Raw genomic sequence first — 144179 nt, 5'->3', positions numbered from 1 at the left:
ATGAATGGAAAAAAACTGTAAGACTGTGGTTCTTGGATGTTTTAAAAATAACTGTGTTGTGGATGGAGCTGGAAGCCATTATCCTAAGCAAAGTAATGCAATAACAGAAAAGCAAATACTGCATGTTCTCATTTGTAAGTGGGAGCTAGACAGTGAGAACACATGGACACAAAGGAGGGAACAATAGTCACTAGGGCCTAGTTGAGGGTGGTAAATGGAAGGAGGGAGAGGATCAACAAACTACCTATCAGGTACTATGCTTATTACCTTGGCAATGAAATAATTTGTACACCAAACCCCCATGGCAGGTAATTTACCTATATAACAAACCTGCACATGTATCCCTGAACCTAAAATAAAAGCAAAAAAAAAAAAAAAAAATCAAGATATCAACTATGCTGGACAGGACATCAGTCCTTTTTATCCTGCCTCCAGCTACCCTTTGTGGAAGCTAAGTTTCAGGCAAGTATGGTAAAGAGGTAAGGGTTCTTTTCTCCCACCCAACCCCAACTGATAAGACACAGACTCTTCCTTGGACACAGCAACACTGAGACTACTGTGAAACATTTGCCTTTGCCCTGGCTCATAAGGTACGGATTTCACATTGGGAGAGAGAAGTGGAGAAGATCTGAGGCTATTGCACCCCCCTCCTTTTAGCACACGACTCCTAAAGCAAGGATGTCTATCTTAGAGAAGCCTGCTGTTGTTTCTGTCCTAACGCCAGAGTCATAGCTCAGAGATTTTGCTCAGGAGAAGAAGCAGGTTCGAGAACAGAGAGCTCCAAATCACTCTTCTCCCAATCTTATTTTATTTACAATATAACGTGAAGAAGTTCAAGCCTAAGGATGTTCTCAAAAACAATGCAGGTGATTATGGGGAAAGGTAATTGAAAGGAAAGTGGTAGACTCATTGGACAAGTAGGCTAAACTGCAGCTGATTTGTTTATACAAGAGAACCACAGCAAGAACCCGCTTGGGGTTATAAGAAATCTGAAATACCAACCTGCAGTCTGAATTTTATTGGTTTAGTTTGTGGCGCAATTTATGTACTAATACATTTTTGACAACAATAGAGTGCAACTGACCAGTGATTAGTGGATATTAACAGCTGGGATTGAACAGGGAAAGAAACAATCAACGAGAGGCCCGATAAAATCACTTTCGTTGAGGATGACTGTGGGCATATACAAGGCTACAGCTTTTGAGGAATATCAGAGGCTTACTACTTCTGAGATAAGTAGACATCACTAAAATAATTAACTAAATTACAGTTAATTATAAACTGAATAAATACATAACCATGATGACCTTGGGGAGGTGGTGGTTACCAGCACCCAGTATTACAACAACATATTACTGAAAACATCTGTTCTCCAAAAAATCATGAGATATGCAAAGAAACAGAAAAGTATGACCATATACCAGAAAAAAAAACAGGTAATAGATACTATCTCTGAGAGTAATCAAATGTTATATTTAAAAGAAAAAAAAAATGTCAAAGTAGCCATTATAAATATGTTCAAATAAATTGGTTCTTGATTAAATAAAATAAGGTATGATGTCAATGTCACATCAAATAGAAAATATCAATGATGGAACTTATAACAACCAAATAGAAATTTTAAATTTGAGAAATTCAAAACTAAAATGAAACATTTTTTATGGGAGCTACACAGTTTTAAAATGGCAGAAGAAGGAACTAAACTTGAAGATAGATTTATAGAAATTATGCAATACAAAGAACAAAGATAAAAAATAGTTAAGAAAAATGAACAGAGCCTTAGAGAAACATGGGATACTATCAATCACCCATGTGTCATGTGATTATCAAAAGAGGAGAGAGAGAAATGGAGCATAAAAATGTTCAAAACACTAATGGTTCAAAATCTTTCCAATCAGTTAAAAAATGTTGAAATATACACCCACAAATCTCAACAAACTCCAAAAGGGTAAATGCAAAGAGGTACACAAATAGAGACGTTATAGTACAAATTCTGAAAGTCAAAAGACAAAAAGTAAAAGCCAAACCTTTCAAAGAGAACCCCAATAATAATACAAGTTGACTTATCTGCAGAAACAATGAGGGCGGGGAAACAGTGAGGTAACATATTCTGAGTGCTCTAAGGAAAACACACACACACACACACTCCAAAAGCTGTCAACCAAGAATCCTCTAACTATGAAAGCTATCTTTCAAAAGCAATGACAGAATGAATATCTCAACAAAGAATGAAGCTTATTTTCGGCAGGAACACAATATAAGAAATACTAAAGGAAATTCTTTAGGCTGAAAGCAAGTGATCCCAGAAAATAATTCAAATTGACACACCTACAAAATAAAAAGCACCAGTAAAGATAAACATGTAATTATAAAACATAGTAGGAATGAATGTTTATCTCCCTTTTAAAATGATTTGTATAAAATAATATGCATATAATGTACTATTTGACCTATAATATATAATCATGTGTCACATCACAAGGTTTCAGTCAAGGACAGATGGCACATACAACAGTGGTCCCATAAGATTATAATGGAGCTGAAAGATTTTTATTGCCTAGTGACATTGCAGCTATGTATACAGTTGTAATGCAATGCATGACTCACATGTTTGTGGTGATGCTGGTGTATGTAAGCAGACCTACTGCATTGCCAGTCATATGAAGAGTATAGCATATACAATTATAGAGTATATAAGACTTGATAATGATTAATAAACAAATCTGTTAAATGTCTATGTGCATATTATACTGTACTTTCTGTTGTTATGTTAGAGTGTCCTCTTACTTATTTTTTAAAATGTTATTGTAAAGCAGCGTAAGGAAGGTCCTTCCCAAGAATACTTCTGGAACTGTTCCAGAAGAAGGCATAGTTTTCACAGGAGAGGAAAATTCCGTGCATGTGATTGCCCTGAAGACCTTCCAGTGGGACAAGATGTGGAAGTGGAAGACACGGATATTGATGATTCTGACCCTGTGTAGGCCTAGGCTAATGTGTGTGTTTATGTCTTAGTTTATTATTATTATTATTATTATTATTATTATTATTATTATACTTTACATTCTGGGATACATGTGCAGAACATTCAGTTTTGTTACATAGGTATACACCTGCCATGGTGATTTGCTACACCCATCAACCAGTCACCTACCCTAGGTATTTCTCCTAATACTATCCCTCCCCTAGTTCGCCAGTAGGTTATATGTGCCTAGGGATTTATCTATTTCTTCTAGCTTGTCTTGTTTGTTTGGTGTATAATTCTACATAACAATCTCTTATAATCCTTTTTATTTCTATGGTATCAGTTGTAATGTCTTCCCTTTCATTTATGATCTTATTTATTAGTCTTCTCTCTTTTTTCTTCATCTAACTAAGGGTTTGTCAATTTTGTTTATCTTTTCAGAAAATTTACTCTTGATTTTGTTGATTTAATTGTTTTTTAAGTCTCTGTTGTATTTATTTTTGTTCTGATCTTTGATATTTTCTTCCTTCTGCTCACTTTGGGCTTAGTTTTGTTTTGTTTTTCTTTTTCTAGCTCATTGAGATATAATGTTAGATTGTTTATTTGAGATCTTTCTTTTTATTTTGATGTAGGCATTTATTGCTATACATTTTCCTCTTAGAATGGCTTCTGGTGCATGCCATAGGTTTTGGTATGTTGTGTTTCCATTTTCATTTGTCTCAATATAATTCTAAATTTCCCTTTTGATTTCTTTTGACCCGTTGGTTGTTCAATTTTTACATATTTGTGAATTTTCCAACATTTCTCCTTTTATTGATTTCTAGTTTTATGTCACTGAGATCATAAAAAATGCATGATATGATTTCAACCCTCTGAAATTTGTTCAGACTTGTTTTGTGACCCAAACTATTATCTATCTTGGAAGAAATTTCTGTGTGTGCTTGAGAAGAATGTGAACTCTGTTGCTGCTGGATAACATGTTATATATATATGTACTTTAAACTAAAAGACCTAACAGATGTGTGTGTGTGTGTGTGTGTGTGTGTGTATATATATCTGTCTATATATGTATATATCTGTCTCTCTATATATATCTGTCATATATACATATACACATATATGTATATATAAATGTCATATATATGTATATATGTGTGCATGTGTGTGTGTGTGTGTCTGTTAGGTTCTTTAGTTTAAAGTATAGTTCAAGTCTAATGCTTCCAGAAATATTTTCTGTTTGGATGATCTGTTTATTGTTGAAAGTGGGGGTATTGAAGTCCCCTACTGTTATTGTATTACAGTCTGTCTCTCCTCTCAGATGTATTAACGTTTGCTTTATATACTTAGGTTCCCTGACTTGTAGTACCTCTGTATTTGCAATTATTATACTCAACAAATTGACCTCTTTATCAATATGTAATGACCTTCTTTGTTTCATTTTACAATTTTTGACTTAAAGTCTATATTGTCTGATATAAGTATAGCTACATCTGCTGTCTTTTATTTTGCATTTGTATAGACTATCTTTTTTTATTCCTTCATTTTCAGTCTATGTGCATCCTTAAAGGTGAGGTGAGCCTATTGTCCTATTGTAGGCAGCATGTAGTTGGGCCTTTTTAAAAAAACAAAACAAAACTATTCAACCACCATATATCTAATTACTGAAAAGTTTAATCCATAATCCATGTACATGCAATGAAATTATTGATAGGTAAAGTCTTACTATTCCCATTTTATAATTTTTGTCTGTTTTTTTAAATATATGCTTTGTTTCCTCCTCTCTTGCTCCCTTCCTTTGTGGCTTGATGGTTTTCTGTAGTGACATGCCTTGAATCCTTTGTATTTTTGTTTTGTTGATCTGCTATAAATTTTTGCTTTCTAGTTACCATGAGGCTTACATAAAATACCTGATACTTATAACAGCCTATTTCAAACAGATAACAACTTAACTTTGATTGCATACAACTCTATAATTTTACTCATCCCCCAAATTCAATGTTCGTGGTGTTAAAATTTACATTATTTTGTAATTTATGTCTCTTTACAATTTATTTTAGCTGTAGTTTTTAAATAGTTTTGTCCTGTAACCATCATACTAGAGTTCAAATTGCTTTTAGCACTAAAATTACAGTCCTAAAGTATTCTGAATATGACTCTATGTTTCTTAGACAATTGAGATTTGCATTTTTGTATATTTTATGTAATGAATTAACAGGTTTTTGTTTTAGTGCCTACAACTCCCTTTAGTAATTCCTCTAAGGCAGGCCTAGGGATGAGGAACTCTCTTCGCTTTGTTTTCCTGGGAAATTTTTCGTTTCTCACTACTGAAGAATAGTTTTGCTGGGTAAAGTATTCCTGGTTGTTGAGATTTTTTTTGTCTTTTTTCGTCTTTTTTTTTCCTTCAGCACTTTGAATATATCATTTATTTCTGCCTTGGCCTGCAGGTTTTCTGCTAAAGCAAGTTGGGACTCCTTTGTGTGTGATATGTTTCTTAACTCTTGTTGCTTTTAGAATTTTTTTGTCTTTGATTTTTTTTATGGTGTGATTATCAATGTATCTTGGTGAACTCTTCTTTTCGTTGAATTTAATTGGAGAATTCTGTGATTTCTGAACCTGGATGTCAGCAGCTTTCCCCAGATTTTGGAAATCTTCAGTCATTATTTCTTTAAATATATTTTCTGGATTTTTTCCTCTTTTTATTTTTCCTTTGGGAAATCCTATCATGCAAAATGTTAGGTCTCTTTATGGTGTACCATAGTTCCAGAAGGTTTTCTTCATTCTTTTTTTTTATTATTACACTTTAAGTTCTGGGGTACATGTGTATAATGTTCATGTTTGTTATAGGTATACATGCACCGTGGTGGTTTGCTGCACCCATCAATCTGTCATCTACATTAAGTATTTCTCGTAATGCTATCCCTCTCCTAACCCCCAACCCCCTGACAGACACCAGTGTGTGATGTTCCCCTCCCTGTGTCCATGTGTTCTCATTGTTCAACTCCCACTTATGAGTAAGAACATGCAGTGTTTGGTTTTCTGTTCTTGCGTTTGTTTGCTGAGAATGATGGTTTCCAGCTTCATCCATGTCCCTGCAAAGGACATGAACTCATCTTTTTTTATGACTGCATGGTATTCCATGGTGTATATGTGTCACATTTTCTTTATCCAGTCTATCGTTGATGGAAATTTGGGTTGGTTCCAAGTCTTTGCTATTGTGAACAATGCCGCAATAAACATATGTGTGCGTGTGTATTTATTTACTGTGTCTATTTCCACACAAAATGCCAAAGACCAGGGTGGCGGGAAAAGATGAGTACAGAAGAGATGGTATGTTAAGTCTGACTTTACAGAATCTCAATCAAATACAGTTGAACAACATGGGGGATAAGCTGCGCCTGATTAGAAAATAGGGTATTTGCAGATGTAAATGGTTAGGCAATGAAAATACAAAAGAAGTGTACACTGAGGTCACACTGAATTAGAGTAGGCTTTAAGTTCAATTACTGGTGTCCTCAAGAGGAGAAAGAAATTTGAAGACACAGACACACAAAGGGAAAAAGGCAATATGACCACAGAGGCAGAGACTGGAGAGATGCAGCTGTAAGTCAAGGAGCACCAAGGGTTGGCAACACCCAGAAGCTATGAACCAGCAAGGGATCCTTTCCTAGAACCTTCAATGGGAGCATGCCCCTATTCGGCCATCTTGCTGATGTCACTCAGTATGTGTTATTTATCAAGTTAAGGAAGTTGCTCTCTGTTTCTAGCTTGCAGAAGGTTGTTGAATCATGAATGAGTGCTGGATTTTGTCAAATGCTTTCTATACACATATTGTTATAATCGTATTATTTTTCTTTCTTGGAATGTTGATGTCAGGTATTACATTAATTGCTTTCAGTTGTTGAAGTAGTTGTCAAATACCTGTAATACATCCCACTTGGTCATGGAGCATAATTAATTTTCTACATTGTTGGATTCAATTTGCTAATATTTTGTTGAGGTTTTGCATCCATATTTAAAAGGCATATTGGTCTTTAGTTTTCCTATTTTAAAATGATCCCATGTTCTTTGTCTGGTTTTGGTATTAAGATAATGTTTACCTCAGAATAAGTTAAGTAGTCTTGCCTCTACTTCTATTTTTCTGAAATATTTTGTAGGGAATTAGTGTGATTTTTCCATAAATAGTTGGTAGAATTCACTAGGAAACTATCTGCACTTTTTTTTTTCTATTTTGGAAGCTTATGAATTATTTAATTTTCTTAATAGATGTAGACCTATACATGTTGTCTATTTCTCCTTTAATGAATTTTGATAGATTATTTCTTTCAAGGAACTGGTTCTTTCATCTGGGTTATCAAATCTGTGGGCATAATAATATTTCTTTATTATTCTTTTAATGTCCAAGGATCAATAATGATGACATCATTTCTTATGTTTGTAATTTGTTTCTTCTTTCTTTTTTTCCTTGACTAGACTGATAACATTTTAACTTCATCAGTTTTGCTTCTCTATCCAAAGAATCAGTTCTTGATTTTAATGATTTTTCTCTAATTATTTTCTCCATTTCATTGAATTCTGCTTGAATCTTTATTATCTCATATCTTCTGCTCACTTTAGATTTAATTTGCTCTTCTAATTTACTAAGATGGAAGCTAATATTATCATTTTTAGACATATCCAATGTTATAAATTTATCTTTAAGCACAGGTTTAACTCCATCCCGTAAGTTTTTATAAGTTGTATTTTCATTTGAAAAAATTTCAGAATATTTCAAGATATTTAAAACTTTTTCTTGAGACTTCTTTTACCCATTCACTATTTAGAAGTGTGTTGTGTAATCCCAAAACATTTTGGGATTTTTCAGTTATCTTTCTGTTATTGATTTCTGGTTTCATTCCATTGTGGTCTGAGAGTATATTGGTATATATATGTTATTTCTTTTCTTTTATATCTGTTAAGGTGTTTTATCATCTAGAATATATTCTGTCTTAGTGTATATTCCATGTGAGCTTTAGAAGAATATGTGCATCCTACTGTTTTGCCTGACTTTATAATTGTCAAGTAGATCCAATTTGGTTGATGGTGCTATTTCACTCAACCATAACCTACTGATTTTCTGCCTGCTGAGTCTGTCAATTACTGATTGAGTGTGTTGAAATCAACTAAATTAGGAGATGTGCCTTTTTCAGTTCTTGTACCATTGTCTTCTTTATTCCTGATAATTTCCCCTTCTCTGAAGTCTGCTTTGTCAAAAATATTATACCTAGTTCAGCTTTATTTTGATTAGTATTAATATGATATATCTTTATCATTTGAATTTTAGTCTACCTGATTATTTATTTAAAGTGAGTTTCTTGTAGACAACACATAGTGGGGTTTTGTTTTATTATGCACTCTAGCCGTCTCTCTTTTAATTAGTATATTTATATAATTCATATGCAAAATGATGATTGATGTATTTGTATTCATATCTGTTATATTTTTAATTGTTTCATATTTACTTCCCATGCTCTTCATTTCATTTTTGTCTTTCACCTTTTTTCTATACTCTCTGGTTTTATTTGAGTATTTTATATAATTTTATGTCTTTTATACCATGTCAGTTATGCTTTTTTAAAGATTTTTTTTCAGTGGTTACTCTGGAGTTTGCAGTATACATTTACAACTAATTTAAGTTCACTTTCAAAAAATGTTATACCACTTCATGGATAGTGTAAGTACCTTATAGTAGAGCGTTCCCAATTCTTCCCTCCCATTCTTTGCTGCAATGTAGTCATTTATTTCACTTACCCATCAACTGTATAAATGAATATATTATTGTTATTACTATTTCAGTGAAATCTATCAGATTAATTAAAACCAGTGCTATCAGAAATATTACATTATCTTTAGTTATTCTTTCTGCCATGCTCTTCTCTTCTGTAGGTCTGAATCTCTATCGTTGTTGTTGTCTCTGAAGCACTTTCTAACATTTCTTGCAAGTCAGGTTTTTTGGTGACAAATTCCCTCAACTTTTATTTTTCTGAGAAAGTTGTTGTTTCTCCTTTATTCCTGATGAATAATTTCCCTGGATGCATATTTCTAGGTCTGCTTGGTAGCTTCTACTTTCAAGACTTTAAATATTTCTATCCAACTTCTTATTGCTTGTGTGGTTTCTAAAGAGATGTCCAAATGTAATTCTTATTGCTCTATAGGTAACATCTTTTCTTCCCAGTAGTTTATTTCAAGATTTTTCTTTGTCTTTGACATTCTGCAATTTGAATATACTATAATGGTATGCCTAAGTGTGAGACTTTTGGTATTTACCTTGCTTGGTATCCTCTGAGCTTCCTGGATTTGTGTTTTGATGTCTGCCATTAATTTTGAAAAATACTCAGCTATTGTTACTTCAAAATTTTTTGTTCCTCTTTCTTTTTATTTTTCTGGTATTCTCATTATGTGTATTTTACACCTGTGTAGTTGGATATTCTGTTGTTTTTTAAATTTATGTTTCCCTGTTTTCAGTTTGGGAATATCTATTTACATATCTTCAAGTTTACTGATTCTTTTCCTTGACTATGTCCAGTCCACTAATGAGTCCATTAAAGGCATTTTTTATTTATATGCAATGCTTTTGGTTTGTATTTCCTCCTTAATTTTTTTCTTAGAGTTCCCATCTCTCTGGGTATGTAACCAATTTATTCCTGCATGTTGTCCATCTTTTCTATTAAGGTCTTTGGCATATAATTCATACTTTAAAAAAAAAATCCCCAAAGATCTGATAATTCCAAAACCTCTGTTGTAGCTGGGTCTGGTTCTGATGCTTGCTTTGTATCTTCCAACCGATTATTTTTTGTCTCTTACAATACCTTGTAATTTTTTGTTAAAAGCCAGACATAAAGTACTGGGTACAAGGAACTGAGGTAGATGAGTCTTTATTGTGAAGTTATACATTTATCTGGCTAAAAGTTAGGTTGTGTTTACTATTCACTATTGTTATGGTAGCAAAGGTTAAAATTTCCACTACTGTCTTTGTTTTTTGTCTCCTTTTTGTCTTGGGTTTCTCTAGAAACTCCTTCAGTAGTGTCAGAAGCTTGCAAATTGTTCAGCTGTCATGCCTCTTATTATACAAGAACATTACTGATGAGGTCAAATTCATAAAAAGAGAAACTAGATTGGTATTGCCAGGTTCTGGGGTGAGAATGAAGAGGCGTGATGGCTAATGAGTATAAGACTTTTTGGGAGGTGATTAAAATGTCCTGAAATTAGATAGCAGTGATTGCGTAACTCTGTGAACATGCTAATAATCAGTGAATTGTACCCTTTAAGAGGGTACAAATTTTTTTTGGTATGTGAATTATATCTCAACAAGGCTGGTATATTTAAAAAAACATAGGTGAACACATTATATTGGCAGTGGGGAAAATTCAGAATTTTTATATAATGTGTACTTTGGAGAAATTGGAATATCCTAAATTGCATTATATCCAAACTACAAAGTTTTAGGGAATCATTAAAAACTATATTACCAAAGATATTACAAGCTAAGTAAAACCTCAAGGTAAAATTAGATGCATAGGGTAATTTGAATATTATAAAATAAAATGTTTTTATCTCTATGTGTATATATTTCCAAATCTAGCTTTAAAATTATGTATTTTAAAATGAAAATAGCATAAGAAAATTTATATTAATGTTAACAGTATTTATGAAGATTAATACTATGGGTAATGGTATTCTTTAAAAATGTAAAAACTTTTAAAATTTTATATAATGAGTATGCATTACTTTTACAATCATAAAAATACATCACTAAAAGATACATTATCTTTTTACTTTTGATTCTTAAATACATAGTATACAGTGTGAGATGAGGCTCCAGTATATAACTTAATTATTTAAGTAATAATTATAATAACAACAATAACTGATTAATCGATACCTATCATCAAGTTCTCACTTTTTTTATCCCATTCATTGGTTTTGCCAATGCTGTTGTTATGTTCAAGTAAATGGACACAATGACACTGCTCAGTTAGTCTGCCTTGTGAAAAGCCATTTTAAGATGAGGGTTAAGCAATGTACTATATGGTAAGGCAAGGCTATTTATAGCACACCCTTGGAACTAAACTTAATTGTATCATCATTATGAGGCAATCTTTACAGAGTCCTGTGAAATGCATTCTATAATTGTAAAAATTGCATTTGCAAATGTCCCTTTGTTAACTAACCACAAGATAGAGGCAGTAGGGAAAAATTTAATTTAAGAAAATAGAATAGAGTTGAAAATTTATGGGAAATTCTGAATAAAGTTCATAATTTTACCCATTACTTGTAATGATTACTCAAAAACCAGAACAGGAAGAAACTGGACTTATTAAAAGAAGCATTAAATAAAGCACTAAACAATGTAGACTGGCAAACTACTGTATCTAGAAGCCTTCTTCCCCTGTGGACACATAAAAGACTAAAAAATGTTGATGATATAAACTTAAGAAACAAAATATCCCACCTGGAGCAGTTTTCTCAAAAGTTACTTAGACTTTGCTACTCTACTTAAAAGCAGTTGGCATTATACTAATAGGCACAAGCAAGCAGTTTAGGTTGCGTAGTACATGATACACATACTGGATCAGAGGCTAAAAGCAGTTGGTTTTTCTGGCTTCCTATTTTTGTTTCCTTTGATGACCCAAGTCTTAATGACATACTTTTTCAAAAGTTCAACAGCACTTATGTTTTTATTTAAAATTTTATTATATTTTATTGTATACAATTCTCTTTAACTAAATCAAGATGTGTTTCTTATTTGAAATGAAGTTCCTCCAAGGAAAGAATTGTGTGTGTTGCATTTTTTAAAATATATTTTTCCCAAGGATCCAGGACTGTGTGGGACAATGCTTAAGAAATACATACTCCACCCCAAATCAACAGAATATACATTCTTCTCAGCACCACATCGTACTTACTCCAAAAATGACCACGTAATTGGAAGTAAAGCACTCCTCAGCAAATGTACAAGAACAGAAATTATAACAAACTGTCTCTCAGACCACAGTGCAATCAAACTAGAACTCAGGACTAAGAAACTCAATCAAAACCACTCAACTACATGGAAACTGAACAACCTGCTCCTGAATGACTACTGGGTACATAACGAAATGAAGGCAGAAATAAAGATGTTCTTCAAAACCAATGAGAACAAAGATACAACATACCAGAATCTCTGGGACACATTTAAAGCAGTGAGTAGAGGGAAATTTATAGCACTAAATGCCCACAAGAGAAAGCAGGAAAGATCTAAAATTGACACTCTAACATTGCAATTAAAAGAACTAGAGAAGCAAGAGCAAACACATTCGAAAGCTAGCAGAAGGCAAGAAATAACTAAGATCAGAGCAGAACTGAAGGAGATAGAGACACAAAAAACCCTCCAAAAAATCAATGAATCCAGGAGTTGGTTTTTTGAAAAGATTAACAAAATTGACAGACCGCTAGCAAGACTAATAAAGAAGAAAAGAGAGAAGAATCAAATCGACGCAATAAAAAATGATAAAGGGGATATCACCACCGACCCCACAGGAATACACACTACCATCAGAGAATACTATAAACACCTCTACGCAAATACTGGAAAATCTAGAAGAAATGGATAATTTCCTGGACACTTACACTCTTCCAAGACTAAACCAGGAAGAAGTTGAATCCCTGAATAGACCAATAGCAGGCTCTGAAATTGAGGCAATAATTAATAGCCTACCAACCAAAAAAAGTCCAGGACCAGATGGATTCACAGCTGAATTCTACCAGAGGTACAAGGAGGAGCTGGTACCATTCCTTCTGAAACTATTCCAATCAATAGAAAAAGAGGGAATCCTCCCTAACTCATTTTATGAGGCCAACATCATCCTGATACCAAAGCCTGGCAGAGACACAACAAAAAAAGAGAATTTTAGACCAATATCCCTGATGAACATCGATGCAAAAATCCTCAATAAAATACTGGCAAACTGGATTCAGCAACACATCAAAAAGCTTATCCACCATGATCAAGTGGGCTTCATCCCTGGGATGCAAGGCTGGTTCAACATTCGCAAATCAATAAACATAATCCAGCATATAAACAGACCCAAAGACAAGAACCACATGATTATCTCAATAGATGCAGAAAAGGCTTTTGACAAAATTCAACAGCCCTTCATGCTAAAAACGCTCAATAAATTCGGTATTGATGGAACGTACCTCAAAATAATAAGAGCTATTTATGACAAACCCACAGTCAATATCATACTGAATGGGCAAAAACTGGAAAAATTCCCTTTGAAAACTGGCACAAGACAGGGATGCCCTCTCTCACCACTCCTATTCAACATAGTGTTGGAAGTTCTGGCTAGGGCAATTAGGCAAGAGAAAGAAATCAAGGGTATTCAGTTAGGAAAAGAAGAAGTCAAATTGTCCCTCTTTGCAGATGACATGATTGTATATTTAGAAAACCCCATCATCTCAGCCTAAAATCTCCTTAAGCTGATAAGCAACTTCAGCAAAGTCTCAGGATACAAAATTAATGTGCAAAAATCACAAGCATTCTTATACACCAGTAACAAACAGAGAGCCAAGTCATGAATGAACTTCTATTCACAATTGCTTCAAAGAGAATAAAATACCTAGGAATCCAACTTACAAGGGATGTAAAGGACCTCTTCAAGGAGAACTACAAACCACTGCTCAGTGAAATCAAAGAGGACACAACACAAACAAATGGAAGAACATACCATGCTCATGGATAGGAAGAATCAATATCGTGAAAATGGCCATACTGCCCAAGGTTATTTATAGATTCGATGCCATCCCCATCAAGCTACCAATGAGTTTCTTCACAGAATTGGAAAAAACTGCTTTAAAGTTCATATGGAACCAAAAAAGAGCCTGCATCTCCAAGACAAGCCTAAGTCAAAAGAACAAAGCTGGAGGCATCACGCTACCTGACTTCAAACTATGCTACAAGGCTACAGTAACCCAAACAGCGTGATACTAGTACCAAAACAGAGATATAGACCAGTGGAACAGAACAGAGTCCTCAGAAATAATACCACACATCTACAGCCATCTGATCTTTGACAAACCTGAGAGAAACAAGAAATGGGGAAAGGATTCCCTATTTAAAAAATGGTGCTGGGAAAATTGGCTAGCCATAAGTAGAAAGCTGAAACTGGATCCTTTCCTTACTCCTTATACGAAAATTAATTCAAGATGGATTAGAGACTTAAATGTTAGACCTAATACCATAAAAATCCTAGAGGAAAACCTAGGTAGTACCATTCAGGACATAGGCATGGGCAAAGACTTCATGTCTAAAATACGAAAAGCAACGGCAGCAAAAGCCAAAATTGACAAATGGGATCTCATTAAATGAAAGAGCTTCTGCACAGCAAAAGAAACTACCATCAGGGTGAACAGGCAACCTACAGAATGGGAGAAAATTTTTGCAATCTACTCATCTGACAAAGGGCTAATATCCAGAACCTACAAAGAACTCAAACACATTTACAAGAAAAAAACAAACAACCCCATCAAAAAGTGGGCAAAGGATATGAACAGACATTTCTCAAAAGAAGACATTCATACAGCCAACAGACACATGAAAAAATGCTCATCATCACTGGCCATCAGAGAAATGCAAATCAAAACCACAATGAGATACCATCTCACACCAGTTAGAATGGTGATCATTAAAAAGTCAGGAAACAACAGGTGCTGGAGAGGATGTGGAGAAATAGGAACACTTTTACACTGTTGGTGGGATTGTAAACTAGTTCAACCATTATGGAAAACAGTATGGCGATTCCTCAAGGATCTAGAACTAGATGTACCATATGACCCAGCCATCCCATTACTGGGAACATACCCAAAGGATTATAAATCATGCTGCTATAAAGACACATGCACAGGTATGTTTATTGCGGCACTATTCACAATAGCAAAGACTTGGAATCAACCCAAATGTCCATCAGTGACAGATTAGATTAAGAAAATGTGGCACCTATACACCATGGAATACTATGCAGCCATAAAAAAGGATGAATTTGTGTCCTTTGTAGGGACATGGATGCAGCTGGAAACCATCATTCTTAGCAAACTATCACAAGAACAGAAAACCAAACACCGCATGTTCTCACTCATAGGTGGGAACTGAACAATGAGATCACTTGGACTCAGGAAGGCAAACATCACACACCAGGGCCTATCATGGGGAGTGGGGAGGGGGGAGGGATTGCATTGAGAGTTATACCTGATGTAAATGACGAGTTGATGGGTGCTGACGAGTTGATGGGTGCAGCACAGCAACATGGCACAAGTATACATATGTAACAAACCTGCACGTTATGCACATGTACCCTAGAACTTAAAGTATAATAATAATTAATAAATTTAAAAAAAAGAAAAAAAAAGAAATACATAATCTCATTTTATTGTGTTAGTCTCTTATCTAAAAACCTCAGTTTTATTGAACTCAGATTCAGAACTTCACCCCATTACCTATGCATTTAAGCAATACCATACCATATCACCACATAATATCTTCTTCATGTTCATTTATACATCCATCCGTCTATTCAACAATCCATATCCACACTGGCTTTTTTTCTCTTTAGTCCAGGGCTTGGGATACTTTTCTGTAAAGGTCCAGAAAGTAAAATTTTTGGCTTTCTGGCCCATATCATCTCTGTAGCAATTACTTAATTCTGCCATTATAACACAAAAGCAGCCAAAACAATTTGTAAGCAAATAACCTTGGCTGGGTTCCAATAAAACTTTATTAATGAAACGCAAGCATAGACTGGATTTGGTCGTAGGTTATAGTTTGCAGATCCATGCTCTAGTCCACTTTCTTCCTCACTTACCAATTTACAAGATATGTATTTTAATCAGCAAGAGACAGAATATTCTGAAGATGATGCTACATTATTGCTGATAAATCTTCAGTAACATTAATGACATTCTCAGCCTGGTTTTAAATAACTTATTTCTGATTTCTAACATTCCTAAATATCTGCTACTTCAACTACACTTGCTTGTTCCCCAGAGTTCAGAGATACCTTGAGTCTTCCCAGCACATTATATTTATCTACACTCCATTCTATTGTTACTAAACTGCCCCTTGTTTATTTATTCAAGAGCCACTTCCCTTATCAAACTTACAAAAGCTACTCTCCCTGACCACTTAGCAGGAAGTGGCTTAGCTGTGGTTATTTGTATAAATTTTGTAGCCATCTATCATTGCCTGTATATTCTACATCTTTCTGTTAAGCAACTTTTTAATTTAAATCCTCATATTAATTTTTGTTTATAATGTTATGTTTCTAAGTACAATAAAATTTCTTGAGGAAAAGAAATGTATTACACTTATAAAACTTCCCCATTGCATCTAGCACAGTAATTAACAAATAATAGATGCTCCTCACTGTTTGACTTGGTGGCTATTATTCTGAAGAACCAGCTCTTCTCAATAGCATATTCATTGAAGTTTCTCAACATGACACAGTAGATTGCAACTGATGGTTGGTAAAGTTTTTCTCCCTCAGAAAAAATAAACTTTTCATGGGACAAATGAATAATTTTTCATAAAATGGATAATATTGAGGCATATTATTTACTTTTTGATTACCTTAAAGAATGTTCAGTACTTTACATATAAAATAAAGTTTACTAATTGCCATAATAATTATAAATAGTTGATAAAATTTGAACAGTATTTGACCTTGTTACTATAAATTTATCAAAATAACTGACATTTATCAAAATAACTGATACTGAAGCTTATAAAATGTGATTTAAAATAACAGGTTAAAACAACATATAGGTAAAAATTCACCTAAAGCTCTTTTTCACTGGATAACATATTTTTTTTTTTTTTGGTTGAAAGAAGAATGCTTTATTGTCCTTTATTCCCCTTAAGCAATATTTAACTTGTTTTAAGTTTCGGTGAGATTATTTTACTGTACTGTTACTTTTAGTGCATATATTATGAATGCAGAGTTTGTTTTGAATTCTTATTGTTACAGTAATGACTAACATAGCAAAAGTCAGCCACATTTTCTATTTTCTGTAAATAGAAGTTTATATTGACTTACTCTCTAAGTAGTCCATAAAGTTATTGCTGGAAATGAGATCTTTGGAAAACATAGATGTGATGGTTAATTTTAGGTATCAACTTGACTGGTTCATGGGGTGCCCAGATATTTCATTAAACATTATTCTGTGTGTATTTGTGAGGGTGTTTCTGGATGAGATTAACATTTGCATGAGTAGATGGAGTAGAGGAGAGGGCCCTCCCCAGTGTAGGTGGTCCTCATCCAATCTGTTGAACTTCTGGATAGAAAAAATAGTCCGAGTGAGGCAGAGTTTCCTCTCTTGTCAATTGCTTTTGAGCTGGGGTATCAGTCTCCTCTTGGCTTTGGACTTTAATACAGAGTGGAACTTATACCCTCAGCTCTCCTAATTCCCAGGACTCTGGACTCAGACAGGAATTACACCATTACCTCTCCTGGTCTCCAGCTTGTCAACTATTACATGTTAGGACTCCTTACCTTCCCAAATCCCATGGAACATAATCCTTATAATAAATATCTTTGTATAGTTATAAGTAAATAGATTTTAACTTGGCTTAGGCTAACTCTTTGTCTAAGACCCCATTCTGGTGCCCTCCTGTGCTATCCCTACAGGCTGTTTGGTGGTGTTTTACATGTTTCCAAATTCATCTGTGTCTCAGTCTTTGCACACACATGATTTTTGCAGATTTTTCATCAAATATATATGGAGCAGCTGGAAGACAAAATTGATATCATTTTCATCTTGCCTGGTACAGTGCCTGACATTTAGTAATGACTCTGTATACTAAACTCTATATCTACATATGAAAATATATAGAGTTTAAACTTGCCTTAATCTTCATACTCTCTTCCAATTTATCTGCATGTTTCTCAAAATCAAATCTATATTTAAAAGACTAACAGAAGCAGATAAATACACAGTAATGACTCCCTAAAAGATAAGTATTCCTTTAAAGGCAAGTTTAAATTACTAAGAAGCTCACTATTTTGAATAAGCATTAATTAGAAGACACCTTTTTCTGGACTCTACTGTCTATGCTAAAAATTGGATGTGTAAATATTATCTTCCTCCATTCATGGAACTATTTTAATGTTCACATCTGCTTTTATAGTAGATACAACTTCTATATGTAAGTTATGGGTTTCGTAGATACTTATAAGGATATTTATATTATAAATGTGATTCTTATAAGAAATTTCAGAATAGTAGCCAAATGGGTAGGCATGGAAATAACTTCAGGGAAGAAATAAGGAGCTAAACAAAAGATATCTTCATGAATGAAAGAAAATAATGAGGTAAAATAAACCGATGCAGATAAAGGAGCCTCATTCTAAGTTTCTATAGACAGGCGAGAGGAGAAATATGAGTGTTTGGTGTGGTTGTAGGCTAATAGGAAATTTTGCAGGAGTGCCAAAGAAGAAGGAGAAGCCCCAAATGGCTTCACAAAGGGCATAATAGATTGAGATTTAAGCAGAAGCCATATTAGAAAAGGGGCGAGGGCATTGCCTAGCTTTCCTGTGTTGAAACAGATTGGGTTTAAGAAGTTCAGACCCAATTTAATGGTTATCAAAATAAAACTGTAATTAATCTATGTTGCTGCTTGGAGAGCAGGGGCTAATTTTCATCTGAATCACATGTGAGAATCTAAGTACCAAGCTGAAAAGGGAGCTGAATAAATAATTACTTGCACAAGTTTTTTATTTTCTAGAAAGAAAAAGCATGTTTTTAATTGAAAATTCTGGGTTGTTTCAAGCTCCAGATTAGGGATGATCTTTGAGTAAATGTCTCAGTGAAGACATTTACTCAATGTCAATCATTAAACAAAATTAAATAAATAAAGTACACAGAATGTTAAAAAGTAATGAATGTGAAGGAGAAAAGTCAGAAAGAGCAGGAGGCTAAGTGTTGGAGGGGTTGACATTTTAGGTAGAGTGGCCAGAGAAGCAGATGAGATTGAATAAAGATATGAAGGAAGTGAGGGAAGAATTCATCAACTATCTGGGGCAAGAGATCTGAAAGACAGGCAGCAATTGATAATGCAAAGACCCCGAGGCAGATGGGGCCTTTAGATTTCACTAGAGTGAAATCTAAAATGCAGGGAATGCATAGGAAGCAAGATCCCTTTGGAGTTAGGAAATATTAAGTTCTTAACAAACAAGATGAATTTTCTGTCTTTGTTGCTTTAAATCATAGCTCATAAACTCACATACTTACAGAAGTCAGGGTAATAATGTAGATGTCTGAAGCATGGAGGGTGTTTTAACTTCCTGGGGCTACCATAGCAAATTACTACGAACTGGGTTGATTAACAACAGAAATGTATTCTCTCACAGTTTTGTAGGCGGAAAGTCTGAAATCATGTCAGCAGGGTCATGCTCCCATTGAAGGATCTAGGGAAGGATCCCTTGCTGGTTCTTAGCAAGGGTGTTGGCAATCCTTGGTGCTCCTTGACTTACAGCTGCATCTCTCTAATCTCTGCCTCTGTGGTCACATTGCCTTTTTCCCTTTGTGTGTGTCTATGTCTTCAAATGTCTTTCTCCTCTTGAGAACTCTAATTCAGTGTGACCTCATCGTACACCTGTTTTGTATTTTCATTGCCTAACCATTTACAGCTTCTAATACCCTATTTTCAAACAAGGTCACATTCACAAGTACTGGCAGTTAGGACTTGAACATATTTTGGGGCAGGGGGACACAATTCATCTCACAATAATGGGGAAAGTGGAAAAATCCTGGGCAGATGTTGACTCTAATGGGGTTAGCTTTGACTCAGCTTAGCAGATTGTTGTCAGTTTACATACTTTGCTTTCAGGAAAGGATTTGCCTTGAGGAGGGTAGTTTATTACTAGAATTTAACAGAGGGGGTCAGTTGCGAGTGTGGAGGATCTAGTTCACATGGCTTTAGAAAACTTTTAGGGAGTAATTCCTACCTGTGGTGGAAGAAATGTTTGAGAGAATGTCAAGATTATCAGAGATACTTTGACTTTGGAATGTCAGACAGCCCTATGATAAGCATTTGGGGTCATAATTAAAAATTACATAGAAAAAATGTAGTTAGCATGGATTCTTGTGACATATGTAACATTCTCCTCAAATTTTCTTAGCAAGTTTGCCCCTACATGTACCTTAATCCATAGTTGTTGGTTTCATCTCTTTCCCTAGGCTCACATTTATTAGCTTGACAAGGTGGCTTCCATGCAATGAATCTTATTTGAACAAGCAATCTCCAAAGACATGAAATGGGACTGTAGTGTGCTTAGACTTAGAATACCTAGAGTGAAATCTAAAATGCATCCCTTGATCTAAAAAATGCAATTTGGTAGTTCCTAGCGGGATATTTCCCTCAAGATAAAAATTATTTATCTCAAGAAATTATCTATCTTAGGGGATAATTCCTTAACTATAACTTAAAGACATTATACAATTATGAGACTATATTTTCCACTGGTAGTGAGAGACGGGACTTGAAATCTAGAGGCATCGCAAGTGAAATCAGAGTTCATGTCTGAGGCCTGTAATGCTACCAGGGATTAAATGAAAGAGATTCAATCCAACCATCTCTTCTAGGATTCAATTCTGAATAGCTGCCTTGTTGATGAGTATACATTTCGTAAGGCCTTATATTTCTCATCTCTATTAAGTTTTCCTTCAGAATTGGGTAGATCATTTTTCCTTGGCACAGATAATTTGTACATTATCTCAATCTTTTTTTTTTTTTTCTTCCAGAAGCAGTAAGGCACTGAACTATGAACTTAACTACTGGAACGAAATTTAAAGATGGTCGTTTTAGTGGAATTTCATTCTTTCATTCCTTAACCAAAGATAGACTTTCTAATATCTACAGTCCAGCTGTTGCAGGATTTATTAATCACACTGTAATGCAAATGTTTCAATTTATAACTCCCAAGTTGACAAATACCACAATTAATTTTAGCAATTCCCTTGTCTATCATCTTTACTCATTTCTTATATTAATTTTGTGTCCACCATTATATGGTAAATTCTTCTGAGGACAATGAATCCTTTTCCTCTCCTTCCCTCTCAACTTGGTGTACTTTGTACATTATATTCACTTAGTAAATACTGGGATAGCTTCAAAATACTCCTTTGTAAATAAAAATAATACAATTAAATCACCATAAAACCATTAGTGTAAAGCAGCAAAGAAATACAGTTTTAAGATAAGGCTACCTAATACATTTAAATTGTTATTAACCACCTAGCGAATGCCAAAGTCAAGAAAGTGAATTATTTGCGTCGAGGGTATATTTTATATTATGACTTCTCCCATATGTCTCATGAAGGAAATACATTTATTAATTGACAGCTCTGCCTTTTACTTTATTAAGTACCAAGTTGAGTTTACTTTGAAATTTAGAAAGGATTTTCTCTTACCTGAAGCAGTGAAATAAATTTGTTATACTTATGTCTTGGAAGAAGAATAAATGTAGACTCTGAAAAGATTTAGCTCTTTGGGGATTGCAGTATTTCAATTAATGACACTCTTTCAAATCTCTTAAATCCTGCCTCTTTGCTCAAAATTCTTTCTATTATCATAAATTTATTCTCTTGTGTTAGGACAAGTCTAAACTAGCAAAGTGAAGTGGAAAATGGAGCCAATTATTCAGATAATTGAAATAAAATACTTTTTTTCTCATTACTATATATTTCAGATACAATCTTCTTTTTTTAAACCTGAGTATGTAGAATTACCCCAGTTCCCTCTCGAATAATGTATATAGTTAGATCATATTATTTGAAGTTTTAAATTCTTGTGAACTTTTCTGACTTTAAGACTTGGTCTATATAGGTAAACAACTCCATTAGCAGGGCGAAAATATGTCTGGGGAATTGAGTCAGAAGTAGAATGTTAGCCTTCAGTTGATTAATTTAAGGCACTAGAAAGTTTACTCAAGCAGACATATACAAATCTTTTCCTTGGAGTCTGGATCCACATATAATGAACCAAAGTAATTGTCTCAATAAATAAAATCCCACATTCCTCTATTAAATGCAAAAAAAAAAAAAAAAAAGATAATATAAGATTTTTTTAAAATTTTACTTTAATCATTCAAATTTGTCTCTCATTTTGATACTAATTTTTACTACTTAAAACTTTAAGTTGCAAAGATTTTTTTTTAGAGTGGTATAGAGTAGGAAAGCAACAAATATTTGCTTTCTGGAACAGAAATTATCTGCTAATAATCCAGAAAATTATCAATTATATTCCATCTCCTTATTTGCTATAGTAATTATCCTATTATGTTAGTTTCCTTTTTGCTTAAAAAAAATCCCATAATTCCTTATTTTTCTATTTTTCTATTGTGCCACTAAAATATTTATTTGAGGCTGCAGATATGATGATTTTGGGACAGCTAGCTTATTATAAAAGAAAACTAAATTTTTTAACAAATAAAAAGGCATAATTGGGGTAAATAAAAAAATATAATGTGAATGAATAAATCTATAAGGAATTACAATTTTGTAGTAAAGAATTTCTTAAATGAGACACCCAAAGAAATGCCATAAGGAAAATATAAGAGACTGACCACATCAAAATTAAGGACTTTTATTCAAAAAAGAGCAGAATTGAGAATGCCACTAGCAGGCAGTGAGAATACATTTGCATTCTTCTAAAACTGACAAAGATTTAATACCTAAATATGACTCATACAAATCAAAAAGAAAAAAATAAAGAAAAATTGTCAAAAAAAGAGAAGCAAAATCCAAATGGTTCACAAATACATGAAAAAAGATTAATCACACAGCTAATCAGATCAATGTAAATTAACAATAAATAGACATTTATATGCATCCAATTATTGAAAATTAGAAAGTCAGTACCAGCAAGTTTAGGATATTGGAAAAGACAATTTTGTATGTACTGCTTGAGGCAAGAGAAGATGATATAATTCTTTATGAGATACATTTTAAAGGTTTGATGAAATGAAGTATACATGTAATCTATGATCCTATCTATGATCTAATCATATTACACTGCTGGGTATTTACTTGAAATAAATCTTTGTATAGCCAATTGTTATATGTTTTGCAATAGCAAAGATATAGAAACAAACTAGGTTTCCATCACTGTAGGAACAAATAAGTGAAAAAGAGGTACATACAAACAATATGATGTCATGAAGGAGTTACAATCAGTAAACTAGATAAATATACAGCAAAATGGATAGATCTTAAAGTGGTGAGTAAAAACTAATACAAGAAATAGAACATATACAGGCTGATATAACATCTGGAATCAAAATACATCCATATGTAAAACAGCATTACTGAAAAAGATCATAAAAAAGATAAATCTCACATAGATTAAAGATGATTGTGTTTCTGTGTTTCAAGTAAATAACAACAACAAAAATAAGCCTTCGTACTTCATCCCTAGTGAGATCAGAGACTCTTGCCTTCTCCTCTATGATGACATCATTTTGCTAGTTCACCCAGTGACATTTGTGCTTCTCAGTTCTGTCATTTCTCTGACAGACCTCTGCTTCATCCGTCTTACATTTCTTGGTTTCTTTGTATTATCTGGCTCTTGTTGACTCAATGTCTATTGTTTTGTTGTACCACTTTAAAATCAACTTATTTTGTTGTTTAGATAGTAAACTCAATGTAACAAACACATTTGTAATTTCACAACTTTGAAATATTCCTATAAGTGTTTCAGATTTAAAAGAAGATATTTTAACTCAATAATACACAGTGAGTCCATAATCATTCATGGATTGTATCTAACTGGAATGGTTCCATTACTTGAATTGTTTACTGTCTACAGAAGATGACATCGGAGGACCCAGGAAGACTCTGCCCTGCAAAATTTTTTCCCCATGTGCCCAGCATTACCTACAGTTTATTTACATGGGATTTAGCTTTTCATTCCACAGTTAGTCATAGAGTTCACATGTGAACACCTCTGTCGAGAGCAATGGGCCTCAAGAGAACAAGTAAGAGCATCAGGGAATACAGGACAGAAAAAAAGGATAAAATTTTCAATTCTTTTTTGTATAAGATTGGCTGTTATCATATCAGAGTATGAAGAATTCTTTAGTGCAAAACTAGATCTTTCTCTTTAACTTGAAAAAAGCATGTGTGTGTGTGTGTGTGTGTGTGTGACAGAGAGAGAGAGAGAGAGAGAGAGAGAGAGAGAGTCAGTGAAGACTGCATATTGATTCTGGACTTCTGCTCCCAACAGAAGATAACAGGGCATCACACTCCTGCCTTGCTGATGTCATGTTAGATGAGGCCTAGTGGAGAGTCAGGACTTCCATCACCATCCCACAGTAATGAGGGCATTTTCCCATGGTGTCAGTGGAGGCCACATGAGGAAGAGTAACAAGGACCTGCTCTCCTTCTCAGAGGGTGGTATCAGTGGAGGCCTAGTGGGGAGCCAGAACTCTCACTCCTGACCAGCAATAATTAGCAGCCCTTCTCTGGGTATGGAAGGAAGCTGAGATGGGAACTTGGACTTCCTCAACCAAGTGGCAATAACTCAGTCACTTATCAGTTCCTATGTTCAGAGTATTGTCAAAAAAAGATCTGCTAAAGCAAGATATTTAAATAAGATCCAGAGTTTCATGACACTCTCAATATGTCCAAGTTTCAGTTACAAATTACCCATCATACTATGAGCAGGGAAAATCTCAAATGCAAAGAGAAAAAGAATCAACAGATGTCAACACTGAGACAAAACAAATGGCAGACTTGTCTGACAAGCATTTTAAAGCATCTATCATGAAAATGTTCATCAAGTATTTAGGCATGTACCTGAAATAAACACACATACAAAAATAGAAAGTCTCAGCAAAAAATTTGAAAATCTGAAGAATCAAAATAAAATTGCAGAACTAAAAAGTATAATGAATAAAATAAAAAAACTCAACAACAGAATGGAAAGTGCAGATGAAAGAACCAATGAGCCTGAAGATAGGATAATAGAATTACTCAGTCAAAACAACAGAGAGAAAACATACTGGGAAACAAAACAAAACAAAACAAAGCAAAAAAAACCAAAAACAGAACCTGTGGAACTATTCTACAAGATTAATATTCTTGCTATTGGAGTCCTGAGAGAGAAGAAAAGAGGGTGGATCTGAAAAGTATTGAAATAAATAATAGATTAAAACTTACCAGATTTTTCAAAAGACACCAACCTACAAATCCAATAAGCTGAGCAAACACCAAGTAGGATTTAAAAAATCTATGCCAAGGTGCATCATAAACTTCTGAAAACCAAAGAAATATAAAATCTCTTGAAAGCAGTGAGAAAAATTGAGCTCTTATCTATATGGGGAAAGCACTTTGAATGACAGATGATTTCTCATCAGAAACTATGAGACCAGAGGAAAGAATGCTAAAACATTTTACAAATGCTGAAAGAAAAGAAATCTGTCAATCCAGATTTCTTTTCTTTTTTTTTGTTTTTTTTTTTTGAGACGGAGTCTTGCTCTGTCACCCAGGCTGGAGTGCAGTGGCCGGATCTCAGCTCACTGCAAGCTCTGCCTCCCAGGTTTACGCCATTCTCCTGCCTCAGCCTCCCGAGTAGCTGGGACTACAGGCGCCTGCCACCTTGCCTGGCTAGTTTTTTTGTATTTTTTAGTAGAGACGGGGTTTCACCGTGTTAGTCAGGATGGTCTCGATCTCCTGACCTCGTGATCCGCCCGCCTCGGCCTCCCAAAGTGCTGGGATTACAGGCTTGAGCCACCACGCCCGGCAGATTTCTATATATAGTGAAAATATTCTTCAGGAATTAAGAGGAAATCAAAACAATCTCAGATGAAATAAAATGAAGAGAATTTGTAGCCAGCAAATAAAATTTAGGCTAAAAGAATGGATAAAGGAGGTTCATGAAACTGAAAGGAAATGTTCAAAGAAAAAACCATTGGCACATTAAAAAGAAAGAAGAAAGAAGATAGTGAAAAATAGACTATCTTTTTCTTCCTGAGTTTTCAGAATTATTCTGAATCATTGGGACATAATTATAGCATTATCTGACATGGTTCTTAACATACATAGAAGATGGAGTTATAATAGGGAAATAAGGTTTTTATACTTAATAAAACCTGCTAAAACGTTGACAGCAGTAAAATGTTATTTTATATATAATATACATACATATATATGTAATATGCATATGCATACACATATGCATACAAATATATTCATATATACACAAATATATTTTTGTGTGATTTCTGTGTTTATATACACACATTTATAAACTACTAACAAATTATACAAAGAGATAAACTAAAAATATGATAAAGTCAAGATAGAATATAATAAATTTTCAAGTACTTCACAAGAAAGCATGAAAAAGGAAATAGTGAAGGGCGGAGCAAGATGGCTGAATAGGAACATCTCCAGTCTCCAGCTCCCAGCACAAGCGACACAGAAGATGGATGATTTCTGCGTTTTCAACTGAGATACCGGGTTCATCTCATGAGGGAGTGACAGACAATCGGTGCTGGTCAGCTGCTGCAGCCCGCCCAGCAAGAGCTGAAGCAGGACGAGGCATTGCCTCACCTGGGAAGTGCAAGGGGGAAGGGAATCCCTTTTCCGAGCCAGGGGAACTGAGACACACAACACCTGGAAAATCAGGTAACTCCCACCCCAATACTGCGCTTTACCAAGGGTCTTAGCAAACGGCACATCAGGAGATTATATCCCACGCCTGGCCGGGAGGGTCCCATGCCCACGGAGCCTCCCTCATTGCTAGCACAGCAGTCTGCGATCTAACTGCAAGGCAGCAGCGAGGTTGGGGGAGGAGTGCCTGCCATTGCTGAGGCTTAAGTAGGTAAACAAAGCCGCTGGGAAGCTCGAACTGGGTGAAGCCCACAGCCGCTCAAGGAGGCCTGCCTGTCTCTGTAGACTCCACCTCTGAGGACAGGGCACAGCTAAACAAACAAAAAAAGCAACAGAAACCTCTGCAGATGCAAACGACCCCATCTGACAGCTTTGAAGAAAGCAGTGGGTCTCCCAACACGGAGGTTGAGATCTGAGAAGGGACAGACTCCCTGCCTGAGTGGCCTAACTGGGAGACATCCCCCACTAGGGGCAGACCGACAACCCACACCTCACACGGCGGGGTACACCCCTGGGACGAAGACTCCAAAGCAAGAATCAGACAGGTATACCCGCTGTTCAGCAATATTCTATCTTCTGCAGCCTCTCGTGCTGATACCCAGGCAAACAGGGTCTGGAGTGGACCTCAAGCAATCTCCAACAGACCTACAGCTGAGGGTCCTGACTGTTAGAAGGAAAACTAACAAACAGGAAGGACACCCACACCAAAACCCCATCAGTACATCACCATCATCAAAGAACAAAGGCAGGTAAAACCACAAAGATGGGGAAAAAGCAGGGCAGAAAAGCTGGAAATTCAAAAAATAAGAGCGCATCTCCCCCTCCAAAGGAACGCAGCTCATCACCAGCAACGGATCAAAGCTAGATGGAGAATGACTTTGACAAGTTGAGAGAAGAAGGCTGCAGTTGATCAAACTTCTCAGAGCTTAAGGAGGAATTACGTACCCAGCACAAAGAAACTAAAAATCTTGAAAAAAGAATGGAAGAATGGATACCTAGAATAATCAATGCAGAGAAGGCCATACACGAACTGACAGAGATGAAAACCGTGACACGAGAAATACGTGACAAACGCACAAGCTTCAGTAACCGACTCGATCAACTGGAAGAAACAGTATCAGCGATTGAGGATCAAATGAATGAAATGAAGCGAGAAGAGAAGTCTAAAGAAAAAAGAGGAAAAAGAAATGAACAAAGCCTTCAAGAAGCATGGGATTATGTGAAAAGACCAAATCTATGACTGTTTGGGGTGCCTGAAAGTGAGGAAGAAAATGGAACCAAGTTGGAAAACACTCTGCAGGATATCATCCAGGAGAACTTCCCCAACATAGTAAGGCAGGCCAACATTCAAATTCAGGAAATACAGAGAACACCACAAATATACTCCTCGAGAACAGCAACTCCAAGACACATAATTGTCAGATTCACCAAAGTTGAAATGAAGGAAAAACTGTTAAGGGCAGCCAGAGAGAAAGGTCGGGTTACCCACAAAGGGAAGCCCATCAGACTAACAGCAGATCTCTCAGCAGAAACTCTACAAGCCAGAAGAGAGTGGGGGCCAATATTCAACATTCTTAAAGAAAAGAATTTTAAACCCAGAATTTCATATCCAGCCAAACTAAGTTTCATAAGTGAAGGAGAAATAAAATCCTTTACAGATAAGCAAATGCTTAGAGATTTTGTCACCACCAGGCCTGCCTTACAAGAGACCCTGAAAGAAGCACTAAGCATGGAAAGGAACAACTGGTACCAGCCATTGCAAAAACATGCCAAAATGTAAAGATCATCAATGCTAGGAAGAAATTGCATCAACTAACGAGCAAAATAAACAGTTAATATCATAATGACAGGATCAGGTTCACACATAACAATCTTAACCTTAAATGTAAATGGACTAAATGCTCTAATTAAAAGACACAGACTGGCAAACTGGATAAAGAGTCAAGACACATCAGTTTGCTGTATTCAGGAGACCCATCTCACATGCAGAGACACACATAGGCTCAAAATAAAGGGATGGAGGAAGATTTACCAAGCAAATGGAGAACAAAAAAAAAGCAGGGGTTGAAATCCTAGTCTCTGATAAAACAGACTTTAAACCGTCAAAGATCAAAAGAGACAAAGAAGGCCATTACATAATGGTAAAGGGATCAATTTAACAGGAAGAGCTAACTATTCTAAATATGTATGCACCCAATACAGGAGCACCCAGATTCATAAAGCAAGTCCTTAGAGACTTACAAAGAGACTTAGACTACCATAAAATAATAAAGGGAGACTTCAACACCCCACTGTCAACCTTAGACAGATCAACGAGTCAGAAAGTTGACAAGGATATCCAGGAATTGAACTCAACTCTGAACCAAGCGGACCTAATAGACATCTACAGAACTCTCCACCCCAAATCAACAGATTATACATTCTTCTCAGCACTACATCACACTTATTCCAAAATTGACCACATAGCTGGAAGTAAAGCACTCCTCAGCAAATGTAAAAGAACAGAAATCATAACAAACTGTCTCTTAGACCACAGTGCAATCAAACTAGAATTCAGGACTAAGAAATTCAATCAAAACCGCTCAACTACATGGAAACTGAACAACCTGCCCCTGAATGACTACTGGGTACATAATGAAATGAAGCCAGAAATAAAGATGATAGCAGGCTCTGAAACTGAAGCAAAAATTAATAGCTTACGAACCAAAAAAAGTCCAGGACCAGATAGATTCACAGCTGAATTCTACCAGAGGTACAAGGAGGAGCTGGTACCATTCCTTCTGAAACTATTCCAATCAATAGAAAAAGAGGGAATCCTCCCTAACTCATTTTATGAGGCCAACATCATCCTGATACCAAAGCCTGGCAGAGACACAACAAAAAAAGAGAATTTTAGACCAATATCCCTGATGAACATTGATGCAAAAATCCTCAATAAAATATTGGAAAACCGAATCCAGCAGCCCATCAAAAAGCTTATCCACCATGATCAAGTGGGCGTCATCCCTGGGATGTAAGGCTGGTTCAACATATGCAAATCAATAAACTTAATCCAGCATATAAACAGAACCAAAGACAAAAACCACATGATTATCTCAATAGATGCAGAAAAGGCTTTTGACAAAATTCAACAGCCCTTCATGCTAAAAACTCTCAATAAATTTGGCATTGATGGAACGTATCTCAAAATAATAAGAGCTATTTATGACAAACCCGCAGTCAATATCATACTGCATGGGCAAAAACTGGAAGCATTCCCTTTGAAAATTGGCACAAGACAGGGATGCCCTCTCTCACCACTCCTATTCAACATAGTGTTGGAAGTTCTGGCTAGGGCAATTAGGCAAGAGAAAGAAATCAAGGGTATTCAGTTAGGAAAAGAAGAAGTCAAACTGTCCCTGTTTGCAGATGACGTGATTGTATATTTAGAAAACCCCATCATCTCAGCCCAAAATCTCCTTAAGCTGATAAGCAACTTCAGCAAAGTCTCAGGATACAAAATTAATGTGCAAAAATCACAAGCATTCTTATACACCAGTAACAGACAAACAGAGAGCCAAATCAGGAATGAACTTCCATTCACAATTGCTTCAAAGAGAATCAAATACCTAGGAATCCAACTGACAAGGGATGTAAAGGACCTCTTCAAGGAGAACTACAAACCACTGCTCAGTGAAATCAAAGAGGACACAAACAAATGGAAGAACATACCATGCTCATGGATAGGAAGAATCAATATCGTGAAAATGGCCATACTGCCCAAGGTAATTTATAGATTCGATGCCATCCCCATCAAGCTACCAATGAATTTCTTCACAGAATTGGAAAAAACTGCTTTAAAGTTCATATGGATCCAAAAACGATCCCGCATTGCCAAGACAATCCTAAGTCAAAAGAACAAAGCTGGAGGCATCACGCTACCTGACTTCAAACTATACTACAAGGCTACAGTAACCAAAACAGCATGGTGCTGGTACCAAAATGGAGATATAGACCAGTGGAACAGAACAGAGCCCTCAGAAATAATATCACACATCTACAGCCATCTGGTCTTTGACAAACCTGACAAAAACAGGAAATGGGGAAAGGATTCCCTATTTAATAAATGGTGCTGGGATAATTGGCTAGCCATAAGTAGAAAGCTGAAACTGCATCCTTTCCTTACTCCTTATACGAAAATTAATTCAAGATGGATTCGAGACTTAAATATTAGACCTAATACCATAAAAACCCTAGAAGAAAACCTAGAAAATAGCAATCAGGACATAGGCATGGGCAAAGACTTCATGTCTAAAACACCAAAAGCAACGGCAACAAAAGCCAAAATTGACAAATGGGATCTCATTAAATGAAAGAGCTTTTGCACAGCAAAATAAACTACCATCAGAGTGAACAGACAACCTACAGAATGGGAGAAAATTTTTGCAATCTACTCATCTGACAAAGGCCTAATATCCAGAACCTACAAAGAACTCAAACAAGTTTACAAGAAAAAAAACAAACAATTCCATCAAAAAGTGGGCAAAGGATATGAACAGACATTTCTCAAAAGAAGACATGCATACAGCATACAGACACATGAAAAAATGCTCAACATCACTGGCCATCAGAGAAATGCAATTCAAAACCACAATGAGAAACCATCTCACACCAGTTAGAACGGCAATCGTTAAAAAGTCAAGCAACAACAGGTGCTGGAGAGGATGTGGAGAAATAGAAACAATTTTACACTGTTGGTGGGACTGTAAACTAGTTCAACCATTATGGAAAACAGTATGGCGATTCCTCAAGGATCTAGAACTAGAAGTACCATATGACCCAGCCATCCCATTACTGTGTATATACCCAAAGGATTATAAATCATGCTGCTATAAAGACACATGCACACGTATATTCATTGCGGCACTATTCACAATAGCAAAGACTTGGAGTCAACCCAAATGTCCATCAATGACAGACTGGATTAAGAAAATGTGGCACATATACACCATGGAATACGATGCAGCCATCAAAAAGGATGAGTTTTCGTCCTTTGTAGGGACATGGATGCAGCTGGAAACCATCATTCTCAGCAAACTATCACAAGAACAGAAAACCAAACACCACATGTTCTCACTTACAGGTGGGAACTGAACAATGAGATCACTTGGACGCAGGAAGGGGAACATCACACATCGGGGCCTATTATGGGGAGGGAGAGGGGGTTGGGATTGCATTGGGAGTTATACCTGATGTAAATGACGAGTTGATGGGTGCTGACAAGTTGATGGGTGCAGCACACCAACATGGCACAAGTATACATATGTAACAAACCTGCACATTATGCACATGTACCCTAGAACTTAAAGTATAATAATAAAAAATAAATAAATAAAAAAAGAAAAAGGAAATAGTATGATGAAACAAAAGAGGAAACCCACAACAAAAAATGACATAACAGACTTAAGCCCTCACCTATCAATATTTTCATTAAATGTAAGTAGTTTAAACACACACACACACACACACACACACATACTCTCTATGCTATCTAAAAGAAACTCATCCAACTGTATGATGTCTAAGAGAAATTCACTTCAAGTATAATGATATAGGTAGGTTGGAAGTAAAAGGATGAAAAAAAGATATAAACACATATTACAATGGAAATATCAATCAGTGAAAGAAGGATCAGCTATATGAATATCAGTTAATGTAACTTTCAAAGCAAAGAAAATTACCAGAGACAGAGATGAACATTACATAATGAAAGTGTCAATCCACCAAGAAAACAATCATTGAATTTTGTATGAACCAAACTACAATGCTGCAAAATATATGAGGCAAAACCTATTAGAACTGAAAGGAGAGACATACCAATGTGAAATTATAGTTGGATACTTCAACGTGATACTCTCAGTAATTGATAATACAACTGGAGAAAAGAATTAGCAAGGACAGAGGGCGGAGCAAGATGGCCGAATAGGAACAGCTCCAGTCTCCAACTCCCAGCGCGAGCGACACAGAAAACCGTGATTTCTGCATTTTCAACTGAGGTACTGGGTTCATCTCACTGGGGAGTGCCGGACGATCGGTGCTGGTCAGCTGCTGCAGCCCGACCAGCAAGAGCTGAAGCAGGGCGAGGCATTGCCTCACCTGGGAAGCGCAAGGGGGAAGGGAATCCCTTTTCCTAGCCAGGGGAACTGAGACACACAACACCTGGAAAATCGGGTAACTCCCACCGCAATACTGCGCTTTAAGCAAACAGGCACACCAGGAGATCATATCCCACACCTGGCCGGGAGGGTCCCACATCCACGGAGCCTCCCTCATTGCTAGCACAGCAGTCTGTAATCTACCGGCAAGGCAGCAGCGAGGCTGGGGGAGGGGCACCCGCCATTGCTGAGGCTTAAGTAGGTAAACAAAGCTGCTGGGAAGCTCGAACTGGGTGGAGCTCACAGCAGCTCAAGGAAACCTGCCTGTCTCTGTAGACTCCACCTCTGGGGACAGGGCAATAACAAACACAGCCGAAACCTCTGCAGACGCAAACGACTCTGTCTGACAGCTTTGAAGAGAGCAGTGGATTTCCCAACACGGAGGTTGAGATCTGAGAAGGGACAGACTCCCTGCTCAAGTGGGTCCCTGACCCCTGAGTAGCCTAACTGGGAGACATCCCCCACTAGGGGCAGTCTGACACCCCACACCTCACAGGGTGGAGTACACCCCTGAGAGGAAGCTTCCAAAGCAAGAATCAGACAGGTACACTCGCTGTTCAGCAATATTCTATCTTCTGCAGCCTCTGCTGCTGATACCCAGGCAAACAGGGTCTGGAGTGGACCTCAAGCAATCTCCAACAGACCTACAGCTGAGGGTCCTGACTGTTAGAAGGAAAAATATCAAACAGGAAGGACACCTACACCAAAACCCCATCAGTACATCACCATCATCAAAGACCAGAGGCAGATAAAACCACAAAGATGGGGAAAAAGCAGGGCAGAAAAGCTGGAAATTCCAAAAATAAGAGCACATCTCCCCCGGCAAAGGAGCGCAGCTCATCACCAGCAACGGCTCAAAGCTGGACGGAGAATGACTTTGACGAGATGAGAGAAGAAGGCTTCAGTCCATCAAATTTCTCAGAGCTAAAGGAGGAATTACATACCCAGCGCAAAGAAACTAAAAATCTTGAAAAAAAAGTGGAAGAATTGATGGCTAGAGTAATTAATGCAGAGAAGGTCATAAACGAAATGAAAGAGATGAAAACCATGACATGAGAAATACGTGACAAATGCACAAGCTTCAGTAACTGACTCGATCAACTGGAAGAAAGAGTATCTGCGATTGAGGATCAAATGAATGAAACGAAGCGAGAAGAGAAACCAAAAGAAAAAAGAACAAAAAGAAATGAACAAAGCCTGCAAGAAGTATGGGATTATGTAAAAAGACCAAATCTACGTCTGATTAGGGTGCCTGAAAGTGAGGGGGAAAATGGAACCAAGTTGGAAAACACTCTACAGGATATCATCCAGGAGAACTTCCCCAACCTAGTAGGGCAGGCCAACATTCAAATCCAGGAAATACAGAGAACGCCACAAAGATACTCCTCGAGAAGAGCAACTCCAAGACACATAATTGCCAGATTCACCAAAGTTGAAATGAAGGAAAAAATCTTAAGGGCAGCCAGAGAGAAAGGTCGGGTTACCCACAAAGGGAAGTCCATCAGACTAACAGCAGATCTCTCGGCAGAAACTCTCCAAGCCAGAAGAGAGTGGGGGCCAATATTCAACATTCTTAAAGAAAAGAATTTTAAACCCAGAATTTCATATCCAGCCAAACTAAGTTTCATAAGTGAAGGAGAAATAAAATCCTTTACAGATAAGCAAATGCTTAGAGATTTTGTCACCACTAGTCCTGCCTTACAAGAGACCCTGAAGGAAGCACTAAACATGGAAAGGAACAACCGGTACCAGCCATTGCAAAAACATGCCAAAATGTAAAGACCGTCGAGGCTAGGAAGAAACTGCATCAACTAACGAGCAAAATAACCAGTTAATATCATAATGGCAGGATCAAGTTCACACATAACAATCTTAACCTTAAATGTAAATGGACTAAATGCTCCAATTAAAAGACACAGACTGGCAAACTGGATAAAGAGTCAAGACCCATTAGTCTGCTGTATTCAGGAGACCCATCTCACATGCAGAGACATACATAGGCTCAAAATAAAGGGATGGAGGAAGATTTACCAAGCAAATGGAGAACAAAAAAAAGCGGGGGTTGCAATACTAGTCTCTGATAAAACAGACTTTAAACCATCAAAGATCAAAAGAGACAAAGAAGGCCATTACATAATGGTAAAGGGATCAATTCAACAGGAAGAGCTAACTATCCTAAATATATATGCACCCAATACAGGAGCACCCAGATTCATAAAGCAAGTCCTTAGAGACTTACAAAGAGACTTAGACTCCCATACAATAATAATGGGAGACTTCAACACTCCACTGTCAACATTAGACAGATCAACGAGACAGAAAGTTAACAAGGATATCCAGGAATTGAACTCATCTCTGCAGCAAGCAGACCTAATAGACATCTATAGAACTCTCCACCCCAAATCAACAGAATATACATTCTTCTCAGCACCACATCGTACTTACTCCAAAATTGACCACGTAATTGGAAGTAAAGCACTCCTCAGCAAATGTACAAGAACAGAAATTATAACAAACTGTCTCTCAGACCACAGTGCAATCAAACTAGAACTCAGGACTAAGAAACTCAATCAAAACCGCTCAACTACATGGAAACTGAACAACCTGCTCCTGAATGACTACTGGGTACATAACGAAATGAAGGCAGAAATAAAGATGTTCTTTGAAACCAATGAGAACAAAGATACAACATACCAGAATCTCTGGGACACATTTAAAGCAGTGTGTAGAGGGAAATTTATAGCACTAAATGCCCACAAGAGAAAGCAGGAAAGATCTAAAATTGACACTCTAACATCGCAATTAAAAGAACTAGAGAAGCAAGAGCAAACACATTCGAAAGCTAGCAGAAGGCTAGAAATAACTAAGATCAGAGCAGAACTGAAGGAGTTAGAGACACAAAAAACTCTCCAAAAAATCAATGAATCCAGGAGTTGGTTTTTTGAAAAGATCAACAAAATTGACAGACCACTAGCAAGACTAATAAAGAAGAAAAGAGAGAAGAATCAAATCGACGCAATTAAAAATGATAAAGGGGATATCACCACCGACCCCACAGAAATACAAACTACCATCAGAGAATACTATAAACACCTCTACGCAAATAAACTGGAAAATCTAGAAGAAATGGATAATTTCCTGGACACTTACACTCTTCCAAGACTAAACCAGGAAGAAGCTGAATCCCTGAATAGACCAATAGCAGGCTCTGAAATTGAGGCAACAATTAATAGCCTACCAACCAAAAAAAGTCCAGGACCAGATAGATTCACAGGTGAATTCTACCAGAGGTACAAGGAGGATTTGGTACCATTCCTTCTGAAACTATTCCAATCAATAGAAAAAGAGGGAATCCTCCCTAACTCATTTTATGAGGCCAACATCATCCTGATACCAAAGCCTGGCAGAGACACAACAAAAAAAGAGAATTTTAGACCAATATCCCTGATGAACATCGATGCAAAAATCCTCAATAAAATACTGGCAAACTGGATTCAGCAACACATCAAAAAGCTTATCCACCATGATCAAGTGGGCTTCATCCCTGGGATGCAAGGCTGGTTCAACATTCGCAAATCAATAAACATAATCCAGCATATAAACAGACCCAAAGACAAGAACCACATGATTATCTCAATAGATGCAGAAAAGGCTTTTGACAAAATTCAACAGCCCTTCATGCTAAAAACGCTCAATAAATTCGGTATTGATGGAACGTACCTCAAAATAATAAGAGCTATTTATGACAAACCCACAGCCAATATCATACTGAATGGGCAAAAACTGGAAAAATTCCCTTTGAAAACTGGCACAAGACAGGGATGCCCTCTCTCACCACTCCTATTCAACATAGTGTTGGAAGTTCTGGCTAGGGCAATTAGGCAAGACAAAGAAATCAAGGGTATTCAGTTAGGAAAAGAAGAAGTCAAACTGTCCCTGTTTGCAGATGACATGATTGTATATTTAGAAAACCCCATTGTCTCAGCCCAAAATCTCCTTAAGCTGATAAGCAACTTCAGCAAAGTCTCAGGATACAAAATTAATGTGCAAACATCACAAGCATTCTTATACACCAGTAACAGACAAACAGAGAGCCAAATTAGGAATGAACTTCCATTCACAATTGCTTCAAAGAGAATAAAATACCTAGGAATCCAACTTACAAGGGATGTAAAGGACCTCTTCAAGGAGAACTACAAACCACTGCTCAGTGAAATAAAAGAGGACACAAACAAATGGAAGAACATACCATGCTCATGGATAGGAAGAATCAATATCGTGAAAATGGCCATACTGCCCAAGGTTATTTATAGATTCAATGCCATCCCCATCAAGCTACCAATGAGTTTCTTCACAAAATTGGAAAAAACTGCTTTAAAGTTCATATGGAACCAAAAAAGAGCCCACATCTCCAAGACAATCCTAAGTCAAAAGAACAAAGCTGGAGGCATCACTCTACCTGACTTCAAACTATACTACAAGGCTACAGTAACCAAAACAGCATGGTACTGGTACCAAAACAGAGATATAGACCAATGGAACAGAACAGAGTCCTCAGAAATAATACCACACATCTACAGCCATCTGATCTTTGACAAACCTGACAAAAACAAGAAATGGGGAAAGGATTCCCTATTTAATAAATGGTGCTGGGAAAATTGGCTAGCCATAAGTAGAAAGCTGAAACTGGATCCTTTCCTTACTCCTTATACGAAAATTAATTCAAGATGGATTAGAGACTTAAATGTTAGACCTAATACCATAAAAATCCTAGAGGAAAACCTAGGTAGTACCATTCAGGACATAGGCATGGGCAAAGACTTCATGCCTAAAACACCAAAAGCAACGGCAGCAAAAGCCAAAATTGACAAATGGGATCTCATTAAATGAAAGAGCTTCTGCACAGCAAAAGAAACTACCATCAGAGTGAACAGGCAACCTACAGAATGGGAGAAAATTTTTGCAATCTACTCATCTGACAAAGGGCTAATATCCAGAACCTACAAAGAAGTCAAACAAATTTACAAGAAAAAAACAAACAACCCCATCAAAAAGTGGGCAAAGGATATGAACAGACATTTCTCAAAAGAAGACATTCATACAGCCAACAGACACATGAAAAAATGCTCATCATCACTGGCCATCAGAGAAATGCAAATCAAAACCACAATGAGATACCATCTCACACCAGTTAGAATGGTGATCATTAAAAAGTCAGGAAACAACAGGTGCTGGAGAGGATGTGGAGAAATAGGAACACTTTTACACTGTTGGTGGGATTGTAAACTAGTTCAACCATTATGGAAAACAGTATGGCGATTCCTCAAGGATCTAGAACTAGATGTACCATATGACCCAGCCATCCCATTACTGGGTATATACCCAAAGGATTATAAATTATGCTGCTATAAAGACACATGCACACGTATGTTTATTGCAGCACTATTCACAATAGCAAAGACTTGGAATCAACCCAAATGTCCATCAGTGACAGATTGGATTAAGAAAATGTGGCACCTATACACCATGGAATACTATGCAGCCATCAAAAAGGATGAGTTTGCGTCCTTTGTAGGGACATGGATGCAGCTGGAAACCATCATTCTTAGCAAACTATCACAAGAACAGAAAACCAAACACCGCATGTTCTCACTCATAGGTGGGAACTGAACAATGAGATCACTTGGACTCAGGAAGGGGAACATCACACACAGGGGCCTATCATGGGGAGGGGGGAGGGGGGAGGGATTGCATTGGGAGTTATACCTGATGTAAATGATGAGTTGATGGATGCAGCACAGCAACATGGCACAAGTATACATATGTAACAAACCTGCACGTTATGCACATGTACCCTACAACTTAAAGTACAATAATAATAAATAAATTAAAAAAAAAAAAAAAAAAGAATTAGCAAGGACATAGAAGAACTAAGTAACACCAACCACTGTCAGGAACTTGTGAACATTTATAAAGCATTCCACCCAACAACAGCAAGATGCATATTCCTTTCAAGTACAGATGAAATCGTACCAAGATAGAGCATATAAGGGTCCATAAAAAAATCATAACAAATTTAAAAAGACTGAAATTATACAAAGCTCGTTCTTTAATCACAATGAAATAGAAATCAGAACCAGAGACATGATAAGAATATCTACAAACACTCGTAAACAACAAACTTCAAAATAATACATGGGTCAAAGAGAGTGTTTAAAGGGAAATTAAACAAAAACACATTGAAACGAATGACATTGAAATGCAATATATCAAAATTTGTTGGATCCAATTAAAGAGTGTTGAGAGGAAAATTTATAGCACTATATGTTTATATTAGATAAAAGAAAAGTCTCAAATAAATAACCTAATCTCTCATCTCAAGAAAGTAGAAAAATCAGAGCAAAATAAATCAAAACAAGAAGGAATCCGATTGTTAAGACACAAAGAGAAATCAGTGAAGTTGAAAACAATAGAGAAAATCAGCAGCGGCGCAATCTCAGCTCACTGCAAGGTCCACTTCCCGGGTCCACGCCATTCTCCTGCCTCAGCCTCCCGAGTAGCTGGGACTACAGGCGCCCGCCACCACACCCGGCTAATTTTTTGTATTTTTAGTAGAGATAGAGTTTCACCGTGTTAGCCAGGATGGTCTTGATCTCCTGACCTCGTGATCAGCCCGCCTTGGCCTCCCAAAGTGCTGGGATTACAGGCTTAAGCCACCACACCCGGCCCCAAACTGATTCTTCAAAAAGAGTAGTGAAATTGGCAAATCTTTCCTGTAATAGTTAAATTTTATGTGTCAACTTGGCTAAGACATGGTACCCAGTTTTTGGTAAAACACAAGTCTAGATATTGCTGTGAAGGTATTTTTTAGAAGTAATTACCTTTTTAACCAGTAGACTTTGAGTAAAGCAGATTAGTCTCCATAATATGGCTGGGCCTCATTCAATCAGTTGAAAGTCTTTAGAGAAAAAGACTGAGGTCCCCAGGCAGAAAGAATTCTGCCTCCAGGCTGCCTGGGAATTTGAGATGGCAATGTGTACTCTTGCCTGGATCTCTAGCCTGCTGGCCTGCCCTGCAGATTTTGGATTTATCAGCCTCCACTATGTGTGAACCAATTCCTTCAAATAAATGTTTTTCTGTATATATTTACACACCCTGTTTGTTCTGTTTCTCTGGAGAACCCTAACTGTACATCTAGCAAAACTGATAAAGAGAGAAGGAGAAGGCACAAATTATCAATATCAGGAAAAATAAACAAACAAAAAATAACCAAGGGCTGTTGCTATGAACTATTTTACATCAAAAGGACAAGAGAATACTAAGAAGAATTCTACATATACATTTCACAAATTACATGACATGAAATAATTACTAAAAACGTAGAAACTATCATAAATTATCCAGTGAGAATTAAATAATTTATATTTGAATAATCCTATAACTATTAAGGTTATTGACTTTTTAATTTAAAAAGTTCATTTAAAAAAAGAAATCTCTAAGCCTAGATCGTTTCACTGGAGAATTCTGCCAAATACTTAAAGAATTAACATCAATCCTACACATTCTTTTCCAAAAGATGTAAGTGAGAGATAACATTACAAATGTATTTTATAAAGCCAATATTACTTTGATACCCAAACCAAAGACAGTACTAAAAAATAAAGAAGAAAAGAAAAAATAAAAACAACTTAACAATTCTTGATCATTATTACTAGTTTATAGAGTAATAATCCATTGCAAAGTATTAGCAAATAGATTCCTGTAATATATAGAAAGAATTACGTACCCTAACCAATTGGGGTTGATACCAGGGATGCAAAGCTGGCTCAATATTTGAAAATCAATCAATATATTATATTAACATGCCAAATAAGAAAAATCACATGATGATATCAATTGATGCAGAAAAATTATTTAAAGAATTTAACATCCATTCATGATAAAAATCTCTCAGAAAGCTAGGTGTAATGTGGAACTGTCTCAGCTTGATGAAGAACATCTATAAAAAGCCTACAGCTATTGTGGTACTCAATGCTAAAAGCCTGAATGCTTTTGCTCTAAGATTCAGAGCAAGGCAAGGATGTTCATTTTTATTGCTGATATTTAGCATTATACTGGAAGTTCTAGCCAGTGCAATAAGGCATTGAAAGGAAATAAAAGGCATATAAAACAGAAAAGAGGCCGGGCGCGGTGGCTCAAGCCTGTAATCCCAGCACTTTGGGAGGCCGAGACGGGTGGATCACGAGGTCAGGAGATCGAGACCATCCTGGCTAACCCGGTGAAACCCCGTCTCTACTAAAAAAATACAAAAAACTAGCCGGGTGAGGTGGCGGGCGCCTGTAATCACAGCTACTCGGGAGGCTGAGGCAGGAGAATGGAGTAAACCTGGGAGGTGGAGCTTGCAGTGAGCTGAGATCCGGCCACTGCACTCCAGCCTGGGCGACAGAGCAAGACTCCGTCTAAAAAAAAAAAAAAAAAAAAAAAAACCGAAAAGGAGAAATAAAACCATTCCTATTTATATATGCCATGATGGTCTATAAAAATTTCCAAGGAATTCCCAAAAACCTTGTAGAATTAATAAGTGAGTTTAGCAAGGTCACATGATATAAGATCTATGATTAAAAATCAACTGTGTTTTTATACACTAATAATGAACATGTGGAAACCAAAATTAAAAATATAATGCGTTTATAAGCACTAAAAAACTACTTAGAGATACGTATCCCAAAATATGTCAAAGCACACATAGGAGTTACGTGCTGGAAGGTATAAAATGTTGATAAAACAAATCAGAGAAGATCAAAATAAGTGGAGGAATATAATGTGTTTGTGGATTGCAAAGCTTAACATAGTAATTATGTCAATTCTCCACAAATTAATATACAGATTCAACAAAATTCTTATCACAATCCCAGCATGATTTGTAGTAGAAATGAACAAAATTTTTCTAAATTTTAAAAATGAAGTCAAAGTATCTAGAATAGTGAGATATCATATATTACAGTAATCAAGAGTCTGTGTGTAGGAATAAATATTAAGTTGGTGCAAAAGTAATTGCGGTTTTTGCCACTATTAATGGAGAACACTTCTCAGATATAACATCAAAAGCACTATTCATAAAGAACAAATCGTCAACAAACTCGACTTCATCAAAATTTAAAACTTTTGCTCTTCAAGATCCTGTTAAGAGGATGAAAAGATAAATTCCAGGGTGGGAAAAATTTTGAAAACCTTATATGAAAAAACCTAGAACTCGTATCTAGAAAATCTGAAAAATTCTCAGAACTTTAAAGTAAAAGCAAATAATGTAATTAGAAAATATTCAAGAGACATAAAGGGTCATTTCACCAAAGAGGTAAGGTATGAATGGCAAATAAGCATGAGAAAATATGTTTAACAATAGTAGACTCTAGGAAAATGTATAATAATGACACAGTGAGATAGACAGTACTTTCCCCTTACATTTGGAGGGATATGTTCCAGGATCCCCAGTGGATGCCTGAAACTAGAGATAGTACCAAATCATATATGTTTGTGTGTGTGTGTGTGTGTGTGTATGTGTGTGTGTGTATATATAATATTTTTTCCTGTGTATATATGTACCTGTGATAAAGTTTAATGTATAAATTTGACACAGTAAAAGATTAACAATAACTAATAAAAAATAGAACAAGTATAACAGTTTGCATCGCCACTCACACTTTGGGAGTATTTTAAGTAAAATAAGGGTTACTTGAATACAAGCAATGCAATAATCAGAACAGGCTAGCTGATAACTGAGATAGCTAATGGGCTGATAGCATATGCAATGTGGATATGCTGGAAAAAGGGATGATTAAGGCCGGGCGCGGTGGCTCAAGCCTGTAATCCCAGCACTTTGGGAGGCCGAGGCGGGCGGATCACAAGGTCAGGAGATCGAGACCATCCTGGCTAACATGGTGAAACCCCGTCTCTACTAAAAATACAAAAAAACTAGCCGGGCGAGGTGGCGGGCGCCTGTAGTCCCAGCTACTCGGGAGGCTGAGGCAGGAGAATGGCGTAAACCCGGGAGGCGGAGCTTGCAGTGAGCTGAGATCCGGCCACTGCACTCCAGCCTGGGCGACAGAGCGAGACTCCGTCTCAAAAAAAAAAAAAAAAAAAAAAAAGGGATGATTAATGTCCTGGGAAGAGATGAGCAAGATGGCTTGAGATTTCATCACACATCTCAGAATGATATGCAATTTAAAATTTATGAATTGTTTATTTCTGGAATTTTCCGTGTAATATTTTTGGAATGCCATTGACAGTTTCCGTTATCCAGGGTTTTAGTTACTGTGGTTAACTGAAACCAGGGAAGGCAAAACCATGGATAAGCAGGACTACTGAGCTATATGTCTGTTGAAACCGCTAAACATTTTTAAAAAGTGACAATACCAAATGCTGATGAGGATGTGGAGAAACTGAATCTCTCAGATATTGATGATGGGAATGCAAAATGGTACTAAAACTCTGGAAAACAGTATGGCAGTTTCTTAAAATGTAAACATACACTTATCAAAACACTTTCCCTTCCAGAGAAAGGAAAATTTATGAATATACAACAACTCACACATGAATATTCTTTGAAGCTATATTCATAATTGTCCAAATTAGAAAAAAACAAATGGTTTCCCCTGGTCAATTGCTTAAACAAAATGTGGTATATCCTTACCGTACAACAACTTGGATCTCAAGAGCATTAATCTGATTGCAAAAATGCCAATTTCAATAAGTTACAGGCTGCATAATTCCATTTATATAACATTCTTGAAATGACAAAATTATAGAGATGAACAGATTAGTGGTTTCCAAGGTTTAGAGATGGAAGGAAATGAACAGACAGTACTGGCTGTGAAAGTAAAAGGTATCAAGAGGGAGTTCATGGTGATCAAATTGTCCAGTGTCTTGATTATGGCTGTGGTTACAAGAATCTAAGCATGTGATAAAATGGCATAAACCTATACATACACATTTTACCAGTGTCAATTTCTAGAGGTCTGAGAGACTTCGGAGTTTGAAATTTGGCCCTCCTTTAGGACAAGCACTGCCACCAGATAATTTCTTGAGTTGTCTTTCAGAATTATCACTCCTCCCTTTTTAAAAAATGAACTGAACTGAGGTTTCAGAACATGTGTATCATTGCCTTAATTAAAATAAAACAGAAAATCCAAAAGTGCTTCTGATGATTGCCGTGTTTGGCTCCATTTCTTCCATAATATTAGTTCTCTTTCTAATTAAAGGTTGACCTTAATGATCAGTTTGAAGATAGCTGGAGCATGGTATTAGTGCATTTATCTCAAACTTCTGTTAGAGAAAGTCAGAATATAAGACAATGGTTAGACAACACAGCACATTTTCCTTTATGTTCCCAGGGATAATTTTTGTTATTTACTCTTAGGACATTTAATGTGTACATTCTTCCATCCCTCTCCAAAGCTACCTGGGGCTGCATAATTGACTATAAAGTAGTCCCAAGCTAAAGATGTTGCTCTACCAGTGTAAGAAGGATGTTTCTGACTCACTTGCTGATGATTCAGGTTAATTTGGTATTTAGACCACTAGTTTTCTCAATTTTTAAAGTGTTCTTTTTATGACAAGTATAAGTTTAGCGGATAAGGAAATTTTGTTGTTGCTGTTGTTAAAAGTATGATCGGGTATATACAGTATCGGTAAAGAAATATAAAACTAGCTCTTGACAATTCTACTACTGCACTGTGCTGTGAGAAGTACATGGAAAGCATAATTGTAATCAGTATTACAGAGTCTAAAATTCTAAGGGAATTTGTAATTTTTCTCAGTGAGATATTGCAAATATTTAGGTAACAAAGTGGCTGGTATTAGGGGTCAGTTAAAGGGACGGTGGGATATTGGGAAGAACACAGATTGAAAGTCAAGAAAGCTAGAATCAAATCTCAGTTCTTCCCATTTTAATGGACAAGTCACTTAATCTCTCTGTGTCTCATTTTTCTCTGCGTTTCATTTGTAGATTGTAGATAATACCCATTTATGATGAAATATATTGGTAAGTCTCACTAGGAGTGAATCTTGCTTTTATTGGGTAAGAGGGATGTTTTTAAGCTTGTATTTATTTTATCATTTCTCATTAAAAAATATAAATAGCTTTTTACAAAATCAACAATAAAAACAAAGTAGGAAATCTTTAATTTGGTGTAATATATGATTCATCAACCTTGGCTGCTATTAATATACCAATCAGTGAAAATGTTCCAAGTTTGATGTTGCTCAATAGATAAGCTAAAACCTGTAAGCCCTCACAAGAATCTGTATTTACAAACAGATGCACCTACCTCTTAAAGTAATCAGTTTCTAACAAAGTATTGTTTATATGTTTCATGCAAATTGGTTTGAAGTGTTGCTTAGACAATCTTATTATATTTAAGAATAAAAACTTCCATCAAGAAATTGTGCAAAGAAAATGGACACACCAGCTGGATAAATCTATCATGTGCAAGGGGGAATAGGGGAAGCAAGCACTTTTAATTAGCTGAGTGAATGCAGTTTGCTGAACACAGAAAGCACAGCCTTAGTCATATTAAAATGTGCCTAATTTTCTGTGAAAAAGTCCCATCTGAACAGGCCTGACCACAGTCAATCATACTAAAAGCCACTGGTGCTTAATTTGATTTACCAATATAAAATGCAAATTAGGTTATTAAGTGGAGTGGCAGACAGAGTAGGGCCCCTTTCAAACCATCAAGTTAAATGCAAGCAGACAGCAAACTGGCTGTGCAAAGAAAATTTTAGCATATTCGTTTGATTAGTGCTACAAAAATTTAATTAGGTTGGCTAATTACTTGACAAATTGCTCTACACGAGAGAAAAGGCAGAGGAGTTTTTTTTTTTTCTTTTTTCATTGCAAATATCCTGTGTGTATTTTAGCCCAAATGCTATCTGCCAATTTGCAAAAGCCTTATTAAATGAATGGAAGACAGTCCCCAATAATAGCAAATTGTATAATGCATATAATTAGACAAGGCCCACGCTCTACCCATATGTCCATACTCTATCATAGTTAAAAATACTTAACACAATATTTATGTGTAGCTATTGTCAAAACAGATTATTGCAAAGCAGTCAGTTCTTAAGAAAGAAAGTATTGTGCATGATATAGAAAATAGACGTTTGTGACATTCCTACCTCCCAAAAGAGTTTGTTTGTTAACTAGTACATGAAGCAGTAGTGACATGCTAAAGTTTGTCATCACAGAACGGACCAGTCAGCCAAACCGTGGATGAATGAGGCCAAGGCTAAGATGGAATAGAGAAAATTGTCTCCTTGTGATACATTCTAAATGTAAAGCTATTAATTTACAACTAGAGTTACTGACATTTCATAAAACGAAATTTATTTTTTCAAAAGCTATTCAAAGTGAAACAATTTCTTTAGAAAAAGGATGTTTATATCAATATTCAAGAGAATAAGATAGATTTCATATATCACAGTATTATTTGGAGGCTTCCACAGTTTTTTCAGATACATTATTTGGTTTTCATTGATTTTCAACAGAACTAGTGAGCCTGTTCTAACTCAAGCCCTGTGATTTTACAAAGCAACAACCACTTTGCCTGTCCAAGTGGAAAAACTAAGTATCATATTTTATAAACACGCTTTGCAGTTAGTAATTAGATACTATATTTAACCTGTTCTAAAGCAACATCTTATGAAAGTTTGAACTGTAAGAACTATTTGGGAACCATCCTTTATGCAGGCTGCATTACTTTTTTACAATCAGAATCCGCTCTGTTAGTTTAGAACTCAGCTATAGTTACACTGGACAGTGCAGATGCACTTAGGATTTTATGTAACACCCTAATCGTTACTGCCATTTTATCTTAACTTGACTCTTTTACTCTTTTTAGATTCACAATCATTGCCAAAAATAGACTAAAAATTTGTTGAGATTATGATAGAAAGTGGATTATGTAGACAATTTTACTTATATAAAGTCCTGAGATAAAGTTGTGGCCTCCTGAGCAAACATTTGGCCATGAATGGCTGACATTATATTTGAACACATTGAGGGTGTCATATATAGATTCTATAAACACAGAAAGTGCAAAATTTGGTAACAAAGTATTATATTTTAATATAAGAATAATACTAATCACTTGAGGTTTTTTTTTTTCTTTAATGTATTGATTGTCTTTACTCCCTCCCCTGTCATTTATTTTTAATTTGATAAACTGACTAGTATTTAAAAAATTTAGGCCGGGCGCAGTGGCTGACGCCTGTAATCCCAGCACTTTGTGATCCAAGGCGGGTGGATCACAAGGTCAGGAGATGGGAGACCATCCTGGATAACACGGTGAAACCCGTCTCTACTAAAAAATACAAAAAATTAGCCAGGCGTGGTGGCGGGCACCTGTAGTCCCAGCTACTCGGGAGGCTGAGGCAGGAGAATGGCGTGAATGCAGAAGGCAGAGCTTGCAGTGAGCCGAGATGGTGCCACTGCACTACAGCCTGGGCGAGGGAGCCAGACTCCGTCTCAAAAAAAAAAAAAAAAAAGAAAAAATTAACAGATGCAGTCTATTAAATATTGAAACCTGGGACATTTTGTTAAGGGTATGCATATAAAACAGTGAAATTATTGGCTTGCAAACATATTAAGGTACTTCTTATGTGTTAATATTAAATGTTATACTTCAGTGTCTAATGGCAGCTGCTGTATTAATTGCTGATAAGACAATAATCTTGATTATTATTTTTATCTGTTACCTAACACAAATTACATGCATGTAAAATAACAGTAGCTACCTTTTATTGAGCCCCTAGTATGTGAAGATGCGGGGTTTGTTGTTTATATATATTTTATTCAATTCTTCTACACAAAGATGTAAGTATTATTGTTTCAATTTTATAAAGTATAAGATTGAGGTGAGATAGTTTAAGTAAAGAATTCAAAAGCAAAAAATGAGTAACGAATAAATATAGGTTTGAACCATAGCCTGTCTGAATTGTAATAAGTTCTTCCCAATGCTGTGAATAATTTTTGGATATGTATTTTTTATACGATTTTATGTATGTATGTATACATAATATACAGTGGTGGGTTTGTATCTATTCGAGAGTTGCCACTGTGATTGTATATAATTGAGATTTAAACCACTAATTGTGATTTGTATATTATACACTTATGATATACAGGTCCGTTTTCTATCTTTCTACCCTAATAACAGAGAAAGGGTTTTTATGAAATATAGTCAAACGTGGCCATTGATATATTTTTACACTCTATAATTCATTCATATATCTGAACAATTTGATGATGGAAGTAAAGAGATTGAAAGCCCACAGATTTCAATAGTTCAAGAACTATGGCAATTCAGGCTGACAAAAACCTTTGGAAACATCATGTCCTTTAAAGTTGTGTGGGCAGAATCAGATTATTTGCCAAACGGGAGACATCAAAAGGAATGCAAAATAAGTATGGAATTGGATTAGAAAAAGCAAAGTTTCCATCTCCATGACATGTGTGCTGGGGAGAAATACACCAGTTCCTAAGTCATGAGCTTAAAACCACCTTCAGCGTGTTGAAAGGCTTTACTATCACTTTGTTAATTCAGAAAAATAACTTGGTTTCCAGATAGGATGAGTTTTTTTCCTCATTAACATTTTAGGTTAAATTTAAGAAGGCTTGTGTAAGACACATACATATCTAAAAGTAGTAAAGAATGATTAGTCATTTGTGTGATTTTTCATATTACTGACATTCCTGAATATTTTGTTTCAAAAACTTAATAGACGATAAATAATTTTTATACTGAAATACCAATCATTTTGAAGTAGATTTGAATTAATGGTATGAATTTCCAATAAGATTCTAATTTGAAAATAATTTTTCAGATTTTGAACTGACAGATAATATAGGCAACTTTAAAATATATACAGGATTACAACCATTAATTCACCACATTTTAAAAGTCACTGAACTGTAAAATGCATGGAGATAATTCAGTCATTAATCTATAACAAGTTATAAATTATAGTGAAGGAACTTTTTTCTAGGTATGAAAGTATTACATTCATACATCCACACTGAGCAAAAACATATCTCAATTTAAATTGAAACTTAGAGGAGAAGAATCATGAAGAGTTTTAGAATTTAAAAAATTGTTTAGTGTTTGGATCAAATAATTTTCTAGTCTAGTTTTATTCTTCAAGTTTCTTGATTTTGTAAAAGAAAATAAACACCCTGTTATATAGAGCTCTCAAATTATAATGAGAAGAGTCTTGCCGAGTATAAACTCCACCATCTGCTAGGGCCCGGGAACACTTATTTCCCAAGTCTGGAAACTTCCCTCATAGAAAAGTGGCCATTTGTTCATTGGTTCTTTTCTGTGGTTACTAAGAAAAAAGATTGGCCTATGACCTATAGTTTCCTGTTACATATATCACTCATGATGCAAAATATAAACATAAAAACTGGTACATAGTGTAGTAATAGATGCCTGGACTGACTGAGTTGAGAATAAACCAGAAAGAAAACTGCACAATCTTCTTTGGTTATTTCATAACCAGGCAATTTTCCCTGATACTTAAATTCATAAACCTAAAGAAAAATAACTTTACCAGATGAAAGTAAATCTTAAGCATCAGAAAAAAGATAGTAACTTGATGAGAAATTTATCTGGATTTTCAATTTATAATGAACTAAAGAAGGTATAATGAACTAAAGAAGGTACTCTGATTTAAAAAACTAAAAAATACATTAATAACTATTGCAATTCCATTTCTGTTTAGATGTTCAAATGTTTGCATTATTAAGACTCAAATTTTCATTTCTTGTCATAAATGTAAAGTTAGCAAAAATGTTATTTATTTGCAGGAGAATTCATAGGTCATTGCATGAGAAAGGATGATCTTTCCTTCAATATTTGAGCAAAATTACACAATTCATTTGCAGGTGTAAGTATGTTGGACAGCATTCAAATGAGCACTGAATAAAGCATAGAAACAAGGACAATTAGGTCTCAGATTTTTTGACTAGTTGGTTTAAAAGCAGTTTTCTGTATCATGAAGCTTCATTTTAATCATCTGACTTAAGAACTTAATAAAACACTAAACTTTGTATAATAAAAACTGTATGATACCCTAGAGTTCTTTATTAGGCAATAGCTATTCTCAGGATATTAGTATATGTGGGGGCTTTGCAATTTGGCATTTATAATCATGGCTATAATAATAATCATTGAATTTCTGAAAAATTTGATCCTAATAAATTGTAGTTTTAGAAAAAATTCTGAGGCTGACTTACTTGCTGTTGGAATCATCAACAGATCCCTATGTTTGTATTTTAAACCCAGAGGATTTTTATCTCCCATATACTAAGCCACTTTCTGAAAGTATCTGAAACTATTGTGTAACACTTAATGTATCTGGTACTGAGTAATAATCGTTCCTTCTCTTGCCTTAGCTGTTAGGCCCATTTATTTTTAAATAGTTGAGAGTGACTTAGATATCAAGAACAGAAGCTGTTAAACTGGATTGGCCAAGTTTTGGTGTATCTTTGCTTTACTAGTTATCATCTTGGTAGCAATAACCACGGCTTAGACTTGTGCTAGGAACGGAGCACAGAGCCCTGAGAAGCTAGAGCACTTTACAAAAGTCTCATTAAACTTTTGGCTACATAGTACTAAACTAACAGAACTATTACAAAATATTAACTCCTGATATGATAAAATGAATAAAAATTGTGATTTTCGAAGGGCAAAATCCAAAGTATAGTGCTTTATTAAAACTGTAAATGCAGGAAAATTTTGGTTGTCAGAGAAATCCTTTCCTGTCTTTTCCTCTCACATTGTCAACAGTAATTTTCAATAGTAATTGTTTTCTTTTTTTCTTTGATGCTGAATAAATTATTGCCTAAGATTAAACAACACACCTTGTTCATTTGAAAGAATTTTTTTCCTTCTACAGATCCAACTACCTTTGAGTTTTAATGAGTTTAAAGATTCCCATGAGGTTTTTGCTGCCCTGGAGCTGATTTTGTCTTTGTTTCTTCCAAGAGTTTAAAAACAGTTGGTACAAGTCACATTAACAAAGGCCCACCTGTACTGAAATTCTCAAATGAAATCTAGCTAGGTTTACTGTTATCATATAGGGCATGCATTAATCACCATGATCTTTCACTGCCTTGAGAAGGCAGCCTTCTTTCTCAAAGGTGATAGTCAAGAAAAGAATCATCTAAATGTGCTTCTATAGAAAGGTCCTTCTATAAAACCAAAATATTCACAATAAAACTGCAAATCATCTCTGTCTTTACCTTAAAAGTAAAATACTGATGGGAATATTTGAGAATAATATTTTATTTACAATGAACCCGCTATAACTTGATCAATTGTTCACTTCTAAAACTGTTGAAAAGTCTCCATGACTGATAAGGTACAGGCTTCTTTTATTTCCTAATATTCTCTAAAGTATTGGTTACACATATGTGAAACATTCTTAGTTTATCAAGATACTAGAAGTCTAGCATTACCAACTTTTAGATACCTGAGAAAATAGGTACAATGTGCAGAATGACCATTTGACCATCTGGGTCCCTGTGTGGTTTCTTTGCAAAGGAAGAAAAATACTGGATCTTGCTGCAGAATGCTAGCAACTCTATTTTCTTTTCTTGTGTATGGGGAAATTTTACTGAATGTCAAAAAGAAAAGTAGTCCACTAATACCAAGATAAGAGAAATAATCTCCCCCTCCCCAACTTGTGACAATTTAAAACTACCTGATTAAGCAGCTCTTTTCAAAAATAAAAATCAATCTGCTCTGGCATCAAATTACCATATAAGCTTACCTCTTTTCTACTAGTTGACTAAAATAGTTGTAAATACTAATGTTTTCAAATCCTAAAACAAAATTCTAAACTTTGATCTTAATTGAATATGCTTTATAGAGAAAGGTAAGACTTTTAAAAATTCAAAAATTATTATCATAGGTAGGTTTTCTTAGTAAACACTTTTAAATTATTATAATTTGTTACATTTCCTTCTCTTCTAATGATAATTATGCTCCTTTATACTTAATTATGGAGATCTTCTTATATGTCATTCTTATCTTTGCCTACAATGTAGGACAACATAAACCTTAGATATCCAATGTTTACTGCATTTTGTTTTATGTATTTTCAGCAAGTCAGTTTTAGATATAGAATTATTTCTAAATAAACCCTTTTAATAACCAAATATAATAACTACAATAGGAGCAAGAGGGAATATATGCAAACTATTTGTTTTAAGTTATCCTATGGTGAAGGCATCATGATTCTAAAATGATATTTTGATTAACATTTTCAAGTGTTTTTCTTCATGTTTTCCATCTAAAAGTAAACTTTTTTTGGAGAATCATATATATACATCTATAGATAAATGGCTTTTAAATTAGGTTAAGACTGTTCAGCTAAATAGTTAAGTGGTATGTAAGTATTAATAAAGATTTTTTTCCAGTTTCAAAATTTTCCTAAAACTCATTCTTCCCCTCAACCCCTCAAAGAGAGACATATAATAGTGGATAATTTGCAAAAGTCTACTCTTAGAGGAAAAATTTATCAATAAATATAATAACATTGTTTTTTTATTTCTCTCTCTCTCTATATATATATATTATTTTCAAAGAGTAACTAGGCCTTACTGTATTTTTCTTATTTTTAAAGTCACTGAAGGAAGGATAATATTGATGTCTTCTATTATTTCAAAGATCTCATTCATTTATTATTAATTCATTAATTAATCACACAAACTTTTATTTAGTAATGAATTTCACTTATTACAAAACTTTTAATGAGTATATGAGACAATGGGAAGCTATTAAATTGGTGAATGTGACTATGAAATGTGACAAAAATAAATATAAACGATTTTAGATTATTCCAAATATTTGAGAGTAGCAGAAAGTACATAATGCAAAAAGGCAAATTAAATAATTAATTCAACTCTGGAGGTTATTTGTTCAAAACTACGGACTCATTACAGTGTATGTAATGAGAAATATATAAAAAATATAAGCTATTTCTATATTGTCAACAAAATTGTATAAATAATTAATATTCAATTGTGAATTGTGAATTTTGGACTCAGGCATTTCCGATAGTAGAAAATTCCCTTCTCAGGGAGCAACCAAACCAACCTCTAAAGACTTAACAACCTGGGTCAGGAAGCTTTCGGGTCTGTTTGTCTCCGGAGCCTCTACTCTCAAACACTTCTTAAGTCCTCTTCATATTGAAGACAAACTTTTCTTCCTCAGGTGAATATACATTTATTGTCTTAAACCTTCCCTGAAGCAGGTAAATGAGCACTAACATTAAGCTTCAAAGAATTTCTCTGCATGCAAGCAATTGAGCTGTCAGAAAAGCTATGATTAATGATATTTCATATGAAAAATAATGGAAAACAACCAGATACAATTAAAAATACTAAAGATAAGAGCATTCTTTCTTGAACACTTGAAAAATTACATATGCTTATCATTACTCAAGGATTAAAATAAAATATTTTGGACAACTTGTTGAGTTATGAGTTATGGTTAACAAATCTGATTTTGCCTGAGGGTATTTATTAGGCCTTGTGATGAAAAATAATAAATAAGAGGTTTATTTTTGTTTAGGAGATTTTTATCACTCACAGAGAGGGGGAGAGAGAGGGAGAGAACTGAGACATATTTCGAGGGGACTTGGCTGTGCTTCCTCTCTAGAGAACATATTGTACAATTACAAACCAGGAAACCAGAACTGTGATGTTTCCAAATAGAATGAGAACACACATATGAACTTGCTGTGTCATAGAATCAGGTAGGGACTTTCTTGTGAATCAGAAACATATATGTATGTATGTGACTGTTTTGTGAATCAGAAACATATATCTATATGTATGTATGTGTTGCTTATATTTCAATATCTTTTTCATTTCATTTTCCTTCTTCAGTTTTAATAGCTGAAAAAAATAGTATCACATCAGTCATCTGGGTAAAAACAACACATGTATTAATTTGGTAGTTTTCAAATCCATCATCCCTTTTCTTGAGCAGAGAGAAAAAAAGTTACATACACCAGAACATATTGCTGTTTTAAAGAAACATGCACCAGTATTTTTTAAAATGACCCTCATTATTATCTTCTACTCACTTTAGTAATAAATACCTCACATATATCTTTCTGTGTGTTCATTCCAAACACTGAACAGCTTTCTGATGCTTCTGTTACAACAGCAAGTGAGTCATAATTCCAAGTAGATAAGCATCACCTTAGGTCAGGCCTTTGCATCAACTTGACTTTGCTTGTTGGAAGCTCTAAATACATGACTGTCCTGTTATATAACTTCACCTTTTGTTTTACTGTTATTTGTATGCTTTTATAAAAGTTAAAATAGAAAGATAATGCTTTCTAGGGAAGATAAATAACTTTTTATTGGACCCTCTATTATGGCTCTAAACATTTATAAACAATCACAATTGTAACAGTGTCATTTTCTACATATTATTAAAATAATGAATATTTTAGTATAAAAAACTTGAAAATAGAGAAAAAATAAAGAGGAAATTAAAATAAACAAGTGTTTCCATCCAGAAACAGTTAATATTTTGGGATAGTTTTTCAATAAAGTTGTCTATGTTTGCATTTTGTCTCTTATTTACATAATATTGAAGTCATATTATATGTGTGTGTACCCTACGTTCTTCACATTGCATCATGAGCATTTTCCATGTTACGCAAAAAAATGAAGATGCACTAATGATAGCACAATATTACAAGAAGTGAAATATCATAATTTATTTAAACTAGACTCTTTTTCAATGCTTTTATTTTACAATGATACTGAGGGTTCATGTGTGTAAAATATTGCATATATTACTGATTTTTCTTCTAATGGATTTTTATTAATACATATTCATAGGGAAAAAAATTCATAAAGTATAGACAGGTTTAAAAATTAATAGGTGTTTTCTTCCCATCAGATGCCTGATCTGACTTGCAGACTTTTCTACCATTAAAAGTTTTTTATGTATTCTTTCAGAATATTTTAAAAATGAGAACATTTTGTATGTGTTGCATCTTGCTGTTTTTTTAAAAAAATATATATCTAAGTCTATCTTGGGGATTTTTTCACATTTGAATATAAATAACTTACTTACATAATATTGCATTTTATGCACAAGCAATGCCATAATATATTTAATTGCAGATTGAATATCCCTTATCTGAAATACTTGAGACCAGAAGTGTTTCAGATTTCAGATTTTTTTTTTTGATTTTGGAATATTTACATATCATAATGAGGTATCTAGGGGATGGGACTCAAGTTTAACGCAAAATTGTTTCACGTTTTATATACACCTTAAATATCTATCCTGAAAGTAATTTTATAAAATATTTTATATAACATTGTACATGAAACAAAGTTTCAACCACATTTTGACTGTAACCTATCACATGAAGTTAGGTGTGGAAGTTTCTGTTTGTGGAGTCATGAGGGAACTCAAAAAATTTTGGATTTCAGAGCATTTCAAACTTATGTTTTAGTTGAATTTCTAGTTTAGGCATACTCAATCTGTATTTCAGATAATGACTGAAGTTCTTTCTGGTTGTTTTTCTATTAAACAGTGCTATAAAATTTATTCTAATGCACATATGTTTTCCTCTGGTACCAGTGTTTGCAAGAAGAATTTCTAAAATATAAGAAGCTAGATAAACATTTAAGTATATTTAACAATTTGATAGTTATTTTATATTTTATTCCTAAAACTTTGTATTAATGCCTCTGAAACAAGGCAGGAAAGTGCCTATTTCCCCACTTTCTATATTTTCCCATCTGACAATATCTATTTTTTTATATTGTGCTGCTTTAATAATGAGCAAAGCTAAGCATTTATTTTACATTTTATTTAGAATTTTGCTCTTTCTTTTTCTCTCTCAATTTCCATTCTCTCTCCCTCCCTGTCTCCCTTTCTTTATTCCTTTTTTCTTTTGTGAAACTTCAGATACTTTTATTCACAAAGCCCTTATTAATTTATAAGTGCTTTTCATATACATGTACGTGTGTGTATGTGTATATATCTATGTCTGTATATATAAACATATACATATGTTTTTAATTCTATAGGTATCTGGGTAAACTCTCTCTGTAAAAACTATTAAATGTCCTGGCAACCATTACCCTGAAAATATTCTTGAAAGTATCAAACAATACGCCGGACGCGGTGGCTCACGCTTGTAATCCCAGCACTTTGGGAGGCCGAGGCGGGCAGATCAAGAGGTCAGGAGATCGAGACCATCCTGGCTCACACAGTGAAACACCGTCTCTACTGAAAATACAAAACAATTAGCCGGGCATGGTGGCGGGCGCCTTTAGTCTCAGCTACTCAGGAGACTGAGGCAGTTGAATGGCGTGAATGCGGGAGGCAGAGCTTGCAGTGAGCCAAGATTGCGCCACTGCACTCCAGCCTGGGCGACAGAGCGAGACTCCGTCTCAAAAAAAAAAAAAAAAAAAATATATATATATATATATATACACACACACACATATATACACACATATATATATATCAAATAATAAACACAACAATAAGAAATGATCAGGCCAAAATCTGTCCTCCTAATGGAAGAGAAAATGGCATTCATTTTCCAAGGTCCTGTGGGGAGAAAATGACCAAAAACCAAAGCCTGGGTCCACTCAAGTTGGGGCCCTAAGTCTCCCTGCTTTAGGCAGGGCCTCAAAGCCTACCTTCTCAGTTCAAGTGGGAAGGAGAGGTAAAGTTCTACACTTCCTCCTTACTCTACAGGAAATTTGATTTAATGTTGAGCAGAGCAGGAAAGAAGGAAAATTCACAGGATGGTGTAATGACTAGCCAATCTTTGTATAGACATGCAACAAACTACTATTATCTGGATGGAGCAAAAATATATCAAGTCATATATTTAAAAGAATTATTTTGCTGGTAGTGGCTCCAAAAACCAAGTATAAGCAAATTCTAATCTCTCCTGGAGGAAAGAAGCTATATATAAGGCCCAAATAATTTTTTAAAGTAACTGAGTAGCTAAAAGAAAAAAAGAACAGCTCTAAACTCAGATTAAACTCAGATCTAGTAGAAAGAAGAATGCCATAAACCAAACCTGCAAAGATTGCAGATATGGGAACTACTGGACACAGATTATAACATAACTGTGTTTATTTTGTTAAAAAAAATTTAAAGACAACCCAGAAAGTACACCCAGAGAACAGTAAACTATGAAAGTGACTGAGGGCCGGGCGCGGTGGCTCAAGCCTGTAATCCCAGCACTTTGGGAGGCCGAGACGGGCGGATCACGAGGTCAGGAGATCGAGACCATCCTGGCTAACACGCTGAAACCCCGTCTTTACTAAAAAATACAAAAACCTAGCCGGGCGAGGTGGCGGGCGCCTGTAGTCCCAGCTACTCGGGAGGCTGAGGCAGGAGAATGGCGTAAACCCGGGAGGCGGAGCTTGCAGTGAGCTGAGATCCGGCCACTGCACTCCAGCCTGGGCCACAGAGCGAGACTCCGTCTCAAAAAAAAAAAAAAAAAAAAAAAAAAAGAAAGTGACTGAGAAATTTGAAAAATTGTCCAACAGAATTCTAGATATTATAAGAATGAGATTATTGAAATTATAAGCATAATGATCTACTTAACAGTAAATTAAATACACCTAGAGTGTCCTGGATGATGAGTTAATGGCAACCAATCAGAATGCAGCACAGAAAAATAAAAAATATGAAAGAGAGGTTAATAGATGAGGACAACATAGCAAGACATTCTAATACTTATCTAATCAGAATTCCAGAGAGAAGAAAGAGAATGTGACAGAGTTTTTATATTTGAAGAGCAAATAACTCAGAATATTCTACCCTATATAAACTCAAAAATGTCCACATCCAAAGCAAGAAATATAAAAATTAATCTACACTTAGAAACATCAAAGATATAATGTAAAATATGAAAGACAAACAGATGTTGGACGCAGTCAGAGATGATAAATTAATTTCAAAGAAGCAAAAGTTAGACAGACCACTGACTTCTCTGTCACTGAAAATTACAAATAAATGCCAACCTCAAAATTCTGCAATAAACAAACATATATTTTAAGAATGCAGGCAAAATAAAAATCAGTCCACCAATGTACCCAGCTGAAGAAAACTTGCATGAATATACCATGAATAAGAAACATAAATCCAAATAAAGTTGTCATATGGAAGAAATAACAAGTGAAATAAATAAATGGTGCATACCTAAATAAAACTGAAAATATAAATAATTTATCAAAGGGTTAATATAAAATTAGTGTATACAACAGTTATTAACATATAAGTATTCAAACTCAAAAAATGAAATTATATCCTGACCACACCCTATACTAAAAAATCATTTGCTAATAAATAAAAAACATAAATGTGAAGGGAAAAGCTATCAGACTTTAGGAAATAATTTGGGAGAATAGGTCCTTCATCTCATGCCAGTAAAGGATTTCTTAAACATAATAGATAAATTTTGCTAATATTTAATAATTTTACTTCTTGCTGTATACCACAGAGAAACTCTTGTCAGTGTGAACCCGGTGATATGCACGTGAATTTTTATAGCAGCATTGTTCATGATAGCCCCAACCCAGAAAAACTGAAATGTCCACTAATAGTGGAATGGGGCAGGGCGTGGTGGCTCAAGTCTATAATCCCAGCACTTTGGGAGGCCGAGGAGGTTGGATCACTTGAGGTCAGGAGTTCCAGAGGAGCCTGGCCAACATGTTGAAACCCCGTCTCTACCAAAAATACAAAAAAAAAAAAAAAAAAAAAAAAAAAAAAGCCGGGCGTGTGTGATGGGCGCCTGTAATCCGAGTTACTCAGGAGGCTGAGGCAGGAGAATCGCTTGAATCCTGAGGCGAACGTTGCACTGAGCCGAGATCAGTACATTCAGAGGAATAAATATTATGTAGCACATGTTAAAAGTGAGAACTAGAGCTATACATACAACATAGGTGAATTCCTATTCCACAAACGTTATGTAAAAGAAGTACAAACAAACATATTAAATGACATTATTTATGTATAGTTCAAAATCCGACAGAGTGACTCTATATCATTCAGAAACACAAACACACACACGAATTGTCCTAATCTTTGGGCTGATTTAACAAAATGCCATAGACTGGTTAGCTTATAAACAACAGGAATTTTCTCACCATTGTGGAGGCGGGGAGTCCAAGATCAACACACTGACAGATTTAGTGTCTAATGAAAGCTCTTTCTTGTTCAAAGACAATGCCTTCTCACTGTGTCCTACCACGGTGGAAAGGGCAAGTTAGTTCCCTTGGGCCTCTTTTTAAAATTTTAATTTCTTTTTTTTTCTTTTTTTCTTTTTTTTTTTTTTTTTTGAGTTTCGCTCTGTAGCCCTGGCTGGAGAGTGGTGGCTAGATCTCGGCTCACTGCAAGCTCCGCCTCCCAGGTTCACGCCATTCTTCTGCTTCAGCCTCGCGAGTAGCTGGGACTACAGGCGCCCGCCACCACGCCCGGCTAATTTTTTCTATTTTCAGTTGAGACGAGGTTTTACCGTGTTAGCCAGAATGGTCTCGATCTCCTGAACTCGTGATCCGCCTGCCTCGGCCTTCCATAGTGCTGGGATTACAAACGTGAGCCACCGCACCCGGGCCCCTTGGACCTCTTTTATAAGGACCCAAGGGGCCCTTTTCCTCATGAGGCCTCTGCTTTCATGATCTAATCACCTCCCAAGGGCCCTACCTTCTAATGCCATCACTTTAGGCATTAGAATTTCAACATATGAACTTGTAGGGAATACAAACATTCAAACCAAAACATATATGATACACACACATATATATGCATATGTGTTTGTAATATGTGCACATATGTGTGCTTGTTTGGCCTAAGGATTAATGCTTTCTGTAATATAAGAGCATGACAGTATCAGAACTCTGTTTACTATGTTATGGTTTTTCTGTAGAAGAAAGCAAGGAAAGATTGTATTCCATTAAGGGAGTAATCCTTTTGTACTAGTCTTTTTGTAGCACACACATACACATACATATATACATATATTATGTATATGTATATACATAGATGTGTATATGTGCGCTGCAAACCTAAAATGAAAAGCAAGAATATCATAATTACAAATGTTAGAAGACTGATTAATTCGAGGGAGATGAAGAGAGAACTGCCCCAAGTATGTTATGTGGTTTGTATACAGTTTCCCCTTTTTCTCTTTGTAGTGTCCTGCTCAAGAACTACAAGGGCGTAGGCTGATGTATAAATTAACTTATGTAGCACCACAAGACCGAAGAGATAAAATTATTTTGTCAATCAAATGGTGGAACTGATTTCAAGACAGTTCCAAGACAGCTGATTCCAAGGCAATTAATTCCTTTTAATTTAAATGAACTTAAGCAACCCAAAAGTATTATGACAAGCAGAAGACTGGAGATGTGTATACAAGTGGCACATGCTCTCATAATACATTTGTTGGATTCATTTTTCTTAATGCCTTTTCTAAGGTTTCTGGAAAGAATTCTCAGTGTCAGAAATATCTTAGATTGCTATTACTTTTAGGTTTAATATAATACATTGTAAGCAAGTACAATATAAATATAAATTACTTTATCTTACTAATAATTTAGTTTTTCTTCACTGCCAAGTCATACATCATATTTGTGGTGCTTAGACATTTCTTCTTTGATTTTTATCTGATTAAAAATGTTTTTACCAAAAGCATCTTTTGAGTACTATAGTGGTATATCTAAGCAAGAATAGGAAATTAAAACTGTTAATTAAGCACTTGGCATTTAATACTACTGATTGTGACACAATGTAATTTACAGCTTCGTAATTCTCCTTGATGGAATACAATCTTTCTTGAAAAAGATCATACTATATTAAACAGAGTTCTGATACTGTCACGCTCTTATTGTATTACAGAAAGCACTAATCCTTAGGCCATTTGTCTGACTCCCTGTTCCTGAAGTAATCCGTATTGGGTCTTTGGCTGCTCTATTGAGAGTTTGCTGTTTTTTGAGATTAGTCTTATTGTGCAAAGCGATCTTAGTTTTACGCTGAGATCAGTCTTATTGTGTAAAAAGATCTTAATTTTGTGCAAAAGGTGTCTTAGTTCCAGAAGTTTAAAAAGAGTTTTATTATTTTTCACTAAACAAGGCCAACCAGGTGCTTGTAAATGTTCATGCTCATTACTTCTCTTTCTTCCAGTGTCCTCTAATGGAGGACAGTCAGTGACAGATAAGTGACTTTTGATGCCTTTAGAAATTTTAATAGGAGGTAGAAGAATAGGAACAAGAAAGAGTAAGAGAGGACAGAAAGAAAGAAGACTTAGATAAACTTGATTTCATTATTGACCCAATTGTCCTGGAAATTTCAGACTTAAGTATATTCTATATTTGTTTGTAATCATCATGAAATAATATTTGTATATGAGGAGACTGAACTCTTTTCTTTGGATCAGGATTGAATATTTCTGACAAAAATAAATCCTTTTGGGGAAACAAGTCAATGGAAATTTGAAGGAATTTGATCAAAGAAAATGCCTATGAATGTAGCTGTAAAATGTTGGAATGAATGTAGTCATTGCTACAAATATGATTCTCGTAAGTATTCCTATAGACGATATTCTTGGAAGATGATCTACATTTGTTGGGTTAAAAGCTAGGCATAAATAGAGAAAGCCAGTTATTAAAAATAGCAATATTTGATTATTTACATGAGTAATCCAAAATTAAACGGGATTTGGTCCAGGGATGCAATGATGGACATTTGAAAAGCAGTTCAGGATGATAAAAAAGGCAGGCTAATATAATAATTTTATTTTACATGTGATTTATTTTATATTATGTTATATTAATGAACAATTTCATACTGATGAGCTAGTGTATTATTTTATTACATTACATTTCAGGTAGGCATCTCAAAATTACTATAGCCTCTCCTTTAGAGAAGATGATAATCAATAGCTACTAATTATTTCTATTTCTGGTTTAAAATACTTTATTTAAAATATACATTATTAAAATTTTACAACTTTGAGCACTGAAAATTTCCTCTCTTTGCACTTAGATATCAATTTGGTCCTATTAGACCTAACTTGGTGGTAGACATGATCTTATATCATAATCTCTGTTTCCTATTCTCCAAAGATTAATGTCTAGAATTAAAAGACTATGAACAAATCTCAACTGACACAGAAGAACTAGACAGCAACAGCAAAAAAGAAAATTGTAGACGATAACCCTAATGAAGATAAACAGAAAAATATTCAACAAAATACTAGCAAACTGAGTCCAACAGCATATCAAAAAGACAATACATAAAATTAAATGGGATGTAGTCCAGGGATGCAATGATGGTTCAACATATGCAAATCAAAAAACATCATATATTGTATCAATAGAATAAAAGACAAAAATCATATGATCATCTCAATAGACAAAGAAAAAGCATTTGATAAAGTCCAACAACTCTTCATGATATCAACAAACTAGGCACAGAAGGAATATAGCTAAACATAATAAAAGCCATATATGACAAAACCACAGGTAACATCACACTGAATGAGAAAAAGCCAACAGTCTTTATTCTAAGAACTGAAACAAGAAAAGGATGCCCAATTTTGCCATTCCTATTGAATATGATGCTGGAAGTCCTAGCCAGAACAATTAGGCAAAAGAAAGAAATACAAGGCATCCAAATTAGAAAAGAAGTCAATTGCCTCTCTTTGCAGATTACATGATCTTATATTTAGAAAAACCCAAAGACTCCACCAAAACAACTCTTAGACATCATGAACAAATTTAGTAAAGTTGCAGGATACATAACTAACATGAAAAAAATCAGTTGTGTTTCTATACATCAATAAGAAAATAGTCAAAAAAGAAATCAACAAGGCAATCTCATTGACAATAGCTACAAAAAAATAGTGAAATACTTAGGAATAAATTTAACCAAGGAGATGAAAGACCGCTGAAATGAAAACTACGAAACACTGAAGAAAGAAATTGTAAAGGACACCAACACACGGAAAGACATCTCATGCTCATGTATCAGAAAAATTAATACTGTTAAAATGACCACACTACTGCCCAAAACAAACTACAGATTGAATGCAATCTCTATCAAAATATCAACATAATGTTTCACAGCAGCAGAAAAAAAAATCATAAAACTAGTATGGAACCAATAAAAGCCCAAACAGTCAAAGCAATACTGCGCAAAAAAGCAAAGCTGAAGGCATCACGTTACTTGACTTCAAAATATATTACCAAGCTGTAGTAAACAAAACAGAATGGTGTTGGTATAAAAAACAGACACATAGACCAATGGAACAGAATAGAGGACCCAAAATAAATCCACATATTTATAGGCAATTGATTGTCAACAAAGTTCCCAAGAAAATACATTGTTCTAGACACCTCTTAATTACATGGCGCAAGGAAAACTGGATATTCATCTGCAGAAGAATGAAACCAGACCCGTATCTGTCACCATATATAAAAATCAACTCAAAATAGATTGAAGACCTAAATGTAAGACCAAATTATAAAACTATTAAAAGAAAACATGGGGGAAACTTTACAAGACATTAGTCTAGGTAAAGGTTTTACATCTAACACCTCAAAAGCACAGACAATGAAACAAAAAATAGACAAATGGGTCAATATTAAACTAAAAAGCTTCTGTACAGCAAATGAAATAATCAGCAGAATGAAGAGACAACCTGTTGAATGGGAGAAATATTTGCAAATTATTTATCCAATAAGGGACTAATATCCAGAATATATAAGGAATTCAACTCAACAGTAAAACAACAGCAAACTCCCCCCTCCAGCAAACAAAACCACAAAACCTAATAGTCCAATTAAAAAGTAGACAAAATGTTTGAATGGACATTTCTCAATAAAAAAGGCGTACAAATGACCAAGAGGGATATGAAAAAAATATTCTGTTCCATTTACATTTCACTAATTATCAGGAAAATGCAAATCAAAACCACAATGAAATATCATTTTACCCAGTTAGAATACCTATTACTAAAAAGACAGTAAAATGACAGCTATTGGTGAGGATGTGGAGAAGAGGTAACTCTTATACACCTTTGGCAGGAATGTAAATTAGTAAAGCCATTATGGAAAACAGTATGGAGGGTTCTCAAAGGTAAAAAATAGAACTATTGTATGATCCAGCAGTCCCACTATTTGGTATTTATACAAAGCAAAGGAAACGATTATATCAAAGGGATGCCTGCACCCCTACGTTTACTCCAGCACTATTGACAATAGCAAAGGTGGAATCAACCTAAGCGTCCGTCAATGAATGAGCAGATAAAGAAAATCTGGTATACATACACAAAGGAATACTACTCAGCCATAAAAAATAATGAAATCCTACCATTTGCAGCACCATAAATGAAACTGGACATCATTGTGTTAAGCGAAATACGCCAGGCACAGAAAGACAAATTTTGCATGTTCTCACTCCTATGTGGGAGCTGAAAGAGTTCATCTCACAGAGGTTGAGAGTAGAATGATAGATACTAGAAACTGGGAAGATTGTTTGGGGGGGATGAAGAGAGGTTGGTTAATGGGTGCCAATATACAGTTAGAATAAGTTCCAATGTTCAAACAAGCAGAGTAGGTGACTATTTTTAACAACAATGTATTGTACATTTCAAAGTAGCTACAAGAGAGGACTTGAAATGTTTCCAACACATAAAAATGATAAATACTTGAGGTGACGCATACCCTAAATACACTGATTTCAATCATTACATATTGTATGAATGTAATAAAATACCACATGTACCCCACAGGAACGTACAAATATTATATAATAATAAAATATTTTAAAAATAGTCATAGTGGCTTATCTCATTTATTCTACAATGTAGCAAATATTTATTGAGAAAATTTTATGTGCCAAATATTGCTAAGATCGTCCCAAACAAAAATGAGGAAGACATCATCTGTGTCTTCAGGGAGCTTTTACTCTAATATAAAGGTTAGAGAAAGGTAAGAATTAGATAAATTATAAGAGTATACTGAAATGTAAATTGGTGGTCATCTAGAAGATGAAGACGGTGATGGGTTGAGATGCAAGAGGAAATACCTGAACTGGTCTCTTTATTTTACTTTTATTTAAAATATAAGAAATAACTTGGCCGTTTCAGTATTTAATGTGTTGACTGCCTCTAGTGTCTTCCCTGCGTAACGCTTTATGTGATGGCTTATTATGCTGGCTGTGATTAGGGAAGGGTGGGTCTTCCACAAACCAAGAGGGTCTGGGAAAGCCACCTGCACTTGGAGTAAAACTTACTGCAATCTACTAAAATGTATAGAAAGCTAAGTAAGTGCATGTGTAGATTATATACATACCTTTTAAACTAAACTAGCACATCATGTACAAGGAGCTTAAAAAGATGTTTGTAATAAAACTGAAGATTAAAGATATTATGCCAAAGCAAGCACAAGGCGGCAAAATCCACAGGATAGCAGACTGACACTTCTACTCAGCCACGTTATGAATTTACTTAGGACCTAACTGGAGTGATAAGAAGTCAGGGGAAAAAAATGAAATTATCAAGATAGCTTGAAATTAGATTTGCCACCACTAATGTTAATGATGAACCTTGGCCTCAGTGTATATACTTGTAAATACACTGATATTAAAATTCATCAGGGTTAACAAGTCATGAGCTACTTATTAATTTCCTATTTATCTCATATCTAAACACTTCTAATTATGTATATATTATAATAAACTTAACATATGAATAGAATATTACACATATATAATTCAAAAACATTTTTTGTAGTGTGTTTGATTTTAAAGTTTTGAAATATTTCTCCGAAATCATTAGAGGTCCCATGCTAAGATGTAGAAACAGACAGCAAAGGTTAAGTGAGACAGGGTAAATCTGTAAAAGTGGAAGTGACCATATTTATTACATGATTGAACTTGGGGATGAGAGACTAGGAAGAATAAGAGATGAGATGGAGGTCTTGGAATGTTTGGAGAAGAAGTCTTTAAATATATATACATATTAAATAAGGAAAAAGAGTGCTAACAGTTGAGGATTTACATCTATGCCCATCTTAAAATGTGTTCTCTAGAACACTATGTTCCACAAGATGTTAAGCTGTCCCCCCTTCAAAACACTCATCCTATGGTTAAATAACATAGAAAATGTGGGTAAAAGAAAAGTTTTGTTGATTTTGATTTCGTAAGACTTCTGTTCATTCCCATTGTAAAGACACAAGGGTAGGAAATAATGTGCAAAATTTTACTTGACCATCCATTGACCAAGTGATAGAATTTCTCTCTATATATACTATCTCCATCTCTATCTCTAGCTATAGATATATACATAGCTATAGAGATAGGTGTGTATGTATGTATATATGTCTATAGATATTTGGATATAGCTATAAATACACACATACACACACAGAGAGAGAAATAGCTAGACAGTTCTGTCTGGCTATCTAGCTATTTCTCTCTCTCTCTCTCTATATATATAAATATATATGTATATATGTATTTATAGCTATGTTCATGTGTGCGTGTATATATATCTCAAAGAGAGAGAAAGAGAGAGAGAGAGAGAGAAGGCTAGAGAGAGAAAGGATTCCTTGGTTCATGGCCAAATTCTTGGTATGCTATTTTCTAGTATTAAGTGTTTACCGATGGTAGTGAGTAGAGATCTTACAAAATCAAAATAAACAAAACTGTTATTTTACCCATGTTTTCTATAATACAGATATAAATATCTATATATTTATAGATATATAGATACATTGATATACTATATATGTATGAATATATACACACATATCAATAATTACACTTTATATATATATATTTATAATCTTGAGTATCTGTTAATGTCTTATGCAAAAGAGGATTCTATGAACAACACTTTGTTGTATTCAAACCAGTGTTTTTGGCAGACAGTTCGGAAATATGTCTGGGGATATTCAAAGTCAGTGAGGAGTGTGGACTGAATTCCAGGAAAAGAAGTATAAACATTGAAACCTCTGAAAACAAAACTATAAACAAATTTATGCAAGGGACTAAGAGGAGCAGTGAGAGACGCTGAAGAATCGGAATAGAAGGGTGCATTGGTGTCACACAGGAGAGAGACGGGCTAGTCACCTCTGTTTACACCATGGCAGGTAAGAGGGGAACATACTGAACAGACACTCTTGAATTTGGTAATGAGAATGCTAATGCTGATCCACAAGTGAGCACTTTTGAACAAATGATGAAAACAAGAAACCAGGCAGCAAATGGTGGACTTGTAGTTAGAAAGAAGAAATAGTGACCAGGCCCAGTGGCTCAGGCCTGTAATCTTAGCACTTTGGGAGGATGGGGTGGGCAGATCGCTAGAGCCCAGGAGTTCCAGATCAGCCTGGGCAACATGTGGAAAACCTGTCTCTACTAAACAAACAAACAAACATCGCTGGGTGTGGTGGCCCGTGCCTGTAGTCTCAGCTCCTTGGAAGGATGAGGCATAAGGATTACTTGAGCCCAGGAGTTCAAGGCTGCAGTGAGCCAAGATCATGCCATTGCACACTGCACTCCAGCCTTGGTGGCAGAGGGAGACTCTGTCCCCCCCACAAAAAAAAAAAAAAAAAAAGAAAGAAGGAAAAGGAAAAGAAAAAATAAAAAGCAGCAAATTACAACTATTTTTTTCAGTGGAATTACACCCTGAAGGATGATGGCAAATAGGAGTAGGGAGGTTGTGAGCATTATTGCAAATATAGGAGAATGAACCAGGGAAGTGAAGGAGATGAAAGGCGACAGAGAGAGAGACAGAAGAGGAAAGTGGAGGACCCAGGGAGAAGGAGAAGCCACTCTCCTGACAAAGGAAGCAACAAATACGGGTCAAAGTGTTTTAGCATAGTTTTATTTCTCTTTTTGTGAATTCTCTGCATAGAAATTCATAAATGTTTAATTTCACAGGTAAGGTAGCACATACTGCAGAATTTCTCATCATTAACATGGAATATGGAAGCATAACATTTTATTTAAAGTTTTCTTTTCACCATTTATTAATTTTAGTAATTGAATTCCACATCTATGTATTGAGCAATGAGATTTATGCAGAGTGACCAATTATGTCTTCATCCTTATTGAGCCTGTAATCTAGAATACAGTTCAAAAGGAAAACATGGCAAGATAATTGCGCTTTTGTCTAGACATTAGGGGTTAAGCCCCTGACCTGTATGTATTCCTCATTCTGCAACTTTGTAGTTCTGCAAGTGAAAAATTAATGCATTTGGTATTGATATTTTATAATTATGATCAATATTTTAATATCTTCTAAATAGAAAAATATTAACACAGGGCTTGATTTCAGACCTTTTCTAAGAACCACTAATATATTTATTAAAATTAATCTATTTAGATTAAAAACCCATGAACATTTTATTTCTTGGGGGTTTGAGTTTTTCTCAGACATACTTTACAAGGATATGTTTAGATAATTGTCTAAGAATTGATGTTTTAAGTATTTTGATGAAATGATGGACTATTGTTGGTAATAATGAATGCTTTATAAAGCGTCTCTGCAACAACCACTAATTAGCTTTATTATAGCCCACAGTTAATTCTTTTGAATAACTTATGTAAATGATGAAACTCTAGTAGTTTTTCAGAATTTCCTGACAATGAGATTTTGAGCGTATTAAGTGTGGCAAATTTCTGACAGCAGGTACATTTCTTTGTTGCATTTTGAGAAAGAAATAATCCAAATACTAGAATTTATTTAACTGTGGAGGTTTTTCCTTTTCCAAAAGCTTTGAAAGTATAAACTGAGAAAAGCAGACTAGAAAAAGAGTCATTAGATTTGCATCTTAAGAACAAAGAAATAAATGAAAATGTGACTATTGTCTTTATCTTCACTGTTATTGTGTGCAGTATCCTTCTATAATCTTTTCTTGTAATGAGACTTAATAGCTGCTTTTGAGATATTAATGGAAATTGTCACAGACAAGGGAGATATTACGGCATCTAATGAACTAAAGTAAGACTAAAAGGAAAGGAAAAGGAACAATAAGTAAAATTGACACAAATAAAAAGAATTTAACTAGTTTCTAAAATTTAACCCCATAGATGACTCTGCCATGAAATCTAAGGATGAAAATGCATTACTATCCATTTTCTAAAATATCATTTATCAAACACAATTAGCAATTTATTTTTGTTATTTTGCATTTAAGTGTTATTTAAAAACCCTTTACTTCAATTTTATGCAATATCTATATTTATAAAAATTTCACCTGACTTAAAGGGCAAGTCAGATCATTGGGTTTGTTACAGCAAACAAAAGTACAGATTCCAAGAATTCAAGTAAAATAGTGGGTAAGAATATAGAGAATAATGTAGTGATTATAGTTGAATTTAACTATATATTGAACAGTTGAAAAATCTGAAGTTTAAATCAGTTTACTTCATAGGAACTATTGACTCTGACTCTTTCAGTGCTTACCTTTGGGTAAAACTGATATTCACAAAAGTTGATGCTTAGGTAAGATAATTTCATAAATGTACACACTTGCCCTTGTTTCTTGAAAGCTGAGTGGTGAGTGGCTGCCATTTAAGCAGGAGTGTATTGCCATCTAATTAAATGAAGGATGTACAATTGAGCTGTCACGTAAAGAATTATGAGGTTAGGACATAAGTTATGATGGCAACCAGACTTTTTTTTTTCTTTTTTTCTTTTCTAGGGCATTCCCTAAGGAATGAATTGTAAATAACGCCATCCAAATTCCTGAGAACAAGATGCATGCCAGGTTTCTGCCAGGATAGCAGTTGATGCCTAATTGAGCCTGGGATTGTTAAAATGTCTCCTTTTTATAGTCCTGAATAATGTAGAGCTAATGAACAAATTCCATTTTATATCTGAAAGCATCAGCTCTCTAGCAAAGATTGTTTTAAATGATTTGGCTTACTAAAAAAAAAATAAATAAAAATAAAAATATAGAGACTCTTCTTAGCACAACCTCTGTCTTCATATAGGTGCTAAATTTTTAATTAAAATTATATGTAAATTGCTATAGCACATACACAGCTATTCTAATAAGAACTGAATGATGAATTGATTGGTCTTGAAAACTGCATTCCATTTTAATCATATATTTTGGTTCAGGAGTGAAAAAAACGGAATCCTTGTCTATTGTTGCCTTCTTTTTCCTTTGACTTTCAGACATGTAGAACATTCCCGAAATTTTTAGACAGTTAATGCTTATCCCATGCTTAAGAAGAAATACTTATTTTTTTCCTTTCAATTGTGGATATTACAAACAGAGATTAGTCCCTCTCACTTCAGAGCTGTCAGTATTGAAGTGGCATGAGCTATTAACATTCTATTGTAAGTGGTCAGAAGCTTCCTTTGGCATTCCTGTCAAAAGGCCACTAAAACCACCAGTTTGTGCTGTTTTCACTAAGATAATCCATTGCTATCCATTTTGTTGGTTGGTGCCATTTAATATGCCATATTTACTAATAATCCTATGCAACTACTGAATCTTTTCTACTAAAGAGAGAAATAAAAGGTAAATTTTAAATCAGGCTATACTCACATGAATGCTCTGATTTGATTTGCACATAAATATTTTATTCCAGGAAAAATGAAATTAAATGCAATAAATAATTTTAAACTATCTTTGATTAGTTAAATAGGACTAAATGTACACTCTTTCCCTTTTTACTTGAAAACTGAGTGGTGAGTGGTCAGGTGTTAGAACAACTAACAAAAATAGAAGATAACTCATGTAACCACAAGGACAGTTATACAGAACACCCAATAGGCTTCCCAAAGGCCAGAATCTATCATTTTCTGGCTCTATCACTCCTCTAACTGTTAATCTCAGTACAGACTTTATAATAGGCCAAAACTGGCCCTTGTTTAAAGGAAGGAATAAAATAACGATATGTATTTGTAAGAGGGATATACATATTCTTGGTCTTCTTGTTCAGTTAATTTATAAGGTATCATATATTTTTTCTCAAATTTCCAAATCTTAATCTAGGCTAGGAATCAAAAGACAGGATGAATTTTTATATTTTGAATATACATCTGTCCCATGACTTCAGTCTCATGAACAATATACAATGTATTTTCTCACAAATTAATCTATTTATTAATGATTTTTATGCCTATATTATGATGGGCATGGCACTAGACATTGAAGCTAGATCAATGAATAATTAGGAAAAACGTTCTACCCTATAGGAAATTCACTGCAGAGAGAGGAAATACAAAATAGAGTGTGTCCGACAAGCACCAGTGCTATGAAGAAAAATCAACTAGGAGCAGAGGACAAGGAGGGCCCCATGGGAGCAGGGCAGAGGTTTTGGAATTTTAAGTCTCATGTGACCTAAAGAATCAAAGCTGAGAATTTCTATTTAGGATTTTCCCATATTTGATCACACTCTTTATTTGCCTGAGGTTGATTTTTACATACGAAAAATTTCTGGTGCTGTTAGATAAGTCAAATTTGGTAAGTTTTTCTTCACTCTTCTTTTAGACTTTTATATGTGTTAATTGTTAAAGCTACAGTCAAAATCTCTCACTTTTACATCTTGCTAACATAGTGATGTGAGTTAGCAAATAAAATTGTATAATCTCCTTCAGGGAAGACTTTTAAAAATAGGTAAACAAAAATCTGAATTTCATGTAAATTTAGTCCTCTCTTGAGTCTCATTGATCCCTAAATCTTCTTTGATTCTGTTAGTCTAGGATGCATTTCAACTTCCAGAGAGAGAGACAGAGAGAGAGAGAGAGAGAGAGAGAGAGAGAGAGAGAGTTATTTTGATTATTGTGGTAAATATTAGAATTCTAATTAAAAATATAACTCAATAAAACTTTCTATGTGTTACTGTCTTCACTGCAAGCAACTCTGATGAACTAGATCCCATTTTTAAATTAGTTTTATTGTGACCAGAAAAGGCTGGTTTTGTGGACTTTGAGGAGCCAGACTAATTGTGACCCAGATAGAGCAGGATGGCTTTGCTTTTATTAAATGGTGTCTGAGGTGAATGTCAAACAGCATACATCAACCTCTGTCCTCCTTCTGGCTTCGATGGGAGTTGTATGAGTATATAGAGTATGAATTTGGCCCTACAAATCTAAAAGACAGTGGAATAACCCAGATCACTATTTTAGAGTCCAGTGACTGTTTTTTAAAAAATTAATTAATCTCTTTGACAGATTCCATGTCCTTTTCTTGTGATGTGCAAGTGACTTTCCCTTGAGGAATAATCTTCTAGCAATTCCCATACACAGTTTCATCTACCAAAACATTAGCTTTTCTAATAAGGTACACATTTAAGGATTTTTTATCTTAAAAAACTCATTTCATTGCTGATGTGTACCAGTTATTAATTTATATCTTTTGAATTTTAAAATCTAAAGCTATTTAAGTCACAAAAATTTCCATTTATTTTAGCTTATACTAGAAACATTTGTTTTATTGCTAATCAAATAAGATTTTGAAATAATTATCAAACTTTTTACACTTTATAAATCTGTTATTCTCCTTCCATCTTCAGAGGAATAAATTATTATAAAAAATTAAATTTCCTTCTAATCATAGCTAATTATATACAAGAAGTTATACAGTAATAAGAAACAATATGGTGCTGAGATTAGGAACACCACAGCTACATTTAGCTCATGTTTCTGTTCGTTTCTACTAACAGCCAATTTCTAATTACCTACAATTTATAAATAGCTTTATATGAAATATGTAACTACCCTATTACACTGTTGAAAAAATAAAAATGTTTATTTGTAATAAAAAATAGACTGTTCAAATGTTTAATTGCATCTCTAACAGTGATTGTTCAGACACCTTCACCTCTATCCTCATATCAAATGCAAATAAAAACAATCACAAAATTTTTTAGAATCCTTGGAAAATTAAACTAATCTTATTAATGCTGATGCTTTGGTTTGAATAAAAATAATCCTACATACTAAGGACATTTTATTTGATAGATGACTGATTGTGTTTATTTTGATAATCTCCTCCCCTTTGGGGTAAATAAAATATATTTTGATATAAAAAGACAGTGTAGATCTTTTAACAAATTAAGACACTACATTTGTTCATTCTTAGATTCAACAAAGATTTATGGGAATGAGATTTGTGTTAAGACTGTGGGCTAAAAACATGTATGAAGAGTTTCCTACCTAATGTGAAAGACATGCAATTAAATTCATAATGAAGATATAATGGAATTGTGAATAGTAGAAATGTGTACAACACAGTATAAGAATTTTTAAAATTGAGCAAATTTAGTATCTGAGCTATATACCTTGAAAGATAACTAGAAATACACCAGGTAGAAAGTTGACCAAAAGGGTGCATATGGAAGACATCCCAGACAATGAGGGTGGGAATCAGGTCCCAAGGAGGGAGTGAGATTAACATATTTATGAGGCACAGAGTAGTTTGATGTAATTAAAAGAATCAGGCTTGGGCTAGATCACAAAGAGCTTTTCTTAATGTATTTACTCTAAAAATATTGGTAGAGAATCCAGGAAGTTTCTCTAGTACTGTGTTCTTCATTATGATTGTCTTGTGTCCTTCAAAATTATACCACCACATGCAATAACTATTCTAGAGGTTCCCAACATTCAAGCAGAAAACATAAATATGTAGATATTACAGTTCAAAGGAAAAGAGAAACCACTGCCTTTATGTTGGTTGCACTGAACATTCAGAAGTAAAAACATTGCATTCCTCATTCTCTTATTTTCTTGTGTTATATTCAGTATAAATAAAAGATATGTGCAATAATCTAAATCAGCTAAATCGCTGGCAAAAGCTATGCAATCAGTATGTGGGGGAGAGTACACAACATGATTTAAATGGATTCAGTAAATACAGATTAAATACCTTGTAAGTGCTGGAAGGCAGAGTACACATATCGATAAGACACACTTCTTGCCCTTGAGACTTTTATGGTCTTCCAAAGTAGACAAATAAACAGGTAATTCAAAAATATTCTGGCAAATTCTAAGAACAGAGCAGCCCATGCAGGATGTCTGGGAACACAGAGCAGGATCTTCCAGGAATTGAGCAAGACGTCTTGGAGGAAGTAGGGCTCAGCTGTCTGGAAGAATGAGTAGTGAATATCCTTCAGTAGATAGAGACTAACTAAAAGACAGGATTTCTGTGGTGCTAGCAGGAGAACAGAGAGTTTCTAATTCTTAGCATATCAAGTATGAAATAATTGGGTGAGGCTGAAGTTGAAGGTTCATAAAAAGTGAAGCTATGTAGCTAGACGGGGAACAGTGAGGTCAGAGGGGGCCTTATAGCCACCTTCTGGAATTTGGAATTAACACTGCAGGTAATGGAGGTGTTACATAGTTTTCAGTAGGGGTAAGGTATAACTGTATTTGTATTTTAAACTGATATCTCTGGCTGAATTGTTCTGCTGTCCTTGGGGAGTGATGGTGCAAAGACTCTAGGCTTCAGAACTGCAGAAACAGTTTTTCCTATTCACAACGGTCTCAATGACCTGCAAAGTGAGCAGGTGCTCAATAGATTTTTGTCAAATAAACAAACACACATTTTGGTGGTTATTGATAAGAGAGAGAGAGAAGCCTGACCCAGGGCAGTGGTGGTAGAGGGTGGAGAATCGTGGATGGATATAAATATAGGAAAAAGGTCTAGGAATTAAGATGAACAAAATGTGGTGATTGAGTCTGAGAGGGAAAGAGAAACAGATGATTCAGGGCTTGGAAAAAGGAAACATTATTGGTCATGTTAATTTTTATTTAACTCCCTATGGAACACATAAGTGAAACACATATACTTTTGCTTCGAAAGATTCATTAATATTCTTGGCTCTTACACATCCAATAGTAGCAGTATTCCCAAGGAGTCATTGCTTGTTACATTTTTCTGAATATGCACACTATATCTCCAAAGAGACTGTAAAATTTCTATGGGCAGAAACTGTGTCTAATACCTCTCTAATCTCTTCACACAGTGCACAGCACAGGTTTTATTAAGTATCTATCCATCAGCTGGCATTTTTATTTCCATTTAAGTCAAAACCTCCAAGAGCAGATTAAAAAACATATATAATTTCATTGCAGAGGCAATAATATTTTCACAGAGTGTCTGAAATACTATCTTCATCATCTACCTGATGGGAACAAGAGATAATTAAAAGTCGCATATTTTGTTCCTTTTGGTACTTTGGTACCTCAGTCTCAATGATTAGTGCCTTAGATATTGATCACTTTTATAATAAACTGTTATCTACAGGAATGATGACAGACACAGTCCCCTTTCCCTGCACTACTCATTCCCATTCTCACATAGAGATTTTAATTGCAGAACCTAGATGAGCCCTTCTTGTTTATTACTCTGGTTAGTGGTCTCTAGTGTTTCACTGTGACTTGATGATCTCTACTCAGGCTTCTCTGTCTCACTGTAGGATGACATTTTTAAATAAACATGTATCTTAAAGAGTCTATTAATTTATATAAGTTAATGTGATTACTTAGGCAGAGTTGATATTATAAAAATAGCCATTTTTTTTTCTTAAGAAGAATGAGGAGAAAATATAATGCAGGAAAAATAGGTCTTTATGTCCTATTGAGAAGCAGTATATGCTTTCTTACGTAAAGGGCAAATTTTAATTACTTTTATGCATTGATAAAGAGAGTCATGCATATCAATAAGAGAAATTTTAAAAGTGAAAAAAAAATTTTTTCACCCATTTTTCTTTTTAAAAACTGTTTAACTTTCATTAAAATAAAAGTTCAGGGGTACATGTGCAGATTTGTTATATAGGTTAACTTGTGTCACAGGGATATCAATAATTTATGTTATAATTTAAAATTATAATATTTATAATTAATAGCTACAAACACCTTGCATTATTTTTGCCAGTAGAAACTAAGTAAATCGATGAAAACTTAAAGGAATAAGAGAGCAACATTAACTACTTGATGTTTAAATTTCATGGTTATTCTAACACCCCAAATTTATTGCTGTGATAGTGAGTAACGCAGTCTTGTTTTTGCTGGTGTTCACGGGCATACATTCTGATAGAAACAGATTCCTATTGAAGGAGAAACTTCCAATATCACAAAAATCAATAATAGGTTTTAGTCTCATAAATTAACTAATTCATTGTGTTTAACTTGGGAGAGCGATTTAAACCTACAATATCTTTTTTGACTATTAAATAAAACATAAAAAAGTATATATACTTAAATCCTGCTAGTAGAGGTTGCTGATGAATAGATAATTCATTAATATAAAATTTATTCTGCACTTACTTCTGAAATAGCTTAAGCTAAATTCAATGGTGGGGGGGCAAGAAGTATATAAGTCCTAAATATTTTTGAATGTATGAATCAACAAATGAAGAAGGATTTGAAAGGGCCAATGCATACTCTCATTATATATAAAAGTTTCTATTTATTAGAAAAGTTGAAAGCATAAAAATACATCTTCTTAATCTATAGATTTATACAACTATTTGTAAACTACATATTATTTGTAGTTTTCTCCAAAAATCTGATTGAGTCTAGAAAGTTTCCTTCATTGCTTGAAATGCACATTATAGAATGGTTCTTATATTCTACGAAGACTGTACATAAGAAAATAACTATAATTTAGCACAACAAAGAATAATTCATGTGGAAGCTTTAAATCAGATTCATTCTTTATGTAGCAGGAAGACAGCCAAGTGTATTAAGCATGAGAAGTATCTTTTTAGCCTAGGAAGTTGTGTGGTCATAGAGTCATATATTTCCAATTGTGTAACTTGGCTCTGTGCTCAAGAGAACATCACTTAGATGTCCTTGTCCTGAGCATTTTGATTTTTTAAAAAATATATGAATCTCCTTTAAAAGCTTTCAGGCATGAGCTTTGAAGTAGTAAATCAAGTTTACCTGAGTATGCATTATAACTGTCTAATCCATGAAAGTGATACTCCATTTATTTTGTGATATTTGATTCCCTGTTAAATACTTTAAAATGTAGGTTCCTGTCTGGCTATGTGGTGTGAGGGTACTTAATATCTAAGAGGATTCACTTGTCATTAATATGTTTAAAGGGTCTTAAAATATTTCTTTAGAGTGAAATCATTTTGAAGAGTCGTCTATTCATTGCCCATCTCTAAAACAGTAAAAGTTAGCAATTATAATGTATTCATAAAGAAGGTATATTTCTCCTCCTCCTGTCAACTTCAAGTATGGGAGTGCACTAAAATGGAGTAAGAAGGGGATGTCAGGAAAAAATAGCCTTACAAACTGTCTATGAGATTTTAGGATGCAACATGAACTGGGAGTAATTGCAATTGACAATTTCATTAGATTTCCTGAAATTCTCTCATTAGGCAGAATACATTCATTCAATATAAATTTCATATATATGTTATGAAAGGAAAAGGAGTGGTGACTGAAGTTGTAAGTGAAACCAAGAAAGGATTATTTAACGGCAAATAAAAACATAATTGTGGACTCATGAGAAAAATCCAAAAGAAGTGAAAAATTTGAGAGCACAGTCCCTACTATCATGAAGGACATGAGAGAGAATAATCTAGCAGCTAAATAATTAAGGATATACTCTGATTCTATGATGCAAATAAAACAAGAAGCTGGGTAAGCAGAGAGATGAGGAGGAATTAGTTTTCCTGAGAGGTTTGTGACCAGAAAGAACCAGTTCTGAAAGTGGAATGTTCTAGGCTGAGGAACTAACCAGTATGAAGACTCTAGGGCAGGAATCAGACTGGTTTTTCATGAAACAATGAAGTTTCTTAAAGGCTAGTGTATGGAATTTGCATTTTGTTCTAACAACAGTAAAAAGGCATGAGAGTTTTTAAAAGTTGTGTTGCTCTCTATGTAGAGAATGGATTTGAGAAAAAGACATGGGTAGAAGCAAGAGAACTACTTAGAAGTGGGTTGTCATAGCACAGATGAAGTTGATGGTCACATGGCTGAGAATGGTCATGAGAAAAGTGAATAAAGATGGAATTTTAATTTTATTTACGTAAAAGCATACAAATAAACATTTTTGGAGTATACTTCACAATAACCTTAGAATCACAATAACTGGCATTTATCGAGCACTTGCTATTTCTGTGAGTACTGTAGTCAGCACTTTATAAGCAATATTTTCTTTATTTTCACATCGCTCCTGTGAGATACAGTAATTATCCCCAGATGAGAAAGCTGAACTTTAGAGAGGTACTTTCACTTGCTCAGAGGCACATGGCGAGCACTTATTGAAGCTGCTCAACTTGGAGTCCACATTAACAATCACCTCCCTATTGCCTTCCCAAGTGACCATGTTTTATTTTCCCATATCAGCACTACCATCTACATTTCAGGCCTCATGATAATATTATTTATCAGTTCCAGTCTGTGCTTAAAAATCATGACTAATCAAAAGGGGGAAATGTCTTGCCTTCCTTACTGAAGACTAGATGATTCCTAAAATAAATTAATTACATCAAATGATTATGCAAGTTGCATAGTAGTCAAGAGCCCATATGAACTAGACTGCCTTAATTTGAATCTCTGCTCTGCCAGTTACTATTTGTATTACCATAGGTGAATTACTTACCTCAGTTTTCTCATCTGTAATGTGGATTTATGGTAGTGATGACCTCATAAGGTTGTTATGAGGATTTAATAAATTAACAACTGTAAAATACTTAGGAGTGTGCATGCACCTATTAAGAGCTCCCTGTTTATTAAATACACCATCTCTAATCATTGCTTTATGCTCTGTGGATAGTTTTAGAGTCAAACAGTGGTTCTTCATCTGTTCAGAAATTTTGAAGCTGTAGAGATACAGGTTTAAGAATCCATGTCAAAGATTGTTTTAGTTGCTTACCAAAGCATTCAGAGGTTCTGCTTACCATAAGAATTAAGAATGTGACAATTTTTATCTGAATGAGATCTTCACATTCTTTTTTTTTTTTTTTTTTTTTTTTTTTCTGTTTTTCGAGACGGAGTCTCAGTCTGTCGCCCAGGCTGGAATGCAGTGGTGCGATCTCGGCTCACTGCCAGCTCCACTTCTCAGGTTCGCGCCATTCTCCTGCTTCAGCCTCCCGAGTAGCTGGGACTATAGGCGCCCGCCACCACGCCTAGCTAATTTTTTTTTGTATGTTTAGTAGAGACGGGGTTTCACCGTGTTAGCCAGGGTGGTCTCCATCTCCTGACCTCGTGACCCGCCCTCCTCAGCCTCCCAAAGTGCTGGGATTACAGGCGTGAGCCGCCGCACCCGGCCCAGAATTTTCTTTATATAGACAATACATATCTGGATCAGGTAGAGAGGGGTACAGCTGGTCAGTGCCAGAGCCAGTACTAGAATTCAGGTCTCATGATGTCCAATCTTGTGTGTAAAAAGCACTGAAATGTTTTTCAAACATGATTACATGATCTCCTAGTTAAGACCCTGCCGCAAGTTTATTTCTAGTAACACGACTATTTGTCACTCTGCAATGCTTTTGCTTTCCTATCATGGCTTTGGCTTGGGGATTACGCTTATGATCAAAGAGTAGCAAAGTGTATTTTGGAAGCAACGTAAAAGAGCTTCTCAAAATTATTATATTTGTGCCACGTGGTACATGTCTCATTATCTCAGGTTTTGCCACAAATATAAAGAGAATTTCAAGTCTCTAAAACACAATGTATAAAAGTATAAGCATGTTGTACTTGACAAGCATTAGTCAATAAGAACTGCTTATGGACCTTGAATTCAATTATTCTAAACATACAGTGACACTCTGTAGTGGAACATAGGGAATTAAAGCATGCAATGGATAAGACAGTTTAAAGAGGTACTATGGACTGCAGACAGCACCACTTAAAAATTTTTAAATATATTCAACCCAAAATGCTCATGACAGATTATCAGTAAAGGAAATGAAGTTGCTTGGGGGGCCATATATAATATTTAAAGGTGATTTCAAGAAAGATGAACTTCCTTTCTACAATAAAATTACAGTGGCTACCATGTAAAGAATATGGTCTGTGTTTCAGACACTGTGTAAAGTGCCTAATCAAGAATCCTTACAATAATTAATTCTCCCAGTGAATTTACATGGAAAGTATTATGATCAGATGCTTGGCTTATAGTGGTATGCAATAAATAATTGTTTCTCGGATGAGAAAACTGGGCTTCAGTGATACATCTAGCAGCTGGAGGAACTGTCATTCTAACTCAAATTGTCTGAATCCAAAAAGCCAAGCTCTTTATTCCTCAGTGTTCTTTTTTTCAGCATCTTGTTGGAGTAAAAACATTGGATATTGAATGGGTTAACCTCATTGTGTGGAATATTTAGGTTGATTTATGTATATTTGTGAATGAAGAATTCTTTTTTTTTTTTTTTTTTTTGAAACAGAGTCATGCTTTGTCACTCAGGCTGGAGTGCAGTGGCACCAATCTCGGCTTGCTGCAACCTCCACCTCCCAAGTTCAAGCAATTCTCCGACCTCAGCCTCACTGGATTGTAGCTGGGATGACAATAGTGTGCCACATGTCCGGCTAATTTTTTTGTACTTTTAGTAGAGACAGAGTTTCTCCATATTAGCCAGGCTGGTCTTGAACTCCTGGACTCAAGTGATCCACCCACCGTGGTCTCCCAAAGTGCTGGGATTATAGGTGTAAGCCACCACACCCAATCGAATAAGTCTTAAGATCCAGAAAGTTCAAAGACTTTTTAAAAGCACATCTTATTCTTGACAAGTACATGTAATTGTAATGTATTAAAGAGAAAACATAAACAGAAGATGCAGTTTCTGAAATTAAAATTCAGAAGCATTTATTATGGTGCCTTTTATATTGTATAATTTCTTCTGGTGCTTGTAGCTATGGGCACTAGAAGTTGGGTTTGAAATTCTGTAAGTATACACTAATTTGGTAATATATGGTTAGCACCGAGTACTTAGGAAATGAATAAAAGATTAAGAAGTTATCAAAAGCCATTTTATCTATCAAATTGTTTTGTGCAGAGCTGAATCCCACAAATTGGTTTGTGATATGAATACTGAGAAAGATCTAAAATACTATCGTATTATTCCAGGAAATTAGCCTCATTATTGGTAGTCACTTTTTTAAACAACTGAAATCCAAACAAATATTGACTAGGGTTTCCAGAACATTTCATTCACTCTTTATTCTCTTTTTCTAAAGATCATATTTCACAAAAGAATCACAATTTTCTTCTACACATACTACTTATAAATTCTTAGTTTAAACATAGATTAGACCCCTTGTGAATATTGATATATCGATCTTACAATTCATATACAATTATTAATATTATGCAGTATTCATTAGAGTATGTTAAATTACATACTGAATAAATGCACTACTTTTGTTGTTACACTTTTGGTGGGTAAATTTCCCAGCAAGCAATCAAGTCATTCACATGCTACAAAGAGGTTCTGAGGTTCTTATTTTTTTCAATTATTTATAATATGGCTCTAATCCTGTGTTTTCAAAATAACTTTTGTTTGCTATTTTAATGCACCTTAGTTTCTAATACTATATTAATTAAGGACATATGTAGATATTTAAAGAAACATTACCAAGTGGCATATGATAACTAAACTGGGAATTCTTCCCATCAACAAGGGGACCATTCTGTACAAAAATGATACTGCCTGGCCTGAAGTCCAAAGACAATACAAAAACATGACCAATAACATAATGAAATAGTGCAACTATGTCTATACAATTGCAGACATTGGTTAGAGTTTCACCATTAAGAGATGCTACCCTGAAGTAAAAAGGTGCCCCAAATCGCCAACTACAAAGTTAACAACTAATACAGAAAAATTATCTGTCATGTCAAAATTGTGCATATGTATAGATTGAGTTTTAATTTACAATAGAAATCAGAAAAAAAGGTAATAAAATATAGTGCTTGCAGAGATAAACTATGTTATAAAGAATATAGACATTCTATGAAAAACTCAAAGACAAGGAATTATTTTGAACAGATTCTGTGATGCTTAAGTGTTTACAATATTAAAATATTTGTATATATTTGAAAATAAGTACGTAAAAATTAAAACTCTCCATTCCCACCTTTCTACTTCACGTAGGTACTATTGCTAATAGGTTCTTCTGTATCCATATCTACATACCTATACACATCTTAAAATATGGTTACTGATTGGACTAGGGTATATAATTACAGTATATACTGTTCTCAACTTGTGCATACATGTAGATTAAGTTGTACTTTACAATGGAAACCAGAAGATGTACATAATAAAATATAGCACTTGTGTAGAGAAATTATGTTTTTAAAGACTGTAGACATTCTATGGAAAACTCAAAGACAAAGAATGATTTTGAACAGATTCCATGATGCTTATGTAATTGCAATATTAAAATAATTACTACAAAATTTTATAGTAAAATAAAATAAACACGGTAAAAAGAAGAAATATAAAAAGCTAATAACCAGAGGAAAAGATGCTATCCATATCTACACTCATACACACTTCTTAAAATATTATTACAGATTGGATTATATTATATAATTATAGTATACACTGTTCTCAACTTGGTTCTTAACAGTTAGTAATATATTATGGCTATTTTCCATAATAACACTTGCAATATTACTTTGATATTTCTATTGCCTAGAAACCCATTGTGTAGATGTACCATTGCTTAATTAACTAGTATCCTATGAGTGAATATTTAGTTTGTTTTTAACTTATTATTATTGAAATGTATCTTGATGGTCCTTGCATGTGGGCCTTTGTGTAGCAGTGGGAAAATGTTCATAGAAAAATTTCCTAGAGTAGGAATCTGGGTCAAAATTTTAAGTATTTCAAATTTCGATATTGACAAAACATCTTCCATAGAGATTGGACCAATTACTAGTGAAGTATGAAAAGATCTATTTTTCCATTTCTTTGTGAAATTTTAATCAACATCATAGATAAAAGATAGTATTACATTTTGATGCACACGTTTTAAATTTTGAGAGATGATCAGCACTTTTCCTATATTTACTACCTTTTCATATTTCTTTTTTCATTGTCTACTTATTTCATTTTTTTCATCCTTCTATTTCATTTGAGCATCAGTTTGCTATTGAGTTGTAAGTGCTCTTTTCATTTTAAGGCTATCAGCACTTTGACTCTTGTGAGTTGAAAATATTTCTTACTGATTATCATTTGGCTACTGACTTGTTTTATAGCATTTGTTATTGTATAGGATTAAAAAAGAAATCGTAGTAAATTTTGAATTGTTTACATTAAGTCTTCTTGGAAAAGCCTTTCCATCCAAGATTTTTAAAAATTAAATATCTCTTACTTTTGATTTTAGTGTATATATATATATATATATATATATATATATAGAGAGAGAGAGAGAGAGAGAGAGAGAGCTTACCTGTCACAGTATCAAGGTAAAGAAAATAAACGAAATATTTTTGTTTGGAATCCAAACTCAGTGTGATCTAAAATGCTTTGTTCTAAATAATTTCTATTATTTTAATATTAATATACACTCTTTTTTTCTTGAATAATTGAAAACATTTATTGTGTCTGCCAACTGATACAATTATCAATGTGCCCGCTCCATGCAGTGATCTTTCTTTGTAGTTTTACTTTTAGGGGGCAGTATGAGTTCTCACAGTGTTTTACAGTCTAATTACAAAACTCGAGGGATGATCTCTGAAAACCTTCAACTGTTACCTCCATTGCAATGAGGAGCAACCGAGGTTATTCAATTCGGAGTAAAGATGCTTCTTTTTCTTCATCTTTCTTGTTCAAATATATTATATCCTTTTATATTATCCACAGAAGAGTAGCAGCAATAACAAAAATACAAACTGGTGATTGCATGATTAGTGAATGAGAAGGGAAGCTGAAATATGTAATTTAAAACAAAGGACTCACATGTCTTATTAGACCTGAGTAACATTAAGATGAGTTCATAATTCAAAAGAAAAAATGTACTTTACATCTGACTGTATCGTTATGTCTTTATGTAAATCATTCATGCAATATTTTATTTATTTATAAATGAATCTCCTATAATATTCCAATTTTTAATCATATGATACTCAACTAGTAGCTCTGTCCACAAAAGCATAAATATATTTAAATCCAGAAGTTTCACATGTAAATAATTTTTTATTGCTGATAAATAATTTGGTTGGAAACTATGTGTGTACGTGTCTTTTTTGTGTGTGTTTTTTTTGAGACAGAGTCTCACTCTGTCACCCAGGCTGGAGTGGAGCGGTGCTATTTTGGCTCACTGCAACCTCTGCCTCCAGGTTCAAGTGATTATTCTGCCTCAGCCTCCCGAGTACCTGGGATTACAGGGATGCACGACCATGCCCAGCTAATGTTTTCTATTTTTAGTAGAGTTGGGGTTTACCGTGTTGGCCACGCTGGTCTCGAACTCCTGACCTCAAGTGATCTGCCTGCCTCAGCCTCCTAAAGTGATGGGACTACAAGCGTGAGCCACCACGCCCAGCAGAAATTGTGTTATTATGAACATTTCTTAGGCATGACATTAGGCCCTTCAGAGCTAACAATAATCAATAGAGGCTTTCTCAAAATATAGCCATGCACTGCATAATGACATTTTAGTCAATGACAGGCTGCATTTATGACGGTGGTTCCATAAGATTATAATGCAGCTGAAAAACATCTATTGCCTAGTGATTTTGTAGCCATCTTAACATCATAGTACAAGGCATTACTCACATGTTTGTGGCAATACCAATTGTGTAAGAACCTAGCATGTACAATTACACAGTTACTAATACTTGATAGTGATACTAAACAATTATGTTACTGGCTTGTGTATTCACTATACTATATTTTTCACCTTTATTTTAGAGTGCACTTTTTCTACATAGAAAAAAATTTAACTGTAGAACAGCCTCAGTTAGGTCCTTCAGGAGGTATCCAAAAGAAGGCATTGTCATAGGAGATGACAGCTCCATGCATGTTATTGCCCCTAAGACCTTCCAGTGCAACAAGATGTGGAGGTGGCAGGCATTGATATTAATGAACCTGACCCTGTGTAGGCCTAAGCTAGTGTGTGTATTTGTGTCTTACTTTTTAACAAAAAAGTTTTAAAAATAAAAATAATTAAAAATAGAAAAGCTTATATAATAAAGATAGAAAGACAGGTGATATTTTTGTGCAGTTGTACAATGTGTTTGTATTTAACCTAAGTGGTTATTTATTTATTTATTTACTTATTTATTTATTTATTTATTTTGAGGCAAAGTTTTGCTCTTGTTGCCTAGGCTGGAGTGCAATAGCACGATCCTGGCTCACTGCAACCTTTGCCTCCCAGGTTCAAGCTATTCTGCTTCAGCCTTCCGAGTAGCTGGGATTACAGGCAGGTGACACCATGCCCAGTTAATTTTGTGTTATTAGTAGAGACAAGGTTTCACCATGTGGGCCAGGCTGGTCTCGAATTCCTGACCTTAAGTGAGCCGCCCACCTCGACCTCCTAAAGTGCTGAGATTACAGGCATGAGCCACCGTGCCCGGCCAACCAAAGTGTTTTCACAAAAGAGTCAAAATGTTAAAAAACAAAAAAATTTACTGAAAAAGTTACAGTAAGCTAAGGTTAATTTATTAATGAAGAAAGAAAACTATTTTGACATAAATTTAGTATAGCTTATATGTACAGCGCATATAATGTCTACAGTAGTATACAGTAATGCCTTAGTTCTCCACATTCATTTGCGGCTCACTCACTGACTCACCTGCAGTAACTTTCAGTTCTACAAGCGCCATTCATGCTATGTGCCCTAAATGGGTATACCACATTTTAAGCTTTATATCCTATTTTGTTCTGCAACTTTTTAATGATTAGATATGTTTATATACACAAATATTAACTATCATGTTACAATTGCCTACAGTATTCAAAACAGTAACAAGCTGTATAGGTTTGTAGCCTAGGATAACAGACCATACCATGTGACCTAGGGGACTAGTAGGCTCTACCATTAATGTTTGTGTAAGTATACTTTAGATGATCACACAATGACAAAATCACCTAATGACACATTTCTCAGAATATATCCCCCTCTTTAAGCGATGCATGCTTGTACTATGAGAACTGACAGATAAAATAGAGTGACTTCTGCTAACTTTTAATTAGAGATAAAGTAATTTTAATTTAGTTCTTTAGGGGTGTGGTCTGTCTGCTCCACTCTACTGGTACTCCTTTAACTCATGTTGAGAATATGGACAATGATTTGTGTGTATACTGTTAGTAGCTAAAAGCTGCCTGGCTCCAGGCCCAGTTTTTCAACCAATTCTTCCCAGTGTAATAACTATTAGGCATTATAATTCACTTGGCTCCTGTCCTTCTGCTGCTTCTGGCTGGAATTCCTAATTCAAATTAAAAAGTGGTGATGCATAAATTTTCAAAGATTTGTAGGTTTGGATAAAACTCCCATGTGGTCAGTTTCTTTTCGATAGCTTATTCTAACTTGTATGAGAATTCTGTACCTAATCTCACTCAAAGATCTGGAAAATTATTGAAAATTATTAACAATTAATTTGGACAGAAATGAGAATTTTTTCTACTATCAGAAGTTGGACAAAATATTACTCCGTTGAAATGGTTAAATTTACAAATATTAGAAATCTTTTAGTTATCTTTTTATTATAGTGATTATAATATTAGTTATCTTTTTATTATAGTGAGAATAATTCACAGCTATTCTACAATGTACACTGACACTACAGTATTTTATGATTCATATCTAAAAATGACCAAGTTTCACAAAATATTTCCTAAATTTAACTTAAATTACTATAGAGGAATCAAATTTGAAAAGATTTCAGATATCTGACAATTAACTATCAAGGTATAGAAAAGGCTTTCTAAGGCTCTAGAACAGAGATCCTTATTGCATACATTACTGCTTGTTGGCTTTTAAATTAAAACACCCCATTCCCTAAAAGCCATCTAGAAGTGGGGAGGTTTCACAATGGCCTTGTAAATGAAATCAAGTAAGCTCTTTTGAATGATGGATAAAACAATAAATCTAGACAAAACCAAAATCTCCAGTGGATTTATTATATGGCCACTATTGTACACAACCTGGAGCCTACATGTGAGATCTTATAAAGTGATCTAAACATTAACCAGACATTCTAGTTCTTTTTAATATGCTCTAAGAGAGTATGTTTCAAGGAAATTTGCTAGTTGGAGAAAAGCCATTTTTTTGCATTTGTTCTACTTGGGTCTCTGCTTGCTCATGCCAGTGGTTCTGATTCCAGGACCACATGCTATTATAAGAATACCACTTCTCTTAATCACAGTGAAAGCCAAATTAAAATATTTCAGACAAAGACCTATACTTTTCGATTTTAAAAGGTTGTTCAAGTTCAATTTGGCCTAGAGTCATTCTATAAATGAAGTATTGATTAGCTTGGGTGAACAGAATATTGTAAAAGGGGTAAACTAGTGTGCTTTCTTAGTCATGAGACCATAGGAATGAGCTACAGTGGAATCAGGGGTTCCACTATTTTGCTGTGGAGGTGATTCAAAGACAACAAGTTTTAATAGTGATTAGAAGGAAACTAATAACCTTTTAAGAATCTGTTCTTTCGGCTAATACTTTTCATATATTGAGTTGTATAATCATGGATAAGTATTCTAGAACTTTTAAAATAAATTTTTATTTATCACAGTAGTCAAATGGAAATGGTTTTGTTTTCCTCAACTAAAAGCCTGTAAATATTGATTAGAGCAGATTTACATGTAGGTTGAAGAATAAAAATCTTGGACTCCGTCAACGTTTCAAATCACCTGTAAAATGTTCAGTTTCCATTCTGAAACCATAAGGATTCTAACTGAAGAACACTCGTGAAACCATGAAAATGTGGAGGAAATAGTGTCTAATCTGAGGGTATATTTTGACTTTTAATAATGCTAGGATGCAGGGTTGAGAAGAGAATTGAGCAACTATTTATTCACTTCTGTTTTATTAGTCGAAGTCTAAGTGGTATAGACACAGACTCCATTAAGGGATAGGGTTTATATTCTGAAACTTTGCTATAAAAAACGTTGCTGGCATGGAATGACTTGTAGTTCCTGACGATCACCCTCTGCTCCCCACAATGGTAAAATGATTCTCGAGACACTGGTCACAACCATAATCTTGAGAAACTCTAAGGCTAATGAACCCAACACCATTTTCCCTGCTACGGAACCATAACACTACTACTATCACTGAGGTAAAGATTTCAAAAAGCTTTTATGGGAGAACTTTGTTACCCATAAAGTCCTCTCAAATGGAGGCTGCTCATTCTTTCAATTGATCCTCTTTTTTAGAACTATTACAGTTCATTGTCTTTACTCCATTTGGCCATTGCTAGGCTACTGCTCTTTCACCAGCACAAAGAAAAACAAGGTCTGTTCATGGTCTATGCCATGGGGCTTTGGCTTTTAGACTCTCATTTATATTTTGTCCTTTAAAGAATTAAAGATAAATAATTGGTATTCAAAGATTATATTGTCACCTAATTGAAAAGTCATCTTTTATTTCAAATCTTGTTATCAATATGGATATCTATAATGTCCTCACAAATGAATCCTCTAATAAAAGCCTCTGAAATATTTCTGCACCAATGACCTTAACTCTTATTTTAATGTGTGTTTTTTTACCTTGATCTTGACATTATTTGGAACTTGTAATTTTCCAGGTATGCTCCTTAAAAATTTTGAATTAAGCATTTCCAATTTCTGAATCATGTGCCCTCATTCACGTGGAATCTCTTTTACATTATTGAGATCTCCAATCATCAAGTACTAGATGTATTTCCTAACCCATTTGTTCAAAGTCCAGCAACCTTGTTCTCTGCCATTGTTTCCTAACTAATTACCAGCATCAGTTATTCCAATTATCTATTTCTATTCTGTTTCTTCTCTTGGGCCATATTGTTGTCAGACAAAATGGTAAAACCATTGCTAAACTGGCAACACGACAGACTTACGGATCCACAGTAAATGAATTGTTTAAAACTGCTGAAAAGTACTTGTAGTTATTATTTTGTTCTGGAAAACTATAAATAGCATGGATTTTTTCTCATTTTTTCCCTAAAATTTAAAAGTCGTCACCTGCAAAATCATTTTGTTTTATTCTGAAAGGTTATATTCTATTTCTCATTCACAATTTTATATGTTTGCATTTTATCTCTTATTTTGTGGGTTCTAATAACTACAGTGATGTTTGTTGCCTTTTTCTGTTAAATAAATTAATTCTACTTTTTCTGTTCTTTAATTTAATCATGTCTACTTTTATAATAATTTTTCCTGCTTTCCTGAGGTTTGTTTTTGTTCAACTACTTTTATCCTTTTTATTTTGTAATAAAAACACTTAAAGCTGTAAAATTTTCTCTGTGATAACTATGTCAGCATCCTATATGTTTTAATATGCCCTGTCTTCATTATTAGTAGTTTCTAATTAGGCTAAACATAAATCTTTTATTTCCTATTGACAGATATCATAGGTTATAACATAATAAAATTTACTTTGGTTGGTCTTTAAGTGTTTAAACTGTTTACTAATTTCTAGTTTTGCTAATTTTTCAGGAGGTAATGGTGAATTGCAAGTTCAACTTTTCCATGTTGCAGATCTGGTTGATATGTAAGGAGTTTTACACACACCACCTGCTCTCAAAACACACCCACTCCCACACACTAACACACAGACTAAAAACACATGTAAATAATGGAAAAATTGTTGAAATATCATTGTGGATAGAAAAGAAAGTAAGGGCTATGACATGGTTTGGCTGTGTTTCCCCACCCAAATTTTCATGTTGAATTGTAATTCCAATTATTGGGGAAAGTACTTAGTGGTAGGGGATTGGATCATGGGGATGGATTTCCCCCCATACTGTTCTCATGAGAGTGAATAAGTACTCACGAGGACTGATGGTTTAAAAGAGTGTGTCACCTGCCCCCTACCCTTGCTCCAACATGTGAAGAAAGTACTCGCCTGCCCTCCACCTCCTGCCATGACTGTAAGTTTCCTGAGGCCTTCCAATCATGCTTCCCTCTTAAGCCTGCAGAACTGTGAGTTAATTAAACTTCTTTTCTTCATGAATTATCCAGGTGCAGGTAGTTCTTTATAGCAGTGTGAGAACAGACTAATACAGGCTGTCTGCTTTATATATGATAGCATAAATCCATTACAAACTAGCCCACCACAAGATAATAACTCTGGAAAAACTCTAAATTAAATCCCTACTACCTGAAGGGACTAAGGAGAAAATGAATACAGATAAAATATGAGGTGGAGTTAAAACTTTGAACAGTAACTGACATTGTGTGAGTTTCCTGGGTTTTGTCTCATTTCATTTAGTTTGGTAGCTTTGCCTTAAGTATGGGCAGCAGTTGCTGAGCACTATAGCATGGATGGGTGAAATTCTAATAGAAATTAAAAGCCTAATATTCTTCTGGCTAGAAAAAAAACAGAGAAAGGAGCCCAAGTAACCAAGGACACTGGAGAGTAAGGGGTGAATGCTGGAGAAGAAAGAGCTAGAGAAAAGGTTCATTAACTTTATGTATGGAATCTGCCCAGGTCTCAGGCTGACCACTGAATCATGCATGCATTGGTAATACCTGTTTCAATATTGAACTTCAACAATTGACAAAGATTTGAGTTACAAACCAGAGGAGCAAGACAGAGCTTCAAATCTGAGTCTAACAAAGTTAATTTCTCCCTAAAACAAAACCACTAACATTCTTCAGAAGACTATAATAGAACACAGAGTCTTTCTAACATAACATGCATAACAGTTAGGACATAATCCAAAATTACCTGACATAAAAAAATCAGGAAATAACACACACCCCCAAGAGAAAATGCAATCATTAGACTCACATCATGAGATGACTCAACATTGCAATTATCAAAGATGAAATTTAAATCAACTGTTAGAGTTGAAATTTGTCTCCCCCAAAGATTTTGAAGTCCTAACCCTCAGTACCTGTGAATGTGATCTTATTTACAAATGTGCTCTTTCCAAATGGTCAAGTTGAGATGAAGTCATCAGGGTTGGCCTTAATCCAATAGGACCCCATAATTATAAAAAAGGCAAAATTTAGATGCAGAGATAGATATATATAGAGGAACAATGATGTAAAACACATGAAGAATGTCATATACAAAACAAGGAATACCTGGGGCTATCAGGAGGTAGGAGGGAGGAATGGAAGAGATTATCCCTCAGAGTTCTCAGAATGAATCAGCCTTACAGACATGTTGATTTTGGACTTCCATCATCCAGAATTGTAAGACAATAAATTTTTGCTGTTTGAGTCACCCTCTTTGTGGCAGTTCGCTTTAGCAGCCCTAAGAAAGTTATACAGCAGATTAAAAAAAAGCTATACTGGATGAAGTAAAATGAAATGACTCTAAATGAATGAAAAAAGAAGTTATGCTTAGCAGATAAATGTAAAGAACAAAACATCAGCTCATGGATATTTGGAAATTGAAAAGTGCAATATTTGAAATACAAATTTTACCAGATGTGGTCAATAGCAAAATAAAAATGACACAGGAATGGATCTGTGAACTCGAACATAAGAAAATGAAAATTATCCACTCTGAGAAAGAGAGAGAAAAGAAACATTGCCTCAGAGACTTGTGAGACAATATCAAAAGGTATAACATATGCATAATTAGAGTCTCAGAAAGATAAGAGAGAATGGAGCTAAAAAATGATTAAAAGAAATAATGGTCAAAGACTTTGTAAATTTGGCAAAATACCTGGTTCAGTAAGATCAACAACCAAGAAGAAAAAAAATCAAAGAAAATTACTCCGACATACTTTAAAATCAAACTGTATAAAACTAAAGATACAGAAAAAATGTCCTGAAAACAACCATATCAAAACATTACATTCCATACAAGGAAACATTAATTTCAATGATAACAGACTTCATATCAGAAACTATAGGGGTAAAAATCAGTGGAAGAACATTTTTAAATTGCAGAGATAAAAAATGTATACTCAGAATTCTATATCAAGCCAACTTTTCTTTAAGAATGAAATAAAAAGAAATGCAATTTCAAATAATGAAAATTTCAGACGCAATTTTTACTAGCAGACCTGTGCTATTAGAAATCGTAATGGATAGAAAAGATAGCAAAAGGAAAGTTGGATTTTCAGTATCAAAAGCAAAAAATAAAAAAAAAGAAAAGAAATATTTGGGTAAATACAAAGTAATAACCCATCAGTATCTCTAAAACATGTAATATAATTGATAGAAAAATTATAATCTTCTTTGGGGGGTTATAATCCATGTAAAGATAATACATATGAAAACAATATCAGAAAGTTTAGTAGCAAGCATTGGTACAATAATTTTATTTTTGTAAATCTTATAACAATATTATAATAGTAACTCTAAACAGTCTAGGAGAAGGTAAGAATGGATGTTGCCATTACTAGAGCAATCATCTAAATAATTCCTTCTCATGTCTACAGAGGAGAGGTGGAGAACCTGGATTTCCACTGTATACTTGGCAATAATGAGGCAATGCCCCCCTTTGCCTACTGAAACTGCATAGGCTAAACACGTATTTAATTAAGCACCTGGTTCTTATAGCACTCATCATATGCAGGTTCCAATCCAAAGTTAAATCTATGTATATTAATTATAGTAATCAACATTTTTGGTATTATATAATTAATCTTTTTTTTTTTTGGTTATGTTTACTTCTTGTTTCCTTCTCTTTTAACCTCTGTGTCTTGCCAAAGTGTTCCATTTTCTTTATTTTTTCCTCTCTTTATTTGGAAAGTCATTTTTAAAAATAATTGAAGTATATTTTACATCCAGCAAAATTTAGTTTTTTTGGAGTATGGATCTATGAGGTTGTACAAATGCATACAGGCATGTAACTATAGCCACAATCCAAAAATATCATCATCTGAAAAAATCCGTCATCTGAAAAAAAAAAAAAGCAAAAAATAGTTCTATTATCTGAAAAAAAGAAAAATCCTCTTACTGCCCCTTTGTCACTTTCCCACTGCCTGTCCCGGTAATGATTAATTTATTTTCATTCTTATAGTTTTGCCTTTCAAGAATGGCATGCAAATTGACACATACAGGAAGTAGCCCTTTAAGTATAACTTCTTTTACTTAGCCTTATACATTTGATTTTATGCATATTGTAGTATATATCAGCAGTTTGTTCCTTTTAAAATTAATGAGTAGTATTCCATTGATTAGAGGTGCAGCAGTTTGTTTACCCATGTACTAGTTTAAGGACATTTGGATTGTTTCCAGTTTGGAATATTAATAAATAAAGCTACTATAAATATCCATATAGAGACTTTTAAGTAAAAATTTATTTCTCAAAAGTTTTAACTTTACAAAAAAGTTAATTTAGTAGAGTTTCCATATATTCCACACTAGTTTCCTCTATTAACAAGTTAAATTAGTAAGATACATTTGTTACAACTAATAAATATTTGTATCTTATTAATTAATGTCTGTATTTTATTCAGATTTTCTTCCTTTTTACTTAATGTCCTTTTTTGCGACCATACTCCTATCCAGAATAGCATATTGCAGTTAGTTCTGTTAGTTCTTATGTCTCCTTAAGTTCCTATGGTCTATGACAGTTTTTCAGACTCTCCTTGTTTTTGATGACGTTGGTAGCTTTGAGGAGTACCAATCAGGTGGAATGTCCTTCAGTTTTGGTTGTCCAACGTGTTTCTCATGGGGTTATTGGATTTGGGGAAGGAAAACCACAGAGGTAAAATTTCATTTCCCCACATATAATATAAGGGGGCAGATTATTAGTGAGACTTATCATTGTTAATCACTTGGCTGATGTATTATTTGTTGAGTTTCTTCCCTATAAATTTTCCTGTTCTCCTACTTGTTAAACAGAATTCTTTAGAAAGAAGTAACTGTGAACAACCCACATGTAATGGCTAGGTTATTGTACTCTGCTTGTTAACAGGGAACTGTCTACATAAATTATTTAGATTATTTTGCACAGGAATTTTTTCTATTCACCCCCATTTATTTATTCCATTATTTATTTGTATCAGTGCAGACTCATAAATGCGTATTTTATACTTTGTATTATAAACTAATATTACATTATCTTGATGTTCATATTGCTCCAATTTTAGCCATTGGGGGCCTTTTTAGCTGACTTCTGTGTTCCTTTGACATATTCCTATTGTTACATTTTTCCTCTTTTTTTTTTTTTTTTTTTTTTCTTTTTGTGACTTTCTTGTTTTCCGGCTCTATACCATATTGTATTCCTATCAACAATGTTTCATTGTTCCAGTTGCTCTGCATTTTTTGCCTTAAGATGGCTTTCAAATGCTATTTATTTTATTTTAGCCATTCTAGTAGCTATGCAATGATACCTTTTTGATTTTTGAATTTCGATTTATGATGACTAATGACTCTGTGCATTATTTGATGTGATTTTGATGTGCTTATTTTTCCATATGTATATCTTTAGTGAAAAGTATGTTCAAAATATTTTACTCGTTTTTAATAGAATTCTTTCTTATAAATTTTGAGTGTTATTTATATATTCTGGATACAAGTTCTTTGTCAGACGCGATTTTTTAAAGCTTTATTGAGGTATAATATACCTATTGTAAGTGTACAATTTAATGAATCTTAGTTAATTTCTAGAGTTATATGACTATTATTATCACTGTCATTTTACACTTGAAAACAACACTCAAGTTTATTTGAATATATTTATAAACAACAATATGAGCTCTCTATTCAAAGATAAGAATTTTGCCTATCTCTATGTCTTTGTGCCTCTCTCTTTACCAGCTAAAGAAATTTCGGTTTCAATTGTGGTTTTGAACCAAAACAATGAGTTTTGCATACTATAATTTAGAAAGCTTTTAATATTTTATTAAAAAAACTATTTTTGCATTAACCTTAAGTTTTATAAATTTATAAATGACTATATTACTTTAATTTGATGTTCAATTTATTTGTTTACAGTACATTTTTATATTTGACTCTCACTAAATTTGCAAACAACCAACAACTGCTATTAACCACCACAAAGTAAAGATGAAATAAAGGGACATTTCATAGTGGGTACAAATGTGGATTACTTCACCAATACTAAAAATTTACTTTTATCTATATTGAACATAATCATTATGTTCGTTGACTATAAATCAGAGAAGAGATTCAATAGAAAGTCATTTATCAGCCAATAGTAAGCTAAATCTTAGATTGCCTTAACCAATTTGAATGATTGGAACACAGAGAAGAAAATTCCTACTTCAGCATACACTGATTTGAGGCATTCTGGAAGGCTGGGTTCAGTTTGATTTGCCATTCTTTGAGAGAGACATTGACAAATTGGAGCTAATACATAGGGCATCCAAGATAGTAAAAGGCTAGACATGGTGTCACATAAGAAATGTTTAGAAAAAACTGGAATGTTTAGTCTGCAGAAGGAAAGAATGATGGGGCTATGGATTGGTGGAGGAACATGATAGCCATCTATTTTTAAACATTTACAGGACCAACAAAATAAAGAGGATTTGTTTTGGGGGGTCACAAAAGGTCTCACTAGTAGTGGTAGATTAAGTTCAAAGGAGGCAGGGCATGACTTATAAAAAGAAGAACTTTTTAAAATTTAGAAATTCTAAAATGGCATGGGTTTTCTAATTTAGATGCAAGTTTAGCCAAAAAAATTGACTCCAAGGTCAATAGCATGCATGAATCCTGTCTAAATAATCTTGAAGTTTGCTGATTGAGATTCTTCATGAATGTATACTCCATCAAGCAGTATTTTCTATGACAATTAATAAATATGGGGTTTTGATAGTAAACCTGTTGTCTTGGACACTGAATAGAAAGTATGCTGCAGAGAATGGTTACAGGATAATGAGATTAGTACTTTAAAGATGCATAGCTTTTGAATAGGTAGAGAAGTAGCTATTTTAGTTGTGGAATATATGTCTAAGAGTATAGAAAGAGGCATAACTGAATATGCCATTTTCATAAGACACTGAGTAGGCAAATCTAACTGGAAAAAAGCATGTATGTAAATGTTTATGAAATAATTGTTTGGAAGGAGAGATTGAGTTTGTCATTAATGGTCTCCAGTGACGTTCACAGTCTAAGTTAAATAATCACTTCACAGTCATCATCTTACCTGACCAAACACCAGCATTGATACACCTGATCACTCCCTCCTGTTTGAAACAAACTCATCATTTGGCTTCCAAACATTATCTATGCTTTACTTTTATTCTTCCTTTCTGGAAACTCCCTCTAGTTTCCTTCACTGATTCTTCTGTACTTATTTCAGAGGTGGTATTGTTCCAATCACATAGTTTTTTATGCCATATATAAATTGATGTCTCCTAAACTTATATCTCTACCCTCTATTTCCCTGAACTTGACATTCAGCTATAAAACCACCTACTTGATCATCTGTAACATATCATCTCTTGAATATTTAATACACATATTAAATGAAACATATCCAAAACTGAACTTCTGCTATCTACCTTACCTCCCTTCACCGCTGTGTCCTTCTCTTGTAGTGTTCCCTGTCTTGCTACGTTATAGTTCTAATATATATATAAAAATATATAAAATATATATAGTATGTATATATGTGTCACTTGCACAGTAAACTAGATTTATTCTTCATTTTCATTTTCCCTTATTACCACTTATTCAATCCATCAGTAAGTCCTGTTGAATCTACTTTCAAAGTGTATTCAGAATGCAGCCACTTCTCATCTCCTCTACAACTAACACCCTGATCCAGCCATCATTATTTCTTACCCGAATTACTATAGCCTCCTAGTCTGCTCTTCCCTTCCACTTTTCCTCCTTCAGTACATTCTCAACAGAGTAGCTTTTTAAATGAAGGTCAAATCATCTTACAACTCTGCTCAACATCTTTTAATGGCTTCTATCTCACTCAGAGATGACTGGAAAAAAGGATTTTGAAATAACCCTAACATTTTGAGTGATCTAGCATTCTTCACCTCTCTGACCTCATCTCTTAGTACTCTCCTTACTCATTCTACTCCAGTCACATGGTTCTTTTTACTGCTTTTCAAACATACAGATAAGGTCTGCAGAATAGTGACCTTAGACTAACCCAGTTCTTCCTTCTTTCTTACTTGTAGTTCTCAAGAATGTTCTGGGAATGCAACATCTTGCAATAAGAGGGAGCTGACCAGAACAGCCCGGGCTTTGTTCACCACAGGAAAAAGTGTCCCTCAATGCTTTAGAGTTCTTTTACCCTCAGGTAGAAGACACACAGTGGACTGCTTTTGGGGGTCGCTCAGCTGTAGTGCAAGTAGAACACAGGCAGATGAGATCCCATTCAACCCAAGCAGCTTTCCTGAGCCTTGGGAGACAGGTTGACAATGAATCTTAGACTTCTATTATCCCTTGCTGTTTATGTGTTTGAAATAAACATGCTTTAGGTAAATTGTTTTATGTGGGTGTTCTATCTCGCCAGACTCACACATGATGGTAACCAATGCACAGTGAACCTGCTTTACAAGTTCTTTTTATCAGAACATTTGAAATTACTGTTCCCTTTTCCTCCAGATATCTATATGACATGTGCTCTCATTTCCTTCAACAGTCCCAATTTTGGTGAATTCTGCATCTATGAACTGAATATTTGCCCTTCCAAAATTTATGTGCTGAAGCCCTAAGCCCCATTGTGATTGTATATGGAGATGGAGCCTTCATGGAGGCAATCAGTCATGAGGGTAGAGCCCTCATGAATGGAATTAGTGCCCTTTTTAAGAGAGACATAAGAGAGATGATCTCTCTCTCTCTCTCTCTACCATGTGAGGATACAACAGAAGGTGACCATTTGAACATGAGAGAAATGGTTCTCACCCAATGCCAGATCTGCTGGCACCTTGATCTTGGACTTTGCTGTCTCCAAAACGATGAGAAATAAATGTTTGTTGTTTAAGGTACCCCGTCTATCAGACTTGTAATGCAAAACCAACTAGGGCACCAACCCTGTATACGATCACAACCCTTTCTCCTAGTACTTAATATCTCTTTTCCTGTTTTGTTTTTCCCCCTTGGTACTTATAAGTATACTACTTACATCCTAAATATTTTATTATTTATCTAGATTATTGTGTCACTTCTTCAATAGTTGTAAGCAAGAATTTGTGTCCATGTTGCTCACTAGTGTAATTCAGTTCCTGGAAGAGTAAATGGCATATAGTGGTTGTTCAATTTTGACTGTGTTTTCCAAGTCCTGAGAATTAGGCTAAACATTGAAAATTGTGTTTGCTTGGTTCTGAGACACCTGTGGTATCTTTTTCACAGAAAAGTGTTATTTTCCAAAATTAATTATTTGAATTAATATAAGTGAATTAATATGTGTTATTTGAATTAATATAAGTGTTATTTGAATTAATATAAGTGTTAATTTCCAAAATTATTATTTGAATATATTATTTGAATATACTATCATGACTCAAATGCCCCAAAGCTGTAAAGGATTAAGACAAGAAGCCCATCTTCTCAAAGTGTGTTATGGAAATTTACTGCACATCTTGTGGTCAAGATGAAATAGAACAAAACAAAGAAGATAGTAGTTACTTAGAATTAACATTTTATGGCTGGTTATTGGATAAGAGGAAGAAAAATATCACAATTAATTCTGGTGTGAAATTAGGTATTTAGGGAAAGAAGATCCACTGGAATACATAAAGATACTTAGTGAAAGAGCTCATGAAAGGGGAAGCGGAAGCAGGGCCTGGCATTATTTATATAAAGTCATTAATAATAATATAGTGATAGTAATAAAATAATACTAGCTTTATCACTAATAAAATGGTATTGGTTTGCTGTTTTAAAAGTGTCTTACTACTTTTAAATGTTTCCTTTGGCGTAATGGAAAGAAATATTCAAGTGAAAATATCCAACATGAATTTGGAAATAAAAGAATCATCTGTAAGTGTGGACAAGTAGGAGATGTCAATTCGGTATACTCTTCATATACCCTGAAAACTAAACTGCAAGAGGATGAATCATCTGATAGAAAGAGAATAATGAGAACAAGTACAAGGCAGGAGAAAAGTAGCATTTGAAGTAGGAAAAGATCTCTGAAGAATATAAAACAAGAGTAGAGAATTTTTCAAGATATTGTTGCTCAATTATAGACAAAAATGTTGAATATTGAAAAATAAAGGTATCAGTGATGTCTGAAATTTTTTTTTTAGTAGAGTAGTGAGGAAAGAATTACCAGATGACAAACGATTGAAATAAAAATAGTGTAGTAGATGATGTAGTGTAACACTTAGATCCCCTTTGGGACTGAAGCTCTCATTCCTCCAGCTGCTGTTAATGTTGGTGGTTGACAATTCTTAGTTGAGTCCTTCTCTTAGAACTACCCTTTTCTGAAGAAAGTTTGCTCACCCAAAGTCATGCCCCCTCCTCTGTGGGTAGACTGCATTCAAGACTGGTCGATGAGGAAGTATTAAGGCAAACCTCCTTTCCTTAAAGTGGGACAACTCTGTAGATGGAAGGCATAGCAGCCCTAGAGCCATCAGTTACATCCAGTGAGGTCTTTCTGGTGACTGTATTGCACTTCAACTACTTCTCCTTCTATCCAGTATATCCACTCTCCCACTAATGTTATTCCTGAAGACCCCCCTTTGTAAACCGTACTTGACTCTCCACTTCAAGGAATCTCATCTTTGACAAATGGATATGTTAGACATTTAAGAAACACTGACAAAAATGATTGGGCTAAAAAAATGGGACTAATAGTATTCATATTTATGAACTCACCAGAAATCCTTTCAATTCAACATGGATTTGTTAAAATCAGGTGTATATAGAATACTATACCATGTGTTACTAAAAGCATAACAAGAGCGAGATGGCCCTTGCCTCTACACTTCATGATAAATGCATTAAACTTATGAAAGAGCATTGACTCAAACTAAGACTGAAATCCTCCCAGATTACAACCACGCTCATGATTAACAACCTGCAGATGTGCATGAATATGTGAAAGAAGATGAGACTGTAAAGGATTTGAAATGATTCTAGTCTGTGTTTACAAGACATACTTCTAAAGATGTTCCCAGCATTTGTAGACTATTTAGTATTTTAATTACCTTCTTATTTCCTTAAACAGTTATGCATCTGTGGTTCCAAGGACACAAAGATAATATAATTTGACTTATAGCCATTTTACCTTGTAAGGTTATCTTTTCTGATATTGCATTAAGGTAGTATATGGATGGGTGATTCTTAAGGAAATTCTGAAAATGTTAATTAAGAGTCCAAAGACAACTAATTGCCACAACTTCTGGGAAATATAATATGTGAATTCTAATAGTAGGAACAGTCCCATGATGATATTGACTCAGCCTTTTAACTTTGAACATTCTCTAATAAAACAATTCCTTTTCGTCTTCCTAACAATTTAGGAAAACAGCAAGAACTCAGTGTCTGAGCATTCAGTATTTCCATGATCACATATGTACACTGCAAGCAATCTTTGTTACTGGATAGTTAAGAATTGTGTAAACTAGGCTTGCAATAAAACAAGATAAAAAGAGCACTGACTGCTAAGTTGAGAGGATCTACAGAAAGCAGAGAAATCACAGGATTATATAACTGATAAAGTAGGAAATGGCATTCACAGACAAAGGTGTTGTAAAATACTTACTGCAAACAGCTATCCTCTATATTCTTAAATACTTTTCAGGAAAGAAACTCAGAATTTAATCATCTCTGCCATCAGTCTTAAATAAATCCTCTATAACAATTGAAGTCCATTTCCTGTTTTTATATCTTTAATGCTCTCAGTGATCCATATAGCAACCTATAATAAATTTTCTATTTTTATAGAAAAAGTAGAACTGAGTAATCATTGAATCTGTGGTTTTCTGTCTCCCTTTTCTGTCACCTCACATTCAATATGGATGACCTAATTTATTTTGCCATCTGAAATATGTATAAACCATTGTCATCTACATCGTTCTTATAGTTCTTGTCCAGAGAAATCTTACATCAATGTTAATATCATGACTAGGATCGCTACATCATGATGGGACAACCATAGGAATTATTTTCAAGCTAAGGACATTCATCCCATCATGATGGCATATTATTTCATCCCCAATGCATTCCTAAATGGCTTCCTACCTACTTTTGAGTGAGAAATATGAAGGAAGTATAAAATATTCTGTCTAAAGAAAGGGTTCCAAAATGGCAATGCTTGCTTTATTCCTTATTTTTAACCCGAAGTCTCATCTTTTATTTTAAACCTGATTTGTTCCCCATTAGGAGATTAAAGAGGTGCTTCTATATCATTCCTGTTTTTCTCATGTTAGAAATGTTTACGCAATTTCTAGGGAATGGTCTGTTAACAATTTCTGGATTAAATTTTATTTACAGAGTGCTGGTTTTGGAGTAAGATTGAATCAGGGAGTTTCCTAGGTGAATAAGCTTATGTGGCTTATTCCTACCCATAGTCCCCTTTTAGATAGTACATTATCTTAATCAGTATACACTATGTGTTTGACATTGTAGAATGATATACAGAAATTCTACTTTTCCAGGTAGATATTTATTGACCATGACATTTAAGCAAGGCAGATGCTTCCTTTGTTAAGAGAGTTAAGAATTGAGCTTATCATGACAAGTATAAATGTTTAGCCCAGGTATTAATTAATAACTTTTTCTTGTGAACATCTGTAAGAACAACATGATTGTGCTGGCAAACATCTAATGGGATATCCAAAAGAGTGATTAATTCAACTCCACTTGGGGCTTTTTGTGTAATCCCAAGTTTTCCAGAAATATTTTATAACAAAGTTATGGTGACTATGAAATCTCAATCACTACTGGATTATTTGCCTATCTATCTTTTCATTTTTTCAAATGTGTTTGGTTAGAGCATAACAATTTTTTTTATATTTGTCTCTGTAGTTCAAGAAAGAAATGGACTTAAATGGTAGTAGCATTGCTTACTGCATATCACTATTATCTAAGCTGTGTAATAAATACAAAAAATCAATTATGTATGAAAAGAGTGCGGATATATTGTTAAGCTGAAAAAGTAAGCAGGGTGCCCGGTATGTATAATACGATCCCTTTATATAATATACATATATGTGTATATATGTATATATATGTGTATACACATATATATACCTGTTATATTATAAAGGTAATATTTAAATACCTAAAAGTCAATCTTGCAGAATACTCATAAAAATATTGAGTGATTATTTGTGGAGAGAGAAGTGAGATGGGGGACAAATTAAAGGTGATATTACTATTTATCTACATAAATCCTCAGTGTTTGAATTTTTAAATATGTATAAACATCATTTTAATATGCACTAAATTGTTTTTTAATTTAAAATATGTATAAGAATGAGGGCTGGGCACATTGACTCATGCCTGTAATCCCAGCAATTTGGAAAGCTGAGGCAGGCAGCTTGTTTGAGGCTGGAAGTTCGAGGCCAGCCTGGGCAACATGGTATAACCTCGTCTCTACAAGAAATAAAAAAAATTAGCTGTGTGTCATAGTGCAATCCTGTAGGCCCAGCTACTTGGGATGCTGAGGCAGGAGGATCTATTGACCATGGGAATCAAGGGTACAGTGAGCTATGATCATGCCACTGTACTACCTGGGGGACAGAGTGAGACTCTATTTCGAAAACAAACAAAACCAAACCAAACAAAAACAAAAAAAATGCAGTGAAGTACATCATTTTGCTGTTCAGCAAATGAGGAAGTAGTAGCTTTTTTACATTCCTTTGTATTCTTTCATGAGGATATTTTACCTAGGAGTCAATTTGAAGGATAATATTTATATGTAACTTTTCTGTTTTTTTTTTCTTTTTTGTTAATACAGCTTTTAAATTGTTTCCCTAAGATTTTAAAATAAACTAACTGGCGTTATCTTTTCTAAACTGAGGCCAAAGAAATCAGTGTCAATGTCTACCAGTTTTTGAAATTGTAGAATTATTTTTTAAGGTGAAATGTTTAGAAATCTCCTAACAAAGAAATTAAAAATAGTCTAAAGACCTAGGAAAACTCATCTGAAAAATAAATTTTTTGCTGAAGAAGATATAAGTGTCCTCTAAATTATATTAAAACAACAACATAAACAATTCATGAGTCAGTATTGTTGAAACACTGACAGCCGCAGCCCGTAAAACGCTATGAATTTTTTATAGTGCCAGGTGTGAACATTATGAGGTGGAAAACAGCTTCATTTAGAATTCACAATGTGCGGTCAAATAAGCCAATAAAAAAATCCACCTACTATCTTCTTTTTGCTACATTTACTTTGGGTAACACTTTTCTTCATTAAAATTGTTTCTTCATCTCGAATGCTGGATACAGTTCTTCTACCTTAATGGTAACACGTGGTTGATAATATCCCAGTGATTGAAGCAATGAGTTTCTAATAGCAAGTTCAGTTATAGACACTCTGAATTTTGGCCCAATGACCCATGACTTCCCTTTTAGGATCATTAGTTAGGACACAGTTGGTTTTAATGGTGGTGATAATTACCTATATTCTTGGAGCTTCTAACCCTTTGTAGAGACATTTTCATCTGTAACTTGTACCCAGAGTCCCTATAAAAGAGTAAAGCAGAATATTGGAGATTGTCACAGCTGGGTTCTTGGGATACCACATCAGATCCCCTAGAGAGTGATTCTCAAATGTTTTTAAGTGCTAAGTCATTTGAAATATATTGACATTTAGACAGAAAGTCATAAAAGAACTAAATATTAAGCATATAATACAAATATTGAGTGATATTTATGTGTGTTTGGATTTGTATTTATAGCACATATATGTTTCTCATATATAATTATCTATCTATCGCCAGACTCTAATGTAGATAAGTGAAAATGTGAGAAAAAATATATTAGGATAAAATGTACATTTGAGAAGATTCTTGTATAAACCTTTCTCCCATTTATTTATTAAATGAAGGCCATTTATTTAATTCGTACAATCATAAAATCATGGTGTTCTGACAAAGAACAATTTGAGATGCTTCCATGAGGTATTAGTTAATTAATTAACTTATCAAAATTGAGATCTACATTTGCATATTCAACCGCCTACTTGGTGGTTTCACTTAGAAGTTTAAAAGGCATCTAAAATTAAATGTGGACACAAAACACGTCAAAACAAAAACACCTTCTGATACCATACACACAGTCCAACCCTTTCTCTACTCATGCCATTTCATAAATGATACAATATGCCCAGTCACTCAAACCAAAAACCCTTGCATGAGCCTCGGTTGCTTTCTTTCTGCCATCTCATATATCCATCCAGAACATTCCTTCTATAACACGAAACCAACCTCTCTCCATCTCCTCTACTGATACCCTAGTTCAACCTACTTGCAGCTTCCTAATGGTCCTCCCAAATTTATAGTCTTCTTTTGTTTTTTTTCCCATTGTTTTCATGATCCTTTAATGCCTATTCTTCATGTATCAGTTAGAGTGAGCTTTAAAAAACATCAATCAGATCATATCTCTCCTGTTGGAAACCTCTGATGCCTTCCCACTTCACTTAAAATAATAAAATGTATTAATGCCTACAATACCCAATATGATTGATTCCTAGTCTGTCTCATCTCCTACCTCCTCCCCTTTGTTATCTCTTCTCAAGCTACACTGGCTTTCTTTCTATAGCTTGAACACACCAAACTCATGCTCGCAACATATTTCATAATAATTATTTTTGAAATGAGAGAAGTACTTTTTGATCTGGAGGACACCAAGATGATGAGCACATAGACACTGCTGTCAAGAAACTTAACAGCCTAGGAGAAAGAGATGCACCAGTAAGAAACAAGGACAATATTCCGGGAGCCATGAGAAAATTATACATAGGTTATAGAGCTACAAAGAGGAGTGATAATTTTACTTGTGAGAAGTCTGTTGAATTAGCTTCCAAAAAGCTAACTTGGTGGATATTTGCCAGGAGAGCCGAGACTGGGGAGGGCAATGGAGGCAGGTGTCATGCTTCCTGAGGTTCACAGAGGACTGAAATCACATCGCGAGTAAGGAGACACACAAATCCTTCAGCCTGCCTTGATCAAAGCATTACATTTAAATAAGGACCTTTTGTTCCATTTTATTATAAACAATATAGAAATGAAGAAAGATACTCTGTGGACCAAGCAGCAGTGTCACCTGATTAAAAATGTATTTCTTATACCCAGTCTAGCATTCGTTTGTTCCTTGAATTGATATTTACATATTTATTTATCTTCTACAGTTTATACACGGCACTGCTCTAACTTGGAGATAGCACACCAGACTAAGTCCCTGCTCTCGTAGACTTTACAGTCTACTGTGGGAAACAGATCAAAAACAAATAAATACTTTTTTACTATTTCAGGCAATGGTGAGTGCTGAAAAGAAACAAGACGGGGTGAAGGGAAAGAGAATGGTTGGGGAGGGGAATTGCTGTTTCACTTGGAGTGATCAGGAAAGGGCTCTCTGATGAGGCAAAATTTGAATAGAAACCTGAATAGCCTGAGGAAGAACGATGCAACTATCTGGGGAACCAGCATCTTTGACCACTGAAATGGCAATGGCAGAAGTCCTAACACACACATGAGCCTGAGTAACTAGAGGAAGAGCAAAGAGGCAAGTACCCCTGAAGCAAAGTGAACCAGTGAGAAAGGGACAAAATCGTAGGTCAAAGTTCCAGCCTGTACAAGATTATATAAAGCATGGTAGAACCTTTGCTTTTATTGAGAGTAAGATAGGAACCACTGGAAGTTTTTGAGTAGAGGGAAGATACTGTATGACTTATGTTATAAAAGAATGGCTCCATAGAGATAGAATGGAGCACAAGAAGGGAACTTGGGGGATGAATTAGTCGTAGGAGTCCAGGCAACAGAAGATTGTGTGTAGACTCAGGGAAGTATAAATGGATATAATGAGAAGTGAATTCAAGTGGGTTTTATTTTCAGCGGGGAGAATTCAGGATTGCTTGTGTGTTTGGGAATGGGAAAAAGAGAAATCAAGGAATGGCTCCTAGTGTTTTTGTTTAGTTGTTTTGTTAGAACAAATGGCTGGATGGTTGTGCCATTTTCTTACACAGTGAGACAGATTTGGAGTTGAAAGGAAAATTTTCTGTTTTAGTCATATTAAGTTCGTGATGCCTATTAGATAGGCAAATAGATACATTCTGACTAGAGGCAGGGAGTCATTTTGGTGGAGTTAAAACGACCAAGGTTTCCAAGTGCAGAACTTTGATTTTAACACTTCAGCCTGAGTTTACAAGATTTAAGCATTTGGGCACATCCTCACCCAGGTCGTAACAATAGATTTAAAACAAAAGCTGAAGTTTTATTAGTTTTCAGTGAGGAGTATATAAGTCTAGTAGTAAGACTTCCCCAGGTCATTCCTTTTCAGTTAGCAATGGCAACTGAATTAGCAGTTGGGTAGCTACACATTAAACCTGGAAAGTGATAAAAAGGCATCTCGTGTTTTTATGAGGGTTTTCATTAAGAAAAGCATGAATGATCAGTCATGCTTTAGTACCAAATATTCTATACTTCCCTCTGTCCAGCATATTAAATTTTGAATACATACCATATCCTTGGCTTGTGCCAACACAGATTGACTTTGGGTCAGAAGAGACATAATTCATAACTATTCCTGTATAAGTCACATTTCAATCCCATCATTAAGTTCATAACCCTGTCCTTGATAAATCTTCGGTAAATCCTTCAGGATCAATAATCGTAACAATAAAAAAGAATAAATTAAGACATCTAAGAGCATTTATTCTATTTAAATTTGACCAATCATTGATATCCAAAAGTGTGTTCTAGGTAGACTTCTCAATGTTGAATTCAGTATGCTTTTCTCAATATATCTACTTTTATGTTCATTCATTTAGGCTAATGAAACTAACAAACCAGAAAAATTCAAACTTGAATAATCTTCTATGGCTTAGATACTAAGGAGATTTTAAACTCACAATAATGCATACACACAAAATCAGAACATAACTAGATGTGATTTTGAGTGAATTTAAGTGAAATTTTTTAAATTAAAACTGACATCCTAATGTAATAATTTTACTAGCTAAACATCTCTTCATTTTGTTGAAATTATTGTCTTCTAAATTAAAAAGAGAAATTGAAGATGATTTCTAAAAATAAAACCATAATAGATCTGGTCTTGGAATTTTAGCCCTTTCTATTTAATGAATAAAATTAATGTTCTGTAGGGGCAATTTATCTGAAACTATTGTATTCATTATGTTAAACTGTCTCTAATTATTATTTTCAGTCCATCTGGCAAAAATAGACCAAGTTCAAAATTCCAATCCTCATGAAATCTATGGTGTTTGATAAACAGAAAGTTAAAACTTTATGTATATAATCATGATGTCAAATAAGCAAGCGATTGAGTGGAACTCAATGAGGCTAGTGCTTTCTAGTAGCTGGAATGTTGAAAAGGAATTCAGTAGATGTGCATTTTATTTCCACCTGGCCTCCTTTTGTGATACACAGAACCGCTCTCCTAAATGGGAATGAGCTCTGCTGCTTTACTCATGTAACTACCAAGATTAGATTCAGTTTTGAACTCATTAGCTGAAAGTAGGTACTTTATTGTGGTAGGATAATACAGTTGTGTTCAGAACTGGAAAAAAAAATACAGCCAATGATACAGATATGTTTTGGTAATGATTGGTCCCATTAGTAACTCTAGCCACTTCTGAACTTTCAGAGAAGAAAATAAATATTCTCACTGACTATATAAAAGCTCTGGTTTGTAACCTGGGTTCACACTTGATTTCATTCTTTTTCTTAGAAGTTGTGAGTTACTCACATTGACAGTGGGAACAAGGAGTCTAATAAAAATGAACCTCCAGAAGAGGCTTTGCCTTCTCAGTACTGAAGAGTATCCCAGCCCTCAGAAAGGTCTTTTTATAATGGGAGCTGGCCCAACAAATGCTTTCTGCCCTAGGGGCCTGTCTTACAAATAGCGATTCAAAAGAAGTACAAGGAACTGACTGACAGGAGGGGAAAGAAATGTGGTTAGGTTCAAGGGAGGTTATGTTTGGTTAAAAAAAAAAAAAAGCTGGTTTAAGAATTTCCTTTAATGCTCTAGAATCTCAAAATGCTGTAATCAAAAGCAATTGCAAAAATTTACTTTGACATTTGTTTTACATTTTGGAATCTTGTGGAAATCACATTTCAACCTTTTAAGATTTTTTTTTATTGAACACACTTTTAAAAATTCTTTTGGGAATGCATGCATTAAAGATGTATTTCTATAAAGTCAGAAACTTAGATGGTATATGCATATTTTCTTCAAATTAGTATGAAATCTTTTGTTCTAAATCACTGAATCATTCTGAAACTAGAAAACGTGCATTGTTTATAATTTCCTACAAAGAATTTGAATGCATATATATATACTAAATACACACCAATAGCTGAATTCTAGAAGTGATATAAATATGAGAACAAATAGAATTCCATTCCAAGCATTCTATCTTATCCCCCAGTACAGCTGGAAATGCTGGCATTTTATACCACTCAGTCCCCATCTAACACAATTCCACAGTCACTTTGCAAGCCAGATATAGTCTACTAATTACATTTAAATAATATTAGTCTATGCTCATATCCTGGTTGTAGATTCTGAAGATTTTACCTTTTCCTTTGCAAAGCTCCATTCTAGGGCTGTCAGATTTTGGGGAATTCTCAGGACTCTGTAACTTAACACTTCTTGTGAAGTCATTTCACTGGAGCGATTGTTTTATCTCCCCAATGATCCTAAGCCTGGCCCTGATCTCAGGAACATTTGTGAATGCCACCTTGCCCTTCCCCACCTGTTTTAAGTTTCTCCTCCTCCCTTTATCTACCTTTTCCACACAACAAGACAATCCAAAGTGTGTGTCATTTCGGTGTCAGCAGGTCTGTGAGACGTGAAAAGCTCTGCCAGTTAACATAAAACAGAATCCTGGTGGTTTCATGGAATCACATTTCCCTACTGCAAAGAAAGTTGAGAAGAAGGGCAAGGTAGCTTTAGAGTGGGAGTTTGAATGAGGACACTTTGTCCATGAATGGAAACTCTACATTCTTTGTTATTTTAACAGGCTGTGTCTGTTCTCCTTGAAATAAATTGTATGAGAGAAGATTGGATTAAGTAGTTTTTATTTTATTTCAAAGCACTTGTACACTTTTCCAAAGATCAGCTTACTTAGCCAGGTAATAAGCTCTTGTTTTACAATAATACTAGTGTATATTATATCATTCTAGCGTACTACAAAATACAGAATTAGAATTGGGAAACAAAACATTTGCTTCTTTGGTGAATAAGGCATATATCATTACCTATTCACTCTGCCAGATATAACTTGAACCTTTTAAACTATTCAAAGAAATACCCAACTAGTTAATCTGCTTTAGGAAGAAAATAGTTTGCACCTATTCAAACTCCTTTAAAAAAAATTAGCCTTTTGCAGTTCAATGGAGGTCTAAGTTTATACATTGTTTTTGCATTTGTATCTTTTGAAAAGTTCAAAAATGTATTTGCATACTTCCCAATTCCATTTTTTATACTTTTTATAAGATTACAGTATCATGGGAAGTGAATGAGTTAATTGGATCAAATATTTATTTCACTGTCTCATTACATAGATACTAGAGTATGCAGATTGTCAGATTGTAAATAAACTCAGATTGTAATATAGTTTACTTCTTTCTCTGAAGACTATCCAAGCAGATGAGGATTACCTATTTGTTTTTCAAAAGTTGTTAATGTCATTCATTTGAGTCTGTGTATATATCTCTAAATCTTTATATTTAGAAAGGACTCTGTTATTACAAATTTAGCATTTTCTTAGATACTGACATTTGAAGACATATTTTTCTAATTTCTGTTTAATTCATTACTGCACTACTTGAATTTTTCTTTCTTGCTCACATTGGCGAATTCTTTGATCATTTGCTTTATTTTTACTGCTTTGTATAATAGCTTCATTGCAGGAAAATAATGAGACATTTGGGTAGCTTTTACTAAATGTTTTTTTTTTTTTTTCAAAAGAGATCTATATATTTCTGATTACTACCATTTTTAATAAATTCTATTAACTTGCTTACAAATGCTACACTCTCCCCGGATTCCTATTCTACTGTAGTGGTCACTATGGCTTTGTTTACAAAACAACCACAGAAAAACTTCTGGGTGATCTTAGCAGATACTTGAGTTAACCACTTAACTTCCATTTCCGCTAAATGCTTCAGGTTTAGTCAGAAGTGACACTTTTCAGACGTGTTACTACAGGTGAATTGACTGAACCAAGCATCTGTACAGCCTTTTATGCATGTTGTTGGCTACACGACCAAGAGCCTTAACATCCCATCTGAGTCAATAATGGTAACAATGTGTTGACTTTTCCTAAATGAAAATAAGTACTGGTACTAAAATGTCTCATCATCCCAAATTGTTCTTTAAGTCTTCAGAAAATTTGAGGCATTATTGGGTTTTGAGGAATGCTGCCAGCCACAGGTCCAAACAGCTTGATCTCACCCTCAGGAAACTGCATTTCCCTGTTTGAATCTATTTAAAAAAGGTAACTTTTATTTTTCATATGCTGAAATGACTTTCTGCATCTTTTTATATATTTTTCAGAACTCAAGATAAAAAACTGGAGAAATGATACAATATAGGATAGGGTGTAAGCACTCCAAAGTTCTGCATCAAGGCTTATATAAACTGCATGTGATTTTATTGTTGTTGTGGTTGTTATTGGGTATTCAGGGGACACGCAAGGGCATGCATACTACCACAATGACAGAAAAGATTTCTTGGGGAGCATCATCCTTGAAATCAATCAAAGGTCCCCCACTGGAGTTTGTAATTAAAAAGTTATTTAATCCAGTGTTTCCTATACTTCAATTGTAAACGAACTTATAGGAATGCAGAGAGGAGGTAGAGAAACAAGATGAGAGCAAGATGTAAGGAAGGAAAGAAAGAGAAAGGAGGAAGCAATAAATAGTGATGGAAGTTAGTGTGAAAAAATTAACCAAACATTTCTTGGCATTTGTCTTACCAGTAAGTAGTATGTGAATTAAAAACAAACAAAAATAAATTCTACATAAATCTCCCAAATTTGGGGAGGATGATTGCAAAGATGAGTGGATAAATGAGAATGTTCCTCAGCAGTGAGAATAGTGTTGGGCATAGATTAGAAGCTTCAGAAATTGGCAGAAATAATAAAGCTTTGTGTTGAGAGTGTCTAAAGATGTAGTACTCATGATAACAGAAGAAGAAACGATCATGGTGAAGTGTAGAGTTCACTACCGACGGGGTTTCCCTTTTCTGAATGTGTTATATCATGAAACAAGTGAATGTAAACAGCAAGTGCATGGTCAAATTTGGTGAAAATTATGATGTTTTTAAAGTAACACTCTAGGGATAGGACTCAGACTGTAACATTAATTTCAGGTAAAATTAGTTCTGATTTCTGGGGCAGGCCTTCTCAAATAATTAATAATGTTTTCTTTGAGTTATTTAAATTCCAGAATGATAATGATGAAAAAAAATCAAATATTTATTTATTTTTTTAAAGAAAACACTGAAAACTTTAATTTTGTGTGTAAACTAAATATGTACAGATATTGAGGAGATAGTTTTGCCAGCCAAAAATATCATTAAAACGTTATTGAGAATCCAAATCAAATATTTATTTTTTAATAATTTTGTGTAAATTATACTTTCAAAAACCCAAAATATGATTAAAAGAGAATCACACACATTTTGTTTGATATTATTATAAAATACCATACAAAGGCAACAAATTAGGGCAATTATAATTTTAAAATAAGAAGTTGAGCAAATATCAGATGGATGAAGGCTTCTTTTTTGTCTTTTTTCTTTCTTAAGAATATTTTCAGGGTTCATAACAAATTGAGCAAAAGTAGAGTTCCCATACTCCCCTCCCTGCACACATGCACAGCCTCCCCAACCATCAATGAGCCAATATCGACTCATCATTATCACCCAAAGTCCATAGCTTACCTTTGAGTTCACTCACTCTTGGTATTGTACATTCTATGGGTTTTGACAAATGCATAGGAACATTATAGTGTTCATAGACAGTTATAGTGTATACACAGTATACACTATATAGTGTATTATATACCATTATAGTGTCATACACAGTAGTTCTATTGTCCTAAAAATCCTCTGTGTTCTGCTTATTTATCTTTCCTGCCCCACTAATTCTTGACAACCACTGATCTTTTTACCATCTCCACAATTTTACCTTTTCCAGAATGGCATAAAGTTGAAATTATACAGTATGTAGCCTTTTTGAATTGGCTTACTTCTCTTAGTAATATGCATTTAAGTTTCTTTCATGCCTTTTCATGGCTTGACAGATTCTTTCTTTTCAGTGATGTTTAATATTCCATTTTTTGGATATGCCACAGTTTACTTATCCATTCACCTACTGAAGGACATCTTGGTTGCTTCCAAGTTTTGGCAATTATGAGTAAAGCTGCTATAAACATTCATTTACAAGTGCAGAGTCCTTTCTTTTAAAAAATTCCAAAGGTTACAAATAAATGAATTTAATGGAATTTAAAATAATTAGAGAAAAAAAATCTTATGCAAAGACTTCACGCCATCTACTGGTAGGCAATAAGTCATTTCAAATTCCTTTATATCAGTTTTGATATCATTTCTCTTATGTTATAGAACACAGATAAAGTATTCTTTTAATACTGGGAAGCAACATGGAAAGACTGAATTTTAATCTTGTTTCCAGCACCCCAGCACCTAAAAGCTCTTGGATTTTGGAGGAGCAATTAACTACTTTTCTCATCTGTAAAGTGGGGAACGATAACCACAGACACTTACATAGGAAGCACACAGTTCTTAAAGCTGAACACACACACACAGACACGCACACACTCATTTATTTCCTACATCAGATATACAAGTAAAGAATTTTCATTATCATTTTATAAGTGAGGAAGTAGAGGCACAGAGAGGTTGAATGTGTTTTCTAATCCCACCATTTGGATGGTGAGTTTATGCTCTAAACCATTATTTTACTGCTTCTGGCATGCTTACATGCTAGGAATGATGTGAAAATTAAATGAGATAATTTATATAATGAAGTTAGAATAATTTAGGACATGTAATCAGATCTCTATAAAGGTTAAATATGATTACAATTATGTGCACGGCATATAAAGAGTTTCAAATTGATTATATCATTTACTCTTCCACAAAATCTTGTCAGGCAATATTTTAACAACGACGAAATTAAAACTAAGGGAAATTAAGTGAATCATCCTTGGTCACATAGCAGAAATGTGGCTGACTCAAGACTCAAATCTCTTTGGACTTCAAATATTTTAGTTCTAGCCCCTGATCTTCATAACTCCTTGAGGTTATAGCTGTAGATGTACTAATAAGTAGCTTTCTCTTGCTATCATTCTGTTTTTACTTTGCTAAGAATAAGATGAAGTTTGGAAGTGAGTTAGAATGATGTTGCATGTATAGGTATGTTGTTATGTTTTAACAGAGTAACTGGTTTCCCTTAAGATGGGAACTTGAGATAGAAGTCTCCACAGAAACACCTTGGAATCATGGAAAGTGTAGTGTTTGGAGTTAGATAGATGGAAGGTGGTTCTCATTCCCCATTTACTAGACACTTAATCTTGGGCAAGTTACAAGTGCTTTTTAACTTCATTATCTTGCCTATAGAATCAGTACAATAACACCTTGCTTGACTTTATTTGAGGATTCAGGGCATTAAAATCAGAACTTTTAAAATCATGGCTTTTTCAGCTTCTAATGGCAGTCCCTATTTCTTGGTGCGTGGCCAGTTCCTCAGTCTTAAGGTACATCAGTCTATTCTCTGCTTCTGTCATCATATTGCCCACTAGTCTGAATCTGACTTCTGTGTCCTCTTATAAGGACCACTGTGATTATCTTGACCTATCCAGACACTCCAGGATAACCTCCCCATCTCAAGATTGTTAATTTAATCACAACTACAAAGTCCCATTTGTCCTATAAGGTAAGATTCACAGATTCTGATAGATATATTTGGAGGGCATTAATCAGTCTACCGCAAAGGACTCATGATGTCTCATTATTAGTTCATGTCAACCAAAGGCTGTGTCATGATAAATTTTACAGTAGGAACTCATACCCATGTGTCCAAAAATCCATGAACTTCCCATGTGCTCACATTTCTGATTCTCACAACAGCACTATAAAATTCTCTAGATGAGAACATTGAGGCACAGACAGGTTAATCAACTTGCTTTTGATTACTCCACTATGATTCTAAGGAATAGCTAGGACTCTGAGTGTGGCAGTCAGATTTCAGAGGCTTTGAGTTATTAATAATAGTGCTGCTCTAGGGCTGTGCTTTTCAAGCTGTTGGGTTCCTTAGTGAATGGTAGATCAACAGCCAGTGGATTGTTAAGCAGGATTTTTTCACAAGTGGACTGCTGGCAAATGGTAGCTCTATGCTGAGGCCCCTGGAGGGAGGGCTACCCAGTTGGCAGGTTGAAACACAGAAAGCTTGTCCTCAGCCAACACGATCTCTCCTCCATGACACCCTCATCAGCAGAGGTTGCTTGCCATGATTAAGGTAAGGTATTATCTCTGTGACCTAGTCTCAAACCTCCTCCAAGTGTAAACCATAAAACTCAATGTGTCTGTTGTCTTCCTTAGGACTCTGTTTCCGATAGACTTGAACTTCCCTCCACATTCTAGCATTTGATGACAATTATGTTAGTAAGAGAATAATCCCAGAAGGTTTTAGGTAAGGAGGGTTGATCAACAGTAAGCACTCCAGCTACCACGGGATTGTTTTTAGAACTAGATAATTGGCTTAAATGATTATACTCACCTTTGCATATGACACTCTTTCTCAATTCCTACTGGATCCAAATCTACCTACAATAGCCTTCAAACACTGATTCACTATATATTCACCTTACAACTTTGATTACTCTTGAGCACAGTCCTCTGTGTTAGCTGGACCAAGCTGGTTGCTGTTTCTTACTTCTACAAGGTTGCTGGGCTCATGCTTCTCACTCCCACCTGTAGAATCAGCTGCCTCAAAAGCCAGTAATTTGACTCCTTTGTTGGCTTTGTATTTCTCTTAATATATCCTTTCCCTGAGATATGAACTTGGAAGAAGCTAGCTCTGTGAGCTCTGGAAAGATCATGAGATACACATACTTACAGGCAGAAATCCTGTTGGCTAATATATCAAAATATTAACCTGCAACAGTATTTGAACTACTTTTCTAAGAAAAAAAACCATGAAAGGCTTGTGAAAGAAAGAGGAGATATCTAACCTATTAGGTTCTTATCAATGAGAACAACATTTTTGCGTAACATATTTCTACTTGGAAACCAAAATAATTGCCTCAATAGTTTCAATATGGCAGTGCTTATGAGTCAAACATATTCTCTTCATTCAAATGTTGTCTTGAAATATTTTTGATAAATACATGATGTTTATCTGTGTGGTGAGGCTGTACATTTCTTAAAGGTAAAGAACGCACAGTCTGCTTTCATGTTCTATAAGCACATAATCTTGAGACACATATATGTAAGTTATTGAAAATATTTTACATATTTTCTCCTACAGTGTCCACCAACAGAATGACTATAAAAGGAGGGACAGCTGGGGAGCTACTAATGATCAACATTTCCCAAATCTACTTATTTCTTTCAATTAATAGATTTTTCCTGCCAATATAAGTAAGTCTCAGTTTTATTGCCAAATAAAAAATTGTTAACATAGATTATAAAGAAAAAATATCACCGAAGAAACAATGGACTCACAATCCCTGACAGGCTGAAAGTAAATTTAATAGAACCAAATGAGAACTGATTTTTAACTTGTATTTTCTAATTAATTGTATGATTCATTCAATTTGCAGTAGAAAATAGAGCCTATTTAGATTGCTTTAAGACCAAAAACATAATGCAAAGTATAACCCCATCAAATTTTGTATTTAGTGGAACAGAAAATCCAATTAAATACCTAAAAGCCTAACTTGAAATGACTATATTGGTGGTGCAGCTGAGAAATTAGAGTAGGCCTTGAAACATAAGAATAAATATAAAAAATGACAATATACTTCTGCCATAGTGCACCAAGGAGGAGGAGGCATAAGCATAGTGTTCCCTAGTGGGGAGGAATATTTTACCAGTAAGATTGTTTAATATTACTAGCACATGGTATTAATAAAAGACAGATTTGTGCTTAGGTAGTTATTTTAAAATTCTCCATTGGTACAGAAAATGCAGCCCCTTAAGGTATAGATCCCAGATAGCTTGCTTCCATCTCTCCCCTTTGCTACACCATGGTCTTTTGGTCATCTAGTATCTGGAGTATGTGTTTTCTTAAATGAATGCCTTGCCAACCCACAAAATTGTTTCAACCATTGATCCAGCATCTTCTTCCCTCTCTTCCTTATCCATCACTCTCTCTCCTCACCATGCTTGACTTCTCTTCATACCATTTGTCACTACCTGACATTATAGAGGTTTTTTTTTTATTCTTCACTATCTAGCTGCCACAGGGTGATGTAAGCTCCATGGCACAGGTCCCATTTATTTCCCCCACTGTCTGCTGCACTGACTTCTCAGTGCTAGAGCAGAGCCCAGCACACAGCAGGTACTCAGTCAATATGCGTGGAATGAGCAAGTCAGCCATTTTGACTGAATTCACATGGGGTTAGATACAGGGCTGACTTATACTCTAGGTAAGATAGTAAAGAAAGATTTGCTATTTTTGGTACTGCTTTCATCATTAAATCTTTTTAGAAACATATTTGAACATCCACTATACTAAGGTGCTATTGTAGATCCTGAGAATATAAAGATAAATACAAATCAGACTTAGTCCTACTCATTGGCCTAAAGGAAGTCACAGTTCAATAGGGATAACAGACACCTGTAAACAACTAATTATAAAGCACAGTAATATATGCTATGATAGCAGTGAATATAAAGCCTATGGTAGCCAGGAGAAAGAAGTAGTTGATTCCCCTTGAGGTAGAAATACCATTCAGTATGATATTGGCTAAGGGTTTGCCATAAATAGCTAATATTATTTTGAGATTTTTCATCAATACCTAGTTTATTGAGAATTTTTAGCATGAAGGGATGTTGAATTTTGTCAAAGGCTTTTTCTGTATCTATTGAGATAATTATATGGTTTTTGTCATTGGTTCTGTTTATGTGATGGATTACATTTACTGATTTGCATATGTTGAACCAGCCTTGCATGCCAGGGATAAAGCCAACCTGATCATGGTGGTTAAGCTTTTTGATGTGCTTCTGGCAAAAAGAACAAAGTTGGAGACATCACCCTACTTGACTTCAAACTATACTGCAAGGCTGCAGTAACTAAAACAGCATGGTACTGGTACTAAAACAGATATATAGACCAGTGGAACAGAACAGAGGCCTCAGAAATAAAACCACACATCTACAACCATCTGATCTTTCCCAAACCTGATAAAAACAAGCAATGGGGAAAGGATTCCCTATTAGTGGTGCTGGGAAAACTGGCTGGCCAAATGCAGAAAACTGAAAGTGGGTCTCTTCTTTACACATTATACAAAAATTAACTCATGATGAATTAAAGACTTAAATGTAAGAACTAAAACCATAAAAACCCTACAAGAAAACCTAGGCAATACCTTTCAGGACATAGGCATGGGCAAAGACTTCATGACTAAAACACCAAAGCAATGGCAACAAAAGCCAAAATTGACAAATGGGATCTAATTAAACTAAAGAGCTCCAGCACAGCAAAAGAAATTTTCATCAGAGTGAACAGGCTACATACAAGGTGGGAGAAAATTTTTGCACTCTATCTATCTGACAAAGTTCTCATATCCAGAATGTACAAGGAACTTAAACAAATTTACAAGAAAACCAAACAACCCCATCAAAAAGTGGGTGAAGGATATGAACAGACACTTCTCAAAAGAAGACATTTATGCAGTCAACAAACATATGAAAAAAAGCTCATCATCACTGATCATTAGAGAAATGCAAATCAAAACCACAATGTGATGCCACCTCATGCCAATTAGAATGGTGATCATTAAAAAATCAGGAAACAACAGGCCAGCATAGTGGCTCATGCCTGTAATCCCAGCATTTTGGGAGGCCAAGACAGGTGGATCACGAGGTTAGGAATTTGAGACCAGCCTGGCCAATACGGTGAAACCCCATCTCTACTAAAAATATAAAAAATTAGTTGAGAGTGGTGGTGCACGCCTGTAGTCCCAGCTACTTGGGAAGCTGAGGCAGGAGAATCACTTGAACCCAGGAGGTGGAGGTTGCAGTGAGCTAAGATTGTGCCACTGCACTTCAGCCTGGGCCACAGGGTGAGACTCTGTCTCAAAAAAAAAAAAAAAAAAAAAAATCAGGAAGCAACAGATGCTGGAGAGACTGTGGAGAAATAGGAATGCTTTTACACTGTTAGTGGGAGTGTAAATTAGTTCAACCATTGTGGAAGACAGTGTGACAATTCCTCAAGGATCTAGAACCAGAAATACCATTTGACCCAGGAATCCCATTACTAGGTATATACCCAAAGGATTATATATAAATCATTCAACTATAAAGACATATGCACACGTATGTTTACTGCAGCACTACTTACAGTAGCAAAGACTTGGAACCAACCCAAATGCCCATCAATGATAGACTGGATAAAGAAAGCATGGCACATATATACCATGAAATAGTATCCAGCCATAAAAAAGAATGACTTCATGTCCTTTGCGAGGACATGGATGAAGCTGGAAACCATCATTCTCAGCAAACAAATGCAAGAACAGAAAACCAAACACTGCATGTTCTCACTCATAAGTGGGAGTTGAACAATGAGAACATATGGACAAGGAAGGGGAACATCACACACTGGGGCATATCAGGGGGTCAGGGGGAAGGGGAGGGAGAGCATTAGGACAAATATCTAATGCATGTGGTTCTTAAAACCTACATGATGGGTTGATAGGTGCAGCAAACCACCATGGCACATGTAACAAACCTGAATTTCTGCACATGTATCTGAGAACTTAAAGTTAAAAAAAATAAAATAAAATAAATAAATACCAAAATCATGTAATTAAACTGGATTTTGAGGGGTAAAAATTACTTTGCCTGTTGCAAGGAGAAGGATCATCTGTTTCTGTCTTGATAATTTAAGGAGAAAATAACTGGACAACTTCTTTCATTCCAAGGCTTTACTTATCTCAGAAGCAATGTTTTCTTGCAAAAGAGGACATTTGACGGTGAGATTGTGTTAGCCACAGAATCACCCAATAGTGGATACTCAGACAATGTAGGAGGTAACATTTTTATTCTGGGACAGTCTTCTGGTACCTCTCAAATCATACCCTTAAGTCATCACTTGTCTTACAGATGCAAAAGTCTGAGCCAGGTTAGATTTCTCTAATTGAGCCATTCCAATAAAAAGAAGACATGGGGTAATTTTTACTAAATAAATAATGTACTTTTAATATTTGGAAAAAGCTAATGAACACAGAATTGTTTTGAAATGTATGGGTTTAGTTTTTGATAAGGAAATCACCTCAGTATCCCAATAGAGTTATAAAACACAAGTACTAGAAAATGTCAATGCAAGTTGTAAAAAATTAGGTAGGACTGGAAATAACATATGTAATCCTGGTTTATAGGATTTCCATTTCAGGGAAATATTTATTAAGATTACTACACCGTGGGTCACTGACATCATTTTTCCTGTAACTTAACTCTATATCAGGATCTCAGAATGCAGTGCAGGCAACATTCTCATCAGCATAGCTTTGCCCCATGACTGTCTAATAAGTGGTGGTGGTCAGAGTAGCTCAGCAATGATCTAAAGATGACAGTTGCTATTCTTCTTTAGAGAAAGTGAGGTTTTTCATCTCACTCTAATTTTTTTAAAAAAATTAGGTTTGTTATTTGCTTTTAAATATTTAATTGACAAAAATTATACATACTTATATTGTACAACTTGATGTTATAAAATATATACATCATGGAATAGCTAAGTCAAGCTAATTAACATTGACTTATTTCTTATTTCTCTTTCAATCTATGGGATTCCAAGTAAGTGAACACAAAACATTGACAGAGAGAACGACCAGGATCCTCAAATTCAAACTTATTAAGAATTTGTGATTCTTGCTGTAAAAGAATTGCTCTGTTGATGTACCAGTGTGTAAATGGCTTTTAAACTTGGAATTCTATCCAGCATGTTTCGAGATACCATTCAATAAATGTGTTTTTTTCATGGAAAATACAAATATTTGCAAATCTAGCTTTACGGAGCAAAGAAAAACCTTTATTCAAAAACTACCATTTTATTTGTTAGGCTTCAGGTGTATACTTCCGGGCCACAGTTGCTTTTAAAGTTTTTCAGAAGTCCGTGTCTCAGAAAATAGACATTACCATCAACTTGTTATTAAATTAGGAGTGACATTTAGTTCACTTCAGCACCCCTTCCCTTTTGGGGATTGATTTTATTTTTGTTCAGGTGCAAATGTCTCTGCATGGCTGTCTGAAGCAATCTTCAAAGAGTGTGGCAGAAAATAAAAATATTTTCCTCTTCAGTTAAAGCATTAAAAGAAAAAAGAAAAATAAAGTCTTGCCTTTTCTATTTTCTGAGCATGCAAGTAGCGTTCCACATTGTCCCCTCATGGGAGTCTGGCCCCAAACATCACACTGCAGGCTGACTGCCAATCTGTTTTGTGTAGAATTAGCATTGGCAGCAGTTCATTTTGGCAAAGGAAGTATCTGTTTCTTTCTCAACCTAAGGCTTTTACAAGCTTCCTGTTGCATCTGCTCTGTGCAATAGGTTGCCGTTATTCTGCCTTTACCACCACTGCATCCTGATTTACTTAGTATGTGAGGGGACTATAGAAGATCCTTCAATTACTTTATCTTATTCCAGGCTGTTCTGCCAGTCTTTCTCTGTTTTTAAAGTTTGTCTTTCTGGTACTGGGGTTAGAAACTATCCAAAAATCAGCATGTCTTACTCCCCATCAATATTTAGGCAACTTTATAACTAGCCATTCTTTTGCTCTGTCGCCCAGGCTGGAGAGCAGTGGTGGGGTGTCAGCTCACTGCCACCTCCGCCTCCCAGGTTCAAGCAATTCTCATGCCTCAGCCACCAAAGTAGCTGGGATTACAGGTGCATGCCACCACTCTTGAACTGGCCATTCTTGAGCGTCCATTGCCTCTCCTAAATCTGTGTAGTCTGCTTATAAACATTCAAAAGTGAACACAGATCTCAGAGTTGAGTCAGTCTTGTCAGAATATGATAGAAAATTTTTGAAAGAACTCATTTTCTTATTTTGGTAATATTTTATTTAACAAGTTTTGTTTGAAACCCAGAACATTTATACTAATCTCATTGCTTTCTTGAGATAGTCCTCAGTTAATCAATGGTGTAATGATTAAGTATCTGGTCTCTGTAATCAATTATAATTTTGTATAATTTCTGGCCACATAAATTTCCAAGCAACTGTGCGCAAATAACCACTCCTACTTTAAACTGTGTCATCTCTAAAGATGGGGACAGAAGCACAGTTTAATGATATCGTTCACAAACAGTATTTAGCACATTGACTGGCTTTTCATGCTTCATGATAACAGTGTGGATGATGATGATGATGATGATGATGATGATGATGATAATTAAGTGATTCCAGTTAGAAGCAAAGGTAGGAAAATTAAAAAAAAAATAATAACCCTGTCGGTGCTGTCATAGTGACTTTGGTCACTATATAGCAGAAACATAATGAAATGATAAAATATAGCCCTGAATGGAATCTTTTGCCACTTCCTCATTTACAGGTAAGGAAATTAAGACATAATTAAAGAGAGAGACCCTGACTTTAGAATTAGCAGCAGAGCCAAGAACAAAACCCCAAATCCTTATCCAGGTATCTAAGTTCTTGTTTTTCCTCTATATTGTGTTATTGCTGTCTGAAAAACTTATTTTATCCTTTGCTTCAAACATTTAAAAAAAATAAACATTGCAAGTGGACAACAAATACTAAGGCCAAATTTAGAGAAGAGAGAAAAAAGAAAGAGAGAGAGAGCAGTGAGAGAGAGAGATAATATTCTTAATTCTCACATTGCCACAAGCTCATTAAAATCTACCCTCATTAGGTCTTCAAGAAAAGTGATCTTGGATAAGAGCCAAGACTATAAGAATATCTTGGGCTTCATTATTCGCTAGATCTGTATTGGGGAATTAGATTGGACCATACATCACCTGTAAAGGCTTCTTTTTCCTTTTATAAACACATTCTTGAGTGTGATTCTTCAAACTTATCTCAAAACTCAATCTGCTTTCTGTTTTGTCTTACGTAGTAGAATTGTTGGTTCACTGCCAGAAAGCCATACCCATCTCTTTCTTCTTTACCTATTCACAACAGAAAGTTAGGTAATCTCTTTTTCAGCTTCCTTGGAGACAAAAGGTAACCAAGTATAGCTGAAGAGGTGCCTACTGGGGAGCTTTTAAGTACCTTAAAAAAGGGAACAAGATGAGAAAAACACTCATTCTCCATTCTTTAAGCTTTGAGCATGAAAATACTGTCTGGAGCTAAGGCAGCCATTTTTCCCCATGAGGCAATAAAGATGAGAACAATCAGCCAACAGATAAGAATAGAGGAGTGGAAAGATAGAAATTGAATCCTTGATAATATCATGGAACTGCTGACCTATCTTAGACTACCTATTCCCAGGCTTGTTAAGTAAAAATAAATGTTATATTTTAAGTCACGTTTAGTCGGTTTCTCTCTTGCTTGTAGCCAGATAAAGGTTAATATTTGTAAATTAAACTTTTAGAGTTGGAGTGTTAGGCATGTGGATAGCATCTCCACCTAAGTGGAGGAAGATTCTGAGTTCTTCATACCTCATCAGCTTCAGGGAAGGGAAGGAAATATGGAAAGCAATCCACGGAAATGATCTAAAGAAGATTTGGAAAGCAAAAAGATTTCTTGCCTCAGTATAGGTCTCATTCTAATATGGTTAATACCACCGTTTAACCTCCCAGCATAGCAGTTCGATGATCTACCTTCAGGAGATAGACCTGAACATATTGCAAACCATATAAAAATCAGCCTGATAGGATTTCAGTGAGCTTTTCAGATAAAGGAGAATTCTGACTTGTTTATCTTGATATTGTTTTTTAATATCCTGATTATAGATAAAATGTCTATACCAAAAGTCACATTTTATGTGCTCAGCTGCATGTACCATCACAAGTGGACCATTCCTGAAGATGCTGGATGGCCTTGAGGGCCCCTCAGAGACAACGAGCATGTCAATGCATATATCTATTTTCAAAGTGCTCTTGGAGATTTCCTTAAAATTTGTTTCATACAAACTTTGTGGAAAGTGATTTTTTTTTTCTTTTAGTGTAATGAAGTTATACTACAAACCTAAAACTTGGTGAACCAAGGGGTACAAACAGGAATTTGGATTCACGCTGAAACAACATCAACAAAAGGAACAAAAGCCAGGAGGTAGGGAGGGAGAGTGGGGGAAAAGGGAGGAAGGAGATTCTATTAAAACAAAAACAAAAAACACAAGAACACACACACACAAAGTAAAAACAAATAAGCAGAATTGAAGATTCTGTTCTTCTCTCTTCCAAGGGCAAAAAAAAAAAAAAAAAAAAAAAAAAGAAGAAAAAGAAAAGAAAAGAAACAAGAAAAGGAAATGCAGGACTTGAGGCTGCATCCCTCAGAGCCATAGGTGCAAATGGGTGACAGGAATGCATAGACCCTTTGACCCTGTAACTGCACTTCAAAGTACTCTAGACTTACAACTTACGTTTAGTAAAAGATGGTTGCAAATTATTTACTATGTTTCTGGAGAGGTAGAATTTATTTCTCCTCTCCTCGACTTTGGGCTGGTGTTAGTGGAGTTCTTGACCAGTAGAAAGTAGAAAAAGTGATGTTATGGAACTTCTAAGATTAGGTCATAAAACACCTTGTAGCTTCCATCTGGACCTCTTAGGATATATATATTTCGAACTCTAAGTTACCAACTGGGAAGCCCCAAAATACTAAAACTACTGTGCTGAAGAGATTACACATAGGTACTCCTTTCAAGAGCCTGCTGAGTCCAGCTTTCCAGGATTTCCTGTCTAGGTGCCAGTCCTAGGAGGGAAGCAACCTTAGACACTGGACCAGCACTTCTGCACCTAAATACCACCTAGTGACTTCCATGCATGGCATATGTAATGAAAGAATCACCCAAGAATTCCTGACACACAAAATCTTGATACAGAATAAATTATTGTTTTAAGTTACTACGTTTTGTGGTGGTATGTTTTGTAGCAATACGTAAGTTAAAAAAGACATATATGCAAGAATCTTCACCGAAGCATTATCTGTAAAATGTGAAGTCTGTGAACAATTTAAATTCCATTTATAAGGGACTAGTTAAGAAATTTATAGCAAACCCATATAAAAAACTACCATGTGTCTAGCTGTTGAAATGATTAGAATAAATACATGTATTTTATGAAATAATGACAAGAAGCCAATATCATTACAAATTAAAAGATAATACACGTAGTATGAATTCACACACACTTGGATATGTTGGAATAGGTGTGTGTATCACATACAGGTACAAGTCTACACACGAAATTGTTTGTGGCTTTAGCATCATAGGAATAATTTTTCTCCCCTATTGCCAGTTTGTTTAGTGTTATTGTTTCCAGATAATTTTACTGTTTTCATTTGCCTTGTTGAAATATTACATATGTATTAAGAAATTTGGGAAATCAACAAAAGTTAGAAAAAAACCAGATACTACAATTCTTCTCTCCAAAGACACTCTTTATACTCTAGTCTTTTTCTATATATAAGTTTCATTTTTAATGAGGTTCAATTGTTACATTGTTTTGTATACATTTGGGATTTCCAGATTTAACATGATATCATCTGCAAAAAATTATTTTACTTTCTCCTTTCCAAGTTTCACTAGCCAGACTTAGGACAATATTCCATAGTAATGGTGTCTTCCTGTGGCTTTGGGTTAAGTGCCACATTGTCTCCTGGTCTCAGGTTGATACTTTTCATGTTGAGAAAGCATCTTTACTTCCGTATATTAAAATCATATACTAGCTAATCATCCTTGATTTTTGTTGTTGCCTTTTTGAAGATCCAATGGAAAACATTATTTTTCTTACTTATCTATGTGACAAATTTTATTAGTAGATTTCATAATGATGAGTAACTTGATTCTTGGACTACAGACCATTTTGTTATAGTCTGTTTAGGATTTTACATGTCTGCAGTTACAAATAATTGGATACACCTCTTTATTTTCTCTATATCTCAGCCAGCTTTAATTGTCACAGTAGTTATTGCTTTATAAAGTGAATTTGGTAATGTTCCATTTTTTAAATCTACTTTTTGCACCATTTCTTTAAGCCTAGACATCTGTATCATGAAAATTTCAAGTAAGTCAAGTGTAAAAGCATCTGTCTCTGAAGATGCTTTTCTGTGCTAAGTTTTTGACATCTATTTTTTTTTTTTGGCTTTACATTTTCTTTTCTTAAATTCTTGTTGAATTAGTTTTGGCTATTTGTGTGTTTTTCTTTAGAAAATTGTATTTTCTTGAGATAATTAAATATATTAGCATAAATTTTTCTCAGAAAAATCTTACCTTAAAACATATTCTATAGTTGTTAAAATATTCTTTTTCTCATTTTCAAAATAATTTGGTTAATCAGTTTTTTCTGTATAATTATTTATGTCTCATATTGATCATATCTATTGTTTTGTCATATACTTGTTTCTGCTTAAAGCATCATTATTTCCTTCTGACTTATTCAGATTTTGCTTATTTTTCTTCTTATGTATTAAGCCCTTAATAAAATATTTCATTTATTTCAAAAATAGTGAAAATAACATTTACTCTGTGTGTAGTTTGGTTGCATCTCATACATCTGAGGCCAGTGTTATTTCCTACTCGTTCTGCTCATGGAAACCCAATTATTTTCTTGAATAAGAGTTATTTACAAAAGGTGCATAGAAAAATTGTGGCTGTGATGATCTTTCAGAAATAGAAAATGAAATACAGACCTACTGAAATGTAATATCTTAATTCAATGTAAGACATAAAGGAAAGTAATGACATTTGGGGTCATATAGGTAAGTACTACAGAACTAGAGCAAAAATTTTAAGCATCTATTAATGGAACAAAATGCATATGGACAATTACAGGCACATGATCAATTCCCAGTGATTATTGTACAGCAACCAAGCTCTCTGATTCTACCTCTAAAATCTTTAAAAAATAGTTTAAATTTCCTTATGTTAAGTGCAATATTTTTTCATTTAATAATTCTGTTAATGATGTACATACCCTTAGACCATCATTAAAAACCTTACTTTTTTCTTAAGTAAATAAGATAATAAACCTTTCTTTTTTTGGTTTTTTCATTTAATACCGGATATAAATAAATTATTGAAATTTCACAGATAATGCATGCAATTGTTTTGGATAAATCAATGGGATAATATTTTCTTTTATATTTGGTTATCAAAAAGATTAAGGACAAGTAAAGTTAGTGAGACTGATTTTCTTTCTACTTTCTTTATAATTGGCCAGAAATTTTTCTGTTGCAGAATTAGCTTGTTATTTACCTGCCAAATAGATGTTTTTTAGTGCTTGCTCCCAAGAATGTTATTTCACATCAATAATAAAATAATTAGTTTGATAAATTTAAGAACCATTTAAAATCAAATCACTTCTGTATGTGCATAAAGGCTAGAGCTTGTCAAAATTTCCCTCTCCCCTCTTTCTCTGTGTGTGTGTGTGCATCAGCCTAAATATACTAGTTATTCTATGCTTTTGGGAGTATTTTTGCTGACAAGTTAAAAGTTTATCAAGCTTGTTTTTCTGTTTACTTTATTGAGGAGTAAATGGTTACATAACTAGCAAAAACAAGATCTGAAAAGCACAACAATTTTAAAAATTGACACCAACGATATTTAAACAGGGTGCTTCCTTCTTTATATTTCTAAACATCTCGATAGATGACTGTAAGTTCATTGATTTGGCTATAAACCATGGGGACATTCTCATTTTATCTAGAAAGATATTGTCAAATTTTTTCCCTAAGAATTGATTTAAGTATAAATTTTACTCTATGGTATGTACATCTTAGCCATTCACAACCAATGATATCACCATTTCTTCTTTACTGATGGCTGAATTAAAAAATTAAAAAAGCTATTCAAGCTGTCATACTTCTAGACTTAAGCTATATATTTATATAACTAATTTAGGTCACAAATTTACTATAATTAGATAATGAAAATAAATGCTTCAAGAACAGCACAGATGAAAAATTTTATTGATTTGGTTTTACATGTAAATTAGTATATTATATTATTTTTCTGGAAGGCAATGCAATATTCAGGAATGATCTATTTTAAAGTAATGTTCTGATATTAACTGTGGGATTTTGGCTATATTACTTACAGTTTTGATCTTTGCTTTCCTCATTTGTAAAATAATAAGCACAGTAATGCTCACCTTTTTGTGGGGAATAATACAATTATGTGTAAAGAGTATCATATAAAATAGTAGGCATTCAATAAATGGTGGTTACTTTTAATGATTTAGACAATGATTTAGATTCTTGGAGGTTTTGCCATAAAATACAGGAAAACTTTAAAAATTTTTCTAAGAATGATTGTTTATAAACACAAAAATATAGATCAAGAATTATGTCTATCTGAAAGCACATATATGCAATCTTATTTTGAAAATAAAAAATTGCCAGTCACGTAATAGTTCTCTGCATGTGTAATAAATACCACAAATTTTACTTTGGGGTGATTAATTTTATTTAAGAAAGTAAAATTAAGTGGTTCCGAGTACATCTTTAAAACATTATAATTAAAATATCACCAGCTGCTTTTCAATTTAAGTAGTTTTCTCCACACTTGCCTGATCATGGGAGTCCTCTGGGTTGGGGGCAAGAAGGATTTCTTGAGCATATAGAGTCCCAGAGTCCCCTGTAGACTTGCCAAAACTATTGAGATGCTTGGCAGCTTGGCACAGGATTATGAATTATTTTTTACTGGGGTAGTATGTATTTCTAAAATGTTGTAAGATTAGGAAAGTTGAGGAAAATTGAATGGAAAAATATATCCAAATAATATGGCTATCAATATGAATTAATGATTGTAAGTGTTTTTTTAAAATAGGTATCAGAAATGGCCAGAACTCTCATACTAAATAACATCATTCAATAGGTCAATTTGTCCTGTTATTCAGGTTGCATTTCAAAGCTGGCAGGCCCATCAGAAGTCTGTGTCGTTGCTTTAAACTAGATATTCCATACAATATAACTGATGTTTTCTACAGGTGACAGGATGGTGTCAGTGCATGTTCTGAAAATTGTCTAAGTTAAATACTACCCATGTTTAATAGAATGACAGTTTGGGGTCTCAATGAAGTACTCGTCTGAGCAGTTGAAAGAAACCTTGATGAAAATGATAACTTTGTCAGCAAGTATAACTGTGACCTTCTAGAGAGGTAAGAAGTATTCTTTTCAAAATAGAATTTTGACTTCCTCAACTGCCAACCCTATGTCAAAATAAGGGTATGGTTTTTCTCTTAAGTGATGATATAGAATTTTAGTACTGCTATTCCTGGATGGAAAACTATAACTGATAACAAAGTCTCAACCAAACATGAATAGAAACAAAATGCTATCTATCTGATATGGCTTTCTGTGTCCCCACCCAAATCTCATCTCAAATTGTAATCCTCACACATAGAGGGAGGGACATAGCGGGAGGTAATTGGATCATGGGGGGCAGTTTCCCTCCTGTTGTTCTTGTGATAGTGAGTGAGTTCTCACAAGAGCTGATGGTTTTAGAGTGTGGCACTTCCTCATGCTCTCACTCCCTTGTCTGCCACCATGTAAGATGTGCCTTGCTTCCCCTAAGCCTTCTGCCATGATTGTAAGTTCCTCCCTAGCCATGTGAAACTGTCAGTCAATTAAACCTCTTTTGTTTATAAATTACCTAGTCTCAGGTAGTATCTTCATAGTAGTGTTGAGAATGGACTAACACATTATCCTCTTTCTTTGAGTATTGTTTTGGTTCAAAAATTCTATGGCATGTATTATTCTAAGAGGCTGGACTCAACTCCACCTGAGAGTAGGAATGGGCTAGGAGTAGGAGGACAGTTGTCAAAGCTTTCCCGGAAAGACGCATTGATTTTTGTGAGGAATTTTATTCTTGGTGGTTGAGTAGATATTATTCAGATCAAGGAAAGGTAGAAAATGGCCATATCCAAGGTAAGGTCAGGTCACTGACAGCGTGAGAAATGTTCAGAGCCTAGAAATAAATGCAATCTCATGCATATATTCCTGTTTTTTGAACCCATTTTATTTGCCTATACCAATTAAGCTATATAGAGGACAGATATATAATAAAGTACTGAAAGAATAATCTGTGATGTTTTATACCTGAGTTTTACATTTTTCTCCAGAGTTTTAACTAACCAAAAACCACTGCTAAGATAAAAATTAGTGTCAAATGTCAAAAATTGCAAAATAGCATTCTTTACTTATTAAATTCTAATCTTTTGGCAATTTCCCCTAAATTATCCAATTTCCCATTTTCAAGAAATATAATTAGACACTCATTGCCTTTTAATTTAAATCTTACTCATTACAATAAATTATAATTTTTGTTCATAAATTAATCAAAAGAGAAACTTAGGCACTATAATCTCTCTATAACCACCATGCTGTTGTGTTTTCCCATATCACATGATTTTTCCCATTGGTCCCTACGCTTATTTACACTGCTTTAGACATTAGACAAAATAATCCTGGATAAAAATAGTTTCCTAAATGTGCTAACTTTCTTTATTATATATTTTTTTTCCCAAATTCATTCTCCATCTTTCTCTGAGTGATTGCACATGAAGTTCTGTTTGCAGGTAGGTTGGACCAATTGAGGAGGTCTTAAGGTGCGGGGAGAGAGAGGTATCAGGATACTTCTTCCCTACTATTTCCCTGCCTGGCACTGCATTCCTGATCACAGGTAGCTCTGAAGACTTCCTACTCCTTGACTCTACCTGTTTTGCATTCTGTTAAAACCATTTCAAACCTTTTTCTATCAGCCTTGGCAGTGGTAATGACATTGTGTTGCTCCTAGGCTTTGTTCCTTGTTTTGATTTTGTTCTTAATCTTGTCTTTCATTAAATCTTATTTGAACCATCTAGGAAATATTCTTTCAACAGGGCCTCAGACTGACGTAGGTTAAAAAAAATTAAAAAAATGCTAAAAGTTATAATAATGCAATTTTAATTTTAAAGCTCCTATGACTATGTGGTTTATGTATACATTTTCAAGCTAAATGTCATATGCAAATATCTACAAAATATCTGTTTCATATTCACTTATGTTGATACTGTGTAGCATCTCAGATAAAGTATACCTTATGAGCAAATAACAGCAAGGGATCAGTAATTAGTTTTCACTTTCACCTTGGTTCCATTTCAGACGTTTCTTTTCACAGAAAAAAAATAGCTGCTGGTGGTAAGAGCTGCTATGATTTCTTCAGGTTTTTCAGGTTGGATTTTATTCTCAATTATTTAAATTGAGGCAAAGATATCGAAATATAGAAATATCCTTCAAAAGTAATGTTTTGAAGTGTCAAAAGTAGATTTTTTCAGAATTGATAACATTATTTGCAGTTCACTGAAAATTAAAAGACTCCCCAAATCAAAAACATAGAGATTAAAGAGGATTAAAGATCCTACTGTGGTAATATTAAACATAAATAACATATGTAACCATCTTATCAACCAGCACTCTCTAATAGACATACAAATAAAAGCCATATGTATAAATTTAAAGTTTGTAGTAGTCACATTTTAAAAGGTAAAAAAGAAACAGGTGAAATTAATTTTAATAATATATTTTATTTAACCCAATGTGCCTAAAATATTATTTCAACACCATCAACATCATTCATGAAATCCTTTACATTCTTTTTTCATGTTAAGTCTTTAGAATCCAGTGTGTATTTTACATTTCAGGTGTATCTCCATTCAGATAAGCCACATTTCAAGTTTTCAAGAGCTGTATGTGAACAGAAGCAACTATATTGAACAGCATAGCTATTAACCTTCTGGGTGCCTACAACTCTAGGATGGGAATAAGAGAAATTGCTTTCCAAGATTTTTTCCCCCTACTTCTTCTTTATCACCCTACCTATTTCATCCAGCCCTAAAGATGCTGTTTCTTCGAAAGCCTGTTACCCAAGCACTTCTGTTCTGTTTCAATAAGAATCTGCAAAACTGATCTCTTTGTAAAGACAACAAAAAAGTTTTGTTCACAATACTTCCTACTAAAGAGAGTTAGTAATCAGAATCTTGAAGGCTCTTGCTATCACTTATCTTGCCTGGCAACAGGTGGTAGATGAACCTTTAAACTGCACTTCCCCTTCAATCACAGTATTAAAAGACACAGCCTTGAGCTGGGCTGGGGGTGGGCCGGCTGCGACCCACCCTGCTCCCTGCACGCAGGCCACCTTTCTGACACCAAGACGAATGGTTGCATATGGATTATAGCTGTTTTGCTTCTTCTTCACTCAGGTTTGGCTGTAATTCCCCGCATTTAATACATCCTTTTACACACACCACATGAGTGCTGCTCAGGACCTAGTCATCAATTGACCCCCACACGGTGTCTTCCCTTTATTAGTAAAAACATTCAGCAGCTTGCACACTTAATCTTACATTAAATTTGAGTGAATAGAAGTTTGTACCTTAATTTATCCACTGCTGTGAACTGTTTTTTACTTTTCACCCTGACAATCTCATGGACAGTTTTATGACAGCAGTTCCTGATTGTACAATGGTAACTGTAAATAGCCAAAGAAAGAAAGGTGGTTGTTGCTGAAATAAAGTTAGGGCACACTTATTCAAGCATAGTAAGCTCTCAGGGAATAATAAAAATAAACAAAACTAAGAATACTTATAAATTAAGTTCAGTTCAGCCTCTGAAATCATATAGACCTCAATCCAAATTCCAGCTTCTAAACTTCTACCTGTGTGATATTAAGAATTTTTATTTTTTTATCTGTTATATATGGATTATGATAGTATTTAACATATAGTTGTGAATGTAAATCAGATAATAACTTTAATGCGCTTAACAAGTGTCAGGTACACAATAGAAGTATAGTGAGTATTGGTTATCTTAGTAATTATCATTATAATTTTTATCACAGAGACACCTGGGGAAGTTTCTAGGCTAAGATAAATTCTTCGTCCACTCATTCATTTACTTAATATTTACTAAACAGCTACTACATGCTGAGTGCTTACCATAGGTGCTAAGCAGTGAAGATACCAAAGTAAACTATATAGATACTGTCCCTGCCCTCCTGAATCTTATTCTAGTAGGGGGTACAGACAAATACTTAAATGACCAAGGAAGGTGCTTTGATAGAGAATGCACAGGGTGCCATGATGGAACATTGACTCTAGATTTTGAAGGTGGTAGTTAGAGTCAAAATAGCTCTCTGGTGCCAGTGATGCCTAAACTGAAACACAGGAAGTTGTGGACCAATCAAAGGGCAGGGGAAGAAAGCGCCAGTGTTCCAGGTTTAGAAGTGGTAAATACCCAGAGATAAACAAAGGTACATGTTCTGGGAGCAAAAAGTAGTTCAATAAAGCTGAAAAGAAAAGCACAGAGCAGGGCTGGCAAGGTTTGATTCTAGAAATCTAAGGAGTTGCTTATCCATATTAAACAAGGCAAGACTGGGTCCTTAGGCTGAGTAGAGGCCTCTGTCTGCCCTTTGCTTCCAAGGCTGCCATTTTATTTGTGATTTCGTTTTGTCTTCAGGACCATCACAGAGACTCATTCGATATCAGGCTTTCTCTTTTAGGGGATTTCCTTGTGCCCCACATCTGCCCTCCTACTTCTTTGCAAGTGGCAAGCTCGTGGCATCATTTGGGTTCTAAAACACTTGACTGCCTCTGTCTTCAGATCTTTACCTAAAAAACACTGCTCAATCTCATCTGTCTGAGGCTGATACCAAGTAACTATTTCTTTTGAACAATTTGGGTCTGGTGGTTCTGTGTCCTGACTTGAGTGTGAGACAATCTTGTCCTGGCAGGGAGTTTCTGGAAAGTAGCCACTTGAAACCAGTCTGATCAGATATAGACAGGAAAATCTCACACACAGTTTGTTGTCATGGTGGACTGAGCTACCAGAATTTATGGTTGAAGGGTGCTTTCCACTCTTCCAGGAGTATATAGAGTGGAATTGTTTCAGAATGCAGAAATGCAAACCTCTTAATTTTGAATAAGACTGTGATTTGGAGGTCGAATGGGTAGGGAATATGTGTAATAGCTTGTATAAAACTTATGTTCACTGTGTCAAAAATGTTCTGTATGTTAGTCAACTTCCTTTAATGTTCTGGCTATTAAAGTTACCTATTTTTTTTTTTTGCACGAGATAAAACAATACTGATATATGATATTTATCTTTTTTTTTTTTGCTTTCATTATTAGAATAATATTCCTCATTAAGCTATATATTAGAGTACTGCCAAAACCTTTTCAGGGCTGAAAGTGACTAATAGAATTAGATAATCTACTGGAATGTGCATTGTGTATATGGTGAATAGTAGTGAAGTTTTATAAGGATGGAAATGGAATGTAAGAGATGAGGAATTTCATCCCCCTTTTTTTTAAACACACAACAACTTTCTTAATCTCTTTTTGTATCATCTTTCTTTGACCTTTTAGAGTATTTGCTATTTAAATTTCCTTGGCCTATAAAATGTTGTTTTTCTTCCAGGCACAATCATTTTCTAGTTCTTTAGATATGCGTCAAAATCATGCTCTCCAAAGAGTCTTTCTTATTTCTTTTACTTTAGGTTAATAATTCAAAATGTATAGGTACACTTAATGATTTTTTTAGTACTTAATATTCTCTTGCTTTGCTCCTCTGTGTGTGTGTGTGTGTGTGTGTGTGTGTGTGTGTGTGTGTCTGAGTGTGTTGAGCACAAGGAGTATTTTCTACATTCTATTTGTTTTTTCATACATCTTTACCACAGAAAACATTTTATAAAATCTTACTGCATGTGAGTATAAACTTGAATGTTATTCCTAAATACATGAGTTATTTGCTTGGTGAAGTAGAGAGTACTGGTATATTTTTCCTTGTTTCTGTTTCTGCACCCATAAAATAATAATACTGGCTGCTTACATTCCAGTTAAAAATTAATGATTATGCTAATAACATAATAGTTTTCTCTCTGTGTGTGTGTGTGTGTGTGTGTGTGGAAAAATGGGAGTTGGAGAGGAAAATTACAGACTCTTCCACTGTATCAATTACTTTGAAATACAGGTGAAGCTCTTTGGGAGAAAAATGAAATTTCATAGTCCACATTGGTCCTATTAGTATACTCTAGTAATAATTCATTAACGATTTTTCCTTAAGACTCTTAGGGCTAATCAATGGACCTTCTGAGAACCTTAACTGACTCATGGGAATAACTTGTTCACTTTCACACATTCTGACATTATTTGCCCCGTTCTCTAGTATGTGCAGGAGAGTCCAGATCAGTGTGTAATCCTAATTAGAGGCAAATATTTCTTCCTTGATGTAGGCAATTGATGACTTCCTCTCCTGCACAGATTTTGATTTTGTATTATTGTGCTGTGAAGTTCAGGCTCACTAATTTACCTCTAGGGCACTGAGTACTGGGTGAAAGGGCAGCCTCAGGAGCCACACATTCCTCTGTTTAAATCCTGACTCACTCTTTCAGTGTGTTCTAGAGCATGTTAAATATCTTCCCTAAACCTCCACTTTCCCTCCTATGAATTAAACATAGTAACAGCACTGACATAATAGGTTAGTTGTGAGGATTACAAAGAGCCAAGCACAGAGCATGGAAAATAGAAAATACTCAATTTAAAAAAAAAATGTATGACTAATACTTCCACTACAGCTACTATTATTCTTAATATTCCTACAATTGTTATTGTATAGAGAAACATAATCTTTTTCAGTAGAAAAGCTCCTAGAGGTCATGTAAGTAAACTCTTCTGTTTTCCATTCCAGCAAATATTTACTTCTACATTATCCCTGGCACATGATTTTCCAATATAGTTTTCATTACTCATTAAGTTTACTTGTAACCTGCTCCAGCTAGGAACTGTAATTGAAAGTTCATTTTATCTTTGAGCAATTCTAATTTCTGATTGTTAGAAAGTGTGTGTGTGTGGCCGGGCAGTGACTCACACCTGGAATCCCAGCACTTTGGGAGGCCAAGACGGGCGGATCACGAGATCAGGAGATCCAGACCATCCTGGCTAACACGGTGAAACCCCGTCTCTACAAAAAATACAAAAAATTAGCCGGGCCTGGTGGTGGACGCCTGTAGTCACAGCTACTCGGGAGGCTGAGGCAGGAGAATGGCGTGAACCCGGGAGGCGGAGCTAACAGTGAGCCGAGATGGCGCCACTGCACTCCAGCCTGGGCGACAGAGCGAGACTCCATCTCAAACAAACAAAAAAAAAAAAAAAAAGGAAAGAAAGAAAAGAAAGTATGTATGTGTGCACATGTGTGTATGTGTATGTGTGCATTATGCTTATGTCTTTTGTGGCCTTCACCCTTTGAGTTCAGTTCAGCTGAATGGGTGTGTCACGGAACAATTATACTCCCTCTTCGTTTCGACAATCTTTTATGTACGGGAAGGGAACAATCATTCTACTTCTAGCTCCATGAAATTATTTTCTGCTGTCTTCAAAACTGATTTTATCCCCATTCTGATCACCACCTCTAGTCATGACCCAGTATTTGAACACTTCCTAAAGAATGTGGTGCTTAAGACTTGATAAGTAAGCCAGGTTGTTTATTGCAAACCAAGGTTTATTTAGCTATTTGAGAAGTGCTTTACATTATTGATTCATATTAGGCTCACAGGACACTATAATCCCATGTTTTTCCATTTTCAAATTTGCAAAGTTTTTTTTGTTGTTGTTGTTGTTATCCTTTCTCACTTAATCTTAATAGCTGGTCCAAAAAGCAAAGTTAATGTACATTCTCATCTAACCCATTTTTAAGATGTTGAGTAGACAAGATTGAGGGTAGAGTCCTGAAAAGTATCTCCCTTTATAGTAAAAGTAACTGTAAATAAGCACTCTTTGGGAATGGTCTCACTTTCAACTTATCGTTTTACCACCTAGACCACATATATGGCTTGTGACCACTAAAATATCATCAGAAATGTTGTCAAGTATATTGCAAGAATTCTGATACACTAAATCTGTAGAAGTCTCCTTCTCTACCTGGATAGTCACTGTACACAATGAAATGTGCTCCTGATCCATTTGTTTCCTCTTTGCTGACCTCCAGTAGTCATAGCTCCTTCTCAATGCTCAAAAAAGATGGTTTTAAAATCCAGTCCAGAATTTTCTCTCAATATTGATAATGAGGTCACATATTTGTGGTTCAAGAAATGTATCATTATTTTTAAAATTGGAACCTTTTTCTAATCTCAGAAAACAAATGTACCCTATGTTCTCTCCATAACCACTAAAATAGTTCAAGAGTACTCTCAGTACCATTCATATGCAAAAATCACCTATATTTCTTTTGTTTTACTGTCTTCAAATCAATACAATTTTACCCTTTCTCATCGAAAGGTCACTTTCTTAAAAAAGAAAAATAGAGAGAGGAAAACATACAGACATATAACTGGCTAAATTAATTACTACTTCATTTGGCGCTGGTTTTGGCTGTGAGGTTAGCATAATTGTATTTTGCATTCTTCCTTTTCCATTTTTGTTATGGTTCCTCTGTACATATAATTTATATTTCTCCAGAATCATAAGCATCTAACTCACTGTAGAAGTAAGGAAATACTATCTTTGAAACCCTTTTATACTTATTAAAATGAGAACACGTTAAAAAGAAAGAGCACAAAGGCAGTCAATGCCTATTAGCCTTTCCAAATAAATATTTACCAAACAAAATATAAAATCTGGACAGTACTTTATTGTTTCAGAAAATGTGATCGTGTTAGGAATAAGAAAGAAGAAATAAAAGACTTATTTAACTGCACTTAACATTACCTCTTTTCTTCTAGATTCACTCACAACATTAACAGACATTTATTGAGCATCTAACATTCAGCACATAGTGTTAGAAAAATAAAGATAACTAAAATGTAATCTCGACTGCAGCACATTCATAATTTAATAGAGAAAATGCCAATAAAGAGAAGTAGACTGTATTATATTATTTAAGGGTAGCATGAATGTAAGCATAAGAAATTACTGGAGAATATAGGATTCCTGAATCTAACTACCAATTGGGAAAGGCTAGAAAGCCTTCCTAGAACATATAACACCCAAAATAATATTCAAAAGACAAGTAGAAAATAGCCAGGCATTTCCAGAGGTCCTGGGGACATAGAAGCAGAGCATAACGGAATTAATAAAGAGGTTGAGGAAGGGAATTCTAGGAAGAGGAAACTACATGGTTAAAAGCATGGAGGCAAAATGCTATCAGAATGTTCAGGAAACTAAGCACTTTGATATGGCCAGGGAGGAGGGTGGTTTTTCGATGTGTGGCAAGTCAGAGTGAACAGGGGTTGTGGTGAGAGATGGATCTAGATGGTGATCTGCGGCCTGATAATGAATAAACTTTTCTACCATGTTTCATCTTTATAAGCTTTTAAGGAGGAGAATGACATGTTCAGATGGGTGTTTTAGGAACAACAAATTTGCACTACATTACTCAGGATGTATGGAATGTGTCTGAGAAAGTAGAAGACACTGACCTGTTTCACCCACACAGGTTCGGTTTCTACGACTCAATATGGATATTATACAAACTTATTCATAGTGACTGCCAAATCTCAAGGTCAAGGGACTTTCTAAGCAGCTGATGTAAAACCTACAAGCTCAGCAGAATATTATATCACGTATGTGTACTCTATAGACAGAGTTTTTAAAGATTTACCTTTTGTTCTATTCTCTTGACACAGTCAACTGATCTATTGTGAAGAATCATATAAATTTCCAAACTGTCTGAGTGATCTCTACATGCCATGAATTTTTGCCAATTTATTTCCCCTCTAGAAATACTTTGGAAAATACATATGTAAGTTGATGTATAAAACAGTTTACAGAGTTATTTAGCCCCTTCTACAAATATAATAGAAAAAAGATTTGCCTCCAGAGACAAAAAAATGATATATTTTCCAGACAAGTAATTTTGTTGTTGTTGTTGTTAAACCAAAGCAAGTAGGTGGTTATAATTCACTTGTCTGGGGCCATTCATCTGGTGTACTCACCTATCTGGAACACAGCTGAGAACCCACAGATAAGGAAAAAATGTCTCCAGACACGACAAATAAATCTTGTCACTCTCCACACCAAAGTTTGTGTAGCTTCCCAAAACTTGTCTTCATACAAATATTCACTAAGTCCTACGGACTCATATTTTACTGAAAATCTAAAGCAGTTGGGTGGTTATGATTTTCTAGACTGTAGCTGATGAATGACACTTATGATTGTGAATGAACATATTTGTATTTAGAGGTCAGTTGTATATATGCTTTGGAATTTTACTAAGTTGAATTTTGAAAGCAGATAGATTAACCAGTATTAATGATTGGTGGAATGCAAGGATGAAAGACAGGAAAAAATCCTGAAAGCGGACAAAAAACTTTCAAACGGCAGTAATCTGTAATTTATAGCATTACTATATTTTGCCTCAAAACAATCACTCCGTCATTATTTTGACTCTGTTACTATGAAAATGTGGAAGAGTATGCTCTTACAAGGATTTTTCATATCAAAAGGCCAAAAGATATTATAAATATTAAGATAGCCTACAATTATCTTCTAAAGCACTCACATTGAATACCTACTTCCAGATACTGAATGAATAAATAAAATTCTGCAGTTTGTGCTTAAGTGATCATTTACATTGTATATGTTCAATATTATTTCTAATTAATATATTTAGTAAGCAGTAATTTATTGTTTCATTTTCCAAAACACTTTTCATAATAAAAATCAATAGTTCTAATAAATGGCAGGGAACCCAGAGCTAAACAACATAAGAACAACATTATTTTCTGAGCACTCACTATGTGCTTTCGGTTTTGTACTAAACATATGTGGTTTTATTTATTATCTATCATAACCATATAAGGCAGATATCATTTATTACTCCTAATTTACATATTTGGAAATTGAGGCTTGAGATTTTGGCTTAAAGTCACAGAGCTAGTTAGGTAATGGAGCCGATTTTCAAAGTCATGTTTGTGTTACTGAGCACTGTGTGTCTTTCACTGCACTGTCTTGTGTCTTCAAGCCTCCTGAGTCTCAGTGATTGGCATGCCTGCAGATGACACATTGAAGCTCTTTAGGCAATATGTATCAGGTTGCAATTGGCGGCTGTTCCCCAGCATCCAGTTATCTAGTCAAGTGCCAAGTTGCTCTATCTTTTATCTTTTTAACACTTTCCATTGTCAGAGTGTCTGTAATGTGCTGCCTGGCACTGGTTGGAAAAAGAAACATTTGTTGCTTTTGTTGCCACCAACCCTATTGTGAATCATTTTCCTTATGGTCACAGCTACAATCAGTTTCTCATCTCTATCACTTACCCTACCAATTGGACACTTTCTCCCTTCTTGAAACTTCTTTCTACTGTTTAGATATTGAACCTGAGTAGCGGATATTGTCACATAATGCAAAGTTCCACGTTATTCCTTAACAATAAAAGTCAGAATTTAGTCTCTATTTTTTTTCTATCAGTTTTGAACTGTATTTGTAATTCCTGGGGATATTAAGACCACTTCATCCTTGAAGACTGTCCTTTGGCTGTTGTCATAGCAGGCTAGTTCTGGAAACCTGAGGGTTTCTGAAGGCTACGTGGCAAGTACTTAGTGAGTGTGTGTGTGGGCGGGGTGTGTGTGTGTGTGTGTGTGTGTGTGTGTCTAGTGAATAAAAGGCATAGCATTAGAAGAATGAGGAAATTCAGGGATTTACAACGAAAGCTACTCAGCTTTTACTTAATTAAACTGATTAAGGAAACTACCACTTAAATTTATATTACTCATTTAAACACAGCTTAATTGCCAATAGCTTATAAAGCGACACTATGATTATAAAACAATATTTAGGTAAACTTGATTGAGTTCATCACCTAAATCTCAAGCTACTCATGGCTGGGTCTAGCGGAGGTTGAAGAGCATTTGAAAGTGTGACACAGAACGTCGACAGAGACACCTCTCTTTTGACTAATAGGGGGAAAGTCCTTGAGGTTGTAGGTTCCAGCCCAGATGGTGTTCTACTCCTCAGAGCCAAGGCATTCTATAAATCTTTCCTAATAACTAGATGCAGGCACACGTTGCCCTGCCTCTCTTGCATAATTCTGGGAACAGAAATAGGCAAGGCTATTGAGAAAACATAGTTCAAATCCAAACATAGGTGTTTGCAAACTTAGAGACAAGAATCCCTTTCATTGGATGGCTTGTTCTGACACAAGTTAAGGATCAGAGTGATGAGAATCTCATTATTATCTTCTTAGTTAAAGAAAAACATGAGGAAGAGCCAGTGTTGAAGGCAGAAGAGCCCAGGGGAAGAGCAGCAGCAGCAGAGTCTTCTCCTCACTCATATTTAGCTCAGGCTTTCACCAACACTTCAAATATTGAAAATTAATACCAAAAACCACACTGCAGTCACATTGTCACATCATTTTAGTTTATATATTTATTGTCCTTAGAGGGCATTTTATCATGTATGTTCCTAACCAAGGCGTATCTTTACTTTAATATTTGTGTGATGGCTTGACTCAAGTCCATGTTTCCTGAGGGCTTTGATAAGCATTCTAGGACATAGTGATTTCTATTTTTCTTATTCTCTAATTATATATTGTCTTAAAATATGTGGTCTCAACCGGGCATGGTGGCTCAGGCCTGTAATCCCAGCACTTTGGGAGGCCAAGGCAGGCAAATTACCTGAGGTCAGGAATTCAAGACCAGTCTGGCCAACATAGTGAAATCCTGTCTCTACTAAAATAAAAAATCAGCCAGGTGTGGTGGCACATGCCTGTAGTCCCAGCTACTCGGAAGGCTGAGGCAGGAGAATTGCTTGAACCCAGGAGGCAGAGGTTGCAGTGAGCCAAGATTACACCACTGCACTCCAGCCTGGCGACAGAGTGAGACTGTCTCGGGAAAAAAAAAAAAAAAAATTGCTCTCTCAAAGTTCACTATGATACTATGTAGGATAGATTTTGATAAGGGAACAATTGGAGGCAAAGAGACTCCTTTGAAATATATGGTGCTAAGTATCTGATAAAGAGACATGGAAGTAGAGAGAAAAAAGGTAGTTCTCTCAATCCCTGATGTTCATGAAATACAGAAATTAAACCATGCCTATCCATTATAATTTTAACTTCTAAAACATTTTCTGTAGCAAGGTCTAGCCCTTGGGAAAACTCTTTTGCTTTATACTTTTTAAGAAATTTAAAACCATCTGCACTGTGACTGAATGTTTTGGTTCCCCGACCCCAAGTTAATTTACGTATGCATAATTTGTCTCCACCTACCACTAAAATAGAATAGCATTTTCCAACATGAGTTTCATTGAAATATTGTCCAATTAGAGTTTCTTTGAATAAAGTTGATCAGTCAAATGACTTAGGAAAATTCTTCACAGCCTAAGTTTGTGTTGATCAGCATTAAAAAATATTTGACATTCTCTAATGTGATATTCATGTGTAACTTAAAACTCTCTCTCTTAGATAGCAAATCTCTTCTCCTGAATAGACTAATTTTCATTGAGAAGATTAATTTACAAATACATAAGGAATTCATCCTGTTGTATATTTTTTGGTCAATCTTCAAGTCTGTAAGCCACATCACAAAGAACAATGTATCTTTGAGGGAGGAACTTAGTGTCATCACAACTTTAAATATAACCCATAGAGATAGCCTGTTATCACCAGTGTAACCAACTCCCTTCCTTCTATCTCTCCATTTCTTTAATCACTTTGGGAAAGCAAATCCCGATGGTGGCATGCCATTAAGACAAAAGATGATAACAAAACTACTCAAGTAGAAAATGTTCAAAGTTTAAACTGCTTTTCCTCTACTCATTTCCCATCCCATTGCCAAAATGGGACCAAAATAACTGATTGATTCAAGGGGAAGAATTTCATTATTTTAGTTAAATGGTTTAAAAATCAAAGTTATGGTGTGTGCACAGCATAAGTAGCTTAAAAGAGACATTTAGTAAGTCTCAGAGTCCCTTTCTTCCCCCATATAAAATATATTCTAATGAAAGTACATTGCAGCTTCCATACTATATTAAAGATAAATTGACAACCTTAGTATAATTTGCCTTTTGTCTTTGATTTCAACTGAATTGCATGAGTGCTATTCTGTCAGTAGGTATGGTCAGGCATATCACATCCTTAGTGTGGCTACAGAAAGAAATTTCCAGAATACACAGTGGGAAATATGATAAAAAAAAAAGGAATAAAATGTATTTTTAAGAGCATATTTAATTCAAAATTTGATGTCTGGTTCTTGATACAAATTTTAGCTTGACGTACTTTTATTGCTTATACCCCTATACTCTCTACTTATAGTACGTTCTGGAACATCATTATAATGTTTCCAGCAGATGGCATTTTTTTTTTTTTACTTCAAGTACAGGAAAATAGGCAAAGGGGCAACAGGTCTCTATGAACACAGGGAGGAGCTTTAGAGAATACGACAATGCTTAAATGATGGGATGGAGAGCGTATGCTAGAAAAATACTTTTTAGAGGCTGGGCACGGTGGCTCACACCTGTAATCCCAGCACTTTGGGAGGCCGAGGCAGGTGGAACTCCTGAAGTCAGAAGTTTGAGACCAACCTGGCCAAAATGGCAAAACCCCATCTCTACTAAAATACCAAAATTAGCTGCACATGATGGCAGGAGCCTGTAATCCAAGCTACTCAGGAGGCTGAGGCATGAGAATCACTTGAACCCGTGAGGCAGAGGTTGCAGTGAGCCGAGACTGCACCAGTGGACTCCAGCCTGGGAGACAGAGTGAGATTCCATCTCAAAAAAAAAGAAAAATACATTTTAGGACTTAATTACCATTAATATGAAAATTAGGTTTCTAGACACTTCTGAATATGTATGGTAAAATAAAATAATATAAAATAATATAAAATTTTCTAAGTTTAAAATTAAAAATCTCTGGCTCTTAAACACACTTTAGTATTCTTCATGCCTCTGAGGTCATGGCTCTGCTGGCAAGCACTACAGTTTTAGCTGTACTTACTCACAGTGGAGGGCCACAGTACTAAAAATGTCAACTCTTCTCATTGATTGCTCATCTGCGTGAGTGGAACTCTCTGGAGGTCCATGTGTCTTCCATTTTTAACACTCTTTTCCCAAATGAGTAAATAGGGCTGAATCTATCTTTTGCTCATATCTACATCAAACCTACACAGAGATATGTTTTATGTTATACATTTTACAAAATAATTGTATTAAATAATTAATCATTCATATATTTAAGTTTGGTGTAATTTAATATTTTACAAATGATCAGTTCTAATATAATACACCTTAATTTATTGAGACAGAAGGAACTACCAAATGTAACTTCAAGATGAACAAAAACAACCTAACTTGCCACAGTTTTACTTTGCTGGTATTTAAAAAGCCAGATGATCCAAGAATACATACATTTGCTTATCTCACAAAGACATAATCACACTGTCATCCATATTTGAACCACAAAAGATGGATAGTATAATGTGTGCTTAAAATGGATTCATTAATTATCAAAATAGATAAGTGTTTCATCAGGTATATACAGCAGATAACATTTATCTTTTCTCATAGAAGAAAGAGATTAAAGTAATTCTTCCATACATATTGGGAAGGAAAGAGCCTGCTCTACTGGGACTTTCATAATGTGACGCTAGATAATACGTTTTGCCAGAGATGGTAAAGTTACACAAACACGATACAGATGACTTATTTCACATCAACTAGAGTGGCTAGTTGATGAATGTAGGAAAGCCATTCATTCCCACTATAAATATTATACAACATTTATTTTATGTCTTAATAAACATGTAGTCACCTTAAAAATCTCACATTTGAGAGAGTTT

Source organism: Macaca nemestrina, chromosome 6 (assembly GCF_043159975.1).
Source record: "Macaca nemestrina isolate mMacNem1 chromosome 6, mMacNem.hap1, whole genome shotgun sequence".
Lineage (NCBI taxonomy): Eukaryota > Metazoa > Chordata > Mammalia > Primates > Cercopithecidae > Macaca > Macaca nemestrina.
Note: the sequence above shows the minus strand (reverse complement) of the source record.